The sequence below is a fragment of the Drosophila subpulchrella genome, chromosome X, assembly GCF_014743375.2.
Source record: "Drosophila subpulchrella strain 33 F10 #4 breed RU33 chromosome X, RU_Dsub_v1.1 Primary Assembly, whole genome shotgun sequence".
NCBI classification, from domain to species: Eukaryota; Metazoa; Arthropoda; class Insecta; order Diptera; family Drosophilidae; genus Drosophila; species Drosophila subpulchrella.
Genome location: NC_050613.1, coordinates 4,505,478 through 4,635,339, shown reverse-complemented (window position 1 = coordinate 4,635,339; position 129,862 = coordinate 4,505,478). Strand labels below are relative to the sequence as shown.

General features: G+C 46.2%; 11 protein-coding genes and 3 long non-coding RNA genes across 24 annotated transcripts; 6 read left to right on the top strand and 8 right to left on the bottom strand.

Moving 5' to 3' along the window:
- Window positions 1-9,239: 9,239 nt before the first annotated feature.
- On the top strand, window positions 9,240-11,732 carry LOC119557582. Its single transcript, XR_005220110.1, has 4 exons — window positions 9,240-9,348; window positions 9,409-9,973; window positions 10,044-10,220; window positions 11,236-11,732. It is a non-coding gene; the product is annotated as an uncharacterized LOC119557582 (long non-coding RNA).
- Window positions 11,733-17,930: 6,198 nt separating this feature from the next.
- On the bottom strand, window positions 17,931-27,859 carry LOC119556520 (trithorax group protein osa). Of its 4 annotated transcripts, none has more exons than XM_037868792.1 (6): window positions 27,748-27,859; window positions 23,184-23,353; window positions 21,573-23,130; window positions 21,420-21,515; window positions 21,069-21,360; window positions 17,931-21,012 (listed from the first exon to the last, which is right to left on the bottom strand). In XM_037868792.1, the coding sequence occupies exons 3-6, from the start codon at window positions 23,094-23,096 to the stop codon at window positions 18,035-18,037; spliced, it is 4,890 nt and encodes a 1,629-aa protein (XP_037724720.1). In that variant the 5' UTR covers window positions 23,097-23,130; window positions 23,184-23,353; window positions 27,748-27,859; the 3' UTR covers window positions 17,931-18,034. The 4 variants fall into 4 exon arrangements, with proteins under 4 accessions (XP_037724720.1, XP_037724723.1, XP_037724722.1 ...); XM_037868795.1 differs by having other exon boundaries at window positions 17,931-20,997; XM_037868794.1 differs by having other exon boundaries at window positions 21,573-23,127.
- Window positions 27,860-35,117: 7,258 nt separating this feature from the next.
- LOC119557493 (tumor necrosis factor receptor superfamily member wengen) lies at window positions 35,118-45,531 on the bottom strand. The gene is made up of 5 exons (XM_037870264.1): window positions 45,128-45,531; window positions 39,857-40,366; window positions 39,555-39,789; window positions 36,736-36,915; window positions 35,118-36,035 (listed from the first exon to the last, which is right to left on the bottom strand). The coding sequence occupies exons 2-5, from the start codon at window positions 40,364-40,366 to the stop codon at window positions 35,896-35,898; spliced, it is 1,065 nt and encodes a 354-aa protein (XP_037726192.1). The 5' UTR covers window positions 45,128-45,531; the 3' UTR covers window positions 35,118-35,895.
- Window positions 45,532-51,101: 5,570 nt separating this feature from the next.
- LOC119556775 lies at window positions 51,102-55,173 on the top strand. Of its 3 annotated transcripts, XR_005220000.1 has the most exons (5): window positions 51,102-51,220; window positions 51,303-51,942; window positions 52,013-52,182; window positions 53,970-54,167; window positions 54,228-55,173. It is a non-coding gene; the product is annotated as an uncharacterized LOC119556775 (long non-coding RNA). The 3 variants fall into 3 exon arrangements; XR_005219998.1 differs by having other exon boundaries at window positions 53,970-55,173; XR_005219999.1 differs by having other exon boundaries at window positions 51,116-51,220; window positions 51,281-51,942; window positions 53,970-55,173.
- Window positions 55,174-58,816: 3,643 nt separating this feature from the next.
- On the top strand, window positions 58,817-61,738 carry LOC119556037. The gene is made up of 4 exons (XR_005219951.1): window positions 58,817-58,958; window positions 59,041-59,679; window positions 59,750-59,926; window positions 60,540-61,738. It is a non-coding gene; the product is annotated as an uncharacterized LOC119556037 (long non-coding RNA).
- A 389-nt stretch (window positions 61,739-62,127) lies between these two features.
- Window positions 62,128-73,585, bottom strand: LOC119556033 (MAP7 domain-containing protein 1). Of its 6 annotated transcripts, none has more exons than XM_037867818.1 (7): window positions 73,244-73,585; window positions 66,370-66,514; window positions 64,395-66,310; window positions 63,853-64,004; window positions 63,632-63,792; window positions 63,045-63,255; window positions 62,128-62,789 (listed from the first exon to the last, which is right to left on the bottom strand). In XM_037867818.1, exons 1-6 carry the CDS (start codon window positions 73,272-73,274, stop codon window positions 63,216-63,218), a joined length of 2,445 nt encoding a protein of 814 aa, XP_037723746.1. In that variant the 5' UTR covers window positions 73,275-73,585; the 3' UTR covers window positions 62,128-62,789; window positions 63,045-63,215. The 6 variants fall into 6 exon arrangements, with proteins under 6 accessions (XP_037723746.1, XP_037723749.1, XP_037723748.1 ...); XM_037867821.1 differs by having other exon boundaries at window positions 65,577-66,310; XM_037867820.1 differs by lacking the exons at window positions 62,128-62,789; window positions 63,045-63,255 and having other exon boundaries at window positions 63,565-63,792; window positions 65,577-66,310.
- Window positions 73,586-73,615: 30 nt separating this feature from the next.
- On the top strand, window positions 73,616-74,957 carry LOC119556035 (nucleoporin Nup35). The gene is made up of 2 exons (XM_037867823.1): window positions 73,616-73,940; window positions 74,002-74,957. Exons 1-2 carry the CDS (start codon window positions 73,790-73,792, stop codon window positions 74,847-74,849), a joined length of 999 nt encoding a protein of 332 aa, XP_037723751.1. The 5' UTR covers window positions 73,616-73,789; the 3' UTR covers window positions 74,850-74,957.
- LOC119556036 (glucose-induced degradation protein 8-B homolog) lies at window positions 74,871-75,963 on the bottom strand. The gene is made up of 2 exons (XM_037867824.1): window positions 75,662-75,963; window positions 74,871-75,593 (listed from the first exon to the last, which is right to left on the bottom strand). The coding sequence occupies exons 1-2, from the start codon at window positions 75,777-75,779 to the stop codon at window positions 75,034-75,036; spliced, it is 678 nt and encodes a 225-aa protein (XP_037723752.1). The 5' UTR covers window positions 75,780-75,963; the 3' UTR covers window positions 74,871-75,033.
- Window positions 75,964-76,225: 262 nt separating this feature from the next.
- Window positions 76,226-78,553, bottom strand: LOC119557658 (inhibitor of growth protein 3). Its single transcript, XM_037870513.1, has 2 exons — window positions 78,352-78,553; window positions 76,226-78,290 (listed from the first exon to the last, which is right to left on the bottom strand). The coding sequence occupies exons 1-2, from the start codon at window positions 78,449-78,451 to the stop codon at window positions 76,348-76,350; spliced, it is 2,043 nt and encodes a 680-aa protein (XP_037726441.1). The 5' UTR covers window positions 78,452-78,553; the 3' UTR covers window positions 76,226-76,347.
- Window positions 78,554-79,250: 697 nt separating this feature from the next.
- LOC119557387 (C-mannosyltransferase dpy-19 homolog) lies at window positions 79,251-83,073 on the bottom strand. The gene is made up of 7 exons (XM_037870132.1): window positions 82,897-83,073; window positions 82,498-82,759; window positions 82,095-82,416; window positions 80,599-82,038; window positions 80,345-80,538; window positions 80,111-80,236; window positions 79,251-79,973 (listed from the first exon to the last, which is right to left on the bottom strand). Exons 1-7 carry the CDS (start codon window positions 82,940-82,942, stop codon window positions 79,769-79,771), a joined length of 2,595 nt encoding a protein of 864 aa, XP_037726060.1. The 5' UTR covers window positions 82,943-83,073; the 3' UTR covers window positions 79,251-79,768.
- A 770-nt stretch (window positions 83,074-83,843) lies between these two features.
- On the top strand, window positions 83,844-87,437 carry LOC119557380 (serine/threonine-protein kinase fused). Its single transcript, XM_037870124.1, has 4 exons — window positions 83,844-84,028; window positions 84,099-85,462; window positions 85,524-86,098; window positions 86,159-87,437. The coding sequence occupies exons 1-4, from the start codon at window positions 83,918-83,920 to the stop codon at window positions 86,518-86,520; spliced, it is 2,412 nt and encodes an 803-aa protein (XP_037726052.1). The 5' UTR covers window positions 83,844-83,917; the 3' UTR covers window positions 86,521-87,437.
- LOC119557381 (zinc metalloproteinase nas-14) lies at window positions 86,544-89,384 on the bottom strand. The gene is made up of 4 exons (XM_037870125.1): window positions 89,174-89,384; window positions 88,220-88,393; window positions 87,723-88,159; window positions 86,544-86,732 (listed from the first exon to the last, which is right to left on the bottom strand). Exons 1-4 carry the CDS (start codon window positions 89,382-89,384, stop codon window positions 86,553-86,555), a joined length of 1,002 nt encoding a protein of 333 aa, XP_037726053.1. The 3' UTR covers window positions 86,544-86,552.
- Window positions 89,385-115,514: 26,130 nt separating this feature from the next.
- Window positions 115,515-118,973, top strand: LOC119556797 (cytochrome P450 306a1). Its single transcript, XM_037869235.1, has 3 exons — window positions 115,515-116,008; window positions 116,073-116,221; window positions 117,463-118,973. The coding sequence occupies exons 1-3, from the start codon at window positions 115,624-115,626 to the stop codon at window positions 118,684-118,686; spliced, it is 1,758 nt and encodes a 585-aa protein (XP_037725163.1). The 5' UTR covers window positions 115,515-115,623; the 3' UTR covers window positions 118,687-118,973.
- Window positions 118,974-121,385: 2,412 nt separating this feature from the next.
- LOC119556798 (cytochrome P450 18a1) lies at window positions 121,386-125,137 on the bottom strand. Its single transcript, XM_037869236.1, has 5 exons — window positions 124,331-125,137; window positions 123,408-123,529; window positions 122,895-123,324; window positions 122,520-122,784; window positions 121,386-122,144 (listed from the first exon to the last, which is right to left on the bottom strand). The coding sequence occupies exons 1-5, from the start codon at window positions 124,719-124,721 to the stop codon at window positions 121,736-121,738; spliced, it is 1,617 nt and encodes a 538-aa protein (XP_037725164.1). The 5' UTR covers window positions 124,722-125,137; the 3' UTR covers window positions 121,386-121,735.
- Between the last annotated feature and the right edge of the window lie 4,725 nt (window positions 125,138-129,862).

The window sequence follows — 129,862 nt, the reverse complement described above, 5'->3', positions numbered from 1 at the left end:
GACCGTAGGTCGATCCTCTTCAATAATTATACTTATTGCATTTTTAATTGTAATTATTGAAATATTATAGTTTCATGATTGCGTTATTTTCATTAGATAATAGTCTGCAGGAATTGCCCTATTATATTGGTTTTTACCCCTATTTTTTAAATTGTTTACTAAGGACCATAATGAAACTGAATATTTTATTAATGGTCAACAATTTGTCGATGGTTCGGCTAGATAACCCGATCGCTTCAACGACATTTCATATCGTATCGACATTCCATCGCATTATTGCAATTAACCATGTAACCATGCAACTGTGGAATAAACTGTCTCCAGAATAAGCTAGCTCCTTACCAGGTAGCTTCGCAAGGATTTCGATGGCTGGTTGAGTCTGGCCTTCACCTATGCGAAGAAAAGGTGAAAAAGTCCATAGTTCAGGGACTTAAGGTCATGATGCAAATTTCTTCCAGATAAGGGAACTGATTCGGTCGACTCCGTAAAATAAAGTGAACAATTTGTACCATAGTGTTCATGGTACTAAAGCACTGTTCTGTTCTATCAATAGATCGCATTTTTCAAAACTTTTAAGCCCAGAGAACTAGTTAATCTACAACTTGGAAATGAAAATATGTGATGGAGTAAAATATTTTTACTACGAATTTAATTGTATTGTTTCTCTTAATTTGGCCAATGCATAAAAAAAACAAATTACATGGATATTTTGTAAGAAGTTCGATTCTTAATTCAAAATGAATTCGTAATTCAAAAACATTATAGAAATGCTATAACCGGAGTAGAAGAACTTATAATCATGCCATCGACTATCAGATACCCGTTTCTTAGTAAGTGTACTGGGAGCACAGAGGGAGTGCGAGGGAGACTTTATTTGCTTATAACTTTATAATGAACGGCCCGAATCGAACCATTTTGGCATGTAGTTGCACAATGATAATCAAAAAAATATCTCATTTAAATATTTTCAACATTTTAAAAAATGTGGGTGCTGCGCAAGAAGCTTTAGCATCTACTTTCCAAATTCCCAACTTTTAAGCTTTTATAGCTTTCGAGATCTCCGCGTTCATAAGGACGGACGGACTGACGACATGGCTAGATCGACTCGGCTAGTGATCCTGATCAAGAATATATATACTTTTTAAGGAAACGCTACTTTCTACCTGCTACATACTTTCCGACGAATCAAATATACCCTTTTACTCTACAAATAACGGGTATAATAAGATTTGCAAAGTTTTGCCCTGCGGCAGAATCATCACAGAGATATCTTGCGGCCAAAGACGGCAGGAATTGGTGTTCGTGTACGAAATAACTCCAAATTAGTTTGTCTGAAAGAGATTTCTGTAAAATGGATAGGTGCTCTTGACCAAAATAATAGTACCCTCTGAACTGTAAAACGTTGAAAATTAAGTTTAGGACAATTTTAAAAATAATCAATGTCAAAATGACCAACTTAGGCTTTAATTTGCTGAATGTCTATTGAGTTTTATGCTATGCTAAGTATATGTAAAATAAGAACAAATTGTATCCTCCTATTTGGACTTAAATCGCAATTTGATCTGAATCTTTTTCCACTCAAGCAAGTCAAGAGCACACCTTAACCCAAAAAAACTGCAAATTAGTCAATGAAAAAGGCACAGACCATTTACGATTCCGGATCGACTGACTTTATCTACTGAACTCTCCCCGGTGACGATTTTGCATAACAATTGGGCCGCTTTAATTTATGCACGGCCCGTGCTCCTCCAGCTACAACAATGGCCATAACATTAATTGTTTATAAATAAATATGCATATATCCACGGGACTTTTTGGGCCTCAGGCGCTAAACGTTGCGCTGCAGTTTGATTATTTTGTTTGTTTGGCCATGGGCAGATAAAAGTAATTAACGGCTATTCCGAAATGGTCAGTGAATGAGTAGGAGGAGGAGTGGCTGGAGGTGGATTGTGGGCCAGAACAATGGACAGAGGACAGCGGTCGACGGCGGGCCATAATTATTATTGACTTATTGGCCACAATGGCATTTAAGAGAGGCCAGCACACCCGGCTCGGAATCGCGAAAGTATTTGCATAAAATTTGCATTGACAACGGTTGAAAGCAATTGAAACAATAATTTCGTCATTAATGTGCGACAATCCGATCACCTCCTCCCCGTTTGCCACCTGCCCGGACGGAGTCCTCCTGCTCCTCCGTGCGAATTGAAAACGTGCTTATCGCCGCACATCAGCAACAGACCGAGTGGACTCCGGCCGGATGGGTTGGGGGGTGGGATTGTGGATTGGCAGTGGGCATTGCATTTTTCTGCCATTACTCGCCCACTGCAATTGTTTAACGCGTTTAATTACATTTGTTGGCTGGCACTTAATGTTTTTATAATTAATAGAATCAATATTGATACTGCCCCCGTGTGACCCCGTCTCCTTTGGTCCTTCTCGTCCTCCGGCCTCAATTTGGATGCCCACCCCGATTCCGATTCCAATTGCACCGCAGCTGTGGTTAATCGTAGATTAAAAATGTAGCCAATGTGGTTAAGGTTCAGGGAAGCGTTAAATGTCTGGTCAAACTATGGGCGTTGGGCAAACAAAGCTCGACACAGTGACCACTCGCTGGGATGGACGCAAAGGAGCGAAGGGCAGACCACAGCCACACAGGAAAAAGCACATGAGATCGGTTTTACAATCGTATGGTAATTTATTTTCATTTGTATTTCTTTTAAGATTCTCAAAAGGAGCGTAAGAGCGCTCAAAACTGTTCTGGGTAAGAGCGATATTCAAAGCTCTCCGAAACCGAGCATAAAGCTAGATTGCGAACAAATGAAAGGGATAAGCCCCGTATCTGGATAGAATTAATACTACATTTCGTAAACATGATCTCATATATTATCAACTTTTTTCTGTGTGCAGGATATTTGCTTTAGCCTGGGAGCCCGCTTTAAATGTTAAATGTTTATTTGCTTGCCATTTGCCGCGACTTGCATTTAATTATATTCGCTCACACATGAGGAGAGCCGTAAGCATGCATGCGAAATGCACGGGGCGCTCCTCGTCCTCATCCTCGTCCACGTCCTGCTCCTCATCCTGGATGCGGGACTCGCTCTCGAGGCGGCCGCCAAAGGACGCTTTAGAATGCAGGCAGCGTAAAAGATTAGCCCGATTAGTTCAAAGGGTTCGCAGACCCCATAACCATCCATATCCTCCCTCGTCCTTGTGCCCCACTTGAGAATTCCACGGCGTAAACACATTTCTTTTTGGCTCGCAGCATTCGGATTCAGGGGGAAGGGGAACCAAGGGGAACCAAGGCCGCGATTTGCCATTCGCACATCGTTATATGAATATGGAATGACCAGCGTTTGGAGGGTTGATTTCCACACACAAAAAATGTTCTAGGTCCAAAAGAAAAACTGTGTTTTGAATCACTTGGTTAACCCTCTCCTTGTTCCTGCGCTCCGGAATTCTCGGTCGGTTGAATCAGCACCAATTCTAGCCGTGATCACTGCACTCAACAAATTTTGTGGGTCAAATTGTCCAATGCACATAGTTCTGATACTATATGTTACAAAATAGTACTTCACCACACTCATTGAAATAATTTTCTAAATATTAGAGCAGCGAGCCGAAAAAATTCAACTAAATTCACTATAAATTCACCTTAAATACAAGGCAGACCACCGTTAAAAAAACTTTTTAATGTTATTTTTTCTATTTATCTAATATTAAGGGTGATTTTATCGGAACTTGCATGGTTTTACCTTATCTAAGCCTTTTAGATCTATCTAATTTTTTTTATTTCCTGCCAACACCCGATTGTACAAGCCCACAAACAAAGGGACAAGCATTTTCATTTTGGAAAGTCCCCCAAAACCTTGTTTTTGGAATAACTTTTGGAGCATCGGATTTTAGCAAATGAGGTGTTATTCGACGCGTGTTCTCAGTAAGAATTAAACTAGGCTAACAACCTGGAGATTGTTGTATGACTTCTTTTGATCGGTCCATCACTGCTGACTTTTATTTCTTCGTGTATATATAGTATAGTCGCCTTCGCACACTCTCCTGGTCGACTTCGTCACTACGTGGACTGCCGTCCACAGTGATATGAATGCTTGACATCGCACAAGAGTATGACTGTGCCGTCGTATTTTTTGCGTATTTATGGCTTAGTATGGTGTTAAATATATTTTTTGACCAAATTGCAGCGGTCACTGTGATATTCGACGAAAAGTTTTTAAATAAAATTTGAACATTTTGCGTCATAGTCGAGGGCCTCGACTATTAGATACCCGTTACTCAGCTTAAGGGAGTGCGAGAGGGATGAATAAATGCTTAAAGCATTCATAATTAATTAATTATACCCGTTACTTGTAGAGTATGTAACATGTAGAAGGAAGAGCCTCCGACCCCATAAATTCGTGATCAGCATCACTAGCCGAGTCGATCGAGTCATGACCGTACGTGTAAACACTGTGATCTCGGAAACTGTAAAGCTAGAGGGTTCAGATTTCAGATTTTGATTCCGTACGCAGCGCATTTTTGTTACGCGAGCATGTCACGCCAACTCTGACGCCCACAAGCCGCTCAACACTGATTCCTATAGTTTTAATGCTAGAAAAAATTTTAACTGAAAACATTAAAAACAGAGATAATTCTGACGCTCTCAGCTGAGTTGAAAATTATCTTATTGTTCTTGAATCAAGATGAATTGTTTCTTAAAATTTAGTTAAATCAATATTGTTCTCAAAGCAAGAACGGAATGTTAAGCATTAGCACGTGGTTCTTAAATCAACTTCAATTTGTTTTCAAAAACCAAATAATATCAAAAGTTCTTAGAGTAAGATCAGAAAGGACTAGAAAAAAAACATAAGGTGAGTTACATTTTGACTTGAAATGTTTTGTGGACTTTTTAGATCGCGTTAGTATCTTTCGGTTGACAATTACCACGCGTTAGACCCTTCTTTCATCGGCGTTTCGTTTTGTTTGTGCCGCATAAGTGCAGGAAGTAAAAAGTGAAGTGTGACAGAAAGTGAATGTGACCAGCAGTTGGTAGAGTTCCTGATGGAAATACAAATGGAGTCCGTTAGGTTATTATAAATTTCTGAAGCCCAGTACTCACATCGACGAAAACCGCTGGTGAACTATAGGAGTGAGCGAGAGGCAAATGCGCGGCTAATGCTTTTCGTCGGGTCTGTTTTTCAGCGCAGTACACAGATGAGCTAAGGAAATACCAGAAAAAATACCGGATTTAGCGAGTGAATTTCGATGAACGCCGTTAGCCGCGGCCCAAAGAATAAGAAATTTAATCTTTGGCGGTGTTCGTGCAGAAGCGGTGGGGAATTTAAAAATTAACAACGAAGAACGCTATAGTCGAGTACCTCGACTGTCAGATATCCGTTACTCAGCTAAAGGGACCAAAGGAAAATGGAGATATGCAAGCAGCAAAGCGAGGTTGAAATGCGCCACCTGCCGGCGGTAGACAGACTTAAGCGTTATGGGCGTTAGAGTTGGCGTGGCAAATTTTTTTTTTATCAATCGATAGGTATTGACGAGACCAATACATTTCAGTTAAAATATTTTATCTAGCATGAAAATTGTGGGCGCCAAAGGTTTAGGCGGTTTTTGGGCGTTAGAGTGGGCGTGGCATATTCGCGTAACAAACTTGCGCTGCGTACAAGGCTAAGGAATCCAAATCTGAGAATTCAATTCTCCATCTTTGATAGTTTCCGAGATATCCACGTTCATATTTAAGATTTTTTTGTGGGCGGTTTGTGGGCGTTAAGGTGATAGGTATTGACAAGAGCAATACATTTCAGTTAAAAATTTTATTCTAGCATCAAAACTGTAGGAGCCACAGTTTTGGGCGGTTTGTGGGCGTTAGAGTGGGCGTGGCACTCTGAATCTGCATGCCTAATCCCAGCACTGTAGCTCTTATAGGTTCCGAGATCTCAGCGTTCATACGGACAGACGGACATGGCTATATGTATTTGCTTGGGCCGTGACAAAGGAAAACAGTCACTAGGGCATATCTAATGAAGGTCAGATTAAACTAATCAGCTGATAATTTTCACACCTGCTAACCGTTTAAGTGCGCCTGGTGTTTGAAATGAAGAATCTACCAAATTTCATCTGGCTGAAGACAATTTAGAGCGAAGACACCAGACAAACAGAAAACTTAGCAAGTGACAGTTGGTAACTATAAGTCCACTTATTTTTCAAAATGGCTGCCCCTTCCTTATTTCCCCACACCAAGGACCAATAGGAATTGATCTCCTTGGGAAAGAACCGTTAGTTGTAAATCAAACGCAGACTAGAGATGAGCAACTATGGCCGTGTCACGAGTTTGTCACGATATGCACGAAATAACAATAAAATCATATGTATTTGCTTGGGCCTTGACAAAAGTAAGCAATCACGAGGCCATCTCCAAGTAAGCTTAAAATAAACTAATCAGCTGTTAGTTCTTACACCTGCTAAACGTTTATGCTCGCCTGGTGTGTGAAATTAATAAATCTATGTTGATTTTCTTGACGGCCCTATGAGAGACTTTAGATTTATGATTACACCTAATTGATATTTCAATTTGATTGTTAATCGGTAATGCATTTAATTAAAGGTTCAATAAAGTATAAAATGTATTTGCATGCATTTGTTTTTTGCGAAAATTGGTTTCAAATTAGCATCTCAAGGCTTAAATGCCAGTCTTCATAAACTCTTTAGAGATTTCATAAATGTATTTTTATACCCGTTACTCGTAGAGTAAAAGGGTATACTAGATTCGTCGGAAAGTATGTAACAGGCAGAAGGAAGCGTTTCCGACCCCATGAAGTATATATATTCTTGATCAGGATCACTAGCCGAGTCGATCTAGCCATGTTCGTCTGTCCGTCTGTCCGGATGAACGCTGAGATCTTGGAAACTAGGCTATTGCGATTTGGCGTGCAGATTCCTGAGCTTCTTACGCAGCGCAAGTTTGTTTCTGTAGAGTGCCACGCCCACTTGTACGCCCACAAACCGCCCAAAACTGTGGCTCCTACAGCTTTGATGCTAGAATAAAAATTTTAACTGAAATGTATTGTTCTCATCAATACCTATCGATTGACCTAAAAAAAAAGTTTGCCACGCCTACTTTATCGCCCACAAACCGCCCCCAAACTTCAAAAAATCGTAAATATGAACGTGGATATCTCGGAAACTATCAAGGATAGAGAATCGGGATTTCAGATTTAGATTCCGTAGCTTTTTACGCAGCGCAATTTTGTTACGCGAATATGCCATGCCCACTCTAACGCCCACAAACCGCCCAAGCCTGTGGCGCCCACAATTTCCATGCGATATACAAATTTTTAACTGAACTGTATTGGTCTCGTCAATACCTATCGATTGACCCAAAAAAAAATTTGCCACGTCCACCCTAACGCCCATAACGCTTAAATCTGTCTACCGCCGGTAGGTGGCGCATTTCAGTCTTGGTTTGCTGCTTGCTTAGTAAGTAAGTAAGTGAGTAACGGGTATCTGATAGTCGAGGCACTCGACTATAGCGTTCTTTCTTGTTCTCCCTCAATTTGCATAGGTTTATCGTTTGGTATCTAAATAATGTTTAATCCCTCTCGACAGGCGATTGCTAGTTAAAATAATGGCTGCCAAAATAATGTCAAAATAAACAAGGAAGAACGCTATAGTCGAGTGCCTCGACTATCAGATACCCGTTACTCACTTACTTACTTACTAAGCAAGCAGCAAACCAAGACTATCAGATACCCGTTACTCGGCTAAAGGGACCAAAGGAAATGGAGATATGCAAGCAAAGCGAGATTGAAATGCGCCACCTGCCGGCGGTAGACAGACTTAAGCGTTAAGGGCGTTAGAGTGGGCGCGGAAATTTTTTTTTGGATCAATCGATAGGTATTGACGAGACCAATACATTTCAGTTAAAAATTTGTATATCGCATGGAAATTGTGGGCGCCACAGGTTTGGGCGTTTTGTGGGCGTTAGAGTGGGCGTGGCATATTCGCGTAACAAACTTGCGCTGCGCTCAAGCCTACGGAATCTAAATCTGATATCACATTTCTCTATCTTTGATATTTTCAGAGATATCCACGTTCATATTTACGATTTTTTGAAGTTTGTGGGTGGTTTGTGGGCGTAACAGTGGGCGTGGCAAACTTTTTTTTTGTCAATCGATAGGTATTGGTGCGAACAACACATTTCACTTAAAATTTCTATTCTAGCATCAAAACTGTAGGAGCCACAGTTTTGGGCGGTTTGTGGGCGTTAGAGTGGGCGTGGCACTCTACTGAAACAAACTTGCGCTGCGCAGGAATCTCAGGAATCTGCATGTCTAATCCCAGTATTGTAGCTTTTATAGTTTCCGAGATCTCAGCGTTCATACGGACAGACGTGCAGACGGACAGACGGACATGGCTAGATCGACTCGGCTAGTGATCCTGATCAAGAATATATATACTTTATGGGGCCGGAAACGCTTCCTTCTGCCTGTTACATACTTTCCGACGAATCTAGTATACCCTTTTACTCTACGAGTAACGGGTATAAAAAGAACGAGGGCCCAGAATAATGACACCTCAGAATTTGTATCGTGGCAATTCTCATGTTGTTGGTCAATCGCAGGGCGGCTGGTACTTGGCCATCTTCGAGTGGGGGAACAGTTCTCGCAGGTGTTGCACCGCCAGTCCGGTTGCAGTGTCTTGGTCTGGACGGGAATCACCAGGCCACGGCAGCCTTGCTCCCGGCAAAAGAGTGCCGACAAGTAGGTTCCGTTCTCCTGCAATAAGACAATGGTCAGTGGCCTGTGTTTAGCTGTACGATTTTGCTAAAGCGTGTCGAATGAGAACAATAAAGAAAGGGTATTTATTTAGTAGATCTTATAATATATTTTCGTCACAAAAGTTGATATCAGAACTTTTGTTTGTTGAAGTGCGATCGCCACTAGATTTTTACCCCGTTAAGAGGTGTTTTTGTTTGATATACTTTATGGGGTCGGAAACGCTTCCTTCTCCCTGAATCTAGTATACCCTTTTACTCTACGAGTAACAGATATAATAACGAAACCAGGCCTGTCTTTGTCCATTTAAACCCAGTATGATTGTAAAACAGTTAACTTTTTTTTAGAAGAGTCTAAAAATGAAACAATATTTTTATACCTTAGCAACCCTTTAAAAAGTTGAATTTTCATAGCACTAATCAAGCCTAATGCTAGTTGTCAAAAAAAAATGCAGTGTTCCTTTAAATGTGCTAGTGCTAGGTGCTTGTAAAAAATGGGAGCGGTTTTTAAGTCGAAGGGCATTTGTCCCAACTTGGAGGAAATCTTTCTGCACACTTTCATTCAAGAGGCGGTGAGTTCTTGGGTTAAATGAAATCGGAAGTGGAATTATGTATATAAATACATTTCTTAGGGTTTGGATAGAACCTGCTGGCGACCTGTTATGCCAACATAGCCTACAAAGACTTGGGCAAGCTTCAAACGCGTCAGGCTGGGAGATCTGAACAGAACCGCCGGTTCCTTTGAGATTTTTCTGGAGCACAACAACCGATGTCAGAATGCCCTACTTGGAAGGGTCATTCTGAAACTGAATCAACACGACCCACGTCTCCATAGGGGAGGGTACAAATCTCCTCAATACAGCCTATGAACTTTATGAACGCCATCCAGTAGTCTTCAGTTTCTTGCTACCTACAACTATTTAATTGAAAATCACCAACTGCTGTAAATTTGGCTCAAATTTCCATTGGCTTCTTCGACATTGCGCAGCTGCAGTTGCTGTAAGGTGGCCAGAATCACCATGCAAGTGGGGAATACTACTTCGCCAGGACATACTACCAGAATTCAGAGAGTTTCGCACCTGAAGGCTTCCAGCGGTTATGAAGTTGTAGTGCCCTACAAGTCCATTATCGCCAAATATCTAAGCTATTATGACTGCCTGATGTCCCGCTCATAGACAACAACAATATTGCAGCCAGGTAAGCCCTTAATTATACTAAATTAAATAAGATTTCGAATAAAATACATTTGTAATGCATTATTCTTTAGGACCTATTCGGAAAGCTGAAACTTAGCAAAAAGTCCTCTATCTTCGATGTGATCCTGCGTAGCTCGGGAAGTACGATGATGATGATGATGACTCTATCTAAGAAAAGTCCGAAAAGCGCGATGAGAGGGGACTTGTCATTAGCCAGAAAACATCAGGAATATGCCTTGAACTTAAGGGTAAGATCAGTTTTTCACGGTGCAATAATTCTTTCATCATGATCAGTAAGAAAGGAGCGTACAAATCGTACGCTACCTTTTCGTGATACATGATACACTGCTGCTAGCGTGTATCGATGAATGAAATTTCGATAAGAATTAACACAATTAATATTATAAAACCATGAAACCACGAAATTCTTTACAACTGTTCAGCACCTTTTGATTTTTACGTGTCCACGATTGCTGTGTGCAATGCTACAGTTGCGGTGGCATCCGATATCGTTTTTATAAACGCAATATTAACTAAAACACTTTTGTTTATAAGGTGATTGTCAAAACCTTACACTAGGACCAATTTAAAAAGACATTTGAAATGCATAGTGGAGTTTTTCAGGTTAAATGTTTTTCTTTTTTAACTACGTTATGTATCATAAGCGTTAAGCAGAACAAACTTGATCACTGATTACTGTTCCATAAAAAAGATATCGGCTACCACCGGAACTGCAGCATTGCGCTTAGCAATCGCAATATTTATATTTAGCAATATTCAAAACACAAAGGAGGAACGCTATAGTCGAGTACCTCGACTATCAGATACCCGTTACTCAGCTAAAGGGACCAAAGGGTCATGGAGATATCAAAGCAGCAAAGCTGCGCCACCTACCCTACCTACCGTGATCTCAATATATGGTTATGTGGGCGGTGGACTGATTGAAGCGTTATGGGCGTTAGAGTGGGCGTTGCAAATATTTTTTATCTAGCATGGGAATTTTGGGCGCCACAGGTTAAGGCGGTTTGTGGGCGTTAGAGTGGGCCTTTTACTCTACGAGTAACGGGTATACAAATTTGAAACAAAAGAACTGGTATTTGACAGTCGAGACACTCGACTAGAGCTTTTCTTCTTCTTGTTTTTTAATGGAGCATACATTTTTTTCGTTTTGGTAAATTTAAACAATTATTTTTGTTGTGTATAGTAGTTACATTATTAGTTATATTTAAACTTTATTAAAAATTTCAAGATTCTCCAACGCAGTTCCAGAAACTATTAGGTCGCCAGTTAAATTGGCTACCAGGCTATTGAGCTACTACATCGGGAATTGAAGTCCCTGCATATTTCAAGACGATGTCCCTATCCATTTCCTCGTCTCTGAAGTGGATTTGGGCCAGTCCCATTTAAGGCAAAACATGCCTTCAGGTGCGAAACTCACGGAATCCCGATAGTATTTCATGGCGAATTTGTATTCCCCACTTGCATGGTGACTCTGGCCACCTTATAGGAACTGCAGCTGCTTAATGTCGATGACCAGCTGGTGATCCCCAGGAAATAGTAGTAGGTCGCAAGAATACTTAAGCTACTTAATGGCGTTTATCAAGTTCATAGGCCGCATTGAGGAGACTTACACCCTCCCTGCAGAGACGTGGGTCGCGTTGATTAAGTTTTAGAATGACCCTTCCAAGTAAGGGCATTCTGACATCGACTGTTGTGCTCCAGAGCCATCTCAAAGGAACGGCGGCACTGTTCAGATCACCCATTCTGAAGCGTTGCCCCTCGAAGATTGCTTAAGTCTTTGTAGGCCATGTTGGCAAAACAGGCCGACAGGAGTTCCTAAGGAAGCTGCAGGGTGTTGTACATCTTATAACCTGCCTTTATGAGCTAGGTACAGAATGAAAGGCAGCTCAGGAATGTATTTACATATATGTAATTCCAATTACGAATCCTTTTAATCCAAGAACTCACCGCTTTTTGAATGCAAGTGTGCAGAAACATTTCCTTTAAGCTAGGACAAATGTCCTTCGCCGTAAGAACCGCTCTCATTTCTACAAGCACCTAGCACTAGCACGTTTAAAGGAACACTGCGTTTTTTGACAAGTAACATTAGGGTTGCGATGATCCAGTTTAAGAATGACCCCTCCACATAGGCCATTCTGACATCGACTATTGTGCTCCAGAGTCATCTCAAGGGAACGACGCCACTGTTCAGATCTGCCATCCCGAGAAAACAATGTCCTATCACAAAGCGAACTTCAGCGAGTCCTAATATTCTATTATAATCGGAAATAGAGGGAATTTTCGATGAGGAGCCCGAGCAATTCCAGAAATTTCCACAACCACCTACAGGAGAGGTTGGACTCATGTCCGATCAGGAAAATAATGATAAAAATGCAAACGGAATCTGGTCAGAGAATTGAATGGCAAAAAAATTTACACATTCTAAGCAAAAAAAATAAAATGGTATTTGTTTCAAACCGTTCCAGAACAATTCATACTCTTTTTTAATCTGGGTTATAATGTCTTTGTCCGTAAGTACTGTGTTGTTCTTTTTTACGAAAACCCCTCCCATTCTCTGTTTACATAATTAATATCTTCGACTCTACACTCAAAAAATATTTTTTCTTAAATATCTGGAAAAACCAAAAAACAAACATCAATTAAATTTTTACCTGCCCCTCTTCCTGCTCAGAGTGGTTGGGGCCCAGCTATACCCTCCCCGTCTTCTGGATCTAGCACTTCCAGTTTAATGCAACACTCACCTGAGGCTCTCCGTCTAGTGCTGGCCTTGAACTACACAGAGAAATATATCTAAGAACATTGTTCTTGAATTGAGAATATTGTTCATGAATTCAGAACATTCGTTCTTAAAAACCGTGTAAGTTCATTTTGGTATCAATATAAGAAAGAAATGGTGAGAAGAGAAAAGTTAAATTGAGTTTATTTAACAACTTTTTGATAAGTATACACTAAGGACTGAACTAATAGTTTATTTGTACATACATGTACTTAAATACCTGATTAAGCTTGATTCGAGCAAAATAAAAACATTTTCAACTTAAAGCCTAGTACTCACATCGACGAAAACCGCGAGCTAACCATAGGAGTGAGCGAGAGGCAAATGCGCGGCTAAAGCTTTTCGTCGGGTCTGTTTTTTAGCGCAGTAGTCAGGTGAGCTAAGGAAATACCAGAAAAAATTTCAGCTTTCACGAGTGAATTTTCGATGAACCCCGTTAGCCGCGGCCCAAAGAATAAGAAATTTAATCTTTGGCGGTGTTCGTGCAAAAGCGGTGTGGAAACTAAAAATTAAAAATGGAAGGAAACCCCCAAAAAAGCCTGGAGGAGGTCAGTGCAGATGAAAAAAGCTGTTCCCCATCATTGTGGGACTCCACCGAAAGGAAGCAATACCACAACAGGGCAAATTCGCAGAATAGGTGAAGTGCTGGAGAAGATCCACTAGAGAATCCCAGTGGAAAGGAACATGCCGAGCGGGACTTCGCTCCCTATATGGATATCCTGCCGGGCGTGTCCTTGCAAAGAAAGTAAGTTCTGGCCAAAATAATTTGGTTACGTTGTACTAATAAAAGTATATTTTTAGCAGAGCCACTAGTAATACGATCTATGACGAGCTCTACATTGAGGAACCACAGGAATCCCCCTCCACCAGCTACTTGGCAGCTAAAGCGGAGACTATGGACGCGCTGGCTTCTATAGGGAGAAGGATAAAGTAGTTTAATTTCTTTGTGCACCAGCAGACTCTTCTTTTTTAAATTGCTTCAATTCATTTGTTGGGTGAACTTTGAAAACTTCGGCCACACTACAAAGAATATGATATTTTGACTAGTGGAATTCTTGGCCGATCTGAGAACTAGGCTTTAGTAAAACTTAAAAATAAAATACACTTTTACAGCTCTTTTTTTCTTTTCTTTGCAGTAAAATCTATGTACATATGTACAATGTAAATTGTACATACACATGTAAGTGTTTGCTTCCTAAATATGTACATATGAATTGTTTTTAAAGATTGGCTGCATTGAAGTGTTTTTTTTCCTCAAGAATTGGTAAGGACAAATTCTTTCGTCTCCACGTGTGTTTATGTGTGTCTACCCCTGCAAGCATTTCCCAAAACGGAAGTCACTATTAAGTGACTTCCAGAAGATGAAAACGATCGTCCGTGATATCGCATTCGTATCGCGGAAGTGACTCTAAGAAGTGCCGCCGAAGTGGCTCATTTCTTCCCGACTGGAGTCACTTCCGCGATCCGAATGTTATATCGCCGAAGTCACTTCTGGAAGTGTCGCCGTGGTCACTTCTGAAAGTCACTCAGAAGTGACTTTGCATATGCTTGTAGAAGATACCTAGAAGAGTCCTTCCCAAACTGCAAAATCTTGAGTAAAAACATATATTTTTAAAATTTTTTTTGCAATATTTTGCATTTATTTTTATACCCGTTACTCGTAGAGTAAAAGGGTATACTAGATTCGTCGGAAAGTATGTAACAGGCAGAAGGAAGAGTTTCCGACCCCATAAAGTATATATATTCTTGATCAGGATCACTAGCCGAGTCGATCTAGCCATGTCCGTCTGTCCGTCTGTCCGGATGAACGCTGAGATCTCGGAAACTATAAGAGCTAGAGATTTGGCGTGTAGATTCCTGAGCTTCTTACGCAGAGCAAGTTTGTTTCAGCAGAGTGCCACGCCCACTCTAACGCCCACAAGCCGCCCAAGACTGTGGCTCCTACAGTTTTGATGCTGGAATGAAAATTTTAACTGAAATGTATTGTTCTCATCAATACCTATCGATTGACCCAAAAAAAAAAAAGTTTGCCACGCCCACTGTAACGCTCACAAACCGCCCACAAACTTCAAAAAATCGTAAATATGAACGCGGATATCTCGGAAAATATCAAGGATTGAGAAATGGGACTTAAGATTTAGATTCCGTAGGTTTGAGCGCAGCGCAAGTTGGTTACGCGAATATGCCACGCCCACTCTAACGCCCAAAAACCGCCCAAGCCTGTGGCGCCCACAATTTTCATGCTAGATAAAAAACTGAAGTGTATTGGTCTCGTCAATACCTATCGATTGGCCCAAAAAAAAGTTTGCCACGTCCACTCTAACGCCCATAACGCTTAAATCTGTCTACCGCCGGTAGGTGGCGCATTTCAATCTCGCTTTGATGCTTGCATATCTCCATTTCCCTTTGGTCCCTTTACCTGAGTAACGGGTATCTGATAGTCGAGGTACTCGACTATAGCGTTCTTCCTTGTTAAATATCGAAAAACCGCGATTTCTGAAGAAGACCATATGTATCTCAATGTGTCTTATGTGTGATAACAATTGAATTACGCAAGCTTAAGCTTTAGAGGAGAATATGGATAAGCCGCGAATTCTTCCGAAGAGACTGCTACAACGGTGGTCTATGTCATTTTAAATGCTGATCCAATTCTATATAACTGTGTTTTTCTCATTTGACTCGCGTTATAAAAATCGTACAGCTAAACACAGGCATCATGAATTGTAGCGTGCCAAATGTTACAAATTTAGAAGTGTATTTATTTAGTAGATCGTATGTATTCTACATTTTCGTCACAAAAGTTGATATCAGAACTTTTGCATATTCAAGGTGCGATAGTCACTAGCCTTTTACCTTGTTAAGATGCGTTTTTGCTTGATAATATGAGTGTACTTAATGTGAGTACCGTATACCGTATTGTGATTTTCCAATTGTTCTAGGACTTTTTTAAAAACCGTGGTTTAAACTTATGCTAAAGACATGGTTTATATGTATATGGAAAGATACATTTGAGATCTAAACACCTTACTATCACATAACTGTTCTTACTTAAATCATCGCAAAATTATAACTAAATTAAATTTTCGAGTACAGATTTTTTGAAATTTTGTTGAAAACTGGACATTTGATTTTAAAAACATAATCAGAACGTGTAAGCACTTGAAATTCCTCAACCTTTAAAGTATTACACATTACCAAAAAAAATCGCGTTTCGAGGTTACTGAGCGTCAAAAACTTGATCTCAGTTCAGAGCAACGAAGCTATAATTTATTTCATATTATTTTTATACCCTTGCAGAGGGTATAAAAATTTCAGTCAGAAGTTTGCAACGCAGTGAAGGAGACGTTTCCGACCCCATAAAGTATATATATTCTTGATCAGCATGACTAGACGAGTCGATCTAGCCATGTCCGTCTGTCCGTCCGTTTCTACGCAAACTAGTCTCTCAGTTTTAAAGCTATCGGGCTGAAACTTTCCCAAAAGTCTTATATCTTTTGCAGGTAGTATATAAGTCGGAACCAGCCGGATCGGACAACTATATTTTATAGCTCCCATAGGAGTAATCGAAAAAAACAATTTTTTAAAATTATATCTTTTGTGTTTTTTAGCTTATAACCTCCTAAGCTTGGAAATAACATTTTTTAATTAGTTTTGAATTTTGAATTAAATTTTATCGAAATCGGAAGACTATATCATATAGCTGCCAAAGGAACGATCGGAAAATTGGTGGAAAAATAATAGGAAACAAATTATAGCTTCGGTGTTTTTCAACATAAAACCTCCAACGCTTGGAAATAACATTTTTTAATTAGTTCTGAGTTTCGAACTTAACGTTATCAAAATCGGACGACTATATCATATAGCTGCCATAGGAACGATCGGAAAATTGGTAGGAAAATAATATGAAACAAATTATAGCTTCGGTGTTTTTTAACATATAACCTCCTACGCTTGGAAATAACATTTTTTAATTAGTTCTGAATTTCGAATTTAATTTTATCATAATCGAACGACTATATCATATAGCTGCAATAGGAACGATCGGAAAATTGGTAGGAAAATAATTTGAAACAAATTATAGCTTCGGTGTTTTTTGACATATTATCTTATACTATTGGGAATATCATTTTTTGTGTTTTTAAATTTAATAATTATAGCTGCAAGGGTATATAAGCCTCGGCTTGCCGAAGCTAACTTCCTTTCTTGTTTCAATTTTTTCCGGTCATAGGAATATAGTCGTTCGATTAAAAACGAATCTATTCGGAATTCCGAAATCCTTAAAAAAGGCTAGAATTATATGTTCTACTATTGCAGAGGGTATTCTGATTTCAGTCAGAAGTTTGCAACGCAATGAAGGAGACGTTGTCGACCCCATAAAGTGTATATATTCTTGATCAGCATCACTAGACGAGTCGATCTACGCGCAATAGTCTCTCAGTTGTAAGCCTAGGGGTAGAAACCATCTTTGAACAAATATATTCTATTGCACCTATAGGAATAGCAAAAAAAAAGAATCTTACAAATCATATCTTTGGTGTTTCTTGACGTATTATTTTGTACTTTTGAAATATCATTTTTTTAAATGGTTCAGATTTTCGAATTAAGATTAATAAAAATTCGATGAAAGATAGGAACGATCGGATAATACATTGGAAAACAACAGGAAAATAATTATAGCTTCGTTGTTATACTACATTCGTCGGAAAGTACGTAACAGTTAATTATAACTTCGGTTTTTGTAAAAAAATATTTGTTGATCATTTCTATGGGAGCTATAGAAACTAACTTCTACTCTTGGAATATCATTCTTTTAATATTTCAGAATTTCAAGTAAAATTTAAATCAAATCGGACGACATCATATGGCTACCATAGGAACGATCGGATAATTAAAGTCAAAATAATACATAGACCGTTATATTTTGGCTCGGTAAACATACACGGTCGTTAATTGAAACGGAACATCGTCTTAAAAGTTTTGTAATTAGATTTCTAAATATCGGAAAGCTCTGAACATACCATGCTCCTAAGGGAACGACCTGCAAGGGTCGACCTTTCTGGTTTAAAATTAAATATTTTTTAGAGTAACTATTTGATGGGTCAAATCGCCAATTCGATGTGTATGGTCAATAAGAGCAAATGGTTTTTGTGTGCATGTTGTGTTTAATTTATTTGACCACAAAATAAAGAAACATAGGTAACATATAATTTAAATGGTGGCCGGAAGACGATGGAGGTAGTTGTACAGAAATCACGTGAAATGCTTTTACTGCAGCAGCGAGGCGTAGGATGGCTGGGTGATCTTCGGCTGCTTGGGAGTCTCTTGCGGAGCTGGGGTTCCGGGTGGATGATTGGGTCTCGGAGCGGCTGGTGATGACACCCTCGACCCGGGGTTACTTGAAGTTGTTGGTCGTGGCTTGTTCGCCATGTTGGCTGCGAAATTCTGTCGAGGATCGGGGCTTGGGACGGGAACAGGGACGGGGTCGGAAGCTGGAGCAGCCCTCATATGTGGGTTCATCTCGCCATTGGCGGCATTGACTCGTCCAGCTGCGCCTTCCATTGGCGGCATCTTGTTCATCTCCGGGTTGTGGCTATTCGGATGGTAGTTTGGTACCGCGTTGGGATTGCGATTGGGCGGCGGGATGTTCATTGGTGTTCCGTGCTGCATATTAGGCTGGGGGATACCCTGGGGCATTCCTTGGGGCATCCCTTGAGGCAATCCTTGAGGCAATCCTTGAGGCAATCCTTGGGGCAAGCCTTGGGGCAAGCCTTGGGGCAAGCCTTGGGGCAATCCCTGGGGCAATCCCTGGGGCATTCCTTGTGGCATTCCTTGAGCCATTCCTTGAGCCATTCCTTGAGCTATTCCTTGAGCCATTCCTTGAGCCATTCCTTGAGCCATTCCTTGAGCCATTCCTTGAGACATTCCCTGGGGCATTCCCTGGGGCATTCCCTGGGGCATTCCTTGAGGCATTCCTTGTTGCATTCCTTGTTGCATTCCTTGTTGCATTCCTTGTTGCATTCCTTGTTGCATTCCTTGTTGCATTCCTTGTTGCACTCCGTGAGGCATTCCTTGTTGCATTCCTTGTGGCATTCCTTGTGGCATTCCTTGTGGCATTCCTTGTGGCATTCCTTGTGGCGTTACTTGTGGCATTCCTTGTGGCATTACTTGTTGCATTACTTGTGGCATTACTTGTTGCATTACTTGTGGCATTACTTGTGGCATTACTTGTTGCATTACTTGTGGCATTACTTGCGGCATTAATTGCGGCATTCCCTGCGGCATTCCTTGTGGCATTCCTTGTGGCATTCCTTGTGGCATTCCTTGTTGCATTCCTTGTTGCATTCCTTGTTGCATTCCTTGTTGCATTCCTTGTTGCATTCCTTGTGGCATGTTGGGCTGCTGGATACCCTGCTGCATGTTGGGCTGGACCATCCGGTTTGGACTGAGCATCTGCACCGGTAGGGGCAGCAGTCCGACCCCCATGTTCATGCCCCTCCCCATTGGGCTCATGGGGTTGACCTGGACCGGACCGCTGCGCAGTTGCGGAGACATGTTCTGGCCCATGTTGCCTTGATAGGACATGTTTTGGTGGGGCTGGTGGGTTTGGTGGTTTTGAGGGGGCTGGGGGTTTATCTGACCATAAAGATTGTGGCCCTGGGGCCCGCGACTAGACCCACGACCGCGTCCATGCCCGTGTCCGTGGGCATTCGTATGACCCACATTGCCATTGACGCTCTGCATCATTATGGGCGAACCGGCGCCTTGGCTGCGATTGCCGCCCACCTCGAACAGGACGGGGGCCATGGGCCGCTCTTGCCGCATTGGATAGACGGCCTGGGGCTGGGTGCTAGCGGGTCTCAAGTAGATGCCACTGGGACCCGACTCAGGGCCTTGCATGGATGCATTGTAGTCGGGATTGGGTCGCTGTTGGCCGAACACGCCTGGTCCGCCGTTGTTGAAATGATTGTTATTATACTGTTCCTGGGACGTTGAAGGCTCCTTAAACTGGGCATCTCCCATTGGGACTCCGACGGGGACTGCATTAGGCAAGAAGTTGCTTCCTGGCATCGTGGGCAGTGAGGGCATTACCTGGGATGGCTGGGATGGCTGAGATGGTTGAGATGGTTGAGATGGCTGGGATGGATGGTCCGGAGCAGCGCGATAGCCTGGGAAGTGGCTTGGCGTGATGTGGGGAGAAACCTGGGCGCAGGGCACGTTGGGGCGCGGGGTTTGCGGCAAGGCGTGCTCCATGTAGGTGGCCCCGAAGTTCTGCTGGCCGGGACCAGGTAGTATGGGCGTATTGACGTAGTTCATGAACTCCACCTCGCCGAAGCAGTACGACCGGGGATCGGGAGATGCCGACTCCCTGGGTGGCTGGCGCGCCATGTCGATCCCTTCACCAGCGGCTCCGCCTCCTGTGGCCGGACCCTCGGCATTCTGCTCTTCACTGTCCTCATCCTCCTCTTCCTCCTCATCGTCGTCGTCGCTTTCATCGGTGCCCTCCTCCTCGTCCTCTTCCTCCCCCTCTGCGTCGTCCTCGTCGGTGTCCTCCTCTTCCGCGTAGCTGCTCTCCTCGCTTCCCTGGCGACCAGAATCAGCATTGCCGATCTGCGAGCGGGGACTAGAGTTCTCGGTTGCGGAGGACTCGGTGGGCGACGAGTCCGAAGCTTCCTGCCTAGCGGTGGTGGTGGTGCTGGTTCCATCGACCGCATTGCCACCCTGCTGGCCCAGATTGAACCTCAGCTGCATGCCCGGCTCGATCGTCTGGACCGGATTGCCAGCGGGAGTGGGCGGGACAGAAGCCATAGACTGGCTGGCACATGGCCTTGCGTAGAGGAGGTGTCCACGGTAGTTAGAGTTCTGGTAGTTCTGGAAGTTATAGTTCTGGAAGTTTCGACCGTTGTTCTGGCTGGGACGCCCGCTGCCGATGGCTCCATAGCGGCCCTGGTTCGCATGGTTGCGCGGACTGTAGGGACCAGGTGCGCGGTAGCCACGGTGGCTACCCGCCTCCGGATGGCGCATTGCTCCGCCCATCTTGTGCTGCTGTGAGTGATGCGGCGCCATCGGATGACCCGGCTGCATTCCAGGCGGCATTCCAGGCTGCATTCCAGGCTGCGTTCCCGGATGAGGGTGAGGCGGATTATGCGGATAGGCGGCGTGCGGATGAGGCTGGCGGGACATGCGCTGCGGCGGCGGATGCGGGACCTGGTGTGGATGCATTGGCATTGCTGGAGAGAAAGGGACTATGTGGATTAGGTCGTAGGTCAGTCTAGAGCATCGCTACCCAATGAAAACTTACGCACGGGCCTGGCCCAGAAGCCGAATGGTTGTGGTGGTGGTGGTGGTGGTGCTACGTTCTGTGAAGATCCTGGCGCCGACATGGGTGGATACGGCAGTGGACCCCTCGTTCCACCGGATCCACTGGGTCCTCCGCCGGGCACCGTCATCCGGGGTCCGTTTATGGGTGTTGGTCCTTGGAAGTAGTTCGGCGCTACGGGCGCAGGCGCTGGCACAGATCCCCCCGACGCGATGAGCATGCACATGCATCGGTACTCTGTCTGGGTGGCGGCGTTCACTGCCTTGGGCATTGCCTGCGGGGATTGCGGCGGTGGAGCCTGTGACACTTAGCCTCAAAAAGCACCTGACTTACCTGTATGCGGGACAGATCGTCGGGCGTAAGGCTGTGCGGATGGAGGTCGAAGGGCAGGTTGATTCCAGTAACGCCTGTCCAGGGACGCGGCACGTTCTGCGGGAGAGGTCAGGACGTCAGGGAGGAGTTCGGCTCCTAACTTCAAAATCTTACCGCCGGCATGAAGAGACTCGGATGCAGCGGCGGCGTCTCGAGAATGGCGGTGGTGTACTCGGCCATTTGGATGGGCGTCATATGTTGGAAGGCCCCTCGGAGGAGGGGCGCCAACAGGTCGTTTGCCCGTATCAAAAGGTTGCGCAGCGTGGCCATGAACTCGTCACGTGCCAACCCGATGTCGTCCAGCTGCGCGGCGAAGGACTCGAAGGACGGGAACTCAGGGGAGGATCCACTCATAGATGACTCCGCGACAAATTCGGCGGTGCAACTGTTGTTGGCTCTGGAAAATGAAGGCTCCTCGGCGGCCCCTGACCTGCCGTAGTAGTAGGCCGTCCAGGGTGTGGAGTGATCCGGTTGCGGTTCGTCGGTCTCCTGATTATCGATTGTGGTACTGCTGCGCCTCATGCCCAACCCGAAGCTGTTGCAGTTGCGCTCGCCGCTTTCGGGGTTCACGAACTGATAGCTTCGGGGAATATCGCCTCCTGGGCCAATGTATGGTCCGGTTCCGTTCTCGAGACCAAACTCAAATGCGCTCCTCGACGACATGCGTGGGAGCGGCTCCTCATCGTTGCCCAAGATGCGTGCGAAACAGGTGCCCATTGGATAGAAGACGGGCGCATCCGGGGACATTTGAGCACTAATCGAGATATCCAGTATACTCATTGGCGACTCTAGTGTGGCTTGGCCCTCCGGGTTGGCTTTGGGCGTCTCTGGTATGGCTTCTGCTCCTGCTTCTGGCTGTGGTTCAGATGGTGGATCCGGTGGTTGACCTGGTGGTGGATCTGGTGCTTGATCAGGTACTGCGTCAGGTGTTGGATCAGGTGTGGAATCCGGTGTTGAATCAGGTGCTGAATCAGGTGCTGAATCAGGTACTGATTCAGGTGCTCGATCTGGTGCTGAATCAGGTTCTGCATCAGGTGCCGGATGTGTTGTTGCACAAGGTACTGCATCAGGTGCTGTACCCTTTCCTGGATCCTGTGCTAGATCTGGTGCTGAATCAGATTCTGCATCAGGTGCTGAAACAGGTACTGCGTCAAGTGCTAAAACAGGTACCGAGTCAGGTGCTCGATCTAGTACTGAATCAGGTACTGTGTCAGGTGGTGGATGTGTTGCTGCATGAGGTACTGCATTAGGTGCTGATTCAGGTACTACGTCAGATGCTCGATCTGGTGCTGGATCTGGTGCTAAATGAGGTGCTGAATAAGGTACTGCTGGATTTGGTACTGGATCTGGCCGTGATTCTGAACCTGCTTTTGGTTGTGCATCTGATCCTGCTTTTGGAAGTGCTTCCGATCCTGCTTCTGGTAGTGCCTCTGATCCTGCTCCTGGTAGTGCCTCTGATCCTTTCACTACCTGGGTATTTGCTCCTAGCTCCTTCTCTGGCAGCGGCTCTAGGTCTGTGGCAGTACGTTCCAGAAGGGGCACACAACCAGTGTGGATCAAATCAAGGGCAGTGGACATGGTAGAGGAGTTCGATATGGGGGAGCACAGCTCTTCAGTGGGCCGTGCCGGTTCGGACATGCTGGGGGGGATGGGTGGCTCACAGGGTCTCCTTCTAGACATGCAAGAGCCCATATTATATTTGAGATTTAATAAGGACACGCTTACTTTGCCAGGGATACAAGGATCAGGTCTCTTACGCCACACTCGTATGCTCCAGTTGAAGGACGTGCTTTGCATGAACTAGTAAAGGGGGCTATCCTTTGTAAGACAAGCCCCCGCAAAGGGCGGTAAGCCCCTTTACTCCCACTCCTGGCGAGATCCTGTCTGAGCGGCTGCTGCTGATGGAAAAACATTTTTGCAATTATTTCAAATATTTTTCAACACGGCTTTGAAACGTCGACGTGCCGACGAAACCCTTTTGTTCTTCATCTTGCGCCAAAATATTTTTCCACATTTTATTTTTCGCATATTTTTTACTGCCTCGCCTTGGCGCGAAATTAGCGTGAAGCAAGGACCAAGGACCAAGGACCGAGGACCAAGAAGCAGGCGGGGCAGGGCGAAAAGGACTGCGAAGATAAACTTTAAATAAAACATGGCACACAAAGGGCGAAGGATTGGAAGGGGTGCCAGGATTTCAGGGCAGGAGGCAATGCTCCCGGAGGAGAGACGTCGAACGGCGCGGCGCAGACCGCAATTCAAATAAAATCCTTTAGGGCTTTTGACTTTTAACTCATCCGTTTAACGAGCGCTCATGTTCGTGAGGCAGCAAAATATGCAATCCCGCCCAGGGTGGGGATTTCCCGGCCAGGACAACAGCACCCTTGACACCTACACACACATGCGAAGACAGAGCCGGGCACGTCCTTCGTCCTCCACCCTCCGCCCACCGAGCTCCGTGCAATTGCAAAACGAGAGCGAAACAAAACGCGAAACAAGCAAATCCGAAGCAAATCGGGGGAATACCCGACTGTCTGTTGCCCTTAGCTCGCTAAAAGCTAAATTTCAAAGCTGGTTACCAATAAAAAAAGATTTTTGAAGAACATTTTTGATTAAACAGCGATGGAAAGCGGCCATGGTCAAAGTAATTAAATTAAATTATATTTAAAAATTATAGCTTTTTTTCATTGAGGATTGTTTAACATTATGTGACCTTCTGGAGTACAGGGTGACCGACAGGTCGAATTGGATGGCAACTTTGTGGCGAAGCCGATTTAAAATTTTTATGAGCCCTTTGGCCAGGCATATCTGAATCTACGCTGTTCTGATTGCCTTTGTCACTATTCCTCCGGAGCGCCACGATTCCGGCACAATAAGCCAAATCGATTGATGGCAATTTCTGAATTGAACAATTGGCACTTGAGGAGCAGAGTGGGACGTTGGAGGACGCAAATCCTCGCCCTTGTGCTGAAGGAGGCTTCAGCGAAAGGATGCGCCAGGCGTCGAAGGTTTCACCTAACTATGCAATACTCCCTTCCCAAGGTGGATTCGCGGAATGCTCCCCAGTGATTGCGACATTTATTAACTGGCAAATACACTTGTCACGGCCACGCCCCCGCCTCCATCGAGCACGCTTCGTTTAATAAATTGAGCGTTTTACGCAATTTATGCGGCTGATTTGACATTAATGTGCCCCAAACAGACTCGCCCACACATGCATAAATAACTGCGCACACATGTGTTTATTTACATGTTGCCACCACCCACATACCACCACCCACCGTCCACCCCCCACGGGCATCTTCATCTTCCTTTCAGCTTCTTTTTATTTATGACAATATCTGTCCCGGTAACTTCCTCCTCCTAGCCCCGCGAGGGCGTTAACGTGCACGCCACACACACGTCATTAATCATTTTAACAGCCCGCAACTCCTTCGGCTTCCACGTGAGGCAGTCACCGTCTCCGTCGGTCCGTCCGTCCTCGTCTAGCTTCCGTTCCGTAAACTTGGGCCATTAAAAGCGGGAGCCACTAAGCCGGGCCACCATTAACCGGCGGAACGTAACTCACGGTTAGAAGTCCGTGTTGCACACTTTTTAGGTCTTTAGGATAAACAAACGGACATTTGCAGGCGAGTTGCTAACTTGTATTTCAGGTAGCTTAGTTCCCAAGACTCATTGCCTCACTAATAACAGTTATCTAACGAAGCATGAAACCGAAGGGTAAAATTAGTAGCCCTACCACTGTAACCAATTACGATTCTTTTACATCTAACCTCTTATATCATAACTTGAACTATCGATTTATAAAACAATTTTATCCATACCCAATATTGGATAACCATTAAAATTATGGGAATGCCATCTACTAATCTACTACTCCTATTCGCTAAAATATTAATACATAACTTCTTTTAGTTTATTTGTTATACACTGTAGCCTAAAGTTCAAAACTTAGGCATTGGTTATTTTAAAGACTTTAATGCAGGATTTAGTTTCATATAGATTTTAGAGCAACGTAACCTTTACGCCAGACACTAGAAATTTTAGTTTACCACCGAAAGTAATTATATTTCCGAGAGCTCGGTGGCTAGGGATGTCCCAGTCCCAAGATCTAAAGGCGAATGTTCTGTCAAAGCCCGCCCACTCCGCCGTTCGCAGTAGTGCTATTCTAGTAACGCCCTCCCCCCAGCTGGGCCACAACAATTCCCAGTTGCCAGTCAAGAGTTGAAAACTCAGAAGCAGCAATAATTCACGTGTGCCAGCTAATAAATTAGAGGGAATGCGACTCGAGCGCATCAAAGGATAACTTTAGCGCTCCACTTAATGCCAGGACCCCTCATACTTCCCATCCAAAAATCCCCTCCCACCACGGAAACCATTTACCTGCGCAAATAATCAGCTGTAAATATTTTATACGTGGAACTTTGACAAACGAAATTCCCGGGTCAGACGAAACTATGTGCGGCATCCCCAGGATGCGTGCCCCCGTAATCCAGGAATAACTCCTCGTGGCCAAGGGCTTTGCTGGTCATCCTGGCAAGATGTCAATAGGATGGTGATGGGGCGGCTTACGATAAGAAGGCAGCAGATAGAAATGGATGTCGATGGCTAATCAAAATAAATGCCGAAGGTGAAGGAGGGAGCCCAGTGTCGGTGACAAATGTCGAGCTTAGCGAGGGGAGCGGGAAGATCCCGGGTCGGGGATTCATTTAGAGCCAGCTTCCACGAACCCCCGCTCGTTCTGGCCAGGCCATAAATTCATTTTGCGTCGCTGCACATGCAAATGTCCTGTCCAACTGTCCTAATGAGTGAAGTGGGGTGGGCGCAGCGGCAAAAACACCACACAATGAGTCCTTAAAGATTAATTAATCTTTTGGTGCCACATGCGGCCGCCGTCGAGGATAATGCGAAGAAGTGTGTGTGTGTGCCTGCTGACCATTGTCCTGCGTCCTTTCTGGTTACGGTTTTAAGCTAATGACACAACGCCAAAAGGGATGCGAGCCGAACCCTCGAAGGGGTCAGGATCTGGGCTCTGGGAGTGGGGCTCGGCCTCGGTCTGGTTGGGCTTATCTCTTGCTTTTGAAGAAATAATTAATGACCTCGTTTTTGCCACTGTGCCACACCGAGCAGACAACGGACAAGGGAGCCAGGCCATTAAAAATCGTTTATTTCGATTTGATTTAATCCAAAATAGATTGCCTGTCCTGGTCGCAGTTCCCAGTTCCCAGTTCCCAGTACCCAGTTGCCTGGACAAACGGACGATGCGGCCAATTTATGCACTCAATTTGCAGTGGGCCGGTGGAGCTGGCTGGGCGTTTATAAATTTCATTGGTTAATCCTTATTTTCGCATTAAGCGCGAGTGCCTGGTTTTGTGCGAGGACCACCGCAACCGCTATGCAAATGTTGCATTGTCCTGTTGCACCAACACACCGCCCCCTGCCCCTGCCCCTGCCCCCTGTCCCCGATGGCAATTAAACTAATCGCACGCAGGGCTTAAAACGCGATTTGTGGCGTCGATTGCCAATTGCGGCATGGCGCAGCAGGGCTTGCCCTTTTGGCGATTTTGCGATTTGCCGCAAAATTTATTTAACCGACAGGCGAAAGCCCGAATACCGAATTCCGATCCCGATCCCCGCTAGATGTCATTTAAACTGTTTGCATTCCGGGGGCAGCTGCCTGTTTAGCGGTTTCTGCGGCACGGCGCCTAATGCAAATGTTTAGTTACGGTTACGCGTGGCCAGACGGGCAGCCCAATGGACAGGAAGATGGGATAAGATGGGCTAGGAAAGGATAGGATAGGAATGGATAGGACAGGATACGGGCGTTGTCACCTGGGCCCACTGCATCAAACTTTGGTCCCCAAGACTCGCAAAGGTAACCCAGACCGTCACGATAAACGAAAATGCAAAGTAGGCCGATTTATAAATGTCATTTTAAAATATAGTAGGAGCACCTAAATAAACTATCCAATCACAAAGTCAAAGTAAAAGCTGTCATTCTAAAGACGCAACTACAGCTATATATCATTAATTGTTTCTGTTATTTGCTAGCAAGTGAATTGGACTCTACGCGAATTTATGTACTTTATATGCATGTCAATACGACAATAGGGGATCGTATTGCAAGATATGAGGGTGGGCGAAACTGATGGTGTCTCGCTGTGGCGAAAGCTGCGCCTGTAAACAGAAGACAGACGAAATTCTAACCAACTCTTTCTAGGCCCGATCAAATTATTATCGTTTTTTACGACTGTGTACAAATGCTAGCAGAAAAAGTGTATAGAGCACTCACCTCTCCGATTTCCGAAAGTAAGTTTTATTTTACTTGAAAAATTATATAAAATGTTTTTTTTTCACAGGATTTTTTGTTCACTTTTTATTTTTGATGTTGATGCTGGCACCGTTGAAGTTGAACTGACTCCCAGCTTGTGCTGGCTATCGAAGCACTAGGAAATAATTTCGAAAGCCTTCTTTGATCGTATAAAACTAACGATGAAAGTAGCAAAGGCCTCCTTGATCGTCAAAGAAAACAGTATTACTGCATCGAATGTTATTGTAGTTTCCATGAACGCTAAGCAGAAGAAGGCCACTCTAAAGTCGATGGCCAATTCCCCGGTCGGTCTTTAGCCACTCGAAGGGAATCCGTCAAGAGCGCGTCAGTTTAATTGCGCTTTGGTCTTGAATGGGGATGATGGGGCAGGGGCATTCAAGGCGTGCCACGTGACACTAAGCTGAAGACACCGGGATCATCGGTTGCAGCTTGTGGCTAATAGCGGGCAGAAAAGAGCACCCGATTTGATTTCTCGCAAATTTCATTAAGCTAGATAAATGGCCGGCGATTAACAAGCTGTCTTTGTCCAAGTCCTCTTCCCCGCGTCCTGTGATATTTATGCAAAAATTCGTTATGGCTGCCAGAGGAGCGGAAACAAAAATCGCACGCACTTTGGTTAAAATACGCTACAATAAAAAGTATTCCTAATATTTAGGGATACTTGAAAACCCTTAAAGCTGGATTTAAAAGCAGTAGACCCATGGATTAGATTAATATGTTTTGTTTTAATAATAGTAGCAAACGTTTTTAACTACATATAACAAAATAATAACAATTATAATGGTTATTTATTTTCCTTTATTTTATTTTCTTAGATTTTCTTGTATTTCATAATAGTAGCAAAAGTTGTAATCAATAATAACAATAAAAAACTAACTCTAACAATATTAATAACTTATTCAATTGGCATTTTTTGCTGTAATTTTTAACAATAATATGACGAAATAAAAACAATATAATTATAATTTTTTTATTTTAAATATATAAGAGAAGGAAATGTTTTAACTACCTTTGACAAAGTAATAAACCTTGTTATTGTTAATTATTAAATTTTTTTTATTTTCCAAAACTTAATTGTATTTAAAAATATGATTAAATATGATTAATAGTAATAGTAAGATTACCTTTGACGGAGCAATAACAGTTTTTTAATTTACTTTACATCTTTGGTGTCTTACTGTTGTATTCAACAATAAGAGCCAAAGTTATTATAGTTTATTATACATTTTTTTAAATAATAATAACAATTGTTTAATTTAACTTATATACTAATATTTAATTATTTTCAATAATAGCAGAAAAAGCTTTAATCATTTATAACAACAAATAAAGTTATTTTTAATAAAGGTTTTATAACACTTGTATTGTTCTGATTTCCAAAACACATAATGCACACAGGCAAATAGATTTTTTTTTCAAATTATATTTGAAACATAGTTATTAAGTTTAGAACTGCTTTATACAACTAAGGTGCAGAGTATCCGTAGTTCGTTCCTCCCCCATTGGCTTGTTTCCATTGTTGTGCTCGCTGTGACATGATAAATTGCTGGAAATTATTTCTCAACTGCTGCTGGCAACTTCAACCCCGCTCCACTCGGGGGATGCACGGCTTTGCATACAGCTTTTTATATCGCGGCGATATCTGCGGTATCTGTGAAATGGCATACTTAAAAGTTAATTGTAGCCAAGCGCAAACTTTTGCCGCAGTCGGCTTCTTTGGGCGGGGAAGGTTGGGAGGTGTGGGTCTTGGAGGAGGAGGTGTTCCGACGAATTTGAAATTTATTCAAATTTAGAACAAACTGCGACATGTTGTAATTCTCTTAGCGGTTGTGGGTGTGTTGCTCCTGTTGTCCTTGTCAGTGGTGCTTATCATTTAAGATTTGTGGAACATCGTGTTGTTTGCCTGCCAATTTTTGTAACTTGAAGATTTATCGCAGCGAAAGTCAACTGAAATTGTGAAATGCGACAGCTGTGGGCGCCCGACTCGTGAGTCCTGAATCCTGGACCCTGATTCCTGTTTCCTGGCAAATTGGTCATTAAGTGACACGCAGACAGGCCACCCCGCCCTGCCCATTCTGCATCCTGCAGCCTCGCGGGAGAGGTCCTTGCAGCCGGGGACATTTTAATTTTGTCTGTCAGCGGCAGACGTCCGACGGAAAACCGCAAATGCAGGAGCACTGAAACTGCAGCGCAGGCAGACGAAACTGATTTGCCAAATAGCGACACCTTCCCAGCCTGACCCCCGAGCCCAGTGACCCCCAAGACCCAATCCCCGAAACCCATTTGTGCGGTGGCTGTGACAGGACATGTTGTTGATTTCTAATTTCACGCTGCGTTGTGTGAAAATCAACACCGTCACATGGCGTTCGCATCCAGAAGGGTCAAAAGGGTGCGGCCCGCAGAAAAACGCAGCTAATGAAGCCTATGCCAATCGGACCCAGAGAGGGGAGGAGTGCAGGATGCACAGGACACCTAGCCACCTGATCCCATGGTCACCATCCAACCACCCAACCACTTAGGCCCCAAACATCGAACCCCATACGCAATCTGCAGTCCGCAATCCGCATCCACTTCCGCGTCTGGCCGCAATCAATCCGATCCCATCTGTCCTCGGCCTGCCGCAAACTACCGTTATGTGGCCAAACTTAGAGACGGCCAGGGGGCGTGGCAGGCAGCGAAATTAGCGCGATTTCCGCCACAACTTCTTGGCCAAAAGGAGCCGAAACAAAGCCAAATAAAACAAGGCAAATACAAAGCAGCAAGTGGCACAAAGGGGGACAGAGCGGCTGGAGAATCCCTTTGGCGAGAACAAAACGAATCTTGAGTGGGTCTTACTATACTAAACAGGTGGCGAAACAACAAAAATGTTATATTATAGATCAGATTAGGCATTCTTCCGGAATTTGGGAAAATTTTGTTGTTAAACGTGAACAAAATTAGGTATAGAAGCACGGAAAAATCACTTGCCTTAATAACCATAGAATTAATTGATAATGACCAAAATCATCAACTTTGCTTAATCTATGCATTCCCACCATGATAATAAAATATTAACATTTATTTTTTCGTTGAATCTTTACTTTTGAGTAACTTATCAACACTTTTTTGATTTGATATACGAAATTGTTATATTATTTTATAAATTTACTACAAAAAAATTTATGATTGGAGAAAATTTTAATGTAATTATTACCAAATAATTTTTGTTATGTAATATAATTTGATTATGGGCTCTGATTTTAGTTCGTAGTCCCTCATATGTGAAATAATTTTTGTTATATAACATAAAATGCTTACGGTCTCTGATTTTATTCGTGACCCCTCATCTGCGATAAAAAATATTTTAAACTGGGCAAAGATATCTATTCTAATCCATATTTAAATTATTTGACTTACATTTTTGGTTAAGCAAGTCTACATTTTGACGATGTAACCCAACATTTAACCATATTTCAAAAGGCTGAAATTCTTTGTCTGAATACCGATGTTCATTCCCGCACTTTTGTTCTTTTTTTAAGTGGTAGTTGAGATGGTACATTTTTCAATGCTTGGGTTTTATTATGACGATTTAAGAAATATTTATCATTGATTTACTAATAATTTTGCTCATTTTAATTCCCTACGATTAAAACTACTTAGCCCAAAATAAGCAGATCGGGATCTTCAACTTCGAAATTGTGTTCCCCCAAAATCATCACTGACTTGGTTAAAACAATAAGACCCTCTGCAAGGGCAGAAAAACAACAATGGAGGATGGAAGACGAGGGCGACCAAGTTGGTAAATCACCGAAATCCGCATCTTTAGCATCTTAACGGCCAATTTAGCACCAGGGGCGTAGGTGGGGGGAAAAAGCGAGGCGACAACAAGGGGGTTGGGTGGCGAAGAGGTGAGGAAGCCAGAAAAAGACAACGGCGAAATTAGACAAAAGCAGCAAAGGCAATAATAAAAGATAATAAAACAAACGTAAAGTCTTTGCAAATGGCAAGGACTCCTCGAGGGGGGTTGTCTTCCTGGAGGTGGTGGATGTGGGTGGGGCTTCAGGGGGCCTTGAAACTTCTCGGAGCTGCTGAGCTGGTCGAGCTAAATAAAAACACTTTTGGGAACAATAGACGTCGCCAGAGATATGACACTCCCCGCTGCCCCATCCCGCAAACTTTTGTGTGAGCACAAACTTTTGCTCCTTCTGGGCGTTTGTCATTCTTTCGCCATTTAGCCAGCCCCTCGAGCTGTGGGTCTCCGCCTCCTCGGTCCTCCAACCGCTTCATTATCTGCCCATCCCCATCCCCATCCCAATCCCCATGCCCATATCCAGCCCCAACCCACTTGAGCTATCTTTCTGTTTAATTTCGCGTGCCGCAACGTGCAATTACACAAAGGATACAGAAGGATACAGCAGGCCGGGGGCACAGGAATGGAGGGGGATATAGGAGGATAAAGGAGGCTACAGGTAGCCCTTTCGGGGAAGTGGCTGGCTGTGATTCGGGTCATGACCGAGGGGGATGCCCTTGTTTAACCACCTTCTTTTGGAAAAGTGTGGTTGGAGGTGAGTCTATAAACGGAGAATCAGCAACTAGCTGAGCTCCAGTACAGCTGGCGTCATCTGTGGCTCAATTCTTGGCTGGAATGCCTTTGTTCAACCATCTTCTTATAAAAAAGTGTCTATAAACGATGAAGCAGACGCAGCCTTCAAGCAGGAGACCTCTGTGGCAACCTAATATGGCAGCAGCGCCAACAGAAGCTTGCCAGATGACTAAAAAGAATGGTGTGGCAACACACGTGTCTTGATAATATTAATAAACTCTGTAGTTCTTAATCTAAATAAAACTTTAATGGCAAACATACTTCGCCATACCTCTAATGCAGCTGGCGTCATCTGTGGGTCAATTCTTAGCAAGAATGCCGTTGTTTGATCACCTTGTTTTGGAAAACTGGTTTATGAGGTAAGATCCATAAACGATGAAGCAGCAGCCGCCTTCTAAGAATACAATTTCAGTACAACTGGCGTCATCTGTGGTTCAATTCTTAGAGGACTATAGTCTATAAACGACAAAGCAGACGCGGCCTTCAAACAGCAAAATTTCAGTACAGCTGGCGCCATCTGTGGGTCACTTCTTGACAGGATTCGCTTAGTCGGGACACGAACCAGGGACAATCTAAAGCTGTGGTGCTTTCAAGTTCCTTTGATATCCAATATCCAATTGCAGCTCCCTCATCAGCTTTTGCTGTTCAAATCTCTTCTGGATTTCCCATTTACTTCCCGCCGCTTGCCAACCAACCAACGGGGATGGGGAAACCCATTTCCTGTCGGCTTTCCGCTGAGGTTTTCCCGCATGTGAGCCGTTTGCCTGCTCGTTTGTTTTTTCCATAAACCCGTCTTGCCCCGCTTTTCCCCGATCGTTTAGCAATTTTCGTTTCGCATTTCCGCCGCTGGTGGACTGCTCGTTTCTCGGCCAGCGGAAGCGGGCCAAAAATCGCACAATCGCCGGCACCATGGCCAAATCCAAATCGAAATCGAAGTCCAAATGCGCCGGCAAAGCGTATCAAATGCCATGTTGACCGCATTTGGACAGGTTGCCATTGCCAATGCCCGATGGCCAAGTGCCAATAGCCACGTTTCCAGTTCCAAGTGGCTACTGCCCACTGCCCAGTGCCAGAAAGCCAAAAGCGAGAGACGTGCGCATTCCTAAGCTCGCCCTGCTCCGTGCTCCGTGCTCCTACTCCCCAGTCACCCGATCACCGATAGCCGATCCCCTCCAGCGTTACCCATTTTTCATTCAAGTGCCGCACTCGTGGCGCTATTTTTGATTCATTGAGCAATTGGCAATCACGTTCCCCAAAAAACAAATGCGAGAAGAGGCGGAGCAGCCATGGGCTATTAATTTCCGACACCGAATGGCTCTATGGCCGAGTATCTCCATCTGCCCCCGCCCCATTCCATCCCGGCTAATGCCCACTTCCTTCCGCTTTTGCTTTTTACGACTTATCCGGATCTCAAGTGCATCTCGAGCAGCTGCGACACTGCACCCTGTTGCCTGCTAAAAATATCCCAAATGAGTTTGGCATGTGCCGTGGCAGCTGGGAAAATGGGAAGCTGGGAGGCTGGGGAACTGAAATCGGAACTGGAGGCGCCAGGCGGAGTTGCGGGTGAAAGTGGACACCCGGATGGATCCCGTGGAGATGATCCCCTGTGGGATCCACTAGGCTGTCCCGGCCGGCTGGCTGGCTTTTCCCAGTGGCAACTAGACTCTGAACTCTTTGGTCCGCCAGTTGCTAATTTATGCCACGTCGCGGCTAATTAATTTCTGCTGGCCAGGCCATCGAGCCCATGGCTGGGCAATCTCCCATCAGAAACTCTCGCGTTCCGTGCGCGGAATGGTCAATAATGGACAGCGGGGATCGGATTGGGGACGGGCATGGAAATGTGGATGGGGGCCCACTGGCTTTTCATTGGAAATATTTGCGCGTTTCGCAGTCCGCCCGTCGCCAGCTAAACGAATTTCATTTACAAATGTTATAGGCAATAATATGTGTAGCCAGCCATCGTTTAAGATTGTGTAACTGCACAGCGAGCAACATTAATAAATGCAAAGGCATTCGTAGTTGTCGTTGACCATTTTCAATGTTAACTTGAAGACAATTCTGTAAAAATGCAAATGCCAAATGCAAAATGCACCCAAAGCTGGGGGCGAACAAGGGGGAGGCAGATGCCTATTTCCATTTTCATTTTCATTTCCACTGAAAGACGTTTCCTGGCCCGCGTTCGGCGTTCGGCGTTTGGCGTTCCCATTCCCATTGCCAGTCCTCATCCCAGTGCCACTCCTCCCTCCTCGAAAAGATCTCTGGCATCCATGGACGCGCAATTATGCATGCACCTACATGTGCTCCGATGAACATTGTGTATGGAGATGGCTCCAAGGCGACAGTTCCATTATGCCGATGTCGAGATTGTAGACACTCTGGGGCCTCGAAAGCACTGGGTGGTTCGAAAGAGTCCCCGGGCCCACACAGAAATAGACAAGTCCGAAATCTTGAAAATAGATCACAAAACTAGTCCTCTCTAATGGATTACTTTAGCTTACTAAGTTTTGCTCCTATTTGGCCAATGCTTTTATTTCTAGTTCTGTAACGCAAATAAATCAACAACTCGGGTTTTCCTCAAAATCTTACTTTATAAACAGGTTTTCACCTATTAGGCAGCATAAGTTGGCCCAGCCCCAACAAAATATATAGATGTTGTATCCGACAACACTGGCTAAAATCCCACAGATTGGTGGGATAAGTTTGATATACCCTTCAAAGGTTCTGGTCCCCAAAAAAGAAGATGACCCAGTTCTCGTATAATCATAAAACTTTTTATTGCTGTTGCACACTGATAGCACTTAGGACATAGACATTTCTCCCTATCGATATAGTTATCCGTTAATTATCATTATTATAAGTAGTTATATCTGTATCTTTACCATTACTGTTACAGTTAATTCGATTAAGCTCGGTAGCAGCTAGCCGGAAAATGCTCTCGTTTGATATTTTAACTTGGTTACGTGTATGGTGTGTGATGATGGGATATGGGATAGGTGATGTTAACAATACGCGCGTCTATATGCGGTCTATATAGTAGCTGATATGTTGCCGATATTGCTTGGTTTCGTTCCGTCCCATTCCGCTCCGTTCTCGTTACGTTGGGTTCGCGTGTCGATCGCCTTAATATTTACATTAAGTAGAAATTTGTTAATCATAATCGTTTTAATCATATACGTGGGTGGGTGCCACATGCCTCATCTCTATGTACAGAACATTCCGCCGCATCGCCCGGGATTCCCCCACAACGGGAAACCCGCGTCCTCATCTGTCCGCGCATTACAAACAAGTCAACATAACGATTCAATTAAATATTAGGACAAAAAAAATCGTAATAATTAGAATAAGATTAATAATATAAAAAATAATAATAGTTTCGGTTCCCTTCCGTCCCTCCTTTAAGCGGCTGTTTGTACAAAGTTCTTCTCCATCCGGTTCCGGTTTCGGTTTCGGTTTCGGTCTCGGTTCCTGTTACGTTTATGCTTCATCCTTGCTCCTCCGTCGCCACTCCTTAAGTATGCCCCCCTGGCTCAGCCCTTGGGGCCGGCACCCCCCCGCATGCCCAGGCCCACGCCCATGCCGCCCAGTCCCGCGTTGCTCTCCTCGATGTAGACATTGCCGGGCTGGAGGGTCTTCAGGATCCGTCGCTCCTGGTGCTTGCCGCGTTTCTCTGCAAGAAGAACGAAGAACACGAGTTGGGATGAGTTGAGCGGGCCACAGGCGTGGCTGTCAGAGCCTTCATTTAAATTCCACCCGCGTCTCTGATATCGTTTTCATTTGCATTTCGAAATTTCGGTTTCTCCGAACCCCCTTCAATTGGGTAGCAGAAGGAGTTAAGGTCTGGGTCAGCTTTCTGCAAATCTGAATAATAATGGCTTAAGGTCACCAAACTCTAGCTCAAGGAATATTTATATAACTTTCCCAAATCAGATCGTTAAGTATAATTATCTGCCATTTCATTTACTTATTGAACAGAAAGCTTTTCGATGGTTTTGTACATTATTTTATACCAATATATCATCATAATATGGGGTACAAAAGAAATCTCAGACTATTTTGGAGTAAGATCGCTCTGACTATGGGTGATTTTAAACAACAGGGGCATACGGTTTCTGCGACACCCACATTAAATGGAAAATATTTCTGAAACATTTATACATTATAAATGGGTAAAAGTGCTGAAAAACACTGCTAAGAGAACCATGCAAATGCCCCGAAAACGATGTTCCTCTGAGGAACCTCTCCCCGAGGTGTCCCGCTGGGAGTTCTTGGCCCGGCCCGCCTCCTGCGAGGCCTTCAAGTGGCTGACCTCGGTCGGGGACCCGGGACCCGGGACCTGGTATTCGGGATCTTCGATCGGGGACACTTACCAGGCAGCAGCACGTGTTGCGGCTGGAAGATTCCCGACTGTGCCGCTGCTGCATGCGACGCCGCTGCGGAGGCGGGCAGTCCTCGCAAGGCGTCCGCGTTGCCGATGAAGAAGGTGCCTCCGTCCAGGCTCTGCACCTCCGCCAGCTTGGCCATCAGCTTGGTCGACAGCTCCTCCACATCTGCAAAGACAACGGAGGGGTTAGCCGTGTGTGGTGGGTGGAGAGTTCCCTTCTTTGTCCCGGACAAAGGGGGCCTTCGATCGATGCTTAATGTTTATTAGGTGGCACACAGGAAACCCCAATTCCCAATACCCAATGCCCGATGCCCAGTGCCAAGTTGCGAATTGTAAACAAGAGGCGCCCCTCCATCCAGTGGCCAGTGGGCGGCGAACGAGGCCAGCGGCAGATAATTTATCATTTATTTATAAACTGCCCTCGCGGGCGGCAGGAAGGGGGCGGGCGAGAAAATTAAGTTCCATTGCCCAAGATCCAAGATCCGCCGCCCGTGGATGATGTGCGTCTTCTTTCCTTTGGTCCATCGTTCAACGGCTTTTATTATAAACAATCGGCCAGCGGCAGCGCGAACAATAAAATCTCTTGGAAATAGAAAAGAAAACAACGCCGGGAAAAGCGAAGCGAGGCCAAAACAATTTTCAAATTTGCGCAGTTCAATTGGAATCGAATTTTTCCACCTTCCCCTTCCCCTTTCGCTTCCCCTTCCCATTTCCATTTTCAATTTCCCATTTTTTTATGTTTTTTTCATTCTATAGCGGCCACACATGTGAGACTCCCAAATGAGGTGTGTGCGTTGCGTTTTCTAAGATTGTTTGGAGCTGGTTTTCCACGGAAAAGATTAGTGAACATAAACGGGGCAGCTGGGAAAATCAAAGTCCAGGAAGCAAATTGGAGAACTCGACCAGAGAGCCATAACAAACATTAGGCGAAAGTTTTTATGAATTGCCGTTCTCGGACTCGCAAAGTGGGACAAAATCGATGAATGGCGGAGTGAGTCCCTTTCTGGAGCCACAGGGCCGTTCGATCTATTTATGGAAATGGGCTGCGTAGCGCGAAAAACACGCAGAAGGAAATGGTGCAGCATCCACCAGAAGCAGCACATTTTCTCCACATATCGGTGGCAGTTGCCTCGCGCGAAAATTTATCGCCTTGGCCTGCGGGCCGCGGATTCCTCCTCAGTTGAAGTTGAAGTGGCGGCCCAAAAGCGCGTGCCAGTGGAGTTCCTCTCCAGGGAAAGGAGGATGCGGATGCGGATGCGGTTGCGGATGGGGTGGGGCTGCGGATGAGGGTGCGGATGAGGGTGCCCAATTGTCAATGATGCGCTTGAACGGAAAGTGTTGCTGTTGCAGTTGCAGTTGCACCTCTGGCAACAGCAGCTGGTCGCCGTTCAATCATTTGGCCCTGGAACGGGAACAGGGCGCTCCCATGTATTTTTAGATCCCTCCGCGAGGCGGAAGCGTCTGGGGTGGGGGGCAGCAGCTCCATTAGCGGGGAAACTCCGCCTCAAGTGCACCCTATCCCCGCCCCTGCCCCCCGCCCCTTTACCGCCGCTTGTCACACTATTTTAAATCTGTCGATGATCACCGAATTCTGTTCCACAGGGAACTCGCACCCATATGCATGAGCATTTGCCTTTCTTTTCTGTTGGTTCGTTTCGCTTCCTGCCTGCTGTGGAAAACATGTTTTCCCGGCTCGTCTCTTGTGTGACATGATTTCGGAATTTCTCCACATGCCCGCGGAAATGTTTCGACAAACATCCGCTTGTCCTTGAGCGGAGGGGGGACCTGAGATTCTTACCTGCCCTGTGCGCAGATTCGTTTCCGGCTGCAAGTGCCGCGGGTCGAGTCGAGTTGAGTTGAGCTGAGGGGCGAACTCAGCGCCCATTTTCCCCGCCTCTTCAGCGGCAGATCCATAAATTTTCCACGCTGGACACGCAGCGTGGGACGCGGCGTGTCGACACGCCCTGAATTATGATTACACGGAGAACAACATCATCTCGGGCGAGATCAACAAGAAGCGCTATCCAAACACTGCATAAATCTCTGGCTTTGGTGGAGGATGGGTGATGGGTTGATGGCTGCCCCGCAACATGTGGCCCACGTCTGTGCGGCACGAAGCCAACTCCCCAGCGGACAGTGCTCCACTCCCTGAACGCTCCATTTGATCGCAGGTCTTCCTGCTGCCAAGGGCAACTGTACCACTGAATGCCCATGTTTCGGCCAAGTTCTACATGGCCACAGTGCCTGCTAATTGTGCTCGCCACTTGGCATGCAAATCGCGACTCGCATGCGCCGAAAAATATTTGGACATATCGTTCCAATTTGGCGCAGGCGAAGTCCACGACCGCGACCACGTCCAACTCCTTTGGCTCCTGGGCTCGTTAATATGCCTCGGGGCCGGCTGATCGTGCAGCTATTCGCTGGAAATCTCTGCACTGGCGATGCCGCCGAGAGATTCGACCGGCCGTCGGATTGGCGGGCCTCCATACATCAAAGTGTCGTGTTCTGGGCCCGTCGTCTTATAAATATGTATGTGGGCTCCCCTCCCCTCCACAACGGGCATCAAAGCGCTAGTTCGGGCCATTGGGCATGCCAAGCAGGCAGGGTTTTCTGGCTGGGATTCGGGCCCTTGGCCAAGCGACGCGCTCTGAATTTACAATCAGCAGTGGTTGGTTTGAAGGCAGGTGAAATGTGAAATGCGCTCGGGAGCGTGTGAAACTCAGAGAAGCACTTGGCGAACTGGGCAACTAGGGCTTGGGCTTGGGCTTGGGCTTGGGCTGGGGAAGATCTGCTACCAGTACTCACCCTGATCCAGGCGACGCTCCATGCGCCGCCACTGGCGCATGTGGTGGATGAGGATGCAGGCGGCCACCGAGAAGAAGACCAGGCAGGTGAGCACGGCCACGTAGAGGACGCCGGTCTGCCAGTCGAGGACCCAGGCGGCGGCCGCCTCCTCGTGCAGCTGCTGCAGTTGCTCGTGGGTCAGGTGCTGCAGTGGGGCATTGTGCTCGAAGTGCTCGTACTCTGGCGACTTTCGGCGCTGGCAGGGGCAGGAGTTGAAGCAGGTTAATCACTGGTCATATAGGAGCAGAAAGGGGTACACTTACCTCCTTCCAGTTGGGCTCGGTCTTGGCCAGGACCACCCAGTCGATCTTGAGGTCGTATATGGAGCCGCAGATGGTGTCCGTGTGCAGCTGGCAGGGCCGCAGTGGTATCATCTCGCCCTGGCAGCGGGTGCACGGGGTGCATCGATCCCGCTGCGAGTCCCACCAGTGCTGGGGGGCGCAGGGCGAGCTGGAGGAGATGGACACCTGACTGGCCGGAGGAGGATCCGGTGGCGCGAGGCCTGTGTCTGCAGCGGAGGCGGAGGAGGAGCTGGATGAGCTGGTGGCCACCAGGGTGCAGGTGGTGGAGAGCAAGAGCAGGGCCAGGTAGCTGCCGGGACTGAGGCCGATGTGGCTGCCACTGATGTGGTGCTGCTGTCGCCTCCGCCGACGCTTGTGAAACGTTGTGCTTGCCGCCGTGTGCGTTAAGTGGTGGCCACTGCTGCTCCTGTTGCTGCTCCTGCTCCTGGTCGTGGCTGCTCCCTGGCTGCCTGGCAGGCTTGGCGGCATCATCTGCAAGCGAAGGGAAGAAGGAGGAAGGTTACTTTTATGGGCGAGTTTGACGACCGGCTGCACAGCTTTCCCATGGGAAAAACTCCGCTGGGAACCAAATATATGCTTATTGATATGGAAGGCACTTAGGAGCCAGCTGGAGACCAAAGCCATCTTCTATAAAAATAATTCGCGCAACGGCAAACTAATAAACGGCCAACGGCCATAGGCATGCTAATACTGTCCCTGATAATGCGACGCCATCTCCCTCATCATCGCGTCATCATCATCATCACGATCATCGGGCTGATGTTGATGTTGATTTTGATGTTGATGTGATGCGATGTGGTGTGGTGATGATCATAAATGCGTACAGTTTGCAATCAACTTTAATGATGGCGGGTGCTGGGTGCTCCTACTCCCGACTAGGGACCACCGACTCCCGACTCCCGACGCCCAATTCCCGGTTCCCGACTTGCAACTATCAACGGCGGCGGCTTGGGTTCAATGCTCATCCATCCCCATCATCTTGCCCCTCTGTTTGTTTATGTTGTCGTTGAGCTCCTCCCCGGATTCGATTCGATTCCTTTGGCGCATTAACGACAAACTATTATAGACAGCTATTATTATTTATGCGGCGAACGCGACGGCCAAGCCAAGTGGAAAACAAGAAAGCCAGGGAGCAAGGCGAAAGGGAACGAAAGGCCCACTGGCCACTTCCGTTCCACTGAAGGGAAAGAGTCCCCATCCCCGACCCCGAAGAATTAGTGTCCCTAACCGATCCCGAAAAACTAGAAGCCGCTTCGGGGTTTTTCCCTGGAAAATCTGCCTCCGCCACTCTGCCACAATCACAACCCATTCACCAACTCTGGATTGGATGGTTTGGGATGGTATGGGAGGGTATAGGATGGTATGGATGGGGTGGGGTCGTGCACTTGTCATGCCCTGGGAAGCGGGAAGCGGATGGTGGGGTATTGGATAGGGGCAGGGATAGGGGCCTCCGCCATGGCCATGCCATAGAGCGAACCCAAATGCGAACGAGGGAAACAACAACAGGAAGAAGAAATATTTAATTAAAATCAACCATTATGGCCACCGTCACCATAACAGCGGGTGGGGTTAGGGATTGTGGGATTGTGGGGGAGGAGGCTTCTACTGGGTGCGGGTACGGGTTCGAGTTCAGATTCGGTTTCGAGTCGGGTTCGAGCGGATAGATTGAGTTGCCAGAAGACGAATCGATCGGGTGAAATTGGAATTGGCGATCAATTGACAATTGAACATGAGGCGGGGCGAGCTCATTAGCATGAGCGACAAGTGATCCAAGCGATTTCTGTGTTTACTTCAACTGAATTTCGTATCGGAAACTCCGTAGAAGGCACTGGCACTTCCTCCTCCGTCGCCTTCGCCCCCGCCTCCGCTCATTAAAAGCTCGTTTGTTTATGCTGATTAGATTTTATTTACCTGCGATTTCATCGACATGAAACCTGCCCAAACACATAATGGTTCCGGTTGCGAGTCAACCGGTGATATGCTTTCTCCACAACCCACTGATCGTGATCGTGATCGTGATTCTAAGAGCCATCCCCTTCCATTCAATCTATTCCAATTCATCCCATCCACCCATAAATAGTGGCGAAATCGTGCTCCGAATGGTTAACCGTATGGAATAGTGGAATAGTTTCTCTGTGCGAATTCACAAGGAGTACATATATCTCGCATTGCTCAACCGAATGTGGATCATGGCTGCGGCACCCAAAGCGATCACTGATCTCTGCGAGCTAAAGACGGGCAGCCAGTCCTCGGACAGCTTGAGTGACAGCGGAATGGCGGCTGGCTGATGGTGGATGGTGGATCCCAGAGCAGCCCATTTTTAGCCCATGTGGCTGACTTCTGGCCAAAACTGGAGGCGGGAAAGGGGTGGCCACATGGACTGGGCGAGGAGATTATTATGTCAGCGGCCGTGTATCTATAAGATACATTTTGCGATCGCTTCTGCCTGCCGTCTGCTGTGTGCTGTCTGTTGTTTTTGTAGCTCGTGCTGCTGTTGTCACCGTTGTCAGACAACTGACAGTGACAGCAATTTAAATCATGTTGCGTTTTCTGCCTCTCAAGCTGCACTAATTGAGGCTGAGGCGACTGCCCAGGAGGCGGAGAAGGAGGAGCAGGAGGTGCCCCTCTAAATGGGTCAGCCGACCGTTGCTGGGCTCCAAAGACCAAGAAAGGTGGAGCAAGATGTGGGGCACTCCCTATGCAATTACCCACCGAAATGGGCTAGCCGAAAGGGAGGTATCCGTATCCCTTCGTAGCTCCTTCCCTTTCCCTTCCACCAAAGGCAGCTGGCGGTTGTCGCTGCCAAAGAAAATAAAGCACCAGCAGAGAGATTGGCGTATTTATAACTCGCGACCTAAAATAAAATGCACATCAAACGGAATCAACTGCAGATTGCAAAGATGTGGCAGCAGTAAGTGAAGTCATGATCTTGGCGCTGCCAGAGGGACACTTGCCAAGAAGGAGAGGGCTATGACTTTGAAGTCCCCTTTGGGTTGCTCCCGAATGCGTTCTCAGATACAGGGAAAAAGGGTTCCATTAACCGGGAATCAGATATATTTACGTAAGCTCTCTCGCGAAACTAATACCAGTTTGAAAGACTTTTCCCCAATAAGAAAAAGGAAACAACGATTTCGCTGAAATTAAGCCTCTGAAGTCTCTGTTAAAAATACCTAATCAATACGATAAAATGTATTTTTAGCTATCATATTAAAATTGTTAGCTTTGGGATCTCTGTTATAACAGAAAGTGTTGTTTAGAATGGGGGAATGCACTATACCTAGTTTATTAGAATCTCCAAAGAGACGCAGAACGCCGGTTAAACGATTGTCATGCGAGGGACTCTCAAATTTTGCGAAGAATTCCAGCGGCGGATTCTTCTCGTTCGGGTCTTGACAAGGGGAGCCGCTCCCGCCCACTTGCAGCCTCCACAAACCCAGCAAATGGAAGCTGATGAATGCGCCAGAGCGAGAGGCAGTGGCATTTATTAAACTGTCAGCTGAACGCTCACGAATTTTATGATTCTGAATCTGCGGCTGAACTTTTTCAGCTTTTCTCTCTTTTTTGTTGTCTCTCGTTCGCTGTGTTGGTTGTGTTGTGTAAATTCCAAAACGCGACAAAACCATTAAGCACTTTTCATGGGGCAACGAGCAGGGGACTTAATGAAACAACAACGCTGATGAAGAGGAACAACAGCGGTTAGCTGCAAACGCAACCCGATCAGGCGGCATTTGAGCAGCAATTTAGTGAATTTGTAATTGGAATTGGGATTGCCTCCGCCAGGTGCTGGCGAAGATCTTGCGAAATGGCCAGTGAATCACTCGCTGTTTACTCAAGTGTGCCTGCCTGGCCTGGGGAAATGTTGTTCCCGGCCAGAACAATGGCAACTGGAACAACAAGTACATGACATCTGGCAAGATGCCCCCACTAAAGTGCAAGTCACCATTCCAAAGTTTGTTCAGCCGCATTCTAGAGGGAGAGTGCGAGTGTGAGTTTTAGGAACAATCAATATTGACCACCTCTCCAGAGCACAGAGTACAGTACATCTGTAGCCCAGCTATCTGCATCTGTATCGGCACAATGCAAACATAACTTATTTTTACATTGGCGGCCGACACAGGCATTTCGGAATTTTGACATTCCGCGGGGAAGCAAATGGAGCAGGCCATATCCCTCCGCCGCTGGCGTTATGTAAGCAGCATTAGCCGGCGAGTTCAATGTATTTCCTATTTATTATTATTTATACACGGGGCAGGGGCTAGCCTGAGCACGAGGAGCGACCAACAAGTGCGGATGCCGTCTCCGGTTTACCCTTTGCATCTCCATCTGCACCGTCGCCTTCCTGTTTCTTTATTTCTATCTGAATCTGTTTCTGTTTCTGTTTCGGTTTCGGTTTCTGTCTCTGCATCTGTATCTCATACCGTTTCTGTATCTGTATCTGCAACTGAACAACTGAATACATGTCGGAGTAGTAGCCCCCCAATGGCACAGCCAATCTGTCCATCCATCTCGTCAGTTGTCCGCCCTGTATGGGGTTCTGTGATTATGATTGTGCCTCAGAATCTGATTCGGATTCGTATTCGTATTCAGGTTCAGATTCGGATTATGTTTTACTGCTTCTGTTCTGCCTCAGCCTTTTCGCGCGGATCCGATTCCGATTTTCGCTTCTTTTTTCCGTGTCTTTTTGTTTCTGCCACCGCACAGAGGGCTGCCTCTGTTTCTACACACGATTTATATTTTTTATCATTTGATTTAATTCAATTCCATTCCATTTCGGTGTGTCTGCGTCCGCGTCCGCATCCCCATCCCCCATCGCGCCCCTCCCCAGAACCACGAATCCAGAGATCATCGCCGCCGCTTCCGAAACAGAATCAGAATCAGAAACAGAAACTGAAGCAGAACAGAGCGGAGACGAGCCGACGGGCATAACCATAAGCCATAAACCATAACACAACATATATAGCATACAGCATACAGCATATAGAATATAGCATATAGCATATAGCATATAGCACATAGCATATAGCATATAGCATGTAGCATATAGCATACGCATCTATAGCATAACCAGCCGTGAGTGAATGGAGATCGGAGATCGGAGATGAGAGATGCAAGTGGGCTTCACTTTCGCTGCGATCTGCCGGCGAACGGGCACAAATAGTATAACCTGAGCCTCTGTTTGTGGCTCTGTTTTTCCGACTGTGACTGTGACTGTGCAATAAATAAATCACTCACTTTTTCGCTTCTTCACTCGTTTGTTGTTTGCGATCTGCGATCTGCGAACTGCGTCTGCTGCTCTGCCTTTTGCTGCCTCTTATTTATGCCTTTCAATTCGCGACGGCAGACTTCATGTTTCGCGAGCACTCCAGTGATCTATTGATCCGATCCTCGCACTGCCACCGATAAAATAGATCGATCGTGTCAATCAATTGCACAATTAGCACTTTTCTTTTCGCACTGGCGCACCGTGCAACAGAAAAAAAAAATGGGAAATCAGTATTTCGGAATCGAAGGGGGATTCACTGCACTTTTCATTGGCCGTCGCGAGTGCGAGGAAAATTTGGTCGGGCAAGTGGAAATACGCTTTCCTCGGCTCAGTGTTCTAACGATCGATCGCACCGATGCGCAGCTATTCGCTGGCTGTGAGAGACTGAAGACGGCCCGCGATGGCTGTGCCTCTATAGGCCGCCAGTTCGGAGCGGCTCTCCCGAGAATCCGAATCGGAATCCGAACCCCCATTTCCCGGCGGCGTGCTTACGATCACTTTTTCCGGAGCCCAAAAGTATTCCATGCCTGGGGTGTGGTTGACAGAATTAGTGTGTGCTAAAGGGACCAAAGGGAGATGGAGATATGCAAGCAGCAAAGCGAGATTGTAAAGCGCCACCTACCCGCGATCTCAGTATATGGTTATGTGGGCGGCAGGCAGATTTAAGAGTTATGGGCGCTAGAGTGGCCGTGGCAAACTTTTTTTGGGTTAATCGATTGGTATTGACGAGACTAAGATATTACAGTTACAATTTTTTTTCTAGCATGAAAATTGTTGGCGCCACAGGCTTGTGGCCGTTAGAGTGGGCGTGGCATATTCGCGTAACAAACTTGCACTGCGTATTAGATAGTAGATAGATAGTATTATTAGATACCCGTTGCTCAGCTTAAGGGGGTATTCTAGTCTAGAGGCTCTAGTTTCGAGCCTTTTTTAACAATTAATTAAAACTAAACAATTGATATTTTTGGTGTCGGGTTTTTTATCATTTGTTTATTTAACTTAGAAGAGTACATAAAATAAAATTAAAAAAAAAAATTTTTTTTTCATCGAGTTATGCGTCCTTGAAGTAGAGGGGGAAAAAAAAGGCCGTGTCCTCGTCGCCATGATTTCTACCCTTGTGGTCATCTTAAAAAAAAAAAAAAAAGATTCTTAATCAGTACGAATGTCGCTATGTCATGAACCAGCAAAACTAAAAAAAAATTTTTTTTCATAAAATGGCGGCCACGCAAAAAAAAGGTCGATTTTTTTACTAATTTTTTAATTTTATCGATTTTTTTAAAAATATTACAAATTTTAAATTCTTAATTTTTGTTGGTTCATGCGATAGAGAGATATTGAAAGAATATTCATGCCAAATTTTAAGTAAATCGGCTGCTTAGAACTTGAAATATTATGGCTACCGTATCAGAAAAAGTAGTTTGGAGAAAAACGCGTTTAAAGTTTTACGTTAAATTTTAGGCAGTGTAACTGATAAAATAGCACGTATAACTTAAATTCTCTTAATCAGCCATAATTTTAAAGATAATTTGAATTTTGAAAAATCCGTTTAGGGAGATATTTTTGAATATCTAAACTATCGAATTATGAAAAAAAAAATTTTTCGATTTATTTAAATTTGTAGACTAGAATACTAGAATTGCAAGAGGGATGGAGATATACTTAAAGAACCTGGTTAACACTAACATACCTAGTTAATAGCGCCACCTATCTTCTTCTTCTATAGCGCCACTTGGGCTACAGCTCCAAATAGCCTACAGCGCCCCTAGCGGCTTGGTGGCGTATTAGTAAAAACAGCTTATTTGCTGCATGTGGTGTGCAATCTCGATTAAATTGCAAGATATTGATTATTATTTGGTTATAGCTTTTTAATGAATGGTCCGTAGATATGTATTTATAATAAAAACAAGGAAGAACGCTATAGTCGAGTACCTCGACTATCAGATACCCGTTACTCAGCTAAAGGGACAAAAGGGAAATGGAGATATGCAAGCAGCAAAGCAAGATTGAAATGCGCCACCTACCGGCCAGACAGATTCAAGCGTTATGGGCATTAGAGTGGGCGTGGCAAATTTTTTTTGGATCAATCGATAGGTATTGACGAGGCCAATGCATTTCAGTTAAAATTTTTATCTAGCATAAAAATTGTGTGCGCCACAGGCCTCGCGTAACAAACTTGCGCTGCGCTCAAGGCAACGGAATGTAAATCTGAAATCTCAATTTTCTATCTTTGATAGTTTCCGCGGTATCCGCGTTCATATTTACGATTTTTTGAAGTTTTTGGGCGGTTTGTGGGCTATAAAATGGGCGTGGCAAACTTTTTTTTTTGGTCAATCGATAGAAATTGATGAGAAAAATTCATTTCAGTTAAAATGTGTATTCTAGCATCAAAACTGTAGGAGCCACAGTTTTGGGCGGCTTGTGGGCGTTAGAGTAGGCGTGGCACTCTGCTGAATCAAACTTGCGCTGCGCAGGAATCTCAGAAATCTGCATGCCTAATTCCAGCATTGTAGATCTTATAGTTTCCGAGATCTCAGCGTTCATCCGGACAGACGGACAGACGGACATGGCTAGATCGACTCGGCTAGTGATGCTGATCAAGAATATGTATACTTTATGGGGTCGGAAACGCTTCTTTCTGCCTGTTACATACTTTCCGACGAATCTGGTATACCCTTTTACTCTACCAGTAACGGGTATAACAAACGCTCATTAAAAGAAAATGTTACAAAATGTGGGCGCTAGACGGGTTTTAGTGTTATAGTCGTTTATGGGCGTCAGAGTGGGCGTGGCACCCTGCTTGCACAAACTTGCGCAGGAAGCCCAAGAATCTACATACCAAGTCCCAACACTCTAGCTCTTATCACTGTGGACGGCAGTACATGTAGTTGCGAAGCGCGCAAAAGAGCATGCGAAGACAACTACTATATATAGCTGCAGAATTGAAAATCTGCAATTATGGTCCGATCGCAACGAGTGATACACCAATCGAAAGGTATTGCAAAAGAAGAAGATTGCATACCAAGACTTTCAAAATATAGATTTGTTTGGGAGAAACAGAGGTGAAAGTGTAAAAGTAAAAATGTAGAAAATTGGAGCTGCTGGATACGGTGGGGATAAAAGCCCCCGGCTGTTTAGCTTGTTTTATTCTTACTGAGAGTACGCGTCGAATGACATCTCATTTGTTGAAATCCGATGTTCCGTTCAAAAGTAATTAAAAAATCCAGATTTTCTTCTTCTTCCCAAAATGAAAATGTTTGTCCCTTTGTTTGTGGGTTTATATGCATCCCATCTTAGTTAGAAGTTAGTTTTAGAAACCCTATGGGTGTATAAAGCAGCTTGAAATAGAAAACGTTTGTTCTACGACTTTTGGAAAAACCCGCTAGTGTAGCGGGAAATAAAAAAAGCCAGATTTAAAATGCTTATAGTATCTAAACAACTGATGCTACAGAAACGTGCTATATATATATCTCTGAAAAGATAATTTAATTTGCTAAATACTTTTCATACAGTAAAATTGTCTGAATATAATAGATTTAGAGTTATGACAAAAATTTATTTTTTTAAACCACTTTTTGACTATTTTCTAAAAATTGAGTCGAACGATTTCTTTTTAAATTTTAAATCATATAGCCCTTGAGATTCCTCAACTTTTGATCTGTAAAATTTTTTGCCCTAAAAACTACCGTATACGAAATATTTCATACTTATTGGAATAAACAAGAAAAAAACCAATTTGATTAAAAATGTTCTTATTAGATTTTTTCAAACGGAAAATCTGTTATGGTTTTAGGGTCCTTTACTTGCATTAAGCTAATTGAAATAGGAAACTTGATCTATTTGTTTTACCACTTTGGAAAAACCCGCTAGTTCGGCGAGAAATATAAGAAACGACAGCTTTCTCTTGGAATCTGAAACTATACAGCCCTTGAGATTCCAAACTTGTGCTATTAAAATATGTAATTGAAGCGATAAAACTTGTTATTAAAATGTTTGATATTCATGGGGACGACTCCTAGTCATGGTATTGGGGTACTTAAACTCTTGTGCAAAAAAAAACTTCTGATATCAAACAAAAACACCTCTTAGCGAGGTAAAAAGTAGTGGCGAACGCGCCTTTAACAAAAATTTCTGATATCAACAATTGTGACGAAAAATAATATTACATTCGATAAAATAAATAAACTATATTAAATTTATGTATTCGGCACGCTACAACATAAAATTTACGTGTAGGTAAATAAATATTTACTGTTGCGGGCCGAAATCAAACGTAGTTGACCAGCTTCTATTTATCAATAAAAATTGGTGGATTACCGTATTTAATGTGTAATTGTAAAGAAGATCTCAAGTCTAGCGGCTGGACCGCTACTAACAAAGCAACGGTTTTATGGTTTTGGATATTCTTTTTATTTTTACTTTACTTTTAATATTATTAAGTTTGACAAATGAAGATTTAAATGGAAAAATAAATAGCACACAAAAAATTAAAATTCTAAGTTTATTAAAATTTTAATCGAATTTTTAAAGAATACCCTTATTGTTTCAGCTTTTTTTTAAAAGGAAAAACCTATACATTACAAAATTTGTTTAATTCGTTATTATCGCGATAGTATCGATGGTTTCCGAACAAAACCTCGAAAACATCGATAGGGTCAATATCGATGTTTTGCCAGCTCTATTATAGTTTTCGAGATCTCAGCGTTCATACGGACAGTCGGACAGACTCACATGGCTAGATCGACTCGGCTTGTGATCCTGATCAAAAATATATATTATTTATGGGGTCGTTAACGCTTCCTTCTGCCTGTTACATACTTTCCGACGAATCTAGTATACCCTTTTACTTCAATAAGTACTCAAATAATCATTTAAAAAAATGTCAGGAAAAGTACCGCAGAAAATGTTTGCCGAGAACCAGCAAACATGTCCAGGCCACGTGCCCTTGTTATACCCTTGCAGAGGGTATATTGATTTCAGTCAGAAGTTTGCAACGCAGTGAAGGAGACGTTTCCGACCCCATAAAGTATATATATTCTTGATCAGCATGACTAGACGAGTCGATCTAGCCATGTCCGTCTGTCCGTCTGTCCATCCATTTCTACGCAAACTAGTCTCTCAGTTTTAAAGCTATCGGGCTGAAACTTTCCCAAAAGTCTTATATCTTTTGCAGGTAGTATATAAGGCGGAACCAGCCGGATCGGACAACTATAACTTATAGCTCCCATAGGAATAATCGGACAAATAAATGAAAAAAAATTATATCTTTGGTGTTTTTTAGCATATAACCTCCTAAGCTTGGAAATAACAATTTTTAAATAATTTTGAATTTTGAATTAAATTTTATCGAAATCGGACGACTATATCATATAGCTGTCATAGGAACGATCGGAAAATTTGTGGAAAAATAATATGAAAAAAATTATAGTTTCGGTGTTTTTCAACATATAACCTCTAACGCTTGGAAATAACATTTTTTATTTAGTTCTGAATTTCGAATTAAATTCTGCACGCTGAAATACAATATGCCTGTGTTTAGCTGTACGATTTTGCTAAAGCTTGTCGAATGATAAAAATTTAGAAAGTGTAATTATGGTAGATCTTATAATATATTTTCGTCACAAAAGTTAATATCAGAACTTTTGTTTGTTGAAGTGCAATCGTCACTAGATTTTTACCCCGCTAAGAGGTGTTTTTGTTTGATATACTTTATGGGATTGGAAACGCTTCCTTCTCCCTAAATCAAGTATACCCTTTTACTCTACGAGTAACGGAAATAATTACGAAAGCAGGCCTGTCTTTGTCCATTTGAACCCAGCATGATTGTAAAACTTTTTTTTAGAAGAGTCTAAAAATGAAACAATATTTTTATACCTTAGCAACCCTTTAAAAAGTTGAATTTTCATAGCACTAATCAACCCTAATGCTAGTTGTCAAAAAAAAATGCAGTGTTCCTTTAAATGTGCTAGTGCTAGGTGCTTGTAAAAATGGGAGCGGTTTTTAAGACGAAGGGCATTTGTGCCAACTTGGAGGAAATCTTTCTGCACACTTTCATTCAAGAAGCGGTGAGTTCTTGGGTTAAATGAAATCGGAAGTGGAATTATGTATATAAATACATTACTTAGCTGTCGTTCATTCTGTTCCTAGCTCGTAAAGGCAGGTTATAAAATGTACAACACCCTGCAGCTTCTATAAATAGGGTTTGGATAGAACCTGCTGGCGGCCTGTTATGCCAACATAGCCTACAAAGACTTGGGCAAGCTTCAAACGCGTCAGGCTGGGAGATCTGAACAGAACCGCCGGTTCCTTTGAGATTTTTCTGGAGCACAACAACCGATGTCAGAATGCCCTACTTGGAAGGGTCATTCTGAAACTGAATCAACACGACCCACGTCTCCATAGGGAGGGTACAAATCTCCTCAATACATCCTATGAACTTGATGAACGCCATCCAGTAGTCTTCAGTTTCTTGCTACCTACAACTATTTAATTGAAGATCACCAACTGCTGTAAATTTGGCTCAAATTTCCATTGGCTTCTGCGACATTGCGCAGCTGCAGTTGCTGTAAGGTGGCCAGAATCACCATGCAAGTGGGGAGTACATCTTCGCCAGGACATACTGCCAGAATTCAGAGAGTTTAGCACCAGAAGGCTTCCACGAGGCCAAAGAGAAGAAAATTCGGCGGTTATGAAGTTGTAGTGCCCTACAAGTCCATTATCGCCAAATATCTAAGCTATTATGACTGCCTAATGTCCCGCTCATAGACAACAACAATATTGCAGCCAGGTAAGCCCTTAATTATACTAAATTGAATAAGATTTCGAATAAAATATATTTGTAATGCATTATTCTTTAGGACCTATTCGGAAAGCTGAAGCTTAGCAAAAAGTCCTCTATCTTCGATGTGATCCTGCGTAGCTCGGGCAGTACGCCTTGATGACTCTATCTAAGAAAAGTCCGAAAAGCGCGATGAGAGGGGATTTGTCATTAGCCAGAAAACATCAGGAATATGCCTTGAACTTAAGGGTAAGATCAGATTTTCACGGTGCAATAATTCTTTCATCATGATCAGTAAGAAAGGAGCGTACAAATAGTACGCTACCTTTTCGTGATACATGATACACTGCTGCTGGCGTGTATCGATGAATAAAATTTCGATAAGAATTAACACAATTATTATTTAAAAACCATGAAGTAAGTTAAATTCTTTACAACTGTTCAGCACTTTTTGATTTTTACGTGTACATGATTTAACTACTTTCATGCTCTTTATACCCTTGCAGAGGGTATTATGATTTCAATCAGAAGTTTTCAACGCAGTAAAGGAGACGTTTCCCACCCCATAAAGTATATATATTATATTATATTGATCAGCATCACTAGATGAGTCGATCTAGCCATGTCCGTCTGTCCGTCCGTTTCTACGCAAACTAGTCTCTCAGTTTTAAGGCTATTGGGATGAAACCTTCCCAAAAGTCTTCTTTCTATTGCAGGCAGTATATAAGTCGGAACCAGCCGGAACGGACAACTATATCTTATAGCTCCCATAGGAATATTAGGAAAAAAATTTTAAGAAATTATATCTTTGGTGTTTTTTAACATATAACCACCTATGCTTGGAAATAACATTTTTTAATTAGTTCTGTACTTCGAATTTAATTTTATTAAAATTGGACGACTATATCATATAGCTGCTATAGGAACGATCGGAAAATTGGTGGGTTAATAATATGAAACAAATTATAGCTTCGGTGTTCCTTAACATATAACCTCCTACGCTTGGAAATAACATTTTTTAATTAGTTCTGAATTTCGAATTTAATTTTATTAAAATTGGACGACTATATCATATAGCTGCCATAGGAACGATCGGAAAATTGGTGGGAAAATAATATGAAACGAATTATAGCTTCGGTGTTTTTTGACATATTATCTTATACTATTTTTTAGTTTTTGGCAATTTAAGCCGCACCTATTGTGCGGTGAGCTTGGGTCACATTGTCTTTCGATAAGATAAGAGATCTATTAATAGATTCACGAGTTAGTTCACTTCGGGTTCCTGGAAGTTTTTTTACTTGAGCGAGCACAAGAAAAGCACAACCGTTCGTATCGACTGTCGGCATTGAACTCTAAAATAAATAAATTGAATTAATATGAGTAAACGTATAACATTTTAAAAAACACCGATTTTTAAGGCATATATGGCCTAATATGTTAAATTTTTTAATAACACTGTTCAGAAATAGTACCTTAAATTATTAATTAAATAATTATGAGCAAAACAATTATTATTTGATTAGTCCAACATAAATATATATACAAGGGTGGTCAAAAGTATTTTCACAAAACAAAAGTTAAATATACTCATAATATAAACTTACATCTTGTTAACTTTGGCATCAATGGAAAGGTAATTTAAATGCCGTTTGAATGATACAATACATTTCTTAACCCATGCAGTACTTATTGTAAAGGACGAGTTTGTGTGAAAATGTCCTTCTTGAACTTTTTTCCTCGACTTGAAAACTTAAATTTTTTGTAGCAAAAAGTTTCTTCAAACAAAAATAATAGTAACTGCAAAAAGAATTTTTCAAAAATCATTTTGCTTATATTTTTTATGATTTTGCGCTTTTTTGTACATTTGAAACAGAAGCACTGGTATTTGACAGTCAAGACACTCGACTATAGTGTTTCCTCACGTTTTTAAATGGAGTATGCATTTTTTTTCGTTTTGGAAAATTCAAACAATTTATTTTTATTGAGTATAGTAGTTACATAATTAATTATATTTAAGCTTTATTATAAATTTCTAGATTCTCCAGAGCAGTCCCAGAAACATTTAAGACGCCCGTTAAATTGGCTGCCAGGCTATTGAGCCACTACATCGGGAATTGAAGTCCCTGCATATTTCGAGACCATGTCCTTATCCATTTCCCCGTCCCTGAAGTGGATTTGGGCCAGTCCCATTTGGGGCAGAACATGCCTTCAGGTGCGAAACTCACGGAATCCTGGTAGTATATCATGGCGAATTTGTATTCCCCACTTGCATGGTGACTCTGGCCACCTTATAGCAACTGCAGCTGCTTAATGTCGATGACCAGCTGGTGATCTCCAGGGAAATAGTAGGAGGTCGCAAGAATACTTAAGCTACTTAATGGCGTTCATCAAGTTCATGGACCGCATTGAGGAGACTTACACCCTCCCTGCAGAGACGTGGGTCGCGTTGATTAAGTTTTAGAATGACCCTTCCAAGTAAGGGCATTCTTACATCGACTGCTGTGCTCCAGAGCCATCTCAAAGGAACGGCGGCACTGTTCAGATCACCCATCTTGAAGCGTTGCCCCTCGAAGATTGCTTAAGTCTTTGTAGGCCATGTTGGCAAAACAGGCCGACAGGAGGTCCTATGGAAGCTGCAGGGTGTTGTACATCTTATAACCTGCCTTTATGAGCTAGGAACAGAATGAAAGGCAGCTCAGGAATGTATTTACATATATGTAATTCCAATTACTAATCCTTTTAATCCAAGAACTCACCGCTTTTTGAATGCATGTGTGCAGAAACATTTCCTTTAAGCTAGGACAAATGTCCTTCGCCGTAAAAACCGCTCTCATTTCTACAAGCACTTAGGACTAGCACGTTTAAAGGAACACTGCGTTTTTTGACAAGTAACATTAGGGTTGCGATGATCCAGTTTAAGAATGACCCCTCCACGTAGGCCATTCTGACATCGACTATTGTGCTCCAGAGTCATCTCAAGGGAACGACGCCACTGTTCAGATCTGCCATCCCGAGAAAACAATGTCCTATCACAAAGAAATAGAGGGAATTTTCGACGAGAAGCCCGAGCAATCCCAGAAAGAATCCGCAACCACCAACAGGAGAGGTTGGACTCATGTCCGATCAGGAAAATAATAATTAAAATGCAAGCGAAATCTGGTCAGCGAATTGAATGGTTAAAAAAATGTACACATAAGCAAAAAAATAAAATGGTATTTGTTTCGAACCGTTCCAGAACAATTCATACTCCTTTTTTATCTGGGTTATAATGTCTTTATCCGTAAGTACTGTGTTGTTCTTTCTTACGAAACCCCCTCTCATTCTCTGTTTAAATAATTCATATCTTGCAATGCAAAAAAAAATTATTTTTCTTAAATATCTGGGAGAACCAAAAAACAACCATCAATTAAATTTCTACCTGCCCCTCTTCCTGCTCAGAGTGCTCGGGGCCCAGCCATACCCTCCCCGTCTTCTGGATCTAGCACTTCCAGATTAATGCAACATTTACGTGAGGCTTCTCCGTCTAGTGCTGGCTTTGAACTACTTATCTGCCGTAATGGCCAGATGATGAAAATGATGAAGCTTCTTATAAACCAGTTTATAGGCAGTTCGCCTTCTGACGAGTCCAAGATCAGGAGACATGTCTAGTGTAGGCATTCGTTTCTAATTTTGGAACGCCAATTGTCTCACTGGCCAGAGTCTCGAGTTAGAGCACTGTGTTACTGCTAATTCAATTGATGTGATGCTTGTTAACGAAACACATCTCAACAGCCGCTCACATCTTAGAATGTTTGGATATGATTTATTGACGACCAATCATCCCTCTGACCGTTTCGAGTCCGCTCTCACAATACTCCCCTTACAGTACAAACCCAAGTGTAAAATGTCAAGCTGTTGCAAATATCTTAAGCACGGACTTGGCCGATATCGTGATTGCTTATGCTTACTGCCCCCCACCTTTTCATGGTCTGCTCAAGCTTCTGGACAACTTTTCAGTATCATATTAATTCATAAACTCTGCAGGTCTTAGCTACAGGAGGACCACCTCACTTTCCTTCTGATGATGGTTGATGGTGCTTTTTATTGAGGATTTTGTCCAACTTTCTGAGTGTCCAACTCCAAGGCTTCTGTCTTGTCGGGTTAACATTGGACGTTTTAAGGATCATAAATTGGTAATGATGAGTCTACAGATCTCAGTTGTCCTCTGGGTATTGATGCAGTCGTTAATGACCTGACTGTAAACTTTAGAGTCTAAAGATTCAGTCTGCCGCTGCCACATCTAAATAATGCCCTGTTGAATTCTGGAATATCGACTCTGGTTGGGCAGAAGGGATCACTACGGCTACCCTGGATGCAAGCGTCATCCACAAGACTTTGCTATCCTTAAAAGAGCTGATTAATAATGATTAAGAAAAGGTTTATCTTTATTTATCACAAGACTCCCCGATTCATAAATTAGTTAAACCAAAAAAGAACACGAAAAAATGGACCTCAACAATTCAGCGATCAATAACAATATGTCAAAAATACAACAACCCTACAAACCAAAAATAATTATCAAATTAAAACCCGCCTGGGTTATTACACATATACAACAAAAATAAAACAACACCAGAAACATACCAAACACTCTTTAACGAAGCAAAATCACTTTTCCAAAATCACAACTTGATATACACCGACGGATCCCAACAAAACTGCATAACAACATTCGCAATCACCACAGAAACAGAAACCTTAGCATTCGGAAGTTTTCCTCCCTACTCTTCAATACAATCAGCTGAAATCTTAGGCATCCTAAAAATAATTCAAAAAATGCACGGTTAATTCGTTATATGCTCCGACTCTCTAGGAGCCATCGAAGCCATAAAAAACACACAAAACAATAACATGTACCCAGCCTTAATCCGTTCAATCCTAACGAAGCACTATCCAAAATTCAAAATCTTATGGACTCCAGGACACTGCAACATTAAAGGAAACGAGATGGCCGACAAAGCAACAAAGTTAGCACTAAATATGCCACTAATATACACACAAAACTTAAGCACAAAAGACATTAACAAATTCTTAAAACAACAACTCAACGAAATCATAAAGAACATACTTTTTAAATGCAATAATTGGTACCAAAACATCGACACAAATAACACATCGACTCAAACGTAACACAACAACAAATAACTCGCCTTGATCAAATTAAATTTACTAGACTGCGTCTAGGACATACAAGCCAGCCACATAAATAATATTTAGATCTCACCACCCACAAAACTGCCCAATTTGCCTTACACATGCCCCAATTAATATGGATCACATCCTTAATTCATGCCAAAAACATTAACGCCATATAGTACCTTAGAAACCCATCAATAGAAAACATCAAAACAATAATTACACATTTAAATGAAATGAAATTATTTCATAGCGTATAGAAACTCCTCACATCCCTCAAATTAAGAATATATGTAAACCTAAATGTTAAAAAAATTGTTAAATTAAGTAAATAAATGAATTGTTAAATAAAGTAAATAAATACGTAGTCGAAGGCCTCGTAGCTAGCACTACACCCCCAATGTTAGTATTCGTTTTGTAAACTTTACTATCATCTTAAATAAAATCAAACAAAAACACCTCTTAACGAGGTAGAAAGTAGTGGCGAACGCGCCTTTAACAAAAATTTCTGATATCAACAATTGTGACGAAAAATGATATTACATTCGATAAAATAAATAAACTATATTAAATTTATGATTTCGGCCCGCAACAGTACATATTTATTTACCTACATGTAAATTTTCTGTTGTTGGCAAAAAGTGTTAAACATCAAAAGTTAAGGAATCTCAAGGGCTACATGATTTAAAATTTTAAAAGAAATCGTTCGACTCAATTTTGAGAAAATAGTCAAAAAGTGGTTTTAAATAATAACTTTTTATCATTACTCTAAATCTATTATATTTAGCAAATTAAATTATATTTTCAGAAATATATAGCACGTTTCTGTAGCATTAGTTGTTTAGATACTATAAGCATTTTAAATCTGGCTTTTTTTATTTCCCGCTAAACTAGCGGGTTTTTCCAAAAGTCGTAGAACAAACGTTTTCTATTTCAAGCTGCTTTATACACCCATAGGGTTTCCAAAACCCTAAAACTAAGATGGGATGCATACAATCCCACAAACAAAGGGACAAACATATTCATTTTGGGAAGAAAAAGAAAATCTGGTTTTTTTAATTTCTTTTGAACGGAACATCAGATTTCAACAAATGAGATGTCATTCGACGCGTATTCTCAGTAAGAATAAAACTAGCTAAACAGCCGGGGGCTTTTATCCCCACCGTATCCAGCAGCTTCAATTTTCAAAATTTTAATTTTACACTTTCACCGCTTTTTCTCCCAAACAAATCTATATTTCGAAAGTCTTCTTAGTTTTTGCGATACCTTTCGATTGGTGTATCACTCGTTACGATCGGACCATAACGGCAGATTTTCAATTCTGCGGCTATATATAGAAGTCGTCTTCGCACGCTCTCTTGCGCGCTTCGCCACTACGTGTACTGCCGTCCACAGTGATTTTCGAGATCTCAGCGTTCATACGGACAGACGGACAGTCGGACAGACTCACATGGCTAGATCGACTCGGCTAGTGATCCTGATCAAAAATATATATTATTAATGGGGTCGGAAACGCTTCCTTCTCCCCAAATCTAGTATACCCTTTTACTCTACGAGTAACGGATATGATTACGAAAGCAGGCCTGTCTTTGTCCATTTGAACCCAGCATGATTGTAAAACAGTTAACTTTAACTTAACTGAAACGATATTTTTAAACCTCAGCAACCCTTTAAAAGGTTGAATTTTCATAGTAGTAATCAACCCTGATGCTACTTGTCAAAAGAAAATTTAGTGTTCCTTTAATTGTGCTTGTTTTTGGTGCTTGTGAGAAATGGGAGCGGTCTTAAAAACGAAGGATATTTGTGCCAACTTGGAGGAAATCTTTCTGCACACTTTCATTCAAGAAGCGGTGAGTTCTTGGGTTAAATGAAATCGGAAGTGGAATTATGTATATAAATACATTCCTTAACTGCCTTTCATTCTGTCCCTAGCTCATAAAGGCAGGCTATAAGACGTAAGCCACCCTGGAGCTTCTATAGACAAGGTCTGGATAGGACCTGCTGGCGGCCTGTTATGCCAACATAGCCTACAAAGACTTGGGCAAGCTTCAAACGCGTCAGGCTGGGAGATCTGAACAGAACCGCCGGTTCCTTTGAGATTTTTCTGGAGCACAACAACCGATGTCAGAATGCCCTACTTGGAAGGGTCATTCTGAAACTGAATCAACACGACCCACGTCTCCATAGGGAGGGTACAAATCTCCTCAATACATCCTATGAACTTGATGAACGCCATCCAGTAGTCTTCAGTTTCTTGCTACCTACAACTATTTAATTGAAGATCACCAACTGCTGTAAATTTGGCTCAAATTTCCATTGGCTTCTGCGACATTGCGCAGCTGCAGTTGCTGTAAGGTGGCCAGAATCACCATGCAAGTGGGGAGTACATCTTCGCCAGGACATACTGCCAGAATTCAGAGAGTTTAGCACCAGAAGGCTTCCACGAGGCCAAAGAGAAGAAAATTCGGCGGTTATGAAGTTGTAGTGCCCTACAAGTCCATTATCGCCAAATATCTAAGCTATTATGACTGCCTGATTCCCGCTCATAGACAACAACAATATTGCAGCCAGGTAAGCCCTTAATTATACTAAATTAAATAAGATTTCGAATAAAATATATTTGTAATGCATTATTCTTTAGGACCTATTCGGAAAGCTGAAACTTAGCAAAAAGTCCTCTATCTTCGATGTGATCCTGCGTAGCTCGGGAAGTACGATGATGATGATGATGACTCTATCTAAGAAAAGTCCGAAAAGCGCGATGAGAGGGGACTTGTCATTAGCCAGAAAACATCAGGAATATGCCTTGAACTTAAGGGTAAGATCAGTTTTTCACGGTGCAATAATTCTTTCATCATGATCAGTAAGAAAGGAGCGTACAAATCGTACGCTACCTTTTCGTGATACATGATACACTGCTGCTGGCGTGTATCGATGAATTAAATTATGCTAGGAATTAACACATTTAATATTAAACAAGGAGGAACGCTATAGTCTAGTACCTCAACTATCAGATACCCGTTACTCAGCTAAAGGGACCAAAGGGTCATGGAGATATGAAAGCAGCAAAGCTGCGCCACCTACCCGTGATCTCAATATATGGTTAAGTGGGCGGTGGACTGATTGAAGCGTTATGGGCGTTAGAGTGGGCGTTGCAAACATTTTTTATCTAGCATGGAAATTTTGGGCGCCACAGGTTAAGGCGGTTTGTGGGCGTTAGAGTGGGCCTTTTACTCTACGAGTAACGGGTATACAAATTTGAAACAAAAGAACTGGTATTTGACAGTCGATACACTCGACTAGAGCTTTTCTTCTTCTTGTTTTTTAATGGAGCATACATTTTTTTTGTTTTTTTAAATTTAAACAATTATTTTTGTTGTGTATAGTAGCTACAATATTAATTATATTTAAACTTTATTATAAATTTCAAGATTCTCCAGCGCAGTTCCAGAAACTTTTAGGTCGCCAGTTAAATTGGCTACCAGGCTATTGAGCTACTACATCGGGAATTGAAGTCCCTGCATATTTCAAGACGATGTCCCTATCCATTTCCCCGTCTCTGAAGTGGATTTGGGCCAGTCCCATTTGGGGCAGAACATACCTTCAGGTGCGAAACTCACGGAATCCCGATAGTATTTCATGGAATTTGTATTCCCCACTTGCATGGTGACTCTGGCCACCTTATAGGAACTGCAGCTGCTTAATGTCGATGACCAGCTGGTGGTCCCCAGTGAAATAGTAGTAGGTCGCAAGAATACTTAAGCTACTTAATGGCGTTCATCAAGTTCATAGACCGCATTGAGCAGACTTACACCCTCCCTGCAGAGACGTGGGTCGCGTTGATTAAGTTTTAGAATGACCCTTCCAAGTAAGGGCATTCTGACATCGACTGTTGTGCTCCAGAGCCATCTCAAAGGAACGGCGGCACTGTTCAGATCACCCATCTTGAAGCGTTGCCCCTCGAAGATTGCTTAAGTCTTTGTAGGCCATGTTGGCAAAACAGGCCGACAGGAGGTCCTAAGGAAGCTGCAGGGTGTTGTACATCTTATAACCTGCCTTTATGAGCTAGGAACAGAATGAAAGGCAGCTCAGGAATGTATTTACATATATGTAATTCCAATTACGAATCCTTTTAATCCATGAACGCACCGCTTTTTGAATGCAAGTGTGCAGAAACATTTCCTTTAAGCTAGGACAAATGTCCTTCGCCGTAAAAACCGCTCTCATTTCTACGAGCACCTAGCACTAGCATGTTTAAAAGAACAATGCGTTTTTTGAAAAGTAACATTAGGGCTGCGATGATCCAGTTTAAGAATGACCCCTCCACGTAGGCCATTCTGACATCGACTATTGTGCTCCAGAGTCATCTCAAGGGAACGACGCCACTGTTCAGATCTGCCATCCCGAGAAAACAATGTCCTATCACAAAGCGAACTTCAGCGGGTCCTAATATTATATTATAATCAGAAATAGAGGGAATTTTCGACGAAGAGCCCGAGCAATTCCAGAAAGAATACACAACCACCAACAGGAAAGTGTAGATACATTTCCGAACAGGGAAATTATGATTGTAATGCAAGCGAAATCGAATCTGCTGAATAATAAAGTGAACTCCAATTAATAAAATAAACATACAAAAATATTATTTGTTTCTAATTATACTAGAACAATTAAAACTCCTATTTTTATCTGGGTCATCGTTTCTTCTTTCGAAAGTTGTTTGTTCTTTTTGATGGACACCATTCCCATTCTCTGTTCAACAAATAAATTTCCTTTTATTTTACCCCTGCAGTCAGAAGTTTGCCACGCAGTGGGATACATTACGTCCATTTAAGCGACCACAAACGCAAGTCAATGGCGCACACGTTCTTAAAGATTTATTCAGTGTAATTTGCGTTTTAGTTTATTTATATATTCGTTTCTTACTATTTCAATAATGTGCCTTATTAAAACTTCGACTGCGTATAGGACACCAGGCGAACCATTCGCCTTCGTAATTAACAAGTCTCTCCGTAGCTATTAATGTTAAAAATGGTTTTATTCCGTTTGCGTGTATATCAATAAGTAAAATCATTGTAGTATCAACATATTTCAACTGTGTGTGGTGTTTTCGCGGGGGACACAGGACGGCCCCCCTCCCCCCTTTCGCTTAGCCGCTAAAACATAAATAATTTAAAACTTATTCCACTAAGGCCACTTTCCACGCAGCACTTTACAAAAATTTTAAAACTGTTCTTTGCACAATGTTACAAAAAAAACGGACATACAAAAAAAATAAACAAAATACTCTTGGATAATTTCAATCAATCGACAAGGGACTCGAATCAAGGCAAATCAATGGCCTAGCACTGCCAGGCACAATATAGTTGTATATAGTACAATTAATTTAGTTCGATTTAGTAAAGGGCAAACATAAAACGACGGATGCTACGAAAATATCAATAAAACGTTGCACTCCTCAAGCAAGGTATGCTCTGTGTGTACATTTAGTTTCCCCTTCTTAGCAATACGGTTTAGAAAGCACTTGAATTTCGCTGTTCACGACAAAGGCAACATGGTGTTGGATTAGTGTTTCGATGCGTTCACATAAATTGCACCCAGAGGCTCCGCCGATCTCCTCCAGCTGTTCTGGGACAAGTGGACCGGTTGGTGGCGATGACCAGTTTGGCTGCAGTTAGCCGCTGCAACACAAAAAAAAGGGGGTAAGTATAACCAAGTTCGCAAGAGGTACAACAAGTGCTAGGTGCTAGGTGAGTGGGTGCGGGTGGGGTAGTCTTAAGCGCTAGGGGAATGGGAAACCATCGTCAAGGCGACACAACAGGCACGCGAAAGGGAAAGAGAGCGAGCTGTTGGATAGAGACAGAGGCAGGGCGAGCAAGCGGGCGAGAGACAGCGAAGATGGGGTGAAAAGTCAGTGGGTCATCGGTACTTCTTACTTCGATCCCGCCTTAGTTGTTCCTTCTCTTTTTCAGCCAGAGTCGCCTCAGTTCTTGTTACTCGTGTCTCGCAGTTGTTGTAGTTGGGGGTTGTGGTGTTGGTGATGTTGTTGTTGGGGGTTTGTTGGTTAAGTTTCTACTTAAATGCAAGTTGCAACATGCGCGCAGCACTTACTTTAGAAAGTCATTCATATTGATGTAATTTTTATAACTAAATAAAGAGAAATCACAAAAATGCATTCGGTTAAAAAAGGAATGGCAAAAAAACAGGAACAGAAACGAACAAATGACGAGTGTGGATGGTGGTTGGTTGGAGTTGTTTGGGGTTGGCAAGGCACAGGGTTAATAGAGAAGCGCATTCGGATCGAAGTAGGATTGTTCATATTTAAGGCGAATGGACGGAACACACAGAAAACATCATGTATAAAATATATCAAAATCATATCCATCCAGTGCAACACCGAATTTTGATCTCGACGCTCTATTTGCTATCGGCTATCAACAATCCTACCGGCGGTCAGGGTCATGCAGTTGGTTAGTGGGTGGGCGTGGCCCGGGTGGGCGACCAGAACGACCAGGTGGCGTACCTCTTGGCGGACGTGGTGCGTGAATAGGGGTTCTGCAAGATCTTAGGGTGCGTCTCCATCACGCGCAGCAGCAGGTTGTCCAAGTAGTCCTCCAACTCCTTCACGCGCTGCCGTTGCAGCAGAGCCTCGTTCTCCATTCCGTTGGCAATTAGCATTAGTTCCTGATGGGAAACAAGAACATAAGCTCTTCGAGACACAGGAAACCCGAAAGAAACCCTTACCTCCCGGGACTTGCCCTCGTATTTCTTGGCCAGCTGGGCAGATATCTCCGAGCGTCGCTCCGCATGTGATCCAGACTTCTCGTGGCCAATAATTATGCGCTCCGTGGACTTGGGACTAGGCGAGTTGCTCTCATTGTCGTTGTTGTATTTATCTGCGGGGCGATAAGAGAGCTGGTTAGTTGAGATTCTAAGGAAAAGGCAGGCGGATGAGGGAGGAGCTGAGGTGGCTCAAGCACCGATGCAAATTCACTGGCGGATGCAAGAAACACAACGGAAACAACATAAAGCAGTCAAGGGAACAGACGGGAAGACAGACAGGTGTGGTGGAAAAAAAAAGGAGGAAGTAGGAATCGCTTCGGAGGAGGATGACGCGATAGATGACAGCGTTGACTGGAAGTTAGCTTGGTTCGGTTTCGAGTGCGCTTCGCGATCCGCCAGCGATTTGCCCGCCGCCAGATTTTTTGGAGAGGTCAGGAATTGCCCTGGATTTGGTTCGGTTTCGGTTTGGTTCAGTTCGAATCGGATCGGGTTCATCAGCTCACCTCGCTTGTTGCCGTATTTGAACTTGCCCAGCCGCTTTTCCCAGCGCTCTCCGCTTCCACTGCCGCTGCCGTTCGTCTGGAACTCCTTGGGCGACTGCTCGGGCGTGAGGAAGTTGTGATCCGGCTCTGGCGATTCAACTTCTGGCTCCTGTTTCGGCACAAGCTCCCTATCATGCTTCAGCTCCTCTTTCTCTGGAGCTGGCTCCTCTAGGGAAGTGGATCGTTTGGCGAAGCTTAGAAGCCTTTGGTCTTCCTCCCTGCGCTTGGACTCGCGCCGCTGCTGCTCGTCCAACTGCAGCTGCTTTTGGCGCTCCTTCTCCTCCTCCAGCTCTCTCTTCATAGCCGCCTCCTCCTCGCGCAGACGCTCCTCATTCAGACGCAGCTCCGCCTCCAAGCGGGCATCTTCCTCGGCGCGCTGTTGCCGTGCAGCCTCTTCCTTGGCCTTCTCCTCCTCTGCCCTCAGATCGGCCGTGGCACGAGGCTGTGGCTTGGGGCGTACTGTGGGTGTGGGCGCCGGCTTTTCCAGCTCCACTGTGAGGTCTTCTAGCTCGGGCTCATCTGCAAAGATGGCCGTGCTGTTGCGCTGCTCGAACTTGGCAAAGCTGGCGTTGAACGTATCAAAGTTGCGGTGCTCCGCATCGGGGGAGAAAAGCGAGGAGGAGGCTGGATCAGCAGCAGCGGCCGGAACGGGAATAGTGGCAGGCACGGGCACGGGCACTGGTGGTGGTGGTGGTGCTGTCTGCGGCGGGTGCTCGTCGTCGTCTTCACTGTCCGAGCTGGAGCTAGACGACGAGCTGGATGAGGGCACTGGCGGCGGCTCCTCTACACTGGCCGGCAGTGGAACCCGATCCTCCCAGCTGCGGCGCTTCAAGGAGTCACTGCTACCGATCTCCAGGTACTTGCCACTGCCATACAACTTTGATGCCCACTCATCTTTGGCGTTCTCCGGCTCTGCTGGCTTCTCCTTGGGCTTCTCCCGCTCCAGGCTTCCAGCAGCCGGCTGCTCGTCCGCCTGCGACAAAGGGATGCGCGGCGGCTTTGAGGGAGGCGGCAGGGTGCTGGCGCTTCCGCTGGCGTTGGCGCGGGCGTGGGCACGGACACTGAAATCGAGCTCAAGCTGTTCCATCTCCGCGTCGATGGGCGCATCCTCATCGAGCGTCACTGGCAAAACCGCTGGCTTACCTTTCCCGCTACCGCTTCCGACGCCGGCCAATCCGTTGTTCAGCAGGGGCGATGGGTGGCGCGGCGCGAAGTTGGGCGTTCCGACTGAAGGCGGCTGAAGGCCGGTGCGTTGGATGTTGAGCGAGCTGCCCGAGCTCTTGTGTGAAAGGTTGTCGAACACGAACTCGTCCTCGTCTTCGCTGATCACACCGGGATCGGCCTCGCCCGCCCGCTGTCCGCCACGTCGTCGCCCACTGCCGCCGTTCTGGCCCCTGCCGTTGGAGCTGTTGGGCGTGCCCAGGCTGGCAAAGGAGCCGCCGAAGGAGCTGCTGTCATCGCCCCCCGCCTCCGGGTGCTTCTTCCTGCCGCCGATGTGCAGCTTGGAGCTAATCGACCCAGCCAGCTTCCTGATGCTGCGCCGCTTCTCGCCGTTGCCGATGGACAGCAGGCTGCCGCCCACGGAGCTGGCCAGCTGGCCAATGGAAGACTTGTGCTTGTCCTTCTTGCTGAGGTCGGTCAGCGAGCCGGACTTGACCACGAAGGCGATGCGCACCTCCAGCTCGCCGCGCTCCTTGTTCTTCTTCTCCTTGCCGGGCTTGCTCTCCAGCTTGAACCATTTGGCGCGTGGCCGGTCGTACACATCCATCTCGTTGAGGGGCAGCGAGGCCTGGCCCAGGAACTCGTCGATGCCCAGATTGTTCCTGTGCAGGCAGGTCAAGGTGAGCTCAGCGCGATTGCCCTGGTCGGGGATTTTCCTGTGCGAGGGAATTGGAAACATTGTAGATTATGAATGCAATATAAACTCTCGACTTACAGCTCGCACTCCTCATTCCAGTTGACGCTCGTCTCGGCCTTGTCCTTGACGGACGTCTGGTACTTCTCCTTGCCCAGCGCAATGGTGACGAAGCAGTTGTTGGTGCCATTCTTGCCCTTGGTGAGCAGCCCCCGCGCTCGCTGCACTGTAATTGAAGGGAAATTTGGCAAAGATTAGGCATTTGTGTTTGCAAGGGGAGTGGAGTGTTCTAATCTTTACTCGGCACCAGACGGTTTGAATCACATCCCAACGCATCGGCGACCCACATCAGGAAGTGAGTAATGTTACTTAATATATCGCTCATGCTTTTGATTAATTCAACACTAACTCTAATGATTAATTCTCACCAAAACAAGTGTGAGTTTGACATTTTCAGCTTCAACTAAATGTGACAAATGGAGCGTATGAACCACATTCGAGTTTGTGGATCATGCATCAGCTTGAGAACAAATGCCGATGAAAGATGAGATCCGCAGGCCATGCATAAATGTATCTGGAGGAGTCGGCCGGGTGCAAACAATGCTGGGACTGGCATCTGCTATTTGGGACTTGAGATTTGGGATGGTATGGGATGCGAACCGCGGCTGTGCGGTTGCGTGGTTGGCGTGTCGGTGGTGGCTTTCATATCTGCCGGATGCTCTGGTCGGGCGCTCGAGGTCACGAGGCGCTCGAGTGAAACTCGAAATTGGCTTTTGGGTCCGCTGGACGGAGACCGCGAAATTTGGGAGGTGATTCACTCGCGCGAATGTCGAATGGCGACAATCGCTGGCTTAGATTCGCTTTTTGTTTGTCTTTGGTGCGGAGACCTCGGTGCCGGCTCTGCCGATTCCGAATCCGATTCCAGTTCAGGGCTGTTTTGGCTGCACAGCTGCCGGAAACGGGAACGGAAATGTAAATGGAGACGAAATTAAGTCATTGGCAGAACAAAACCGAAGCGCGCAGAACTCGGAGACATCTATTTTTGGGCTTGTCCCGGGGTGGAGGTCATTCCACTGGCCAGATGGAGCGCCTCCCCTTTCCCCGTTGGTGGCCACACATTTCGATTATTCAAATGTGATTGTGCACTTGTGCACAAAGTCTGTTTTCGCAATCCCCCCGAGCGTTTCGTAATGCCAAAAAATAAGTAAAGAAAACGAAATGAAAAAGAGTTGTAGGGAAAAGAAGCAATTAACGGGCATAAACAATATGGCAAAAAGTGAAAAGCGGTGTCAACGAAAGGCGGTGAAAATCGCCCAGAAGAAAAGCGGGAAAGCGCAACAACAATGGGCCTGGCCCGCAGATTTGTGCATCTTGTTCGTTTTCGTTTTCGGTTGCAGTTCGAGTGCAAGTGCCACCCAGCCAACTTGGCCTTTTTCCGCCTCCCGGTGGGCGGGTGCGCTGCTCATAATTATTATCGCATTAACAGTTTTTCCCGTCTCTCCATGCCTGTAAGCCAATTTGGGATCTTTGTGCTGCGGCTCATTTCTCCCGCTTTCCCGTTTTTCCTCTTTCTGTCTTACTGGCCCATAATTGAGGCTAAAGACAGGCCAAAACCGGTGCTCGAGTATCGATAATCCAGCCGCTTCCAGAGATCAATGATGCGTGGCCACCGGCTCATCTTCAGGTCGCTCTTGGCCGGTTTTTCCCCAGTTAATAGCCAATGGCTAATGGCGTTGGAAGACGAGAAGATGGATGTACGGCTGTCAATAACCCGCCCGGCAGTTTCGTGCAGCGGTTCATGCAAATCCGCCAGAGATCGATGGACTCCTCGGAGTGCCCTGCCTGCCAGGCCGATTCCCCCATAACGCGATGATGAGATGACGGGCTGATGGCTGTGTGCCTTGCATGGAGGGGCGCCCGAAATAGAAATGCCAAATGCTAAATGGCAAAGTGGTGGGGAGACAAGGCAGCTGAGACATGGCAAGCAGCGCCAAAAACAAAACCAAAACCAAAAGCCAACGGCGAAACCGTTAAGTTGGTCCGCTTTTATGGCCGCCTCTCGAAACTAATGACGCTGCCCCCACAGTGGGTCGAAAACGAACTATCCCGGGAATTTTTGGGAAGCATTTGGGGTATTCTGTTTGGGGAGCTGTTCTATACAAACTAGGCATTCGGAAAACAACCTCGAGTCTGTTTAATAGTTGGTTACCAGAGTTGTCACCTTATTTCATTAAAATTCCATGGCAGCACCGCATTATTTCAGTGCACATTGTTTACTAACTCCTTCCCTTTTTTTTAAAAAATGTTAGTTAGTAATTAACAATCAAATTTAATAATTGAATAATTCTAGTTCTTCTTGAAACATTGATTAATTTTAGGCAGTAATTACGAAAAATTTGACCGTCCGTATTGAAATATTCTGATTAATTTTCAGCATTTCAACAGTTTAAGAAACATGGAGATTTTCGGGCGCAAGTAAAGACATGTCCCACCAGAATTCACTGTGCAGCCCACTGTGCCAATTTGTGGCGCATTTGACTTTAGCTTGATGATCAGCATGTGAGCACCAGTGCCCCCGAGTGCTCCGATCCGATAGAGGGGCGATAAAATCACTGCCAAAACAGAAGCCCAACACTCTTTGCACTTTTCCCATTTCAATTTCGATTCAATCACGTGCGAGGGGCGGGGAAATCGAGAGTTTTTCGGTGGCGATGATTCAATTAATATCGCCAAACTCGCGGAATTATCTATGGCCAGCAATAGAGGCCCGGGAAGGGATCGTCTGGAGGGATTACTCATGCCATACTCCATGAGTCACCTGTCGTTCGATTTCAGCGCGTGGCCCAAATAGCTGCCGAAAATAACGGTTGGCTCCGATGCCAAAAAAGAGAAATCTCTCAGCGCCGGTCGATGCTCAATCGATTCCCAGTTACTGTCCAGAGTTCCAGAAGTAACCCCCGATCGGAACTGGCCCCAGAATGATTTAATCCCCCGCCCAGCCCAGTTTTCCCCTCCGGTTTACAGTCAATTATAGCTAAAAGCCTCCTAAACAAGCGACTGCACCTTTGTTTTTTGTTTTATGCGACCCCCGGGAGACGGCAACAATAGAATAAACATCTGCCGTCGCATATTGTTGACCTTTCTGAACTGACTGACTGTCTGTGAGTGTGTGTGCCAAGAGGAAAAGAGAGGCGCAGAGGCGAGAGGTCAACTTTTGGGTTAATTAATTTCAATGAAATCATTTCTCGGTGTGCCTTTGCTTGTTTGTTTGATTTTCCGGCTGCTTTTCTAGTTTCTGTGCCAGCACTGCAGCGCTTTTGATGCTCCACAGGTGACCATTTCCATTTCCATTTCCACATCCACTTCCCAGAGAAGAGAAACTTCAGGTGCCCGGGGATTGGAATGAAGATCGCACCAGTCACGGGGATTATTCCCGGACTATGCTTGTGTGTGTGTGTGTATTGTGAAACTTAATTGGCGGGGAAATCCCCGCCAGCCCAAGAAACACTGCAGCGATCGTAAAAGAGCCATGTAGCTTCTTCTGGCTTCTTGTATCTCACTTTAAACGTGAAATTCCCAGCACGCACTTTCGTGTTCCACTTTTCCCCGCTCTCGCACTCCCCCCGGGGGCGGGGCGGGGGCGTGGCCGAGTGCCAGAAGCAAAGTAACTACACATAATAATACCACTGCGCCCGAGGCCAATGCTCCTTGGGGCATAGCAATCCAAGCACGCATGCTAATGAGCCACTGCCTCGTTCCAATTCTCGGTTTGCTTCTTCTAGAGACACTCTTTCGGCAAGTTTGGGTGCAAGTTTGGCCAGATATTGAGGCTGATTTCCCAACGGATGCCAGGGAAGCTGCCTCAATCAAGGGCCAGCGGTTCAGGGGTCAGGGGTCAGGGGTTACGGGGTGCCAGTCGGCGGGGGTCAGCACGTGCTACAAGCTCACCCAACTGGGGCCAGGCCGGGGGCCAATCCGCAGCTTTATAGCCCCGGCATTACAGCACAGATCCCGTTTGATGAAAAGCATTAGCCACAATTAATGTTGCAACTGCAACATAGAGAAATGTTGGTGTGTGCGGATCGTGCGAAAATGCGAAAATGTGCAAAGGCGGCGATCAAAGTAAGCGGTCTATCAATGGATCCCACCATCTAACTGCGGATCATTTTATTGTTATGCATAAACAATTTCTTTCTCGCAAGCATTGAACCCACGAAGCCGTGCGATTTTGAAATGGAAATGGAAAATATGGAAGAAACATGGGGCAGAAAACAGAAAACAGAGTTTTCCCAAACGAAAGGCAATTAGCATTTGGAGCGGATCAGGGGGAACGGAGAGGGCTTCTGTTTATCGCGGCATGTTTTGAATATAAATGCAAGGGGCCGCAAGAATCCGATTCCCAGCATGAATATTCAGGAGGGGTCGAGTGGAGTGGTGGTCTGGTGGAGGAGGGTTTTAGGTAGCGCTGCAGGAATGTGGCCACTGGCCAAGAACTGGAACTGGAAAATAATCAATTGCAGACCCGCGATGCGAAGAGAGCCACAATCGGAGTTTCGGACAGAGATACAATCCAATGCCAGACCTGTTTTCCGTTCTTCCCCCTCTGTTCCTAACCGATCCGATCCGATGCGATCCCATCCCATCCCATACCATCCCATCCGATCCGCTTCAGCTCGGCTCGGTTTGTTTGGTTCTATTCTGGCTAAATGGGTCGGGCAATGGAACGTAACTGTTTCGCATAAGTGCATCGACAGCGCCGCATTAAAACGGTCCCGTGTAGATAGATGGTGGTATTACGAGGAGGGGACCCCAGCGGTGGGCATTATCTCGAGACGCCATCTGCCCGTGACCAAGGTGCACCCTCTCCCGCTCTTATCGCATCGATTTCCTTATCGATATAATGGTAAATATGGTATAACATGGTAAATAGAGTCACTGGGAATATTTCCTCATAATCATCATCATCCTCATAATCCCGTTAGAAACCCAATATATAACATATGTAATTGCTTATCGTTTTGATTATAGAGTGGATTTCCCGAAACCCTCAAGTATAAGCTTTTAATTCTGGTTCCATTAATTGAATTGTTGAAAATGAAATAATATGGACTTGTTTATTGTTTCCTTGCCCTTCCCGATTTCGTTCCTTTTAACAGCCATTCACTGTACCGCCACCTTTCCCTGCTGATAAACAGGGCGGGGTAGCCCGCTCAGATTTTCACTGCAACCGCATATGAAAATGCGTTGCAAAAGCAAACAAAACAAAGTCTGAGCCAAAACCGAAATGGAAATGAAAAGGAAAATTAGCCGTTTGTTTTGTTTGGGCCTGCTTGGCTGCCCGCCGCTCGTTGCACAATTTCCCGCTGCGGAATTTTCATTTTCAGGTATTTTCAGGTGTGTCCGTGGATGGGAGTTGGGTGAGTGGCCGCCAAGAATTTACGGCTAAAAATAAGGCACGCAATTGGCCAAGTTTTGGGTGGAGTAGCTGTCGATAAGGAACTTTTCTGGGTGATGTGGTTCCAGGCAACAAGCCACTAACAGAAAGGTAAAAATCCAGGTGGTTGATGGGGATCTATCGGGGGAATGGAATAACTGCACACAGAGAAAAACAGTTTAGCTTAGAACTGAAAATCTCCGGTATTTACATTCTTTATAAACAGTTCGATCAATTCACAAAAGTTAGCAAGATTAATATTTTCACCTAATTTATACAAATCAAATTTTCAGATAGATCTACATTTAAATCTCTGTGTGGGAACAGCTTTCGGTTCCAAAGAAGGGGAACAAAAGTCCCCTGAGTACAGCAGCGCAAACAGCTGTTTCCAAAGCGTGCGCTCATCGTGTTCTCACCAAGAAATTGTCAAATATTGACAGGTGTGCGTGCGCGTGTGTGTGTGTGTGCAAAAAGGCAAACAAGGCGAAACTCGGCGAATTTGGGAGAGCCACGGCGATGATTTGTTTGCTCACTCGCCGTGACGTCAACGGCTCTGGCTTTTAATCGCAGTTTACTGGAATAAAACACAGTGCGCTGTGCAAATATGCAAAATAAATGACAAGTGGAATAAAGAACGTACTAGCTGATAGCGGGGCAAGTTCAAGGTGGCGAGGGGCATGGCCCAGCCAGCGGAATCTATCTGTATCTATAGGGCCCGTGTTTATCTTCCTGATTTGGTGGGCACACATTCCACGAAGCTTTGGCAAGTGACTCACTACTTTGGCCATTTAAACCGCGCACACAAGTGGAAACCTTCAGCAGTCTACGTTCCATACAGCAAGCCCCATCTACTTTCGCACACTATTGCCAATTAATCGAAGATCGACTTATGGAAGTAATAATTACCCGATATTTGTTTCCATAATTGCCAATTGGCAGGGCCAAAGTGGGAACAGCGCAATGAAAGCGCGATTTGTGTTTTGTCACGAATCTGAAGTGGAATTCGCGATTTCTCATTGACATTCAGCCCTGAAGAAAATGAAAAACCGAAAACAATGCCAAAGGTAAACAAGAGGCCCCAAAACAAGCGCCACCATGGGCGGCGTGCAAGAATGGCAGGGGGGTGGGCTGAGAGACAGGGGCGTGGGCAACTTGAGCAATTTTCTAGCGATGAGTAAGAATGTGTTGAGGCAAAGCAATTATCTTATCAGCCCGAAAAGGCGAGTCTGATAAAAAAAAAGGCAACCGCTGAAATCAGGAAAACATAAAGAGAGCAAGGGAGAGAGCTCGCGGGGGAGAAAGTGAAATTTCGAATAGGTACGGATAAAGCAACAACAACAATAGGTCCATCATGACAATATTTTAAGCACACACCAACACAGTGCAAGTCCCATACAGCACACACACACACACACGGGCGCACGGCAAACGAGTTTAAGCTTTAATGCGATTTATTCACCGTAAAAAATAATACAACAAGAAACGGGTGTCCCCTGTTCTTCGTCACTCGCCCCCACTCACCCGTTACACTGCAGTGCGTCGGACTCCACATGTCACCCTGTTTCCCGTTGATCAGCTCTCTCGATCCTTTTCTCGCTCGCTGCGAAGGTCCTGCCTCGTGCTCGCTCGCTGGCGTCTACTTCTTGACTTTTGGAATTTGTATGTAGTTATCGTTGTCCGGGTGTTTTTAACTTTGTGTTTGTTGTTGACACTGCGCGCACACTGTGTTTTCTCGCTTGCCAATTCAATCACGCGCGACACGGAATCGTGAGTAAAATGCCAGGAGAGTGTAGAGTAAAAAAAAAAAGGAGAAAGGCGGAGAGACGCGACGCGTGCTGTTGTTGTTCAAAGGTGGCCGCTAGAGTGACCATTTCGGGAGAGCCGAGAGATACCCGCTGCAGTGGGGCCACCAAAATACCGGCCAAGCAAGCGAGAGGCGGGGATTTCCGCCCACCACATGCCTGGTCACACTCCAGATCTACAGCTGTGCGATCGGTGGCGTCCCGATCAAATTCAACGCTTTTCTTCTGCTTTTGAACCGCCCAGCACCCTCTGCACGAATCCAAAATGGAGCCAATGACCCTGGGCAGCCCTGTAAACAGCCCCGGCTCGAACCAGAGCCAGTACTTGCCGCCCTTCCTGCTGGGCGATCCACAGGGCCTGACGCCGCACAAGAACACGCTATCGCCGAAGCCCAGTCGATACAATGTCAGTTTCGGTAAGTTTGGCGGAATGGATAGCCCTTGATCCTCCAGAAACTATATGCACATCTTCCCCAGCCACCTCCCCGGGCGGCAGCAGTCCCCACGAGTTCAACCGCTCCGCCATGAACACCCGGACTCTGTTCGGCGGCGCCCAAGGAGGCCACAATGTCTCCCAGTCGGCAGTTGGCGCCAACGCCTCACCCGGCCACGCCCACACTCACAGCCACCACCAGGCGGGACCGCCCACCCAGGGACTCTTCGACTCGCTGCGGGAACAGACCACCACACCGCAGCAACGGCATCACAGCCTGCTGCAGCTGCAGTCGCCGTACCAGAGCTACCAGAGCAGCTACCAGACCAACGATTCCTTCGCGCCCGGGGCACCCAATGCCATCAACGCCTCCATGCGGGCCCTGTGCTCGCCGCTGGGCGCCACTGCCTCACCAGGAGTTTCGTCAACGGGCACAGGGGCTGGCAGCTCCCGCCTGGCCGACTTCTGGGTCACCATCTTCGGATTCTCGCCCGGAGCCAGCTCTATGGTGCTGCAGCACTTCACCCTCTGCGGGACCATTGTGGACGTGGTGCATGCCCCGCACAACGGCAACTGGATGCATGTGCGCTTCTCGTCGCGCATCGAGAGCGACAAGGCGCTGAACTACAACCACAAGATAATCGCCGGCAACGTGATGGTCGGCGTGGCCCGCTGCACGGATCGGTCGGTGCTCGACGAGGAGAACAACAGCGGGCTGGCCAATGCGGAGACGACGCGGAGTCCCCCAACCAGCCCCGTCGCCATTCGGCCGTTCGCCCAGCAGTCGTACAAGCTGGCCCGCAATGAAAACACCATCTCGCCCTCGAAGGATGTGCCCCAGAAGAGCTCCGGGCTGATGGACAAGGCCATGAACCTCATGTTCGGCTGGTGAGACTGGAGCAATTTGCATGGCTTTTTCGGCTACTTATTTAATATTTTACTGCGTACATCCAGCATACATACATACATACTTATTAAAAGAGATACAATAGCAATAGCATTAGCAAAGAATTTGAAGGAGGCGATCGCAGGATCCTTAGTGTAATCCCGATCCCGATCCCAACGCATTGTCCACTCTACTTTGGCTCCAGGTGCGCCGTCTCCAGGTTCTTCATCTTGGGATAGCTGATGGATCGGCTATCAAGCTTGGACTGGGCCCACAAGATCAGCTTGAGCAGGAACATCATCTTGGGTGTGGAGTCCTCGCTGTGCTCGCAGCGCAGGATGGCCGAGTTCAGCTCGCTGGCTATCTTCTGGCGGTACGACTGCTCCAGCAGGTCGGCGAAGGGGCTCTCCTGCGGCTTCTCGAAGGCGAGCAGGGCCAGCGTGCGCTCCAGCTCGAACATGGCCTCCTCGCCGGACTCGGACAGCTTGCTCTGGGCGAAGGCCAAGGCCTCCTCCACCTTTCCGGCGCGGATCAGCTCGATTAGCTGCAGCTGCTGCAGGTGGAAGAACAGATAGCGATCGCTGCCGAGCAGCTCCGGATGCAACTGGTTCACCAGCTGGGTGGCCTCCTCAATGCGGCCTGCCTGCACCGCCTCGCGGATGAGAATGCGCTCGTCCAGGCTGCTCAGCTCCACGCTGGGCTCCAAGTCCGCCTCGTGCTGGAACTTCTCGGCGGCCTCCTTGAAGCCCTCTGTGGAAATATAGGGGGTTTTCCCGGGATTAGCTGTGGTACTGTGTGCCACAGCGCTCGGTGCTCACCTGTGACCAAGTAGTTCATGATCAGGCGATTCATGTCCGCCTGCTTGAAGGGGAACTGCTCCAGGCGCTGCAGCCACTCCTCCTTGGTGATGGCCTCCGATTTCTCGTTGTAGCTCATTTTCTTGCTCTTGCGTATCTTGCCAATCTTGAGGCCGTTTATCGAACCGATCTGCGTCGAATTGTGGTGTCCAAGTCGCCTTTTCCGCTCTGCCTCGCACTGTTTGTAATCTTTTTATTGTTTACCAATTTTCCTGCACAAATGACGCTGGAAATTTTCTTTTCTTCTGCTCAGCGTGACCAGAGGTCATTTCAACATTCAGCAGTGCACTATCGGCTCGATTACCGATGCGATGATTTTGCAACTGCACTTGCACTTCTTCCGATGATTTTCGGAGGGCGGGAACTTTGAATTCAAGTTTTTGGTATTTTTTCGGATGAGAATTGGGCTTGCATAAATCACATCTCCTTTTCCACTTTGGGGGAAATCTTGGTAAAAGAACCTCTTCCATTAGCATGAACAGACATTCCCCACGAATAAGAACACGGGCTTGCTCCATTGCTGACCTTACTTTATTGAATACTTTGCTTCTGCTCCTTGGAGACCACATCCGCCCCTAGCGACGCGACCAGGTGCCCAAGCCGCCGCCCCCGCCGCGAAAGAGGGGCGCCAGCAGGCGCAGTCAGCCTCAGTTCTTTCGGTTGCCCCGGCGCCGCATGGAGGCGGTGCACTTGGGGCAGTACCATTTGCCCTTGGGCGGCTGCGTGATGCCCACGCAGGGGTAGTGGAACCACTCGTAGGGACAGGCGTCGTTGTCGCAGGCCACCATGTCGCCGTAGGACACCTGGTTGCAGGTGCAGTAGCGCGGCTCGTTCGGATCGTACGACCACTCACCCTCGTTGGTCTGCTCCACCACGAGTCCGTTCTCACCGATGGTCAGGCTGGTGCCGGGCGTAACCGTGGCGGTGGGCAGACTCATGGCTATCATGCCGGCGGGCACGCCGTCGGCGACACTCTCCGTCAAGTTTCCGCCCCCTGCGGCTCCCATGGCGACCAAAGCCTGTCCACCGACCGACATGTAGGTCGACCCCGCCGACGCCGCCATCGTCATGGCCGCCGTGGAGAGCTTGCCCACCGACTCCACGCTTATCGACGAGGATGTGGAGCCAATCGAGTTGCCGGACGAGGTGCCGACCGGCGGCTGCACCGTGGGCAGTGTCAGGGCGGTGGTTAGCTTCTTCTTCTGCTTCTTCTCCTGGTGGTGGCCGCTGTGGCTGCTGCTGCTGCTGCTGTGGTGGTGCCCGTGCCCGTGGCCATGCCCATGGCCATGTCCGTGTCCATGGCTGCTGTGGTGCGACTGAGAGTGCGCGTGGTGCGAGCCACTGCTGCTCGCGCTGGCTCCGCCGGTGGCCAGCGCTGTGCCGGCAGCCACGGCCACCGTTCCGGCCGACGACTGCTGCAGGCCACTTTGACCCGCCTGTGACCAGAACTCCGCCGTAGTGCCGGCCGTTCCGTGGATGGCTTCGTAACTGGCCTTGAGACTGGCCGTTCGCCGGCCCTGCTGCATCTGCTGCGTGGCCACGATAGCCTGACTGGCTGCCGCTGCAATGGCGCTGGACGCGGCGGCTCCCCCGCCCAGCTGCTGCAGATTGTAGGTGACAGTGGCTCCGCCAGCCGAGTGCCCACTGTGGGTGTGTCCGTGGCCCGAACCCGCTGTGACTACGGGTGTGGAGGCTCCTCCCGCCGTCACTGCCGTAGTTGCTCCTCCCGAGCTGCTCAACACGCTGTGTGCCAGGTTCGTGGGCAACTGGCGCACCAAAGAACCGGTTCCTGTGGTCAGGGGGCTGCAGGCCAGGCTGCTGCCGCCGCCGGTCACGCCCACAGCCACGGGCAGAGAGATATGTGTGGCGGCGACGCTGCCAATGTGATTGGAAGCCTGCGGTTGGGCGGAAGATACGTTGACGAGGCCGGCAACGGACGCGGCCGCTGTGGCGGACGAAGAGGAGGCCGCCGAGGCTGTTGTGACGCCGGCGCCGACAACGGGAAGAGAGTGATTGAGATTGGGGCGCTTCTCCTGGACGGGCACGGTGCAAATGGTTTCGCGCCGCTTCTCCAGCTTGCGGTGCCGCTGGCTGGAGCTTAGCTGAGCCGTGGAGATGCTGGAGAGCGCACCGCCGGTGCCGGCGGCTCCGCTGACCAGGGCAATGGCAGAGGGGCCCGTAGCGACTCCGGAGACGTGGCCCGTCGAGCTGTTGACCAGACAGTTGGCCGAACTGGCGCCGTAGTAGCGGTTCTCCTTTTGATTCATGCTCAGCAGCAGGGCGGTGGCGGCCGTCGAGTTGCCGTCCAGCTCCAGGGAGCGTCGCTCGAGGATCTCGGTGATGCCGTTGTTGTCCGCCTCCAGCTCGCACTTGAACTTGAAGAGCTCGCTGTCTAGGCGGCGCAGGTATCGCTCCACCAGCTCGTGGATCTGGGTGGCGATGGCCACCTTCTCGTCGGCGTCCTCCATCACCTTGAAGTACTCGCCGCGCAGGCTGTGGAACTCCGTGTCCATGGACTCGTGCTGCAGCTCGTCGCGCTTGCATTGCTTGAAGAAAAGGTGGGCCTTCTTGTCCAGGGAGTCCATGTTGTCTGTGGATGGAGTGGTCCGAATTTTAGAGACGGGGATCGGGGATTGTTTTGGGCCACTCACTCTGTACTGCGAGGTCCAGTTCGCGCATCTCCGTGAAGCGGTCGCGCAGCTCCTGCGGCAGGTGCTCGATCATCTCCAGGTAGTCCTCCAGGTAAAGCATGATAGTAAGGCCGCGGAAATTACTGAGAATTTGCAATATTTGCGACTTTTTTAACGAAAATGCGTCAGTGTTACCAGAGAAGGGTGCGGCTTTAAGCCGGAACCCGATAACTATAATTTGTCGATGGTCACACCGATTATGTCGCACCGTATTTTCGAAGTTATATATCGCTTAGGGCTGCGATAGTTTTCGAAATTACTTATCGGGTGAAATTATTCCTGCGACTAATTTCGAAATCACGGTTTATTATTTTATTTCACATGAGCGTTAAACGTTTTCACATTTCGTACTATTTTTTTCATCAACAAAATTTGAGTAATAATATTAAGCGATCAAATTCCGGTCTAATAATATAGATAGAAAATAATACGAAATGGGGAATTTTACATAAATAATTATTCATATGAAGCATAAAATTAAAAACTAAAAATATTTTACAATTTAACACATCTCAAAATCGATTTTTCTTAAGAGCGAACCATTATCTCATTTGTTTTTATTGAATATTATCTTGCGAACGATAGCTTCAAAATTATCTTGTCGCTGAATAGAGGAATATTCATACAATGCGATTTCTAGTGAAAAAGCACGAATTTCTTGAACCCCAAAAAAAGGAACTTATCTTCGTAAAAGATTAAAACACAAGGAACTAAAAAAAATTTTCGCGCTCCTTTTTTGGAATCAAGTTAATTCCAGTGCCAAACGAACTGTTAGATTAAAAAAAAAAAACAAATAATGCATTTATTAAATAAGGAACAATACCTAAAAAGTTTCAAGTTATACAGAAAACCTTTTCCGATTGTTTTAACTTTGTCGTTTTATTTCTCTTCTTGGGAACGTGGATTCTGGGGACACTTCATCCACTCACTTCTCAGACCAAACGTCATATACACATGTACTAAGTAAATGTAAAAAGCTTAGCTTAAACTTAACGAAAGTATTTAGAGTTTAGAGTCGGTCCATACGGCTAGATTATCTTATTCGAATGCGAGGGGCGCGGGGAATGATTCAAACGAGGTCTGAACGCAACGGCGCTGAGCGGACAGAAACGAGTCAAGCTGCTAAATGCATTCAGTTTACTATCTAGCGGAAGAGGCCTCCTTCTATCTGCAGGCGGAACGGAAAGCGGAGGGGGAGGGAAAGGGGCAATGGGGAGTGGAAGGCTCGGTCTTGCCCGCGAGCAAGCCGCAGCAATACTAAACGTAATCGTAATACACACACGTCGTAAAATGCTAATCCCTAGTCACACAGCTCACGCAGCTACGTACAACACAACACAGTCGACTCCCCATTACACCATCCCGACTCCGACTACTCCTATATGGACATCTCGGGCATCTTGTTGTGCTTGAGGTTGATCTGGACACTCTGCGAGAACATCTTGATGATGCCGTAGTGGTCGTTGGCGTACACCTTCAGGAAGCTGGGCACGTTCTTGTGGAGCAGCTCGTGGCAAAACTGCGGGTACTTCTGGTACGCCGGCTGCTTGTCATCCCAAATGGACAGCAGGTCGCAATCGTCGCTGCAATGCAAGGGTAGAAGTGTTCATTATCCAGATAGGGGTTCAGATTCAAGATCTCTTTGGTTCAGACTAATTAACTGGCCCGCCATTCGCCTCGAGTGTCCGTCTCGAGGGCTTTGTCTGCTTCGTTTACTCACCGCACTTCGTTGGTGCACTCGTCCAGCGATATGATCAAGTACTGGATCTTCAGCTGAGCGCACTGGTTGTAGATATCCGACGACTGCTGGCGACTGTATACCGAGTACACGTGCTCCGTGCGGTCCCTGCAAAGGAGGAAGATTCCTTACATGAGTAGGCATGGTCGCCAAAGAGAGCGGGACAGCGGGCAGGATTGACTGATAAGCTATCTCGCTCTTATCGGGACTACTCACGCCATCTGACGCATCTCGAGGTGCGCATGGTTGACTATGGGTCGCTTGGTGGTGAGGTGCACGGTGCCAATGATCTCCACGGGACCGGCAAAGACAGCATCCCGTTCCGTGTTCAGCTTGATCCACTCGAGCATGCTGTCCAGGTCGTCGCCGCTCTGGGTGTAGCGCGTGGGGAAGTACTCCTCACGAATGTTCTGGGCCGGATTGGGAAATCACAATTATACCAGTGCCAATTAGAGCTAAGTCCAACTTACCACCATGCCGGGATCAAACATGCTGAGCAGGAAGACGGCCAGAGAGACCGACCAGAAGATGTTGCGCTGGCGATGGTACCACACCTTGGAGCAGACAGTGGGCGCAATGACGCAGCCCTGCGTGAAGCTGAGGAAGAAGAGTTTGCGCACGGCGAGTCCGATCACGGTGAAGACTAGCATTTGAAGGAAGCTGTACATGTAGTGCAGGTTGAGGATCTGCGCGTTGGCCGTGGGTACCACGGAGCTGCGCCTGGAGGAGCTGCGCTTCGGGCGTCGTTTGCCGCTGGAGCTGGAGCCAGCGGAGGGCTCCCCCTCCTCTTGGCCGGGGGATGTGGACGGCTGAGTTTCAGTGGGATCCGTCGCGGACTCTGCTTCGGCTTCTGGGCTGCCCGGCTCCTGCTCCTCTTCCTCCTCCTCGTCCTGGGGTTCCGGGCGCTTATCTTCCTCGGATGGCAGGCTATTCCCGTCGCCCGGGGCCTCTTTGGATCCCTGCGCCCGCTCCTTCCGCTGCTTGTCGCTGTTGCGGTGAATTTGCGCCCGCAGCCGCCGTATGTCCTGCATGAAGTCGTCGCGAGCGGGCGGTTGCTCCTTACGCAGGCGGGCCTGGGCGCGTTTGTAGCGCTCGTAGTCGTGGTCGCAGCTCTCGAGCAAGCGGAAGCACTGCTGCAACTGCTGCTCTGTCTGGCGGTTGGACATATCGCCCATGGAGACACGGTGCTCCTCGAGGAAGTCCTCCAGCACGTAGTTGCGAGCTCGCTCGCGCTGCTCCTCACTGGCGGCGGTGGCCGGGGCGCCGCTCTTGCGCCAGCGGCGGAAGAACATGGCCAGCATGACCACGCCGTACATGCAGTACGGTTTCACAATCATCGTCTTGACCAGCTGCCAAAGTTCCGACCAGGCGATGCGCTCGTAGAGGGGGTTGCAGGCGGAGAGTTGGGCCACGAAGCCCACGTTGACCTGCAGAGCCCAATGGGCCCACAGGTCACAGTAGTGCGTGTGAGCGCCATCCGGCACACTAACCACGCCCGCACGGCTGAGCAGCTCCAACAGCTTGGTCTGCATGCTGCTGGCGAAAAGCTGCGCCAGCAGGATGAACTTAAGTGAGAAGTAGTCGCCCTGCAGCGGATCGTGGGCGTGCCCCAGCCGCCGGCTTCGCACCTGCCGCAGCTGTCGCACCATGGTGATCAGGAATAGTGACAGCGAGACGCTCAGTTGCCAGGTAAAGAGGAGCTGGCTATTGCCGTGCGACATCACAAAGGCCAGCGCGTGGCCCAGTAGGTGCGACAGCGAATAGTCCAGCGCGAAGGCGTTGGCCAGCCCTGTGGGCAGGGCGCTTACGTTCCACGATGTCATCACGATCAGGATCTGGGTGGTGAAGATGAAGGTGGAGAACTGCCAGGACAGCAGGGCGCAGGCGGTGAACAGCGACATGGCGAAGATCTGCAAAAGGCAAGGCTTTTACCCACTGGTGCTCGCTGTGCAAACTATTCGATTACCATAAAGAGGCGCGAGGTGTGCCGCTGTCGATGTATGATCCTCCCGATGCAGATGCATAGGTAGAACATCTGCAGGAAGATGAACGGGAAGGCGAAGTTCTCCCGCGCCAGGGGCCGCTCGTAGATCTTTGCCACGAAGCTGTGGAACATCAGGTACGAGATCACGCCGTATATGCCCCCGAACACGTTCTCGCTGAGCAGCGTCCCGTACAGATAGAGGACCAGCAGAGTCACCCCACCCATGAGCCACACGAACTCCAGATAGAACTGCATGGGCTGCACCATGGGGTTGAAGCCTGAGCGCACCACGTGGAAGAAGTAACTTTGGAGGGATAGAAGAAGGGAGTATATGTGTTAGGGGCCTGGATCTGGGTAACACCACGCATCTGGATGCCACACTTACGCCGTGACCAACTCTGGCAGCACGTAGAAGCGCTGCAGCACATTGACGCTGTTCGGATACTCGATATCCGTGACGTTCTTCAGTTGCTCGTAGCCGTGCCAGAAGTCCGGGCCGTCGGCCAGCCGCTTGTAGAAGGCGTAGTACAGCGCATCCTCGCGCCGCAGGAGCGCCTCCCGCTCCAGCTGGTTGAGCTGCTGGATGTTGGTGCGCGTCTCGAAGATCACGCGCACATGCTGCACGTACAGGAAGAAGAAGCCGGAGCCTGGACAGGGGATCGGGGCGGAGGGGGATTGCAATTGGAAGTCGGTCAATGTCAATGTGGGCCTGATTAACCCGGGTTGCCCCGGGAGGCGGACGAGGCGTGGCAGGGCCATCTGCCGGTACTGGCACTCCACTCACCGATTAGCGCGTGCGACAGGATCACGTACAGATTGGGCTCGCGCATCGTGCTGCGGTTGCGGGTGTCGTCTCACTGGGTGGCTGTGCTCAGAGTAGCAATCATTCTCTATTTCACAACGATTACTATTGCTCTTTTTCACAATAAAAAACAGACACCGATCAGCTGTTTCTCGGCCGTCCCCGTGCAGTGTGACCGTTTCGTGCCGCCGATGAATTACCAACACGGTCAGGACTTCATATTCACTTAAATTATCAGGGAGTCCCTAAATTGTTGAATTGTTGAAAACTCATCAGCAAATTTTAGCAATTGAGGGTACGACCCTAAATGCTTCCAGTTGGTTGGTTGGTTGATAATATCGTCAGAGGTAAAAACATGTCTAAAATTGTTATAAAGGTACTCTCTAATTTGATTTTAAAGTAAATTATGCCTACTGGACATTACTTAAACGTTACTGTTGCCATGGTCTTGTAAATATAATAAGGGGAATATACTTGCCTCTGCAATTCTGCAGGTTTGAGGTTGTTAAAAAGAAAAAATTTCTGACAATGGAGTGTGTATTTGTTGAATTCAACAATTTAGCAATTCAACAGTTTAGGGTATACCTTAAATATACACATATGTTTTTATTAAATATTCACTTATTTTCACAATTTACTTTTAAAAAATGTAAGTGTATACTTTGTAAAGGAATAACCTTATTTCCTTGAATTTGGAAAAGTTTCCAAACATTATTATTGTAAAAAAAACGACGGAATTGCCCTTCTTCAACAGAGGAAACTGTGATATACTTTGCCACAGATCTTGTTTTCCCATCTTTCTGTTGTTGTTTGCAACAAATGTCCCTATTTTGGAAGGGACCTCAATTGATCCATCTAGTATTTTCATATCCTTAAATACTGATGCACATTTCGCCAGCACAACAAAGTGTTATTTCCAGAGGCAGCAGGCTACGGTCCTACCAATCTACCCAGAATACTTCTCCAGAGGAAAGTCAAATCCCAAATAAAGCACGGAATAACCATGAACCGCTACGCGGTAAGCTCGCTGGTGGGGCAGGGATCCTTCGGGTGCGTGTACAAGGCGACGCGCAAGGAGGACAGCAAGGTGGTGGCCGTCAAAGTGATCTCCAAGGTGAGTGGTGGTGGGCGGGCAGCGGAAACGCAAAAGCAACAAGTACACCGAGTCCTTTTACCGTCTGCAGCGCGGAAGATCCACCAAGGAGCTGAAGAACTTGCGCAGGGAGTGCGACATCCAGGCCCGGCTGAAGCATCCGCACGTCATCGAGATGATAGAGTCCTTCGAGTCGAAGACGGACCTCTTCGTGGTCACCGAGTTCGCGCTGATGGACCTGCACCGCTACCTGTCCTACAACGGGGCCATGGGCGAGGAGCCGGCGCGCCGGGTGACCGGGCACCTGGTGTCGGCGCTGTACTATTTGCACTCGAACCGCATCCTCCACCGGGACCTCAAGCCGCAGAACGTGTTGCTCGATAAGAACATGCACGCCAAGCTCTGCGACTTCGGACTGGCCCGCAACATGACCCTGGGCACCCACGTGCTCACCTCGATCAAGGGAACGCCCCTCTACATGGCCCCCGAGCTGCTGGCGGAGCAGCCGTATGACCACCATGCGGACATGTGGTCCCTGGGATGCATAGCCTATGAGAGCATGGCCGGGCAGCCGCCGTTCTGCGCCAGCTCCATCCTAACCCTGGTCAAGATGATCAAACACGAGGACGTCAAGTGGCCGAGTACGTTGACCAGCGAGTGCCGCTCCTTCCTGCAGGGCCTGCTCGAGAAGGACCCCGGCATGCGCATATCCTGGACGCAACTGTTGTGCCATCCCTTCGTCGAGGGCCGCATCTTCATCGCCGATCTGCAGGCGGAGGCGGCCAAGGAGTCGCCCTTCACAAATCCCGCGGCTAAGGTGAAGCTGGCCCAGCCCTCCAACCAGGAGGCATGTGATCTGGACGAAGCCCTGGCCGCTTTGAACTTCGGCGAGGCGCGACAGGAGAACCTAAGCACCTCACGCGACAGCATCAACGCCATTGCGCCCAGCGATGTGGAGCAACTCGAGACAGATGCTGAGGACAACATGCAACGCGTAGTTGTTCCGTTCGCGGACCTATCCTTCAGGGATCTGTCCGGTGTGCGGGCAATGCCGGTGGTTCACCAGCCGCTCGTCAACTCCCACACCTGCTTTGTTAGCGGAAACTCGAACATGATACTCAATCACATGAACGACAACTTCGATTTTCAGGCCTCTCTGCGGGGCGTAGTAGCCAAGCCGAAAGTCGTTCCGGCCGTGCGACAGTCACGAAGCAAGGATCTAGAGAAGCGTAAGCTAAGCCAAAACCTGGATAACTTCTCAGTGCGCTTGGGTCAAAGCGTCGACACCGAGGCGCAACGTAAGGCCACTGAGATTCTCACCCAGGAGAAGCTTACCCAAGAGAAGAAGCAAGCTCCTCAGTCGAGTACACAAACAAATCCTCAACCCCCGCAGCAACAACCACAGCAATTGAAGCACTCGATGCATTCCACCAACGAGGAGAAGCTGAGCAGCGAGTGAGTGGCCATAGCATCTTTTGGATTTCGTTCCACTCACTGTCCTATTTTCCCTTTACAGCAACACTCCGCCCTGCCTGCTGCCGGGATGGGACAGCTGCGATGAGTCTCAAAGTCCTCCTATCGAAAACGACGAGTGGTTGGCCTTCCTAAACCGATCGGTGCAGGAGCTGCTTGACGGCGAACTGGACTCACTGAAGCAGCACAACCTGGTCAGTATTATTGTGGCGCCGCTGCGCAACTCCAAGGCCATTCCGCGGGTGCTCAAGAGCGTGGCCCAGCTACTGTCGCTGCCTTTTGTGCTGGTGGATCCTGTGCTGCTCGTCGATCTCGAGCTGATTCGTAACGTGTATGTAGATGTCAAACTGGTCCCCAACCTAATGTACGCTTGCAAGCTGCTCCTGTCGCACAAGCAGCTTTCTGACTCCGCCGCTTCCGCCCCACTTACGGTGGGCTCCCTGAGCCGGACGCTGCGGAGCATCCCGGAACTTACTATTGAGGAGCTGGAGACGGCCTGCAGTCTGTACGAGCTGGTTTGCCACTTGGTGCACCTGCAGCAGCAGTTCCTCACCCAGTTCTGCGATGCCGTGGCCATTCTGGCTGCAAGCGACCTTTTCCTGAACTTCCTCACCCACGGTAAGGATGGCATTCTCCCTACTGTGCTGCAGTTCGTTACCCATTCCTGTTCTCCCGCAGACTTCAGACACTCGGACTCCGACTCCGCTGCTGTGCGCCTGGCTGGCTGTATGTTGGCCTTGATGGGTTGTGTGCTGCGCGAACTGCCGGAAAACGCAGAGCTGGTGGAGCGGATCGTCTTCAGTCCGCGGCTGAACTTCGCCTCGCTCCTGCAAAGCCGTCACCACTTGTTGCGACAGCGCTCATGCCAGCTGCTGCGCCTGCTGGCCCGCTTTAGCCTGCGCGGCGTGCAGCGCATCTGGAACCCAGAGCTGCGATTCGCGCTGCAGCAGCTGTCCGAGCACCACTCGTACCCGGCCCTCCGTGGGGAGGCCGCCCAAACCCTCGACGAGATCAGCCACTTCACTTTTTTCGTCACCTAGCCGGCACTTTCCTTTATTGGCCCCAGGCGTCTCTATCCGAGCAGATCCTGAATGTTGCCCTGGAAGTAGTCGAGCAGCTCGTCGATGTAGTTCCCGAAGCGATCGAAGTTAAGGAGGTAGTCCTCGCTGCAGTCCTGTTCGTACATCTCGTTTAGCTTGGACACATCCTTGTCGGAGAGGCCGCGTCTCTGGCCGAGCGAGGCGTACGGATCCTGAAGCGAAGGAGGGGAATGAGCGGTAGGATGCAAAATCATCATAAATCTGTTTCCTTTCGAGAATCATCAAGAAACATAAAGAACTTCGAATTTATCATTTCTTCAACTGAAACTGCTATAACTAATAGATCTCCATTCCCTTTAAATAATCCTTTGAACCAATTGAATATAGTAGTTTCAGTAAGTCACCTTATATGTCTGGATTAAGGCACTTTTAAAATTTCCTTTAAAATACATCCAACAAAACATGGAATTCGTCTGCTTCATTTACTCAATTTATTCCATGCGAACTTACACGTTATGTGGCCATGTATAAATATAGGAATTTTACGAAACTGATTATACTCAAATCATTAAGTCAAATCTCACTCTCTGTTAATTCGTGTCACGAATGCTGGACTATTATTACTGTTGAATTAAATATAAGATGAACTATGAATTTTTCATTCTCAATAATGTATGTTTCCTATTTTTAAAGCTGAAGCTTATCTAAGATGGGTTGTTAGAAATAATTTGATATTCAAAATATAGAAATGTTAGAGTATTCTTGTTAAAATGAGTGTTAGTCAAATTTACTGAATGTCTATGCAATTTGTCCAATAATGTGAGAAATTTGTATTGATTGGTATAATGAATATCCCTTAAAATGTTAATCATAGGCACTGATACTCAATTATATAGATGTATGTTCTACGAAGCAAATGTTGTGTCCTATTTTGCAAATCACTTGGGATCCCTTTGGAATTGCCAAAATGTTTCTTGTTAAAATAAGTATTAGAAGATAATTCGCCTATAATAGGCAAATTCACTGAATGTCTATGCAATTTGTCCAATAATGTGAAGTATTACCATTCAATCAATGGTTTGAAGAATATTTCTTAAAATGTTTATGATAAGCAAAAATTAATAATTATATGAATGTATATTCTACAAAGATGTATCCTATTTTGCACCCGACTTAGGATCCCTTTGGGGTTGCCTACTCACCAATGGCTCAATGGTGGCCTTGCCGTTCTTGCTGAACGCCCGGGAGCTGTAATGCATGACGCTCTGGTAGTCGTACTCCACCCCGAAGTTGGTGATGTGGGTGCGGGCGTACTTGTTGAAGTTGTGCGCGTGCCCGTCAAGGATGTTCTCCCAGTTGATCTTGACGTACTCGTCCCGCTCCGTGGCGCTCTGCTGGTGGTAGAAGCCGAGTGCGTGCAGCAGCTCGTGCACCACCACGCCATGGGTGACGCACTTGGGCGTGTTCAAGTTGAGCACCTGGCCTCCGGAGCGCCTCCCGACGCTTGACCAGCAGCCCGAGTAGTTGCCCTTGATGAGCAGCCAGTGCTTGTCGCCCTGTTCGTACGGCCGGAAGCGGATGCAGGTGCGGTCGTGGTACTCCTTGAAGGCCTTCAGGATCACCATGGTCTGGTTGGCGGCTGGTCGGAAGGAGTGTTCGGTCGGATTACTTTTGGAGCTGACAGGCGGCGAATACTCACTGAAGTCTTGGGGGTCTATGTAAAAGGGCACGGCGGCTTCTGGCCAGGTGAGGCGCTCGTTGAGCAGCCCGTTCCTCAGCAGCTCGCGGTGCAGCATGATGTCTCCCTCGAAGAGGCCGCAATGCTCCCAGATATTCGTCTCGCTGTCCTCCGTCCAGAAGTTGAAGGCGGGACCTGGAAGGAACGGGTGCTGAGTGTAATCATTAGCTAGGTTAAGAGGTTTCCTTCAGTAGGGTGACTCACTAAATTATGAGAAGTACTTTCTTAGCTCAAGATAGTCTCCCTCGCGAATTCTTCAGTACCAACATAAAGACTTTTAGTCTACTTTATTTATATATACTGAAATGCTATGATGTTTTGTAGTGTTTAAATGAGAGTTAAGAGTTTTCTCTCAGTAGGGTGACTCACTAGTTACTTCTTTAGCTGAAGATAGAAGACAAATACAATAACCAACCTAAAGAGGTTTCCCTCAGTAGGGTGACTCACTAAGTTATGAGAAGTACTTCTTTAGGTCGAGATAGGCTCTCGCAATTTCTTCAGTACCAACATAAAGTCTTAATCTACTTTATTTATATATACTGAGATGCTATGATTTTTTGTAGTGTTTAAATAAGCAGGAACTTATTACGTAACTTCTTTAGCTGAAGATAGACTATTCAACATTATTTAAATGTTACATTTCTTTAATTAATACAAGAAAATTGTATGGCGCGAATTCTTTAGTAGCAACATAAGGTCCTTTGATCTACTTTATACTTATATATACTAAAATGCTATACCAATTTTGAGTTGGGATCATGCCTATGAGGTAAATTCTATCGTTTTAAAAATACTACGTTTCATTTTGAACATAAAATAACTTTACTTTCTTTGGGGATAACTTTTCCAGATTTTTACTCCGACATCGGGATATGGAACTTTCAAAATTCCGGGACACCTTGAGTGGGTACCTACTGTTGTGCCGACGCAGCATCTGCATGTTGGCGCCCCACCTCGGAGTGGGCGGCACCGCGGGCTGTCCACGAAGATGCACCCTCCTCGTGGCTGGTGGCTCCGTCTCCGTCTGCGTCTCTTTCTCCTGCTCCGCCTCCAAAGTGGCGCCCAGGGCCAAGGCCGCCAGCCAAAGGCAAATCAGACCGGGAACGATGAGCGCGCTCCTCGGCATTGTGGGGGTAAAAGAAACGCCGGCCAAGTCGCGTCGGGGCTTTTATATGGGACTGCGTAATGGGGCGGGGCAATGGCAGTGCGACGGCTCCACAATTCCAATTGAAAGTACGAGTGAGTACTGACTGCCGACCGAGGGCGACAGACGCCCACGCCGCCGGATTTCGGTTTTCGGTCGTCGGATTTCGGATTTCGGATTTCGGATTTATGCATAACATAGCGGATTTATTGGCTCTCTCTTTCGGCGCGCATTCAAATTCCCCCGCCTCGGCTTTTACGGCTTTTGATTTCAAATTTAACTGGGATACTGGGTTATCAGGGGGAACGGTTGCGCACCGCGCATATGAAAATAGCACAGTCACTTCCAGTCGCTGCCCTTCCTGTCCAGGCTTGGTCCTATCTCAAGACTCGGTCTCGATCTCGGTTTCAGTCTCGAACTCACGTCCGCACAGAGGGGCATACCTCTATGGAGACAACAGAAACGCAGTGGAAAGCCGGGAGTTCTTTGACCCCCATTCGGCCATCGATTGATGGGCAATGACAGTTGGCATCTGCTGGCATCTGTTGGCGGCAAAAGTGAACGCTGGCCGGCATCGCGCATCTTCTCCCTTTCTCTGACCCAGACCCGGATGGTCCGCCAGTTGAGTGGGTCACTGCAGTCCAAGTGGGTCGCCGAGGCACCCACAAGATCGCCAGAACACGATTTCGTCAAGTCGAGATGGGAATGCGATTTATTCGCCAGCCCACCACCACCAGCTATTTGGCCAATCTGTGGCCCACAATCTAGATCCACAGCGGCTTTCTTGCGCAGCTCGGCAATTACCGGCGATGGCAGCGATGGAGTGCCGCACATATCTTTCTAACTAGTTGTGGAACGGCTGCTGCTGCTGCTGCTGCTGCTGCTGCCGCTGCACTTTCACTACGAAATTGCACCGAAATCTAAGCCACATTGCAATGGATTTTGAGAACATTTTGGTCATGGCAACTGGAAATGCCTGGCCTGGCCAGCGGCAAGAGCACCAAAATCAGCGGATGCAGAAACTCCGGGCACCGGGCACAAGACTCCAGCAACTCCGACTCCGACTCCGACATCAGGGGCAACGACAGCAAAACACATTTGACGTACTATCTGCGATGTACTTGATCTTTGTCGAAAACTTGACACACTTTTTTCGGTCAACGGCTGGCGGCGGCAAATGGCAACGACTTCCAGCTCGGCTGCGGAAAATTCGAGGGAAATCGCCAGCTATACACGAAAAAAATTGAAAGAAAATCGGTTATATTTGCTTGCCAAAGGGATACTATTTAATAAATACTTGACAGTATCAATTTGATATTTCGTGGTATACATATGTTGGATCATAAAGATCATAAAACAATGTTTTTTAATATGATTGGAAATATATAACATTTTAGATTGCCTCTTAAAAGGATGAAAATTTCGACTTTCCCAATATTTTTTTGTGTGAAGCTATTATTTTAAAAATATTATATAATTTATGTTATTATTTTTTTTATTTATTCTCTGGTAAAAAAACAGTTGTAAATTAAATGTAACCCCTATTTTTTTGTAGCCATAGCTATTGTGGACTTAAGCATGTACATATAATATTTTGTAAAATGATATATTGATTTTTCTTTTTAATATATCGAATTTGAAATGAATTCCATGGTAGTTTTGAAGTTACAAATCTTTAAAAATATTTAAATTATAGTTTATACCCAAATTGTTTGTGTGTAGCTAGCAAAATAGCAAGCTTTACAGCCGCGTCATCAGCATCGTTTCAAATGCAATTTTAAATTGAGAAAGTTTAGCGGGCAGAGATTGTGAAGTTGCGACAAGCGGGGCCGCAGATGCAAAGATACATGGATGCGGAGCCCGAGTCTTTGGCTCCAGGCGGTAATTGACTTCCTGCATGGCGCTGAGAACGCTAGCTCGTGGTTTGGTGGGTGGCTTGGATGGTTGGATGGTTGGATGGTTGGATCTTGGATGCTTGGGTGCTTCGTTTGATGGTGGGTTCTTGGTCTCTGTTGTTTTTCACTTTTTGCCAGCGGCAGTCACTTTCTGCGCCACTGGCCCAGAAACGGGCCTTGTTTGCGGAGCCATCAAGAGCTAGGAGTCGGAGTCGATGTCGGAGTCGGTTCCTCTCCAGAGATCAGATTTCTCCACTTCCTTTTGGCCGCTGCTGACACAGAACTGTCATCTCGGCAAATCGAGGCTTTCGGGGAATGGCAATGGTAGTCTCAATCCCAAATCCAATCCGAAGTCGATGGGAAATGTGAATTGGAACAAAGGCTGCTCCTCCTCAGCGGGCTGCCCAATAGACCAGAAATGCGTGACAGCTGAATTTCACCCGTTGGAAAAGCGGATCGGCTTTCCACAGCTTCCCCTGTTACGGCACCAAAGCGAAAAACAAAAAAAAGATACAAAATGAAATCCGCAACGGCAGCAACCACTTGCCAAAACAAACCCAAATGGAGGCCCAAACTAAAACCAGTTGCGGCAGTTTCCTTCCGGAATCAATTATTTTTCACTTTGCTGATTTTTCACGTTCATGGCCACAAATGTGCAGCAACAACATGCAACAGTGCCAGTGTGTCAGTAGTGGCAGCCACTAAAAGCCGGCAAAAGCACGACCGAATGCCTTGTTTTGTGTTTTGTATTTTGTATCTTGTAGTTTGTATTTTCTGCGTGTTTCGGCTTCGCCGGGCTTTTCGTTTTGCACATTTTTTAGGCTGATGCCGCCTATTAGCTGGCTTTTCGTGTGCTTTTCCGACTGCATCGCTATCGCTTCCCCTTTTGCGTTAGCGACAATTTGGTCGACTGGGAGAGTGACGGACTGGTAGACTTTTCCAAGAAATTTCTATCGCCAACTCGACATTAGTTTAATTGGTGAAATTGGCTTCGGATTGGATTTGGATTTTTGTGATGTTCGCCTTGGCGCTGCTTTTGTATTTCACAGCGGTCCCAAACGCATTGGGCGAAAGTATCAGCTGGCCATATTGGGTCATCCAGATTGGAGCCTCATTAATGGTATTTAGCGGGCCAGTAGGGGACTCCCCGAGGCGGCCCAAAGGGCAGGGGTCTCGGCGACTGCTCATCACCTGTCTTAGCTGTAGTTTCAACTCACCTCCCGCGTAGTTCGAAATCGGCCATCTTTTTAAATCAAAGTGGACAAGTGCTCACAAATTGGAACTTGACCCTGTAAGCAAAACCTAAAACATTTCTTTTTACTCAAGCAACATAAGATTCGTTGTGTAGATTGAAATCCGAATAGGTACACACCCGCTATAGCTCTAAAAGAAACAATCATCTTCTTCTTAATTACTCAAAATAAATTGATTTATATATTTGATCTACAACTGAACGGATTTCTTTATAACTTTACTCATTGGCTGCCAAAGTTAGCTTATATTTTTAATTTGTTTGGCGTTTTAAGCTGTGCCTAACCAAACTTTTCAAGGGAAATCAACAAATATTAAAGGAACAACATTGCTTGAGCTAAAGACACCAAAAAAGGGCGTAAAGAACTCTTCGGTATCCAAAGAAGATGATAAAGTCTTAATGTTTAAGTGCACCCACAAACACCCTACTTTACTTATGCTGCAGCACAAAAAAGTTCTTTAAAAGCGGTTTTAAGTACTCCACATCCCTTATCTCCATCGGGCTCCGTCGATTTCCCCAGATTCTTCAGCAGGGTCCAAGCGCAACGAAAGACTTAGGCAACGAACTTGCTAGAAAAGTTGCAGCAATTTGCAAGCAGAGCGAAAGTTATCTCGCAATTGATTGATTACCAACTTTCTACTCCCAGAGAAATTATAATATGTGCAATTTGTGATAATTCTGAGAGAGAGAGAGAGGGGGAGAAAGGCAGCTATTGCAGCCGGAGCGAAAGCAGAACATTGGAGTGGACTACCGGTGTGGCATCGGCTATTTGGTGCACTTTGTGTATTGTGTGTGCAGGACGCCCCTGCCGAGTCCCCAAAATGGGGCACATGCCCCCAATATGGGCATTGAAGGCGCAGGACCTTACCTAACCTTACCTTACTTAGGTTCGTGCCACTTGGTGCCACACATTGCGTATACGCCACCGATCCTCAGCGGGCCACTCTCTTTGGCCCACTCTTAGCTGCCCGAAACTCTCTTGCCTCGCGGTTTGAGCGCTTTCACGGCTCCGCTCCGCTCAAACATGTTTGAGCCGCCGCCGGCTCGATCCGCCGCTGTTATCACTTGGCGCGCGATGGCAGCAAGCCATTCGGCAACGCGCCGCCACGCTGATAAGACGCGGCTCCAACTGGCCACTCGGCAGCGGGGCAGCTGAGCAACTGGCAACTGCAACTACAACTACAACTGCAGCCAGTTGCGTCGCATGTCTGATAACAAGCCGAATGCCAAATGTATGCCAAATCAAGTGCATTGAACTCGAGCGGGGCCACGCCGTCGCTGCCGACGCTGGCTGCGACTGCGACGGCGACGGCGACGGCGACATCGACGGCGACGGTGACGGCGACGTCGACTGCAGCAGCAGCAGCGACAGCGCAGTCATAGTCATAATATCCTGTATTAAATCCTTCCGAATTTCTGTTCATTTTCCGCCTCTGCCGCTGGTTGCGAGTTCAATGACATTTCACCTACTTGTACACAAATTCGGAAATGGTAAATTGAGGCACTGGCTTTATTTGAAAAACTATAAGATAGAAAATCTGCATTCATTGTTTATGGGAACCATTTAGCTTATTTATACCATTAATATTAAATTAACAATTTATTTTGGCATTCTGGATCATGGGAAAGATAATAGAAGGATTTTAGTTTATTATTTAAATAAAAAATGATGTTCTTTGGCCGTCATGTTTGTAGGTACAAAAAGATTTTACAAGTCCAGTTCTACCAAATTCAAAAGGATGATATGATAGTTGAGTCTAAGCTTCAGATTCCTTGCTTTCAAAACTTATTAATGTTAATTGGATTTGGATAGACTGGACATTTTGAAGACGTATTCCAAAAACATTGAATATTAGAAAAACTAATTATCACACAAGTAAGCCCATAAAAATGGTCTGCTAGGGGTTTACTTTTACTTTCAGGACATTTTCCGCTGGGCTTGCGCTGGGGGAGGGAAATATAAAAACCAGAGGCCATCGGTGGACCCACAAAGATTCCAGCCAGCTGCTGCTGCCTAAAAGCAAATTTATAACCAAACTTTCTAAAGTGTGAAAAGAAATAAGAAACATTAAAATTAAACAAGAACTGCTGCTGCGCGCAGAATCTGCAGCCGCAACGCTATGGCAACGGCAGAAAGAAATTTTACGGCCTATCTGAAGAGATGGCTCGTTGTTGTTGCTGTGGTTGTTTGTGGTTGTTAATGGTTGTTGGTTGTGCCGCTGCCGCCGAGGCCCCGTCTACGATCCGCTTCCGCTGCCCCTCCTAAAAGTGCCTCGTTTTTCCTTCATTTTTTGAGTTTTGGAGTCGTTTTTTTTTTTTTTTTGAGGGCAATTAAAAAGTTGTCGAGCTGCGTTGTCGATTGTCTGTTGTCCGTTTGTCTGTTTGCCAGTTGTATTACGGCTGTTTGGCCAAAAATGTACCGTTGTCGTCTTCTTGAGGCCTTTTTCACGTCCACGAATGTATATTTTTGGCCAGTTTTGGGCCCGATTTGTGTAGGCCTATCCGCTGGCTTTCTTCTCTCCTCGAGCCATGCGAAAATGCGCGCTGTGTTTGCCCTTAGTTCCCAGCAATTTGCACTAAAAACTGCGTCAAATTGTTTGCCGTAACACCAACTTCCATGCGGGTGGGCGTGGCCATGGCGGGCGGGGGCTGTCGTTTGTTTGATTTGATTGAACATTTTCTGTTTGCCAGCTTTTATTTGGCCAACACAAACAGGCAGCAGCAGCATCAGCATCAGCGAGAAAAAGCGACAACTGTGGCAAAATGAGCGGGGGATGGTACTGCAAAATTTCTCTTCCTTGTGTCATTTTTTCTGCTCGCACATCATGACCTACCTTCAGAAGGCATTTGCCACATATCTCGGAGCTTATTCTACGCCATCCGGCCAGCTTTTCTCTTTCTTTAGGACCTCCTGCAGAATCCGGCGCCTAGATGAGCTTTCTTCTCGGCCCAATCGAAACCAATACGGCGGCGCAAGTCCGCACATATTCATATTTAACAACTTTCGGAGATGCTTTCACTTCCATGCCAACAATTTGGCAGCTGCTCGGCGACTTCTTCCGCGTGCGATTTGCATACTGCATCCGCCTGGGCAGTTGGCCACCACATCCGAAGGCATCGGGATTGTGGATGGGATGGGATAGATCCGAAAGATAGATCCGAAAGATGGATCCTGTGTGGAGCTAGTTGGATGGTGTGGCAACCGAAGAGGAAGATGGGGAGTAGGAAGACGGGGCCAAAACGAAGGCAATAACGTGAATATGATCATTAGCATAAATAATGGTGAAAAAATGAACACACATTCGTGGCTCTATCTGTATCTGTATCTGTGTATCTGAGTATCTGCGGCTCTACCTGTGCCCGGGTATCTGTATCTGTATCTGTTGATGTAGCTGTATCTGTATCTGCGGCTCTTGCCTGTGTTTACAACACACATTTCAAAAGTCGGTGACTGTGGCACTGAGTTAGTAGTGCGTTAAGTCAACGAACGCAGTCGCGCAGACGTCCACAGAGGCGTCGGCAGAGGACGCCGACAGAGGCAGCGGGCCTGGGATTTCGAAGGGGGGACGTTGGACGATGGTGCTCGCACTGGGACGATGTCATATGGAATGGTATGATGGCAGGGGCCCCAGTGCATTGCAAACGCACTTACCAGCTCTTTGTATTGGTTCGGTTTGGTTTCGGGTTGGCTTTTTCGCCTGGTTTTGCATGGCTTTCACAAAAACGTTGCAAGTTTGCTTCATGGCGCCGCAGTCAACGGTGATTTTTGGTCTTTTTTTAAAGTTTTTTTTCCGACTTTTTGGCAAACTGTGGCACACAGTTTATTGAACCCTGGCCGGGGTTCTCAGCTGGGCGCCATTCATCATTACCATTCTCATTCTCGTTGTGATTATCGCTCTACGCGGCGCACGAGACTTTCTCCATCGTCGTCATCTCAATATTTATTTATTATTTGTGGGAGTGGGAGTGGGCTTGGGTAGCAAGTTGAGTGCAGCTGGCGCCCTTGTGGAATTCCTTGTTTGCTGACCATGTTTGCCGGCGATTGTTATCGGGAGGAGTTAGTAAGTAGCTCTCAGTATCTGTATCTCCGTATCTATATCTCTGTGCCCGAAAAGTCGGTCAAAATGTTGAGAGCAAATATTTAAGGTGCGGAGACTGAGAGTGTGTTAACTTCAGCCTTTTGTCCGCCCGATAACGTGGGTTATACAACGTCCCCACGTGACCCAGGGGAAAGGGTAGCTCCGAAAAATCGGACTATGCAGTGGCAAACTTTCGGATACGCCAGCCCTTCAGATGTGTCACTTGCAGACCCAGTGGCACTTACTCGCATTATTGATGCTGCAACCGCCTTGGGTTTCCGTTTCCAGTCGGCCGGGTCAGTCCCAGTGGTTATGTGACTTATAGACCGGCGGACGGACTTAAGTGTCGTTACAGTGAAATAAGGCAAAGAGAAACACGCACAGTCCCAGTCCGATGGCGGAGAGTAGGTAAAATTTCACCGCTTTTTAAGTTAACGATCGCTGCACGTTCAAGGGCCTTACGTAAAGCCCAAGTTGATCCGATCCGATCCGATCCGATTCAATTCGATCCGATTGGGCCGCATTAAGTCTTGGCCCTTTATGCACAATGCGCATGAAATTAGTTTTATAGTCGCATATTGTCCAATGTCGTTCAGCACACCCCCAGTAGCAGCCACTAGACCCAGATAGAGATGAGGGCCAGATCAACGGCCGCGGCTCAAACTACATTATAGTTGGTCGATTTAAAATTCAGTATTTTCCATGTTTTGCATAATACAAATGCCTACCAAGCGAAACAAAAAAAATTAAAAAAGACAGATCGGTGAAAAAATCATTCGAAAATTAATGTAACTGGCGCTTGAATGCGCCTGTGGTTGCTACCTCAAATGTGCGGTGGGTATGTACGACTTATCAGCGGGCTTGCTCAAATGAAAATGTCTGGGCTCTGGACCCAGTTTTAGTACCTCCTTCTACATTGGTATTGGTTAATTATTCGGATTTTTGCACAAAGTATACAGGGTATTCCCAGATCGGGGTGGCCAGTAACCAGCTTTGGACAGATTGTGACATGCTTTTAGGGTCGCCCCGGTGGCTCTTTAGGCAATATTTCTACTTTGCATAAGTAGAAATTTTTGTTCGACTTTGGTTTTGGGTTTGAGTTTGGATTTGGTTTGGTTTGGCTTTGTATTTTATTTGCATTTCGTTGCCATTGCGGTCATTAATTTTATTTATTTTCGTTTTTAAATCAAAACTGGTTGGACACTCCGATTGTTTGCTGTTGTTTGCCGTTGTCGTGGACTTGCTTTTGGCTTTTGGTTTGGGCTTAAGTTTTAGGTTTGGTCTTGGGCTTGGAGCGTTGTCAACATTCATAATTTGTCATCGAATGCGTTTGTAATTTAAAGTGATTAAGCATTTTTGTTTCTGTATGCGTCTTTTTTGTTTGCTTTGGTTTGGATTGGTTGGATTTTTTAATTTTTCGGTTTTCAGCCGACTTAATTTTAGTTTCTGTGTGCGTGAGCTTTTATGATTTTATTTTTATTTTCTTTATTTATTGGGGCTTTGCACTTTCTCCAATTAAAATTAAATTAAATAATCGCTTCAAGTTTTGGCGCTCTTACTTTGAGTGATCGGGGAATACTTAATATGAACTCGGCCCTTTTGGCTTAACTGCCCAATAAAAGGAATTTTTTTAGACCGAATAATATTTAAAATAATTATACGACTTAAATGTAAGGATAATTTAGGATTTTCTTTAAAAAAATGATTACGGTCCCTGGTTTTAACTCTAAATTATAATGGATTTATAGTTTTTTTTCAAATGCTCAGAACTTAATAGTCTGAAAATGTACATATTTTAGCAGTTGACATTATGATCTCAATTGGTGTTTGGCCAAACACAATATTTTAAGTTTTTTGTATTAATTTGTTGACTTCCATACTCATGGAAGAAAGTTTAAAGATACCTTTGTTTAAATGTATTACTTTTATAAATGAGAGCATCTTTTGCTGGGTAACTCAGATATGGATTTGGATCCAGGAAGAGGGGAGCAACTCGAAAAGGAAGTGCTGCCTATCCCGATTCCGGATCCTGTCCCTGTCCCTGTCGATTTACCGGGCCAGAAGCCCCTCCAATGGAGCGCAGCAAGTTGAACAAACTTTGCAAAGAGCGTGGATAAAAATTAAGCGCTTGAATTATCGTTTTGAAGGCCATCGCGGTATGAAAATGATCGGCGAACGAGGCTAGGCATGCGCAATAGTGGAGAGATCTACCTCCCCCACCCCCCAACCCCCACCGTGCTCCTCATCGATGGACCAGACCCGACCAGAAGCTGGAGCGGAGCGGAGCAGTCCGCTCGCTCATCGCCCGTCCCGCCGCCATCGCTCGAGCTTTGGGAAGTGGGAAGTCGGGGAAGTCGCAGGGCGGGGCGGCTGAAGGGGTGAAGGGGTGTAGGGGGAGGGGGAGGGGAAGGGGGAGGTGGGACGGGGCAATGTGGGGCGGAGCGGTGCGAGGTGACGCTCAAAGTGCACTAAAGTTCAATAAACTAAAAAAGTGTCTTTTAAAACAGGTAAACACACACACACATGTAGAGCGACATGCCCGGTGTGTGTGGTATGTGTAGTATGTTTACTATGTGTACATTATTGCTGCTGCAGTTGAGGTGCAAAGCGAAATGCCGTTCTTGTCAAGCAAGCTGCTGCACCACCACCACCACCACCACCACCACCATCGCCACCGAGAATCAGAATATATAGCTGACGTATCCGATCCCAACCAGAATCCGAGTGCAGGTCCCAGTCCGCCAGCGGTGCGTATGAGTGATATGCAAACGGAAGCACTGGTGCATGGAAAACACGTTGGGTATAATCCAAATCGATCCAGATATGCATATAGAAATGATCTAACACATTGATCCGTATATGCATATGGAAATCCGATTTGTAAAATGTGTTCTGCAGTATAAAATGAAGCTTAACTGAGCATGTTTAGGTGAAACTAAAAATATTTATAAGTCACTGATTCACTTTGAATTCAAAACAATCTTTGCTCCTCTTACTAATAGTTTGTAATGGCTAATGAGGAAACATACATCATAATAACTATAAAATAAATATAAAGAATCTATAAAGTTGACCACTTATTGAATATTTATTGAAAATAATAGATAATAAATAACCCTTTAATTTAATATTTAAGACTGAAATATATTGTTGTAAGCCGAGATCCCACAGCCTAGCGGCTTACACATAGGACAATTAAAGTCAAAAAGAACTCCTTCAGATTGTGAAACTGCGGTCAGTGACTCCTTGGCTGCCCTCGCCACCGAACTCGCAGCTGTGCGCGATTTTGAAAGTACCCAAAAAGCCTGGCAGAGATTACCCGACCCGTTTGGCCAGCCCCACAGGCCGGTCGAGAGCAGCACTTCCTGCCCAGGATCCAGAGCCCCTCGGTCCCGATCTCGATCTCGATCTCGAACTGCATCTGCATGTGGATCTGGTTGAGTTCCGCTCGGATGGAGACCCCATTCGCTGCGCGTATTGTTTGTCTTGGCCAAGTACACTTACATTGATTAAGATTCCGATTCCGACTTCAACTCCGAGTCCGATTCCGATCGGGCCGAAACTTTCTCGCTCTCGCCAAGTGAAATGCCTCCGAGTGGAGTGGATGGCCGGCCATCAGAAATCCACAGCCATCAACCTTTAATGTGCCACAAAGAATCTTGGCTGTTTCGGCTCTTGGGGTTTTTGAACTTTGGAGCTTTCGTTTTTGTCGGCCAGCTGATGGACGATTCTGTGCCAATGACCGGCAGGCTACTTCTATGACATGCTATAAGATGTGCCGTGTATTCCAGTCCTATGTTCCGAATGCTCCAAATCCAATGACCCAAAGCTGAGGGCACGGGTATTCGAAATACTTTCATATTCAAAGTATCTATATCTGTATCGGTATATGTATCTGTATCTGTATTCGTATCTGTATCTGTAACTGTGGTGTGGCTGGAAACTCCAAACTCGAACCCGAGACCCACTAAAAAGTGAAGAAGCGAGAGTTGGCGGATGATGACGTTGGACGGCGATGGCGATGGCGATGGCGATGGTGATGGTGATGGAGATGGCTCTTGAGGTGGCTTTCTAATTGTTGTTGCTGCTCGCCAGCTGAGAGCTCAGTCGCCGAGCAGCTGATTAGAAGTTCCCGCAGCCTCAGCCTCGGCCATGACGATTGGATTGGCAAAACCACTTGGATGTGGACGTCGACTGCGGCGGTGGCGGTGGCGGAGGCGGGGGCGGGGGCCGTGGCAGAGGCTTCGACTGCGGCAGAGACTTCAGCTTCGACGGCGACGTCGACGGCGGTGGCGGCAGCGGCAGCGGACTGGGTTTGTCTTGGCTTGAATACAGATGCGGGTTCGTTGACCGGCAAAGTTTTTGAAGTTTATTGCTGCGCCGCTGCCTGTCCGTTGGCCCCGCTTTCAGTAAGCCAAATATGCAACCAGGAACCTAGAGCGGTGTCACCACCAACGACGCCCCCCGCCCCCTTTCCGCTCCACCCTTCCCACCATCCGAAAAATACGCTCCTGGGTCAGCTGTTCCGTCAGCTGTTCTAGCCAAAAGCTTCCGCTTTTCGGCCGCGTTCATTGCCTTCTCTTTCGTTCGTTCGCTGGTTCGTTGGTTGAGTAAACTCTCGCGCAGACCAGACCAGACCGGACCGGACTTCATCTCCGGATCGGATCAACGAACGGAGCACACCGAAAATCAAGTGGCTTCTATTTCGGGCACGGCGCTTAGATATTTTTGGCACGCTTCTTCCGGTGGCTCGAGACGTCGTCGACCTTTTCAAATCGGATCTGAATCGAAATTGGTTTTGGAATTGGATTTGGAATGGGGATCGGACTTGGAATCTCTACCCGCCGCCACCCACAAAATCGAGTGATTTGTATTCGATTTGTTGTGTTTTCGAACGCTTGTGCTGGGGTTGACAAACTTTTCGGTGGCTGTTCGTGTTGCTGGAGCTCTGCCCTGATCAGCTGTGCTGTGTGGCTCCGCTTATTATGTAACACGAAAAGTCAACGCAATTTTTGAGTTTATTGACTGTACAGTTTAAGTTTTTTCTTTTTTTTTTTTGGGACTTTGGTGGGATGCTGCGCCGCATCGATGATGAAAGTTTGTTCGGCAAAGGGGGTGGCGCCTGGTGGCGAGAAAGTTGCCCGAAATAACCACAGTTAAGGTAACACGGCAACGATTGCCAAAAATTCGAATAAAGTTTATTGACTTTTGATCCCAACGCATTATTGTTGGGGTGGGTAATGGTTGTTTTTGTTTCATTTTTTTCGCCAGTTGCTGTGGCTGTTTGCGCAATCCTCTGCCGTCGTTGTTTTGACTGCCCATAATGCATATACGTAACGGTATCGACAGGAAGTCGTGGATGTGGATGCGGTTTATCCGCCGCAGGAGTTCATTCAATGCCGGCTGCGGGTTCCAGTTTCGAGCAGGGGTCGTCATCGCATTTGTTGTGACTGCTGGCTGGGAGCACGTGCTGCACTTGCACGGTTGCGGGATGCGGGATGCGGGATGCGGGATGCCCAAGGTTGGCCAGTCACTCGAGGAAGTCGGTATCGGTTGTTGGGGTAGATGGTTGGTTAGGGCCCTCTAAAAAACGCCAGCAAGTTTGTGCCATTGAAGTCTTTCGTTTGCAGGGGACTTCGACGTGAGGTAAAAGTCTATGGGGCTCCTTAGCTTGCCTAGCTTAAAGGCCTTAAAAAGAACACCACAGAATACCACATTAAAGTCGTTGCACAAGCACGAAGCCTCGAAAAACCCCACCGCCTTGGCCACTTAAAAAAGATTTGCCACCAAGTTCGTGCCATTGAAGTCTTTCGTTTGCATGCCCAGCAAGAGAACGCAAAATATTCTGGAGCGCTCGGAGCGAAAGAGACGGCACTGTGGGTTCTGTTGTGTTGCCAACACAACAACGCGGCTTCAACGTTTCCCGCCAACCCCCGGCCCCCCCTGGCCCCCTGCTTCCCTGCTCCATCTTCAGTATCAGCGTGTTGCCATGTTTTCTGGTTTGGCAGCTGCTTCTTGGGAACACTCACGCTCACACTGGCACACGCTCGCCGTAGCCGTCGCCCCTTTGCAGTGGTATATGTAGGTCTACGTCCGATTTTACTTTCACTTTTAAAGGTTTACGAACTTTTCTGTTTACAAGTCAACGCTGCTGCCGGCTTCGTCAGCAGCAGCGCCAGCGTTGACGACGACGTCGGCGTCGCCGAAGAAAACGTACACGGGGAGAAAACCCAGATGGATGGGTAACTTCATATCTTGTTGATGGGGTTATAGTTTTAATATTCGTTCTAAAGCTCCATCGTTTGTGGATGTGTGAATGTACTATTACTATGTATCCTGTACCTCAAAAGAAAATGAAGTAAGTTCAAGAGCAAAGTAAAAAGATGCTGTTATAGGATGGTGTTACGTTCGACTCGCACTGCTGACATGCTAGTTTGTTTATTTTTTCTCAAATCGATAAATACTATAATTGTACGACTTTGATGGGCTGACTTTTACTTCAAAATGACGTGTAGGGTCACAGAAAATAACTTGATTTTTTAAATATTAATACAAAATTAAATTAATTATTGTAAAAATTTAATTTCTAAAAAAAAAACAAAGATAATACTTTTGAACTCGCACTTATTACTAGCTCTCTTTCTGGCAAATGAATGACACCTTTGTACTAATCGTAGATGATATTATTAGATAACATAATAATATGATCATGGTGTTGATCTTATATTTTTGTGTGGGAGTTGGTTTAATTACGGTTTTTCTCTCCGTGTAGCGCACATTTCAAATGCCGCTAGCCTGGCGATGGGAGGGGCATGTGTGATCCTACCTCCGCTGCCCCGTGGCCCACTCCTCTGCACAAGGAAGTCGCCTCCGCGGCGCTTCGACTTCCTTGACATTGAAGCAAGGATTTTGGCCCCGCCAAAAGCGCACTCGCCTCGGAAGTCGCAGCATGTTTGTGTGTGGTGTGGTGCTGCGGTGGAATGGTGGTGTGGTGGTGCGGTGTGGTGCTAGCAATGCTGTTTTTTAGTCGGTCGGTCATTGACCGTTGCGGCTGAGACGCAGTGACGCCGCTGCCATTGGCATGGCCGACGCGGTGGCTGCAGCAGCTGCGTCAACGGCGACAACTGCGGCGACGGCGCTGTTATCCTGCCATCTAACTGGTGGCCAAGAGCCAGAGTGAGATGCGGATACCCAGAGATCTCTGGCTCTGATGACGACAACATTAGCTGGTAGCTGCTGCAGCGGCTGTTTCTGCTGCTGCCGTTGCTGCTGCTGCGGCAGTGTTGTCGTCTACCCAACTTGTTGGACAAGTTGACGGCCTACGCGAGTGTGCATTGCATTGATTGGGCCGGGGCTTCAGGGGGGCTTCAGGGGGTCTTCAGGGGGAGGCCATGGGCGGGGGATTGGGGGACTGTGGCAAGCGAGGGGAATTGGAGGCTTGTGCGTTTGCGTTTGCGCAAAAGTCAATGAACTCCCGCTGCAGCAGTGGGGGCGTCTTGCTGCCAAAGTGGTGCGATATGTGCAGCATGCTGGTAGGATGGTGGTGGTGATATAGCCGTGTTGGATGGAATTCGCACGCAGACCGATGCAGGCCGGGAATGTAGGTAAGCCACTTGTTGTTGTTTCTAACCTTTTTGCAATGCATTAGGCAACCGACTCACTGTCAACACTTGGCGGAGTGCATTGATCTCGCCATTGAGTGCGAGTGTTTGGCTCCATTTGGCAGTGCGTGTTTGGTTTGGGAATGGTAATGGTAATGGTAATGGGGAATGGGGAATGGGTAATGGGAATGGGGATTGCATGACACAGTGACCGGGAAACGGATTGGCTTAATGACTGACTCTTTCGTTTTTCAAAATCAATGCTCTGGCAATTAGAATGCAAGCTGCCAAGCGAAGCCAAGCCAATCCAATTCAAGCCAAGCCAAGCCAAGCCCCCCTTTCACCTTCTCCACAATCTAAGTGCGAGTGGGTGTCGCAGCACAGTTGCGGTACTCGACTGGCATAATACCACAAGCCAAAGCCATATAGTCATAGCAATAGCCTACGGTTGTAGGCCAGCGGTCAACGACCGCCAGCAGACCGACGACAAAAAGCAGCCGCAGAGTCGCCGCCGCTCGGCAGCGGCAGCTCAACCAGTTGAACGACCCACTGAACCAACTTGTCATTTGACCATGTCGCTAAGCTGTTGCTGCACCACCGCCACCACCACCATCGCCATCGCCATCGCCATCACCAGAAGAAGTCAGTCAGAGAAGCTGCCAACGGCAATGTCCTGGCGGTAATTGTCCCACTCCTTAATGGGGCAATTACGCACGCAGACCCATCCGGCTAATGGCATTTCACCCATTTGTCAATGCCCGTCACCTGTAGCATACCTCCTGGGGTATTCCAGATCTGTGGACCCTGGACCCTGCCCTGAGTGCTCCCAATCCATGTCAATTACCTTGCGAAAGTAGTCGTTGCGGATATGAAGCAATAATAAAACCATAATGAGAGAAACAGCACGAAGAGGTACAGAATTTGGCAATTACTTATTATTGAAGCAGCCTCTCTTGCCCAGCTGCCAATTTTCAGAGTTTCACGAGGCACTGGTTGAGGTTGAGGTTCCTGTTCCCGCTGCTGCTGCTGCTGCTGCCGCTGCTGCAGTTGTTGCAATTAAATTTGGCCTCAAAAAAGCCGCCACGCAGCAGCCGAGCGAGGAGAAAACCGGGAGTGGCTGCCACAATCTCAGCCAGAATCTTCGGCGCGGGTCAGCGGCGATGTCCGTTGGGGTCAGAGGCGCAAATGCGGCACTCATTTTGTGCAACATTGTTGCAGGACCCAAGTGCCCCAAGCCGCCCGGCGTAACTGGTTGCCAAATGTATCAATTACCGCACCAGACTATCACCTTCCTGCGGAGATAGGAGCGTGACCCACTCAGCTGGCCAGTGCTGCCAAGGTGCCCCTTTTCCATACTTGTCCGCCTTGCCACATATTTTATGTACATAATAACACCTATCAAATTAAAGCAGATATTACTTGCGAATCTTGTGTCACAGTAAATATTTAAATGGCATTGGAAGGCTTGTGTCTTAAAGAAAAATATACCATTAGAAAGCACCATCAAAAGCAATGCTATTGTGAGGTAATTTGGCAGTTTACTCTCCTTAGATGTAGAGAGATTCCACAGGTTAAATATACTAACAAACATTAAAATGCACAAGAAAAAAAGCAATTTTAATAGCATTTTTTTTGGTCGATCTGTTATGTTTTTGGCGCAGGTAGTTGGCAGCATTGGTGCAGTTGCCGGTACTCGGGGGAAGTCACGTGTACAGGGTGCTCGGGGCTTCCCACTTAGCCAAAAGTTATGCCAGGCATACAATCGCGGTCAAATTAATAGGATTGATGGATTATCATTATCAAATACTATCTGATAGCTAAAACTCTAAGCTAACTGGGGGCTTATTATGGAGCTATAGCAGGTCGTCTAAGATAGGGCAGATATTATATATTTTTTTACAGCTTAGATAATATTTGACAGTTTTATTACGTTGGGTATTGGAACTATGGAATACGAATTTATTTCTGTAGGAATTAATATATATTAGACAGGGTTGTGACATTTAAACGATGCAGTTTCTTGGGTTATAAGGTCGATGTTGCAAAGAAAGCGGATACATGGAGGCTCAAGTTATATTTACAATAACTTAGTATCTTCTTTTAATGATGTATTTAGGTAGAATTGAGATACTTCCTAAGCCCCAGCCGCTTGATGTTTGTTGTGCTAGGCTGCTTCAAGTATTGGGGCCCAATGCATTTAAATGCAGCGCATGCATCGCGGGGTGCCGAGTCGCAATTGCATGCTGATGCGGATTAGCATGCTCCGGCCGTCTCGGTGTCGACTTGGTGTTTGATGCTTGGCTTGTCACTTTATATAATGAAAGGCACTGGGGGCTGCACCAGGTGCTTCCCCTAGTTCACGGCCTCGAGCCACCCTCGCATTCTGTGTGGCTACAGGGTAGCAAGTTAGCAAGCCAGCAAGCTGGCAGGCTGGCAAGTGTCGAATTTACATTGAGATTTGTCGCCGTAATTGAATTGCCAATCGGTGACATTGTAATTGCCAGAGAGCGCGATTCATGCAAATAGAAAATGGAAATGGAAGCGCTCAAGATGAGATGTGTTAATCTCGCCCCCTGATTAGAGCCCCCCTGCCTCCTGCCATTTTCATACGGCACAGTAAGTGCGAGTCCGTGGAGCGTTGCACAATCAGAATGGATCGCCGCGTTTCATTGAGCTTGTCAATCGAGCTGTGCTAGCCGCTGATCGATCGATCGATCCTGGCACTGGCACTGGCATTATCCAATGCCTAGTCCAAGGCCTGGTCGAAATTATCATATTATTATTCGTTCGGCATTGGAGTGCGTAATCACTGGCGCTGGCGAAGATCTTGGCCAGACCGCGAGGAACCTGCAGCCCTTGCCCTTGTGGGAAATACCCAATAATATCCAAGAGCCACAATGACGCCACAACCTTGGATGGGTTTTCTTTGTGATGCCTAGAGTCAAGGGGGCCCAAGATCTAAGATCTGAGATCTGTTTAGCTGGCCCGCTATCTGGCCGAGATCAACGAACGCTTTCAATAGGAAATTGAAATCGAAATCTAAAAACGAAATGAATACAGCCGCATTTTTCTTTGTCTCCATCGTATTGATTACTGTCGCTATTCACACTGTTTTCTTTCTGTAGTTTCTGCCACTAATATATGCGATGATTAGCGGATTAGTGGGCTGGTTATGAGCAATTTAGCAGCTTCGATTCGATGTGGCTTGAAATTAGAATTGGAATCGGCATAGGTATAGGTATTGGTATTGGAACTGATTCAGTTTCAGCATCGACTCGCTGCGATTCGTTGACCCCGTCGATGCAGAACCTTGGAATTAGCATAAAACGCTGCTGCTCCACATATGTAGGTCCGACTCTTGGACACTCCTCGGCCTAAGCGTGGGTTCCCCGGATCAGAGTGCCCAATTTGAAAAAAACATCGCAGTTGGACCGAGAAAAAACCGAGCAAAAAGGATAACATTCTTCAAACAATTACCTTTTTGTGCAGTAAATTATGAAGTTTAGTTATAGTTGGGTACACTCAGAAAAAAAAGTATGTCGTGCCTGAATCAAGTATTTAAAACTTCGCCAAGCATGGAAAATAAAGAACCCGAGAACAAAATGCAGCTTTCAAGCACGAATTTTCAAGACCGAAATACTAGGTTTTAGAACCTTTCGGTCTACAATCAAGTATGAATAATGCTTAAATCTAGTCATATTTGTACTAAATACAAGTTCGATTTATTAATAAAGTAAGAAAGTTGCAGGCCTGATTAAACGACGAATAATTCTTAAGTCAACATACAAAAATTGTAAATTTAAATTTTGTTTTAATTATATGATAGTAAGAGAACAAAGTATTGGAAACTGAAATAATCGAGATATATCTAAATAATATTAATATTTTAAGTTTACTTACGACTTGCCGCTCACGGGAATAAGCACTGTGTAATTTATGCGCCATACCGATCACTTTCAGAATAAACATTTGGGAATTATTTGAAATTTTAATCTAAAGTAAGCTCAATATGAGAACTTTTTTAGCACGAACGTTCTTAAATGGTAATCATGAAATCGTTCTTAAATCAAGGCTGCTTTTACTTGATTTTAGCACGGTGTTTTCACCTTTCCACCTTTTCATGACTTAAAGCTAATTAAATTGGTTGGCTTAACACAACTTGAGCTTCTGATAATGTGAAATATTATATTTTACACCATTTTCTTAACTGTATATGTGCTCCGTGGTTTTACCTGCGAGGACACATTTAAATCCTTTTAAAAATCCGATAGGACCGCCTGCCATTTCACTTAGAGTGATATGTTTAAGCAAAATTATATCGCTCGCAAAATAATGATTATTCCTGAGAGATACATTTTTTCGCATAGAAGTAATAATTATTCCTGATAAATATTTATAAAACTCCAAAACAATTACTATTATTATTACTGAGCAATACATAATAAAATTTAAAATTAATTGTTAATAGACGGTATTATGATTCAGTCAGAAGTTTGCAACGCATTGAAGGACACGTTTCCGACCCCATAAAGTATATATATTCTTGATCAGCATCACTAGACTAGTGGATCTAGCCATGTCCATCTATCCGTCTGTCTCGGTTTTTAAGCTATCGAGCTGAAGCTTTTCCAAAAAACTTATTTCTTTTGCAGGTAGTATATAAGTCGGAACCAGCCGGATCGGACAACTATATCTTATAGCTCCCATAGGAATAATCGGAAAACAAATTTTTAAAAATTATTTCTTTGGTGGTTTTAACATATAACCTCCTAAGCTTGGAAATAACATTTTTTAATTAGTTTTGAGTTTCGAATTAAATTTTATCGAAATCGGACGACTATATCATATAGCTGCCATAGGAACGATCGGAAAATTGGTGGGAAAATAATATGAAACAAATTATGGCTTCGGTGTTTTTATACCCTTGCAGAGGGTATATTGATTTCAGTCAGAAGTTTGCAACGCAGTGAAGGAGACGTTTCCATAAAGTATATATATTCTTGATCAGCATGACTAGACAAGTCGATCTAGCCATGCCCGTCTATCCGTCTGGCCGTCTGTCGCAGTTTTTAAGCTATCGGGCTGAAATTTTCCCAAAAATATCTTTTGCAGGTAGTATATAAGTCGGAACCAGCCGGATAGGACAACTATATCTTATAGCTCCCATAGGAATAATCGGAAAAAATATCGCCAACGCTTGGAAATAACATTTTTTAATTAGTTCTGAATTTCGAATTTAATTTTATCGAAATCGGACGACTATATCATAGAGCTGCCATAGGAACGATCGGAAAATTGGTGGGAAAATAATATGAAACAAATTATAGCTTCGGTGTTTTTTGACATATTACCTTATACTATTGGGAATATCATTTTTTGTATTTTTAAATTTAATAATTATAACTGCAAGGATATACAAACTTCGGCTTGCCGAAGCTAACTTCCTTTCTTGTTCTTTTTTAATATTGCTTATAATGATTACGGTCCCCGAAAACATAACTAGGGACCGACAAAATTATCTACCATTTCCATAAACCTATATAGAAAAGAACATAGCTAGTTTTAAGGATTTATACATTTCCATGAAAAAACATGACATTTTTAAAGTTAAACCAACCTATGATTAAATAACAAGATCATTAAGTTAAGCATACAAATGCGTTAGTTTTCTAATGAATTTAAAACCGATTACCTTTTAGTTAAAGCGTAATATATATATCTGGGATAAGTCACGAATGCTAGAAAAGGACGCCTGCTTCCGGCCAAGTCGATTTGCATACGCGGGGACTTTTTCGGAGGAAGGACAAGTTGGCAGCACTGCTGGCTGGCCAAGATCCGCGGTGCTTCCCCGGCACGCGGCCAGAAAACCCCCAACTATTTTCCACGATGACTTCATTAACGATATCAGGGTACCGCATTGGGCGTTTGTGTGTGTGAGCGGCACGTGCAAGCGTTTGCTTTTGTTTGCTTTTTGTGTTGATTGTTGTTCGTGTGCTGGGCGGGCAGGTGTCGAAACAATGTGTGGCGCGCAGCTTAATTAGAATGTTGCCACATTCGAAAAGCAGCAAGGCAGCAAAGCAGCAGTAAGTAAAACGCGCCCGAATAAAAGTGTCAGAACAAGTTGAGGCGGCAATTTGTCAACCGGCCGCAGCGGCAACCAGCTAGACACGCGGCCAAGTCAAGTCCCCACTTTACATTCGAAATGCATTTTTTGCATACGACATACAGATGCATTTAAAGATACAGCTACAGATACAGATACAGATACTGATACGACCACATATCCGCTAGCTCTCATTTTCAGATTTTATGATTTTTTCAGATTTTTTTCCGATTCGCCAGACAGGCTCGAACTGGCTAACTTGGCTCACTCACTCGGTGAGTGTGTGTCCATGTCCATGGATCCGTTCATGCGCAAGGTTTTCGGCTGTGGAGCCCGATCTTTGGCCACCCGCCACCCCAGCAGCCCACTGCCACTACTGAATGCACTGGGTGCATTGACCTCAAAATGGCTCAAAAGCCATTGAACTGCTGCAGTCGCTCTTACTGCGGCTTGGCTTGGCTTGGTTTGGCTTGGATCGGATCGTATCGGATCTGATCGGACAGAACAGAACGAACTTATTCTCATAAGTAATTCAATAATTTTCGCAATGCTAGACTCGACTCGAATGACAGATGCTCTTCATTATCGAAATGCCATGAAAATCCTCTAGTTTATCCAATGCGGGAAAGTTTCACACATGGAAACATCACTGTGAAAACAACTTTTGATATATGCGGATCTAGAAAAAGAGGTATTATATTAGAAATCGTACTTTAGATGAAGTGGAACAAATTAAGCGATTAGAATACCGTTAATATAAAAATTACGAAATTTTTTTTTATAAAAAAACGTATTGTAATATAATGTTTATTGATCTTGTTCAGTAACACTTTAACATTTTCTGATAATCAAATGATTCTCAGGAACATATACATATAGGGGAAATTAGGGTATAGTGATAAACGATTCGTTTTTTGAATGCCATTTTTCCAAAAATTAATAGTTTTCAAAAGCTTTAAAGCAGAAAGTTGTTTACATATATTGAGCATATTCCTGTAAAAGTTCGATATTAAAATACACATTTAAATTGAGATGTGAAAATTCTTTTTTATTCCTTCAAGAAAAGTTGAAAATGTACAATAATGTGTTACAAATTTAACTGTATACTTAAAAAAATGTTCGTCGTGATACCCAAAAAGGTTCTTTTGAAAATATGATTGTGCCACTGTTGGTAAAGATCTTGTTAATACTTGTATGTATATATTTATCTGACTTGGTTTTCCACAAATGTTTGCTTTGTCCATGCTGAAACACATACAAATTTAATAGGTTTTTAAATTTATGCTTCCCCGTCTTAGTCAGAACTATCTCATCAACAACTTTGTGGAATTCTTAATAATATTTTGTGAATACATTGTCGGCAAGATAAGAGAAATGGACTACAATTATTTACAATTTTTGTGTTGACGTCACATATGAAATTTGACCAGTTCGTAACCTTACCTTACTCGCCGCTATACCCTACACTCCCCTATATATAATATATTTTTAGGGGTATACAGCTTTCTTACGCGTCATGGGCTTCACAGCACAAGTCGATATAGCCAAATCTACGCAAGCTAGTCTCTCAGTTTATCAGTTAGCGGGATGAAACTTTCCCAAAAGTCTTCTTTCTATTGTCTACGCATTGGCAAAAAATGATAGTTTTAATGTTTTAGATCATATTTTCATTTACTCCAGAAAGTAATTAAGTCAAGTTAAGATAAAATTACGAGTTTAGTTCTATAAAAATTGGACGACTGAATCATTTAGCTACTATGGAAACGATCGGATAATAAATGGCAAAATAATAAGAAAATCGGCATAACTTGGGTTTTGAGGTTTTTGGGTATTTTGAGGCAGGAATTATGCATCTAGCCAGGTCTTGCGGTTTGGATGCGAATCTAATTCTTATTCTGAATAAGAATCTAAATCCGAATCCGAGTCCGAGTCCGAAGCTGCGGCCATTGAAGCCGAGAATGAAATGAAAATGTGACCGAATGTAAATTCTTTTAATTTTATTTCCATCGCTGCGCCAGCTGCGTCTGTTCTAAGACCCGACAGAATGTAGTCACTGGAATCCACCGGCACGTTCTTTGGGTGGCTGCCGTAGCCGCAGCCACAGCCATAGCCGTCGGTTGAATGGGTTAAACGAACGCTCGCTTGGCCTATGAAAGATGTCAAGGTATCTGTAAAATTCGTTTTCGATTTTGTACGCCAATCACATCCATGCCGTACGTCCGTCCGTTGTGCAAACACAGCCACAACTCACACAAATCACAGAAAACAAAGACCCTAATTGCTGAAGTCGCAGTTTTTGGAAGACGCCACTGATGCACAGCCCCCAAAATAGAGATGGGTCGGATGACCATATGCAGCAGACTTTACTCGGGTGTCTTCTTCGACGGATCGCCTTGGCTTAACCGATTCGTCGGCGCATTCCGCTGGAGAGGCCCACCGTCCACCGCCGACTGTCGTATGCACTGCCCCAAGCAATTGGCCATAGGGCCCCCTCAGCTGATGTTTCCAAAATGCGAGTCGCGACCGCGGGCAGCGGGAAAAGCGCTGACTCTGGGTGAAAGAGCAGACGAGGGCCTGGCCAGCGGTTCTGGGGCTCAACCTTGGACTTTGCCACCAAACGCGAGATGCTCCATTAATGTCGCCATGCCAGCGGACACAGCACATGGGGGGGTGCTTGAATTACCATTCCATTCGCGGCGCGTGCCATAAAACCTCGTCGCATAGAAGCAGCAGAAAAAAAGCCAACCAAACACATATAATGGATGAGTGTATAAACATTGGAATTGGGTTAAAAAATAAAGCATGCAAACTACCTTGACACATTTTTCTGCACTGGAGCAGCAGCTCGGGTGGAGCAGCAGTGGGCTTTCGACAATATTGGGCGTGCAAAGGGTAAACATGATGGGATGCTGTCGCACAGAAGGAACAAAGCCCCCGGCGGACGGGGCTGGGCTGGGCTGGGATGGGATGGGGGTTGGGGCTGGGACTGAGACCACCCCACAATCAACAATACGCTGTTGCAACTGCAATAAAAACGCCCGACGGAACCCGTGGCTCTGTGTGCCCGGCCTGATAAGAGAACGCGAATACGCCACGTGAGCCGGGTGCCATGAGGTGCCCCCGATTCGATTCGATTTCCAGTTCCAGCACACTCCGAAATTTCGTGAGCAATGCGCTGATTAGACGCATTATATCAGCATGAGTGTGTGGAAATGCGTCGTGCGCTATCTCTGGGATGAGGTGGCCGCCCCAAGTCCAATTGCATGGTCTTCTTGGATCTTCGAGCACCGATCCTTGCTGGCTGTGAGTCATTCTAAAATGTTAGGTCCGAAAGTATAGCCTAGTTGCGATTGAGATAAACTGGTTAGGGGTGCTAAGGTAACTAGTTATTTCAAGACCCATAAGTTTAAGTTTAGAATAGGCTCAGTTCATAATCCACTGGAAGTTCGGTAGAGGTTCTGGAGCTCATGAACTATTGTCATATCTCAGTTATAACGTTTTGAATTTAGGTTAGGTGACTCCGACCACCGTAAACCCAATCCCAGTGTCCTCTGCGATTCTTAAGTTGCGATTGAAATAAGTAAGTTAAGGTATCTAAGATATCTAGTTATTTCAAGACCCATAAGATATTAATGTTTGGATGAGGCTCAATTTAAAATCAAGTGGATTATTATTATTGATATATCTAAGTTATCAAGTTTCGAATTTAAGTTTGGTGACCCCGACCACCGCAAATCCAATCGCAGTCTCCGCTGCGATCTTCGAGTCTCGCTGTTTGGCGGGTCCTCCAGCCGCACTGGCAAGTCAGTCGAAAGGGCTTAAAAATAATTCAGGCCGCGTTGACAGGCAGCATCCGCTCGCCTTTGGGTTCATGTCCTTTCCCTTTGCCATAGGATGTTGCCCCGACAGGCCAATGATCTTGGCGTCTGTTGAACCGTCTGCCACTCAAGAACATTGTCGCTGCTCGGTGGATGTGGATGTGGCTGTGGATGGGGTTGAGGATGGGGATGGGGATGGGGACCCTAGTGTCTGGACAATGGAAGGTTCGGCGACCGCTGCACGCAGCCAGATCCCAGAGCCCGTTGCCACTGGCGGGTCATTAAAATGTACAGGTAAATTTTAAGTTAATGCCACGGCTGAGGCTACAGCGGCGATCCCAGTGATCGTAGATCTTGATGCCGATGCCGGTGCCGGTGCCGGTGCTGATGCTCTGCTCCTTTGTCCACAGCCCGCGCGAGGAGTCAACGGCCGGCGGATCTATTTTAGCGCATGCCATTGGCCCTGAACTTGTTTGTCCAGCCTCGCGAGCCCTTTCCACTTCCTTTCCCATTCGCCATTCCTTTCCAGAAGTCGTAGCACTCACATGACTCAGACGGTTTAGGCCGCTGGAAATCCCCAGGCAAAGGCGTTTATCCAAGTAGCTCCTAGTCTTTTCCACACAGAGAACAAACATGGACATGTGAAGAGGCGAACTGTATCCCTTTATTGTTTGCACTGTCTTGTTGGTGGTATATCGTTATTGCACATTTATTTTTCTCTCTGTGCCGGGAAAATCCCGCCGTATTCTAAGGCCTCCTGTGGATTGGGTAAACCCAAATTGAAAGCAATTCAGCAGCCGCGGAATTAAGGAACACACAAGAAAAGTGCAAATGTGGCAGAAATAGATATGGAAAGGCAGGCATACAGACGGCCGATTGAATAAATGTATCTGCCCGTAGAACGGCGAAGTGTGGTACTCCAGATGGGCCAGCAGGGTCGCTGAATACCCTTGTTTTGCCCTGCCACATATGCAGATCCGTCTATCCAGATATCTGGAAATCTAGATCCTAAGGCACTACATAGCCCAGCCTTTCGATCTCCGTGAGGGGGGAAATGAATGTGCATATGATAAATACCCGAATGATTTCATTTTCAAATTTTACTTTCGCACTCTCCTCCTCCTTCTGCGCCGATGCCGAAACCCAAGCCCAATACCAGGCTCTGCCAGGCCTGGTATATTGGTATTGCCGAGACCGATGTTACCATTATCTGGACGGCCTTCGGCGGTCGCTCTTCCTCCGTTCCCGTTGCTGACGTAGACACACGTTGACAGCTCGCCGCTGCCCTGTTTGCATTTCTGCGGAGCCCGAGAGACTCGTTTCAAATTCTAAAGAAATTCCAGTAATCGCAGAGCTCTGCTGGCGACTGGACGTCGGGATCCGAGAATTCGAGAACACTCTAACAGGAAAGGAAGGCTGTCTGAGGAGTGGGTAAGGCAAAGTGAGAGTGAGAGCGAGCGGAAATCGAAAGTGATGACGGCGACCATCGACGATCTTGGCCACACCGGTTGGATGTCCTCGGTGCAGAGCCTCTATGTCACCCTGCTGGTTCCGTGTCTGCTCATCCTGGTGATCCTCTATCTGTGCGAGCACCGGTACGATGACATTCTGGGGGTCTCACCGCCGGGACCCTGGGGTCTGCCCTGGCTGGGCTACCTGCCCTTCTTGGACGCCCGGGCTCCGCACAAGTCGCTCCAGGCGCTGGCCAAGCGGTATGGCGGCATCTTCGAGCTGAAGATGGGCCGGGTGCGGACCGTGGTCCTGTCGGATGCCGCTTTGGTGCGGGACTTCTTTCGCCGCGAGGTGATGACTGGCCGGGCTCCACTGTACCTCACCCACGGCATAATGGGTGGATATGGTGAGATAATGTGCTAGTACTCAGGGCCTTTCCAGCTCACTGGCTGCCCGTCCTTTCTCGACAGGAATCATCTGCGCCCAGGGTGACATCTGGCGGCATGCCCGGCGTGAGACAAGCGAATGGCTCAGGGCTCTGGGCATGACTCGTCGCCCGGGAAGGCTTCGTTCCCGGCTGGAGGAGCGCATCGGGCGGGGCGTCGACGAGTGCGTCCGGGTAAGTGACTCCACTTTCACCAACTACTCGCTTGGGTCAGCAAAAAGAAATACGACATTGCATAAATTGGGCGAGCTCTTTTGCGCGTTTCCATGCCAAACGGTGGAACGAACACCTGGAGAACAATTAATTCAAAGACTACTAAAGAGCTTTCAGCAAAACAGCTTATGTAATTGCTAGAATCTGCATCATTGGTGCGGATTACCTAAATGTTTGAAAGAGTTAAAAATATAGAGGCTAGCATTTAAGGAGAGTTGATTGCTGAGTTACGGTTGGTATACGATTTTATACGATCACTTGAGTCCATATCTTAACTTCTCAAAACTGTCTTAAGTCAGATTTTTGGGCTTCCTGCGCAGCGCAATTTTTTTCAGCAGGGTGCAACGCCCACCCTAACGGCCATAAAAGTCCATAACACTTAAACTCGTCCAGCGCCCACATTTTATAAAATTTTGTACAAATTTAAATGAGAGTTGGTTTTTATTATCAATACTCATCTACATGCCAAGTGTGTTGAAATCGGACCATTCATTAAAAAGTTATAGCCAAATAAAAATCAATATTTAGTAAATTCAATGGAGATTGCACACCACATTTAGCAAATCAGCTGTTTTCACTAATACGCCACCAAGCCGGTAGGGGTGCTATGGGCTAGCTGGTGTTATAGGCTAGGTGGCGCTAGGTGGCGCTAGGTAGCGCTAGCCACAATCAAGCATATATCCCATCTATATATATATGTATCCCGCTCGCACTCTCTCTTTAGCTGAGTAACGGGTATCTAATAGTCGAGGCCGTAGACTATAGCGTTTTTTCTTGTTTTTTTTATGGATGGTTCGACTTAAACAATTCTTGGCATAAAGATGGATATTGATAATCAAAACAAAATTAAAGCATTTTGGACGTTTGTGGGCGTGGCACTCCGCTAAAACAAACTTGCGCTGTCATAGAACTCTCGGATGTGCATGCTTAGTCCCAACTAATCTAGCTTTAATAGTTTCCGAGATATCAGCTTTCATACAGACGGACAGACGGACGGACAGACGGGCATGGCTAGATCGACTCGCCTAGTTACTCTGATCAAGAACATATATACTTTATAGGATCGGAAATGCTTATTTCTACCGGAAAGTATGTAACAACTTTCCGACAATTCTAGTATACCCTTTTACTCTACGAGTATCGAGTTTAACTATGGAAACGACAAGTGAACCATTTATCATACCCTACATTTTCCCCTTTAGCTTTACGAGGCTGAGGCAGAAAAGAGCTGTGGGTCGGAACTGAACCCGCAACACGCTCTGCACCACACGCTGGGCAACATTATCAACGACCTGGTGTTCGGAGTCACCTACAAACAGGACGATCCCGACTGGCTGTACCTGCAGCGGCTGCAGGAGGAGGGCGTCAAGCTGATTGGCGTCTCGGGGGTGGTCAACTTCCTGCCCTGGCTGCGTCATCTGCCATCCAACGAGCGCAACATCCGCTTCCTGCTGGAGGGCAAGGCCAAGACGCACGCCATCTACGACCGAATAGTGGACGCTTGTGCCCAGCGGCTGAACGAGAAGCAGAAGATGTTCAGAGAGCGCCAAGAGCTGAGGCGACAGGAGAAGCTGCTAGAGGAGCAACGAAGCCAGCCAGCAGAAGGGGATCCAAACCTGGAAAATGTCCGGGAGGAGCAGCAGGATAACGAGGAGGACACCGACGAGGAGTTGATCGATGAGGACGAGGTCGACGAGGATGAGTACGAGCCGGAGTGCATCCTGGAGCACTTCCTCATCCATCGAGATCGGGAGTCGCAGCTCTACTGCGACGACCAGCTGCGCCACCTGCTCGCCGATCTCTTCGGTGCCGGCGTGGACACCTCGTTGGCCACCCTGCGCTGGTTCCTGCTCTACCTCGCCCGCGAGCAGCGCTGCCAGCGCCGCCTGCACGAACTCCTCCTCCCGCTGGGCCCGAGACCCACCCTGGAGGAGCTGGAGCCACTGACCTACCTGAGGGCCTGCATCTCCGAGACGCTGCGCATCCGCAGCGTGGTGCCACTGGGCATTCCGCATGGGAGCAAGCAGAACTTCACCATGGGCGACTATCACATCAAGCGCGGCTCGATGATCGTTTCCCTGCAGTGGGCCATCCACATGGACCCGGTGGCCTTCCCGGAACCGGAGGAGTTTCGCCCGGAACGCTTCCTGACCCCCGACGGAGCTTACTCGGCGCCCCCGCAGTTCATCCCCTTCTCGGCGGGCAACCGGATGTGTCCCGGCGACGAAATGGCCCGCATGATGCTCACCCTATTCGCGGGTCGCATCCTGAGGCGCTTCCACTTGGAGCTGCCTCCGGGCTGCGAGGTGGACATGGAGGGCGAGGGCGGCATCACCCTTACCCCAGCTCCGCACAGGCTGCGGTTCACCAAGCTGCCGTTGGTGGAGTTGCGCAAGGAACCCGACGGAGCGGTGTTCGAGGACTAGGTTGGGAGACTTTATATTATTACTTTTTTTATACCATTTTTTTGTATTTTACTTACGATTATATGATAACCTTTTGTGAGGGGGCCTATTTATCGCGTTCTTTTTGGATGGGAATCAACTTTTCTTCGGGAGATCCGAATTGAGAAGCAAGAAATTGGTTTCCAATGCTTTGACCTAGCGGTTTTGGGAATAAATAAACTATCAACACTTAAAGGCCAAAGTTACGATTGTAAAACTTAGACGCTAGACTTTTCCGATAATAGAAATCATTTCCGCAACAATGATTTTTTCTGAATACTAGTTCTAAAGCTCAATAAAAAAGCCAAGCGAACTGTTATTGTTCTTATGAATTATTTTAAGTACACAGAAAAAAACTTTTAGGTAAAATTGCACAATACAGTTAGATGGCCCCAACCCATCCAATTGTCTATTTGACCAACGAAATAGTTACTCTCCCAACAAAAAAAACACACAATTTACCATTTTGTGGTAGTTTTACTATTTAATAGTAACAATAAACAAGGAAGAACGCTATGGTCGAGTGCCTCGACCTGTTACTCAGCTAAAGGGACCAAAGGGAAATAGAGACATGCAAGCAGCAAAGCGAGATTGAAATGCGCCACCTACCCGCGATCTTAATATATGATGAGAAATTTTTGTTGGGTCAATCGATATATATTGACGAGACAAATACATATCAGTTACAATTTTTTTTTAGCATGAAAACTGTGGACTCACAGTTGTGGGCGGTTTGTGGGCGTTCAAGTGGGCGTGCAAACTTTTTTTTGGGTCACTCGATAGGTATTGACGAGACTAACAAATTTCAGTTAAAATTTGTTTTCAAGCATGAGATTTGTGGGCGCCACAGGCTTGGGTGGCTTGTGGGCGTTCAAGTGGGCGTGGCATATTCGCGTATCAAACTTGCGCTGCGTACGATGCAACGGAATCGAAATCTGAAATCCCAATTCAATATCTTTGATAGTTTCCGAGATATCCGATCGTTACGACCACTTACCTCATTAAGAGGTGTTTTTGTTTGATATCAGAAGTTTTTGGTTTTGTTCTATTCACTTTAGCTGTAGTACTGACACTCGTATGAACTACTGTAGTAGCAATAAAATCCATATATATATTTCCGTTGGCAAGTCCAAGTCGACGGTTACTGTATGCCGTACTATACTTAAGTATAGAAACTGTTATTCTAGGGACTTAAATAAAGTATGTGTAATTAGACATCGAAAACTCAACGTACACAATTTTTTTAGTTTTAATAATTAATTAAATTTATTAACAAAATGTGTAGTCTTTAATTTTCTATGACAAACTTCTAAGTGATTTCATTTTACTCAAAAAGAATCTAATAATTCTTTTTTCTCATCAAATAAATGTTGCATAGTTATGGGCAATCAAGGTAAGCGAGAAATTTTTTTTATGCTGAACTGAAATGGAAAGCACTTTATATCGCTCAGTATCTGTCAAACGGTAGTTTTTATGACAAAAAGTGTTATGTATCAAAAGTAGAGGAATCTCAAGGGCTATATAGTTTGAAATTTATAAAGAAATCGTACGATCCATTTTTGAGAAAGTAGCCAAAAAGTGGTTACAAATAAAAACTTTAAGCAATAACTTTTAGTCTATTGTTTTTGGACGTTTCAAGAAAATTAAGCGTGATTAGCAAATTGTATTACATTTTCAGCGACAAACAAAAAAAATCTGGCTTTTTTTTAATTTCCCGCTAAATTAGCGAGGTTTTCCCAAAGTCGTAGAACAAAAGTTTTCTATTTCGAGCTTCTTAATACACATATATAGTGCCCAAGACTATTAAAACCACAAAGGGATTCATACAAACCCACAAACAAAGGGACAAACATTTTCATTTTGGAAAGACCCCCAAAATCTTGTTTTGGAATTATTTTTTAATAGGTAGCCAGATTTTAACATATGAGATGTCATTCGACGCGTATCCTCAGTAAGAATGAAACCAGCTCCAATTATCTTAATTTTCACTTTAACACTTTCACCGATCTTTCTAAACCAACTAAGATTTCTAAGGTTTTGGTAAGCAAATACATAGTTCTTGCAATACCTTTCGATTGGTGCATCTCATTCGTTACGATCAGATAATCACAGCAGATGCTCAATTCTGCGGCTATTTAGAGTAGTCGCCTTCGCACACCCTCCTAGTGCGCTTCGTCACTACGTGGACTGCCGTCCACAGTGATTTCTTCCGATAAATTTATCAGATAAATCAATTGGTTTTTAAGCTGTTCTATTATATTCGTTTATATGGTTGGCTTGAATAAAGTTTCAACACTATATTTAAATAGAGAAAGTCAGAAAACCAAATCCCCCAGCTTACAATGATTCAGGTAGCTACAAATAAACCTTTGAAAGACATTTTCGATATATACGGATGTTGTGACCTCCAATAAAAAATATAAGAGTTATTTGCACCTGTTTTTTAATTATTTTTTTCACAAGTTTTTCTTTATTTTCGAATTGTTTGCCTATTTTGATGTGTGCTTGTAAGACTAAACCACAGTTTGTTTTGTTGTTTGTTGTTTGGACATTATGCTAGCATTAATACTAGGAATAAACAAGAACGTTAGCTAACTACACTTAATCGGCCTGCTGGCTTTAGACATAGCATTATCGTAATATTAGCGGTAATAATAATTATGGTAATAATAATAAAAAACATTAACATAAGCGATAGAATCGAACGTAACTACGCTACAACTAGGGGTGTAATTACAATTAGTTGAACACAGCTTCTTGGGGGTGAAAGAATAGAATTGGTTGCAGTCCTCACAGCTTCTGGCTGCTCTGCTCCTTGTCCGGCCAGGATCTGGCCAGGATCAGGATCTGCTCCTCCCACGGGCGGATAACTACTAACTTATTGCTAAATGGATAGCTGGGCACGAGGCCCGAATGGAATTGGCCTCTCCCTTCTAGCTTTGTTTTCTTTTTTTTCTCATTTTGTTGTTGTTTGTTTGTGTAGGAACAAAACCGTGCTCTGGAGCGGACCGGAACCGCATCCGCATCCGCCTCAGTTGGCGCCAACGTTGCGCATGTGGTGCGGATCGGCGGCGGTGGGTGCCAGGGGGCGGCGCTTGAGGCAGACCTTGAAGGCCTCCGGCGTGATGGTGGCCCCCACGTTGCCCTTGAGGCTGGGCAGCGGCTGGCCCTCGGGCAGGGCGATGTCGAAGCAGTGCATGAAGGAGGCGAAGAACAGGAAGAGCTCCATCCGCGCCAGCACGTCGCCCAGGCACATCCGCCGGCCCACTCCGAAGGGGATGAAGTACTCCGGCTTGCGCACCTTGCCCTCGGTGTCGATGAATCGCGAGGGGCGGAACTCCTCGGGCTTCTCCCACAGATTGGGGTCCATGTGGACGCTGTTGATCAGCGGGATGACATGCGAGCCGGCCGGTATGGTATACCCGTTGAGTTCCACATCCCTACAATGGACGAGAGGGGGGCGGACAGGAAGGGGGAATTGTGATTAGTTTGTGATCGGTGCATCGGCGATTATCAGCGAGCGGCAGGGGCTGGGCCCACTGCGCACTGCCATTAATCTGGCTTCGGAAAAGTGGGCCACGCACTGGTGAGGTCTCGAGGCAGTGGTGGAGCTTGGGGAGCGGGGCACGAGCCAGCTGAATGGAGGAGAGCCACGACAATGAATGGCAATCGCAGAGATCTGGTGTGAATGAACGGACCTCGCGGCATTTGCGTAGATCTCTGAACGCCAGTGCGTAAGCACTCCATCTGGTGACAGCTCCTCTGGGCAGGTCCCCCATCCCCCTAACTGAATCCCAATCTCGATAGAGGCTTACCTTGTGGGCGAGTGTGTGGTGGCCAAGGGAACGATGCTGGAACGGCGCATGGACTCCAGGATGGTGGACTCGGTGACGGGCAGGTACTGCAGGTCCTCGATGGTGGGCAGGCGGTGGCGTCCCACCACCTGGTCCAGTTCGTCCTGGACGCGGCGCATCTCCTTCGGGTTGCGCAGCATGAACACGTTGATCCACAGCAGAGTGGTCTTGATGGTTTCCATGCCGGCGGAGAACAGATCGATGATCACCTGAACCAGTTGCTCCTCTGCGAAAGAAAAGAGACAGGGAGAGCGGAGGTCAGAGGAGTTCAGGTTGGACACAAAAGCTGCTGGTGGGGATGGGGACCGAACTCTGGGGACTCTGACTTGAACTTACCGTGATTCTTGCCGTCGAAGAGCTCGGCATCGGTGCCCTCGGCCTTGGCCTTCTCAATCTCGCAGAGGTAGAAGTCGACCAGGTCGCGGATGTTGCTGGGATCGAAGCTGCGCTTGTGGTCGTCGATCACGTCCTGGTAGAACCGCTGCATCTCGGCCCGGTTCTGGGCGATCTTGTTCTTGGCCGTCGAGATGCTGGGGAAGCACTGCATGGTGGGGATGTAGTCGACGGTGTGGATCTCGCCGAACAGCCGCATGCCCTCCTCGATGAGGAAGTTGAAGCGCCGGAACTTGGGGTCGTCGATGCTGAACCGGGTAGACATCATCAGGCTGCAGATCACATTGCTGACGGCCACCGAGATGACGGGCGACATGTCGACGGGCTTGCCATCGCTGGCGTGCAAATGGCCGATGAACTCGTGCACTTCCGTCTGTTTCGGGGGGAGGAGAGGGTGGGGAAGGTCAAGGGTTAGCGACTGCTCCTGGTGGGCTCGGCGGGATTAGCTCAACTCACCATGATGCGCTTCTGCATCTGCTGCTTGCCGTTGCCCATGTAGGTCATGCCGAACTGGCGGAGCTTGTCGTGCAGAAAGCGGCGCTGATCCTTCCACAGCTTGCCCGTGCTGTTGATAATGCCTGCAAGGGAAGCGGAGTGGTACTGAGACTTGGGCTTACAACGGATCAGATGGGATCGGATCGACTGGGATCGTCTCCAATCGGATCGCCTCGGATGGGGAGTGCGCGCGCTTATCTTTATTTTTAATTTTTTATGTCGCAATTTCTACATTTAATTGAGGTAGGCTCTTGATGGGCTCGATGGGACGGTTGCCCTACTTCGTCAAAACGAAATACCAGAAAAGAAATCCCAGCGAAAAGTGCGCAAAACACAAAAACGAAACAAAAGCCAAAAACGTGATTTTGCGGCAAGAAAAAAGTGCAGCAATGCCTTATCATTGGGTGTATTATGTACATATATGAATAAGTGCAGCCGACGGCAATCGAAATCAAAATAAAATTAAAAATGAAAATAAAAATAAAATCAAAAATCGAAAATCAAAGAGAGCGGAAAGAAAATAAACCGACCGAGAAATGCCAGTGGAATTTCTTCGCTTAATAGGGGGCCTTAAGTATTTAATGCACGATTACGCCTTACAATCTCACAAGATCTCAGGTACTGTAAGTGCTATATGTACGTTTATATAGCCAAAGCCTGGACTTGGCTCCCGCAGATGGGTTGATAACTTTTCGCTTTCGCAGCGGATTTGAGACAAATATTTCCACGCTACGTACTATAACTACTATATGTACGTAGTAAACAGAGTAGTAAAAACTAATTTGTCACAGATAGTATGCAGGCAGGTGGGTTATCAGGCCCTAGTTATATCACGCCCCAGGTTCCAAGCTTTCCCCAACCCCAAATCCCCGATCGCAACTCACCATAGCCGTTCAGTGTCTGCATGAAGGGGGTGTCCGGGCGTCCGGTGAACTCCTCGCGCCGGAAGCACTCGCGGATCATCTTGTAGTCGCTCATCACGACCGTCAGCTGGCTGCCCAGTCGGGTGGAGAACAGGGAGCCGTACCGCTTGGCCAGCTCCATGAAGCGGGTGTGCTTCTCGTTGCCCATGAACAGCAGATACCCGATCACGGGCAGGCCCCAGGGACCCGGCGGCAGCTTGCGCAGCTCGCGGTAGTTCCGCAGCAGCCACTGGAGCAGGCTGACCAGGGCCAGCAGGCCCAGGAAGACCATCAGCAGGTGCTGGGCATCGCCGTCCTGCTGCACCTGCAGCTGGCGCAGCAGGATCTTGATCAGGTACGAGTCGGCCAGCATGGTGCTTCCTCCTGGTTCCGCCTGGTGCTTCCTTTCTGGGGTTCTGGTGCGGACTTGGCTCGGTTTCTGGTGGCTCGCGCCTTCTGGCTTTGTTCCCCTGGTGTGGCGTCTCTCTTATTTACTGCACTGCTTGGCGGCCATTGGTCACTTTTGGTTTTATTGGCTTTCGACAGGCACTTGAAAAAAAATTCAATTCAATTCGAATCGATTCCTTTGGATGATTTGGTTTTGGGGGGTAGGTGGCCAGAGCGAACAAAAAAAAATTGTATTGTATTTATTCGTAACGTTGGCGGTTGGCGGTTGGCGTATTTTTGGTTACGGTGGCTACGGAGACGGAGACCCGGAGACGATTTCGCGTCGAGCGTTTATAGTTTTCGACTAATGGCTCGACCGTATGTCCTTGCCACTTTTATAACAACTCGAGCCCGCTTCGAGCGCGCGAGTGAGCGAGCGAGCAGAGCGCCAAACGAATGATCGACGGCGATCGAAGCGCGCGGCGCTCGGTCTCGGCTTCGGATTCGGCTTCTCGGCGGCCGCAGCTCTTCAGCTTTAGCTTCAGCTTCAGCACGAGCTTCAGCTTCAGTTTCAGCTTCAGCTTCAGCTTCAGCTTCAGCTTCAGCTCAGCTTCAGCTTCAGCTTCAACCTCAGCCTCAGCTCTCCAGCTCTTCAGCTCCAAGCGCCCGACGACGTCTGTTTGGGGTCTGTGCGCTCTGCCTCCGCCTCTGGCTCTTGGCTCTTGGCGCTGCCTCGACGGCGGCAGAGGCCCGCTCCCGGGTCCGCTTCACACCACCCCCCTCCCGTTGCCACCGAAAAGGTAGCTGGGGAATCTGGGGTCCCCCCCCCACCCCCCGTAGGGCGGTGACTAGGGCGCCCCTGCCCCGGCCGACCCCCGCCCCCGGGTCACAAGCTCTCCAGACGAAGCAGCGCCAAACAGTTCAACAAGTTTCCCCCCGGAGCAGCGCAGCCTCAGTCGACAGCCTCAGCGGCAGTGGCCACTATCACTCGGTCGGATCGAGCCGGCAGCACCGATCCAACATCGAGCCACGGCGCACAACATGTCGGAGCGACCGGGTTTGAGTGGAAATGGCCAGGGGCGGACTCAAGAGATCCGAGCTGCCACTCTCACTCTCTCTTTCTCTTAACTTGCCTGGTAGTGAAGTACCCCCCGGATTCTGTGGTTATCATTATCATTATCACTATAACTTTTTATTTCATGCACTTACCTCAGGGTTTTCCTAAACTATTTAAATATTATTATTTATTTTATTAAAGATTTCTTAGTTTCCCAGAAATTTTCACTTAAGATCCCTAATTTCAGTTTTCTTACACTTATCAGTACTATAATCCTGGTGAACCCATGTGCCATTCTAACTGTTAGAGTTATCGGGCATATTCTCTTAAGATCTCTGATTCCGATCTCCTAAAACCCTTCAATGTTTTTTTCCTAGTAAAAGCATGTGCTTTACGTAAACATATTATGTATCTACGCAAATAAAATAAGTCCCCTTTCTTTTTAAGATAAGAAAAAAGACTAGGACTGGTGGCTAAAGGTTAAGAACCCTATGTGTATCTTATGTATAACCTATGTATATCATCCTATATTCATGTACGTTCTGCGACTCTTCAAAAAAGGGGATTATTAACAATCCTTAAAGTTTAAGTAACTTATAAATTGCATTTTGCATTTAGTAAACGAGTGTTGAGATAGGATATTATTTTGTTTTCTGATCTTATGCGTATTTGAACTCCTTTAGGGGCTTTTGTGATTTTAAAACGTTCCAAATATGTGAAAGTAATTTTCCAGCATAGTGCTGTTCGCAACTGAAACACTGAACCGATCTATTGCGATACGATATGGAAATGGATTTAAATTGAGGGGTAAAGGAGGTGGAGGAGCGGCGGCTTGATAAAGAGTGACCCAGAGCCGCGAAGCGGAAGCTGCTGCACTGCAGACCCCATCCGCGGATGGTCTGCAGCTCGGGCCAAGCGGAATCGAAAGACCGAAATCCAATGCAAATTTGCATTTTGGGTCAATAGCGAAGCCTTCAGCGAGCTATCGTCGATCACGAGTGGGGGCTCGAGAGTAGCTTTTTCGAGCTGGATTTGCGGGGACTCGGGGGCACTAACGGGGGAGGCCGGGATCCTACTCCCCCTCCTCCAGTGGGCCGTGGAACGCCCACAGGCCGCTCAACGGGTTTATGGATTTTAATCTCTGGCGTGTGACGTCAACGGCTTGCAGCGTATTCAAGTTCAGAATCGATATTAACAATCAACATAACGATATAAGCCATCAAATGACAACAGAGACCCACCTGAGCTCATTTTCGGAATTCAAAATTCAAATTCAAATGCATGCATCTGTAATCAATTCTGCAGAAGTTTCTGTGTCTGTTTCTGTTTCGGCATCGGTTTCGTTTTGTATCTCTGGCCTGGCCCGACATTTGTTTGTTTTCGGCTGTTTTGACTTTTAATATTTATCTGTTGTGCCGGTTCTTTTGGCCTAAGGACAAGGTCCGACCCTCGGCTTGACTTACGTCGAATACGGAAAATACGCACCATCAAGCCAGACAAATTTCGAAATATTCATATGCATATGAAAATGTTGTGATTGTCATTGGAATCGCTTCGAAACACTGAGACCCGAGCAAGAAGACGTCGCGACGTCTTTGAATGTTGCCCCACTGGAAAACCCGAGAAACTTCGACGCCTTTGACCCACTTCTTCTACCTGGTATCGCCCAGGGCCTTTGCGCCCTAAGATGGAGCCATGCCACAGCTATGATCCGGTTGGGTCCAGAAGCAATTAACAAATATTTATGCAAATTGCAGCTGGTTAAACTTTTTGCTTTGAACAATTTATATACTGCTCTGCGGCCAATGAACTAATTTGCATCTGCTCAATTTCGATTCGTCTCTGTTTAACCGCCATTAGAATACCGCGCACACTCTCGCCGAGGACGGATGACCCGGGATCTGTCGATCCGGTGATCTGGCTATCTGTGTTGTTGTCAGGCGATTCGCTTCGGATTCCATTAGACCCAAGACGGCACGAGCCAGAGAGCTGGATCGGGTTGCCATCCCGATTCGGAATGCAAAATGCCAAATGTGAGATGGAAATATCAAGGCCAACACGCGCCAGAGAAGCACATTGGGTAGCACAGCTAGGGAATATCGATAGGATCGTATCATATCATATCATTTCATAAAATATCAAATCATATCATAACTTATAATATCAGCCTGGTCAGTTGTACAGTACAGCCCTTGTCCCGGAGGCAGGAACAGATATCACATCATTTCATGTTCTATCATATCACTTCATTAAAAATCATATCATATCTTATAATATCAGCCAGGTCATTTGTACAGTACAGCCCTTGTCCCGGAGGCAGGAACAGATCGCAACAGGTACAGTAAGTAGTCATTGAACCCGAGTAGTCGGGATCGAGATCGAACTGCCAGCTGCTTAGGACACTCAGGTTACCCCGGAGGCAGAGTCAAAGCCATTTACCGCCTAGGAAATGAGAAACAAGGCACTTAAAACGCAGAGACAACGGCCCCGGGGGTCGATGACCCCTAGATCAGGACCTGTCGTCCACTCCCAGTCAGGATTAACGAAGCAGAGAAATGAAAAACGAGAACAGGAAAACTGTTTCATCTCTCTCCCGAAATGGCCTTGAGTGCGGTCATTGGCGCAGGCGCAGCGTGCGCAGAAGTTTCCAGGAACTGCTGCCAAAAGGCTAATGACTGCCAGTCGCGATGCGAGCAGAAGGCAACTGGCAACTGGCAACAGGCAACTGGCAACTAGCAGATTCAGAATGATCCCAGCTCTAAGCGTACAGTCACGAAGGGCCTTCAAGGATGCCGCCGGGCATCTCAGTTGGGTGACTCACATCCGAGGAATGCGTCAAATCAGGAAATCTCTAGACGGGTTAGGGCAGCGAAGGAATGCGAGGAGCTGGTTACTGGCCATTGGACATGGGATATTGGATACTGGATACTGGATACTGGATAGTGCAAAAGGGTTGGGATGGCTGCTTCCGTTTGGTCGGGCTTCCAGGAATCCCTGGTGATTCCCACTGGCCGAGCCAAAAGCCCAGAGTTAGATCATTAACAGCAGAACGATGGTTGCGATAGCGACATCTGATGTGATAACGTGTTTCGCCACTAGCACTCTCATATCTCTCGGTGCGATTTATGCATACTATATTCTATAGTATGGTAATTTCGCACACCACATGCGAATGTGGAAACATTGAATTAATGCGCAAGTAAAGCGCGCCGTCGATTGCGAGCGCAATTCTATCAATATATTCCGATGCGTATTATCTTCCCAGTACCCTATCTAAGGTGCTTGGGAATTTGGAATGAGGCAAGTGCTGTCTCAGCATGGATTTCCCCATGGCATTCGGCCCAGGTGGGTTGCTCACCTTCAGCAGGGTATCTCCGCGTCGGTGTCCCCCTGCTCCTTGGCTCGTGATGCAATATTTAGAATTGTTTTCTGATGCCGACGGCGCTGCTTTAATGCGCGGCGCGACCTTGGGCAGCCGAACAAAGCACCATTCTATACTTAAACACAGAACGCAATAAATAACAAATTTGCCACCGCCAAAAAAGCACACACTCGGCATTAACTACCACAAACGCAGCTCGGGATGGAGATGGTATGGTATCAAATGGAATCGAGTCGAGTGGATTGGAGTGGAGCGGAGCGGAAAGGGGTCGGGTCCGAATGGACAGCGTTTTGCACGCCTTTAACATACCCAAAATACGTGCAGTTCCCGCGGGCAAAAACAATCATCGATTGAAAGCCATATTATTGCTCTTATTTTTTCCTGTGCGCTACTTGCATTTTCAGTGCGCTTCATACTTGTGGGAGATTATAATAATGAGAATATTAAATATATAATACTTATAATATGTAATTTTAACTCATTAATAACCAATTAGTTCCATTAAAACTGGCCTTACCATAATTGATCAATTTTTACATCATTTTAAGGGGGCTTACATAAGTAAATAACCTTTTATTTATACAAATTGAAGTAGCTCAGAGTTTTTTTTACATTTTAAGGGAGCTCTGTAAAATTTGACCATAATTAGATATATGACCATACCTTCCTATTCTCAGCAAATTGAGAA

Coding starts and splice junctions, on each gene's coding strand:
- LOC119557493 (XM_037870264.1), bottom strand. CDS start 40,366: ATGATGCCGCCAAGCCTGCCAGGCAGCCAGGGAGCAGCCACGACCAGG. Junction 36,916..39,554: donor GGAGCGTCGCCTGGATCAGG/GTGAGTACTGGT, acceptor TTGTCTTTGCAG/ATGTGGAGGAGCTGTCGACC. Junction 36,036..36,735: donor GCAACACGTGCTGCTGCCTG/GTAAGTGTCCCC, acceptor TTCTTCTTGCAG/AGAAACGCGGCAAGCACCAG.
- LOC119556033 (XM_037867816.1), bottom strand. CDS start 66,673: ATGAGCGATATATTAAGTAACATTACTCACTTCCTGATGTGGGTCGCC. Junction 64,005..64,394: donor CAAATACGGCAACAAGCGAG/GTGAGCTGATGA, acceptor ATCGCCCCGCAG/ATAAATACAACAACGACAAT. Junction 63,793..63,852: donor ACGAGGGCAAGTCCCGGGAG/GTAAGGGTTTCT, acceptor GTTTCCCATCAG/GAACTAATGCTAATTGCCAA.
- LOC119557387 (XM_037870132.1), bottom strand. CDS start 82,942: ATGCGCGAGCCCAATCTGTACGTGATCCTGTCGCACGCGCTAATCG. Junction 80,539..80,598: donor TGTTTGATCCCGGCATGGTG/GTAAGTTGGACT, acceptor AATCCGGCCCAG/AACATTCGTGAGGAGTACTT. Junction 79,974..80,110: donor GAGTGCACCAACGAAGTGCG/GTGAGTAAACGA, acceptor CTTGCATTGCAG/CGACGATTGCGACCTGCTGT.
- LOC119557380 (XM_037870124.1), top strand. CDS start 83,918: ATGAACCGCTACGCGGTAAGCTCGCTGGTGGGGCAGGGATCCTTCGGG. Junction 84,029..84,098: donor CCGTCAAAGTGATCTCCAAG/GTGAGTGGTGGT, acceptor TACCGTCTGCAG/CGCGGAAGATCCACCAAGGA. Junction 85,463..85,523: donor GAGGAGAAGCTGAGCAGCGA/GTGAGTGGCCAT, acceptor TTCCCTTTACAG/CAACACTCCGCCCTGCCTGC.
- LOC119556797 (XM_037869235.1), top strand. CDS start 115,624: ATGACGGCGACCATCGACGATCTTGGCCACACCGGTTGGATGTCCTCG. Junction 116,009..116,072: donor CGGCATAATGGGTGGATATG/GTGAGATAATGT, acceptor CTTTCTCGACAG/GAATCATCTGCGCCCAGGGT. Junction 116,222..117,462: donor GCGTCGACGAGTGCGTCCGG/GTAAGTGACTCC, acceptor TTTCCCCTTTAG/CTTTACGAGGCTGAGGCAGA.
- LOC119556520 (XM_037868792.1), bottom strand. CDS start 23,096: ATGTCCGAACCGGCACGGCCCACTGAAGAGCTGTGCTCCCCCATATCG. Junction 21,516..21,572: donor CGAGTCTCTTCATGCCGGCG/GTAAGATTTTGA, acceptor CCTCTCCCGCAG/AACGTGCCGCGTCCCTGGAC. Junction 21,361..21,419: donor ACGATCTGTCCCGCATACAG/GTAAGTCAGGTG, acceptor CAATCCCCGCAG/GCAATGCCCAAGGCAGTGAA.
- LOC119557658 (XM_037870513.1), bottom strand. CDS start 78,451: ATGCTTTACCTGGAGGACTACCTGGAGATGATCGAGCACCTGCCGCAG. Junction 78,291..78,351: donor ACTGGACCTCGCAGTACAGA/GTGAGTGGCCCA, acceptor CTCCATCCACAG/ACAACATGGACTCCCTGGAC.
- LOC119556036 (XM_037867824.1), bottom strand. CDS start 75,779: ATGAGCTACAACGAGAAATCGGAGGCCATCACCAAGGAGGAGTGGCTG. Junction 75,594..75,661: donor CATGAACTACTTGGTCACAG/GTGAGCACCGAG, acceptor ATATTTCCACAG/AGGGCTTCAAGGAGGCCGCC.
- LOC119557381 (XM_037870125.1), bottom strand. CDS start 89,384: ATGCCGAGGAGCGCGCTCATCGTTCCCGGTCTGATTTGCCTTTGGCTG. Junction 88,160..88,219: donor CATAGACCCCCAAGACTTCA/GTGAGTATTCGC, acceptor CCTTCCGACCAG/CCGCCAACCAGACCATGGTG. Junction 86,733..87,722: donor AGGCCACCATTGAGCCATTG/GTGAGTAGGCAA, acceptor CCTTCGCTTCAG/GATCCGTACGCCTCGCTCGG.
- LOC119556035 (XM_037867823.1), top strand. CDS start 73,790: ATGGAGCCAATGACCCTGGGCAGCCCTGTAAACAGCCCCGGCTCGAAC. Junction 73,941..74,001: donor TCGATACAATGTCAGTTTCG/GTAAGTTTGGCG, acceptor CATCTTCCCCAG/CCACCTCCCCGGGCGGCAGC.
- LOC119556798 (XM_037869236.1), bottom strand. CDS start 124,721: ATGCTGGCCGACTCGTACCTGATCAAGATCCTGCTGCGCCAGCTGCAG. Junction 122,785..122,894: donor CTTCGACGGCAAGAATCACG/GTAAGTTCAAGT, acceptor TTTCTTTCGCAG/AGGAGCAACTGGTTCAGGTG. Junction 122,145..122,519: donor ACCACACACTCGCCCACAAG/GTAAGCCTCTAT, acceptor CGTCCATTGTAG/GGATGTGGAACTCAACGGGT.